Genomic DNA, 136,854 nt, shown 5'->3' on the forward strand with positions numbered 1-136,854 from the left:
GACAGTGTACAGGACAGGTGCCCCATCGTATGACTCGTAAGTATAGATTAGGCGTTCAAATGTGGACGGAAACTTGGTCGAAACAGCACTGATCCCGATCAACACCATTCAGCACTGATAGGGACACTGTCACAAAAGTGGAAGACTTCATTGAAGATCACCGCATAACGATTGAAGAACTAGATGAAAAGTTGAAGATTTCAAGTGTAGGGTCCATAGGAAATATTATTCGGGAACATATGCACATGCGAAAGGTGTCGTCGCATTGGGTTTCTCGCTTGCTTTTGTTCGCAAAGAGGACCGAGTGACCTGCAAACGTGAACTTTTGGCAACGTGCCTTAAAAACTAAGAACGCTTTTTGTAAGATTGATTACATTGCATGAAACATGGGTGCTTTGCTATGAATCAGAAAATAAATTCCGGTCTAAAGAAGGACGCGCTATATAGAGCTTAACACTTCCCCCAGAATTACGTGTGCAAGCAAGGTGATGCTGACTTTTCGGGACCAGCAAGGAGATACTGAGGCGACAAGTATCTGAGATACTAATATAGATACAAGAACAAATGGCTTATTCTATCCGATACGATACTTGTAGTTTAGAAAGAAATGCGGCTGGGCAAGCCATGTAATGCGAAGGATGGATAACCAGTGGATCATTAGAGTTACAGAATTGATACCAAGAGATTTTATATCTTCCGCCCAGCAGTCGTTGCTTTAAAATTTCTTTATCAAAATTTCGCAACAGTTTAAGGGGGGCAGCAGATCACCGCAATTACGCTGCAAAATCAGCGATGTTTTCATGCCGCTCTGATCATCAGTATATCGACCTTTTCCTCGGTCAAAAAGCGTGCTGCTCTTGCAAGACAATCCTCCTGCTCAGAATGTTGAGCAAATGGAAGCACGCTCATGTGGGTGTGAAATTCTTCGTCATCGCCTGTACTCTGTCCTCCTTGCGCCCTCAAATCTCTGCCTCTGTGAATTTAGTTTTGAAAATCAGGTGACGACGACATGCTCCTGATGACCACATGCTCATTGCTGACGTCCATCATGGCTCCAAGTCAACCTGAGGACTTCCAGATGATGGTACATGCAGCTGCATCATACAATGAAATACGTGCGTATTTCGTCGGTGCAGCTATGTTAGAAAAAGGAAACAAGCCTGCCAACATTGTGTGCCTTAGCCCAGAGAAGTGTGTCAGGAATATCTGTATTGAACGCCCTCGGCTTTGCAATCTCATGTGCAGATAGAACAGATAGAACGTACTGAGGCGACAAGTATCTGAATACATATAAGACACAAATGGTTATCCTATCCGTACGATACTTGTAATTTATATAGTAAGATACTTCGATGCAACAGTTAATTCCTGAATACAGCTGCACTGTATAGGGGCCACTGCAAATTAACGAGTGTCTTCTTTGCAAGTTTCTTATTTTCCGCCCAACAGACCTTCCTTTAACCGCCGAGGTTTCTTGCGGCTATGGTGTTGGGCTGCTAAGCACGAGGTCGCGGGATCGAATCCCAGGCACGACGGACGCATTTCGATAGGGGCGAAATGCGAAAACACCTGTGTACTTAGATTTAGGTGCAGCACCACCCAGATGACGCTCACCTCTGCGCAGCGACGGTGTCCGCCCTGCGAGGGAAAGAAAAATGTCACAGTTTCGCCCTAAGGGCGAAGCAATGCGATAGCAACACAGCAATGTCATACGAAGTAAGGTGAGCCGCTTTGGTAGCAATACGAATTGTAGTAAACATGAGCTGATTAAGTAAGCAGGTGTTCTGCGCGTAAGTAGACCGACATGAAGAGAGACTCGATGACCATGAGAAGGCGCGTGTGAAACGGTGGTGTTGATGAGAAGCGCTTCCCTTGGGCAGCGCGTGCGAAGGGACACACCTGTAGCGCTGCACTGCCGACCCGGGCAGCATTGCATTGTAGCGTGCGTTGGAAAATGTACCCTATTACTAACTGTGGTGTGAGCGCGCACAAACAAACATGAATAGATCACACTGAATGACTGCAGACAACGACTGTCAAAACGCTGGCAGCAAGCGCATATACGCCGCAGCGGGTGAAGGTACGTGCGGTCTATCGCTTCAACGGAAACTGAGCGGCGAATGCACAGCGCATAAAGGTCAGAGCCCTGTAGAGATAAGAGACAGCGCGCGTGAGCGACGCGCGCGGTTGTTGGCAGAGTAGAAGTGCGCCCTCCCCCCCCGCCCCCCGCTCCCTCCGGCGCTCGCTTCCCGCTTCCTTGCTTGCTCGTGGGACATTGAGTGCGTTCGCTCTCCGTGACAGCGTGCGTGCCCGCACGCTTCCGCTCGGGCATACGGCGCGCGGCGAAGATTTATCTATACGGAACCTCACGGCGACGGCGACGCCGACGGCAGAAATCCGGTGGAAGTGTCCATATAATTGCTATCGCAATAAAAAAAGAACCAGGAAGCTCGCCTTCCTGCATAGCGTTCGCCGCCAGCGTTTTCCGGTAGATTACGGTTACATGTGCTGCAGTTGCCGGGAAGCGTGAGAAGCAGTCAGGGATCTTTGAATGGTAGCGCGTTCTACTGTTAAAGGCGAAGCTTAAGCGTCCTCCAAGTTTTTCGTGTTCAATATTCACTCAAATGATATTTTTTCTTATCGCATTTCACCACACAATTAGGTCGACCTTGTCTTACTTGGCGTCGACACTTGACTAATGACCCCTTCCTTTTCAGTGCCCCGGTTTTCTTGTTGCTCTTCCACGCAGCCTATTAGCCCCTAGTGTGCGCAACTTCTTCAAAACACACGCCCAAGGCTCGGGGGACGCACTAGCGTGGCCGGCAGCTCTCTGATATCCCTATTTCTCCGACCCAGCTCTCCGCCGTCCCGAACTCGGTCACTTAGTGCCATCTGGCAGACGGCGTGGCAGTTTAATTTATCGACGCATAACTAACACTTCAGATACAAACGTGCTTCAAAATGACCTCAAACGCATTGAATTATGTTATAACGAATGGCTGATCTCTTTAAATACTTAAAACCATCACTAGTTTCTTTCCATTGCAGGCAGCATCGCCAGTCAGGAAAATACACCATATACAGCACCGAATATCATCCGTTGAAATCATATAAATACCTCGGCATAACCTTTTCAACTTGGTCACATCATGTCATTAACATAGCCAATGCCGCGAATCGAACCCTCGGTTTCTCCGCCGGAAACTAAGACTCGCTCCAGCTTCAGTAAAATTATTAGCTTACGTCACGTATGTCCGCCCTAAGTTAGAATATGCATTGCATGTCCGCCCTAAGTTAGAACCTAACCTATCTAATACACTCGAATCAGTTCAACGCTGTGCGGCCAGGTTTATTTACTCTGAATATTATTATCACACTTTTATTTCAATATTCACAAGTGCCTGGCATCCTCTACAGTACCCTCATCTTGGAAAATGGCTACAATTCTTTCTTTATTCAAGACAGGGGACAAACACATTATATCTAATTATAGACCCATGCCTTTAACTTCTTTTTTGTGTAAAATTTTGCAGCACATTATTTACAAACACATTATGGAATACCCTGAGTCACATAAATTACTCAGTAAATTACCAACTAACATAACTTACTAAGGGAAAGTGCGCGAGGACGAACGCACGGCGGAGAACATACCTCTCGTCTTCCTTCGCGTGAAAGGCCGTGGGGGGATGGGAGGGAGGGGGGGCGACGTTTTGCTGCGGCACTAACTGCGTATCCTTGCGACCGAGCGCAGGGGAACTGGCGACTCAATCTCGCACGCGAGAGGAGGAAAGTGGGAAGGCAGCGCGGGAGGAAGGAGGTGCGGCTTCTACTCTGCCAGCAACTGCGGGTTTTGTGCGGCTGCGAGCTGTCGCACGCACCTTATCTTGCAAGCGATCTGCACGCGGCTCCTACCTTTGTATGTGCTGTGCTTTCGCCGTTCAGTTTCCGTTGAAGCGATAGACCGCAGGAACGTTCGCTCGCTGCTGCTCCCACGCTTAACCGCGCTTGCTCACGCCAGCGTTTTATTGCGATAGCAATTATATGGACACTTCTACCGGATTTTCTGCCGTCGCCGTCGCCGTCGCCGTGAGGTTCCCTATAGATAAAATCTTCGCCGCGCGCCGTATGCCCGAGCGGAAGCGTGCGGGGACGCGCGCTATCACGGAGAGCGAACGCACTCAATCACCCACGCGCAAGCAAGGAAGCGGGAGGCCAGCGCCGGCGGGAGCGCGCGGGGGGGGGGGGGGGGGCGCCCTTCTACGCTGCCAACAACCGCGCTCGTCGCTCGTCCGCACCGTCTCTTATCTCCACACGGCTCTGACCTTTATGCGACGTGCATTCGCCGCTCAGTTTCCGTTGAAGCGATAGACCGCACGTACCTTCGCCCGTTGCGGCGTATGTGCTTGCTGCCAGCGTTTTGACAGTCGTTGTCTGCAGTCATTCAGTGTGATCTATTCATGTTTGTTTGTGCGCGCTCACACCACGCTTGTTCATTCAGTTAGTAATAGTCGGGCACATTTTCCAACGCACGCTACACATGCAATGCTGCCCGGGTCGGCAGTGCAGCGCTACAGGTGTGTCCCTTCGCACGCGCTGCCCACGGGAAGCGCTTCTCATCAACACCACCGTTTCACACGCGCCTTCTCGTGGTCATCGAGTCTCTCTTCAAGTCGGTCTACTTACGCCGCAGCACACCTGCTTACTTAATCAGCTCATGTTTACTACAATTCATATTGCTACCAAAGCCGCTCACCTTACTTCGTATGGCATTGCTGTGTTGCTATCGCATTCATTTCTTCGCCCTTAGGGCGAAACTGTGACATTTTTACAGCGGTTGTCTTCGGTCATCGAGTGGGATCTATTCATGTTTGCTTGTGCACACTGACACTATGCTTGTTAATTCAGTTAGTAAGCGAATGTGTCGAAGTTCATACAGCCAATAAAACTACTATCCTTACTCAGTATAGCTCTACAAATTTGCTATCGCAATTGATGCTTCGCCTTAGGGCGAAAATGTGACTTATTTACTTACAAAATAATAATACTCCCATTCAGAGTGCTATAGTGAAAATTGGTCTTGTTTTCACACCCAGTGTGTCTTGGTCCAAACACATAGATTTAATAACCTCAAAGGCACTGAAAAAGTTTGGCTATATGCGCCGCATATTGACCACAGCCCCAAGAGATACTAAACTACTGATGTATAAATCACTAATCCTGCCTCTACTAGAGCATGGTTCTCCTGTCCGGAATCGGCGCAAACAATGCGACATTAATCAAATTGAGGCCATCCAAAAGAAAGCGATTCGCTTCATATGCCGCAGGTTCGATACGGATTTTTCACCTTCCACCATGCTTTCATCTCTAGGCTTCCAACCGCTCTCAGATCAACGACGCGGGGAATCACTAAAGTTTCTGCATTGCATTTTTAACTCCTCTTGCCGTATTTCTTCAGATAATTACCTAACTCCTGTTAAACCATCTAACACTATAAGGCACCATCGCCTTATTTCGCCTGTACGGACATGTTTAAATAAAGTTTCTTTCTCTGTGTAATTGAATAATGGAATTCTTTGTCTGGTCCTACTCGTTCTCTTCCTTTAAACTTATGCTTAGTGACTATGCAATAGTTGGGGTTTGTATTGATTTGTATTGCCTTTATTATTTGTCATTGTTCTGCTTTTCACACTCACTCCTGCAATAAGGGTCGCAGTATGTACAAATAAATAAATAATGAAAACGTTTCTGAACTAAAAACCCGTGCCGGTCTTACTAATCTAGAATCCCGACGTCATGTTTCCAGGCTGTCTTTTACAGCGTAAGCTGTTATGGGCTCATACTAGAGTGTACTAGACAATGGTCGAGTGGGCCGAACGACGCTCTGCCGCTGAGGCGCCGCGTGTGGAAAAATAGTGCGAGGGCGCTGCGAGCGAACTGGATTGGGGCGGAGACGCGCTCCGCGGCATATTCAACGTACTTTCGCTGCGGGCGCCGAGGCCGATTGCACATAGTACGCTCTTAAAATAGCGCTTTATTTCAACTGCAAATTTATGTTTAAACCATTTTGCCAAACATATATATTTGAGGCATGGATTATACAACGCGACGTCTTCAATTTTGCTGTCGTGTTCAAGCGCGTCGTCTGCTAGCGAGCGCGCGTTCGCTACGCGGACGCTGGCGGACGCCCAGTTTTTCTCTCAGAACCTCTGTGCAGTACATTTTTATTGCGATAGCAATTATATGGACACTCAAAAGCAGATTTCTGCCGTCGCCGTCGCCGTCGCCGTGAGGTTCCGTATGACGTCAATGGAGATGAAATGGTCGCCGCGCGCCGAACGCTGTATGTGCGAGTGAAAGGGCGCGAGGGACGCGCGCTTTCACGGGGAGTGAACGCACGGCGGAGAACAAACGCGCGTTCTGCTCTGTGCTCCCTTAAGGGCTGCAGAAGTAGGCGTCTCTTTCCTCCTCTACAATCACCATATATGTAGAGCAAATGTGCCTTCTTCCGACGCACGAAAGGCCGTGGGGGGGGGAGGGGGAGGTAAGGGAGGCGACGTTTAGCTGCGGCACCAAGTGCCTATTTATATCAGAGGCTCCGGCAATAGTCACCAACGCCGCACGTATTTTGAGCGAACGCGGGCAAAACGCCGACGGCGTCGACAACAGTTCTGCGTGTTGCCGGTGCTGCTGCATGACCAAGTTTCTACAGCTGATAAAGCAGCTATCATTACTCCGTATAGCTCTCTTCAAATTTGCTATCGCAATTGATGCTTCACCTTTCAGGTGAAACTGCGCCAACTTTTTAATGGTTTAGTTGCTTCGGTGCGCCCATGACTCTTGACGGCCGGTGTCAAACGTAGTTTTAGCCAGGTGAACTGCTGTTTTTACCACTGTCCTCTAAAAGTAACTGGTATCTCCGCACCATGAAGGCTACGTAAGAAAATTTTATTATTGATATGATGTCATTTTACACGCGCTTCTTGTTGGTGGATAATTATCAGGGCCAATGATCGAAGAAAACAATATTAGAGTGAAATAAACCAGATCTATTAACTGCGTGGCGCGAAGAATGACCAATGTATTTCTAGGTAATTAAATCAAAGGGTACATATTTATATATATATATATATATATATATATATATATATATATATATATAGGTAAGGGAAAAATAACAAATATTCTAAATGCAATAACTGAAATGAAAAAGTGCGAACTCGCGACCGGAATAAGCGCACGTGTGTGCAGTAACAAACACACTTATTAGTGAATACTGGAAATAAAACTCTCATTCGCAGCAAAACCATCATAAATATATATATATATATATATATATATATATATATATATATATATATATGTGTGTGTGTGTGTGTGTGTGTGTGTGTGTGCGTGCGTGCGTGCGTGCGTGCGTGCGTGCGTGCGTGCGTGCGTGCGTGCAAGTGTCATTGATATACTGTACGACGCCAAATAGTCATTTCCGTTCGAATGTCACGCATGACAGCACTATTGAAATCTCAAAGGTGAGTGACTGCATGCAAGTGAGGACTGTTATTCCGAATGATTTTGCTGCCGGAGAGTCGTGGCTGTTGCGTTGAGGTGCAGTTCCTGAGAGAATTCACGGACGGGTGTTAATAAGTCCTGATTAACTAGTTCCTAGCGCTCATTCAATATAAACGCCCCGTTTTGGGGCAGCCTGTAAATCTGCTAACTTGATTCAGACAAGGAAAACTTTGTTTGAAAGTTTCATCATGTTTGCAACCCATTAAAACTGGGTGCCCCATGTGGCACGTACACTTATCTTCTCCAACGAACGCAATAGATCTGCACATATCTCTGCGTCTATGTGGGACATGCCGTTCCTTTAATTGTTTCATTAGGTTCGTTATGGTAGTGCACCGGATAACTGAACGCAGCCGTTTATAATATACAAGCTGCAGAGTTGAGCGGTCATACATTTGGGAACGGCATTACATCTATGCATGCATAAATGTAATGCCGTTCCCAAATGTATGACCGCTCAACTCTGCAGCTTGTATATTATAAACATGAAATATAGGATAAGCGTAACATTTTTTTCTCGGAAATCAGACTCAAGAATAATTTATGTTGTTTACATCCCCAGAAATTAGCCGAAGAACGCAGTCACCTGCTTTTTTCTTTTTTTAATATAAGCAAATTTTTCGGTTTTACGTGACAAAACCACGATTTGATTATGAGGTGCCCGGTTTAGTTTTTGCCACCTGGGGTTCTTTAAAGCACACCTAACACGAGTCTTTTTCCGTTTCGTTCCCGCCTGGATTGAACCCGCGAGCTCCAGTTTAGCAGTGCAAAGCCGTATCCACGATATAGGCACTACTTAGGCTACCGCGCAGGCTTTTATTGCGATAGCAATTATATGGACACTTCAACCGGATTTCTGCCGTCGGCGTCGCCGTCGCCGTCGCCGTCGGCGTCGCCGTGAGGTTCCGTATAGATAAAATCTTCGCCGCGCGCCGTATGCCCCAGCGGAAGCGTGCGGGGACGCGCGCTATCACGGAGAGCGAACGCACTCAATCTCCCACGCGCAAGCAAGGAAGCGGAAAGCCAGCGCCGGAGGGAGCAGGGGGGGGGGGGGGGGGGGGCGGGGCACTTCTCTGCCAACAACCGCGCTCGTCGCTCGTCCGCACAGTCTCTTATCTCTCCCACGCGCAAGCAAGGAAGCGGTAAGCCAGCGCCGGAGGGAGCGGGGGGGGGGGGGGGGGGGCGCACTTCTACGCTGCCAACAGCCGCGATCGTCGCTCGCTCGCACCGTCTCTTATCTCCACACGGCTCTGACCTTCATGCGCTCAGTTTCCGTTGAAGCGATAGACCGCACGTACGTTCGCCGCTGCGGCATATCCGCTTGCTGCCAGAGTTTTGACGGTCGTTGTCTGCAGTCATTCAGTGTGAGCTATTCATGTTTGTTTGTGCGCGCTCACACCACGCTTGTTCATTCAGTTAGTAATAGTCGGGCCACATTTTCCAACGCACGCTACACATGCAATGCTGCCCGGATCGGCAGTGCAGCGCTACAGATGTGTCCCTTCGCATGCGCTGCCCACGGGAAGCGCTTCTCATCAACACCACCGTTTCACACGCGCCTTCTCGTGGTCATCGAGTCTCTCTTCATGTCGGTCTACTTACGCCGCAGCACACCTGCTTACTTAATCAGCTCATGTTTACTACAATTCATATTGCTACCAAAGCCGCTCACCTTACTTCGTATGACATTGCTGTGTTGCTATCGCATTCATTGCTTCGCCCTTAGGGCGAAACTGTGACATTTTTTTTCTATTTTTTTTTTCTTTTTTGAAGTATCGACTGGAAAAAAATTCCCCGTACGGCTTACGGCCAAAGATTAGCATACAGATTGGCTAACTATAAAACCGTTTTCGGCGCTCGAGGTCCGACTGCAATAAATAACCCCGTACCAATTACGGCGCATTCTGTTACGCGAGAAAGGCGGCAACCTGAATGGAATGTTGCACTGCAGTTTACTCTTTTTTTTAATCTATCTGCTTCCGTAAATCTAAGTACAAGGCGCCGGATGGGGCAGATATGCTTTACTTGTTTGAAGCGGCAAGCAGGAAGGTTACATATGTTGCTTCGTCTGCGTTTCGCAAGACCTACAGATAGAAAACTATATGCGTAATAATACACACGAGAGATACGTGCTGCTTGAAGAACGAGAAAAGTATTTTTCCCCCAAGGGAACCGTACAATAACATAGCAGAATGAAAGCCGACACTGCGGCCGTAATGCACGCGCAATCATCGAGCGCCATTAGAAAATAATAAAAATAAATAAATAAAAGGAAGCAAAGGAATTTATTCTTAAGGCATAAATACATGCCATATGCAATTATGAACCCCATTTGATCGGTCTGAACGCAAATACCAGCGCGCGAAGTTGTACGAATGACCCTGCCGAGCAGTATCGCCAGCACTTTCCAACGGCGCGACCTTGATGCGGCCCAATCCACTTCGACCGCAGCGCCGCCCCAGTATTTTTCCACGTCGGGCGCCTCACTGCAAAGTATGCGCCGCCCCCGCCGCTTGTCCCACTCACCATATTCTAGTACACTCTAGCTCATACCAATAGACGTTTCGGTTCGCGATAATGCCGCCGCCGGCGTTGGGCCGTAACCGCTATCGCCGGAAATGCGAAAAAAAGTACCCGCTCTCCGCCGGGATCGAACCCAGGCCCGCTGCGTGGGAGTCGGACACTTTGCCACTGAGCCACGTAAGCGCTTGCTATCAGGCAACAGAAATATTCCCTTTAAACGCGCCCTATAGGCAGGCGCGCAGGCGCAGACGACCCGAGCCTCCGCCAGTATGGGGGCGCCATCTAGTTAAAGTGCTTGCAACCGCCGCGTGCGACTAGATGCGATTCAGACGAGGCGCGCAATCAACGCTATCCCAATGTTAGATGTGCGCCACGTATTCTGGGTACCTCTTCGGTACACGTTATGGCGTCTCCTCGCAAGGTACGAGGAGACGCCATAACTGCTGCTGGTACGCTGCTGAAGAAGCGAATCGTAGAGCTACGTGCGCGGCTACAACCAGGCATCATCGGGCTCAGCACACTGCTGTGCAGAGAGCATTACAAGCCGCAGCTCGCCGTCGACGCCGGGCGGACAGTTCAGATCGTTCTCGTCAAAATCGAGGCGAAGACACTTTGCCGCGAAGACCCTGTTATGCGTGCTGCCGAAATTGTAGCTACTCTTGCGCCGCTCAACCAGCTTACGCTGTGACTGTGCTGCGTGTGCCGCGCAGGCCTGTGACTTTTTCACAAATTCTATCATTCGCCACTTCAATTTTCAGCTACATTACCAGCTCATCGCCAGTCCAGCCGCATTAACCACAGAAAATCCGTGTATCCTCCCCCTGCACCTCCCATCTACGCTCACTTTTTTGTGTGTGTGTGAAAACCTCAAGGGACTACAATGGTCCGTCTGCCAACGCGACTCCGACGCATATCACTGCAAGGCTATTCTCGAATACTGTTTTGTTAAGCTCCGCCCATCCCTCATTAACATACCCCATCTTTGGAGCCTTTCAGCTATTATAAATAAATAAATAACAAGGAGGACAGCACGATAGCGGTCAAGACAACGCACAATAACTTAATGGGGTGTTGTATATTGACCATATGGCGCGAAGGCATCCCTAAGGTGCTACTACAACCATCATCATCATCATCATTTTAAAATTTGGGAAGGCTCTGTTTTCAACATTCCCCTCATTGTTCCCTAGAACCAAAGTACAGCGAAACACCATCAGAAGTGGAGGACACTTAAGCTTCGCCTTTAAGAGTGGAACGCGATAGCATTCAAAGATCTCTGGCTGCTTATTAGGCTTTTTTCTCGAATATTCAAATTACATTCCGACGCTATCATGTCTGTAGGTTGTAGTTAAATTGTACTTTACGATTTTTCTGACGGATTTTACTTTTAGAAATTCGATTTTTTGTTCACTAACCCCTAGCGTCAGGCGGAGGGCCTGTGTGGTCGGGGTGGTTCCGGATGAATTTCTCCCACGGATGCCAAGGACGCCGATGATTATATCGAAACAGACACCGATGCCGACACCCGAATGTCTTTGACGCGGGACCCTTAACGGTATCACATTAATAAAAAAATAACACTTAGCAACGCCCCGGCAGAGATTCGCAATGCACAGACACTAACATCCCATTGCGTTTACAGCTAATTTAGTCGTTTTTATTATATTGTCACGTTCTAGGAGAGCAGGCAACCTTTATTTGAAGCGTTGAGCCCGAGTCTCTAACCGCCAGCTAATGAAACGGAAAAATCGCGCGTGGATCGGAGGGTCTTCGTCTGCTTCTTCGATAGTAGCGCCCGTCAAAGCAGGTGACGGCACATGGGCGCGCGCCTTCGTCTTTCTAATTATGTGGCACCTGTTGCGAGAAAGAGAGAGAAATAACATTTATTAGCATCGAAGGAACCGAAGCCTAAGTCCGCGCCTCCTGGTAGGCGCATGCCTCCTGGCCCAGCACGTTCTTGACGTGCTGCACCAGAAGCGGCCACCATAGTTTTTCAAACCTTCGTGGGTCCTCCGAGCTGCAGGACGATGGTTGTGTGGTACTTTGGAAAGTAAGGTCTTTTTGAAGATGTCGTTTGCAGGGCACTCCTACAAGGTGTGTTTATTTGATGAATATGCCCCGCACTGTTTTCAAGTGGGGGAGCCTGGGTGCCTGTTGATATAATGCATACAGTGTGGTGTGAGTAATGTCTGTGTTTGTGCTTTTCGTATGATTGAGGCGTCCTCTCTCGAATGCGTGTAGGATCGTGTGTTGACAAGTGTTGATGCTCCCCTGCGAGACTTCAAAATATGTAGCCTTTCTTTCCGCTGAATATCCTGCTCGTTTCTGGGGTTGTAAGTATCTTCGACAGGCCAAAGGATAGGAGGTCCCGGATTTTCTGCGCGGGCGAGCTGGTCTGCTCTTAGATTTCCTCGCAGTCCTTGATGGCCTGGAACCCATTGTACACGTACGTGTAAAAGGGGGTGAGCATGCATGTACATGTGGAGCCCCTTGATTGTCTGTTCGGATTGTTATCGTATCAGATGTATGTGTCATTTCTGTTATGCGAAGAATTACCGCCGGCAATTCCGCGTCTTGAGGCGTTGGGACTCCCAAGTAATTTTTCATAAGCCTCGAGTCATGGCCCCCGACCGCTGCTTTGCTGATCTCGGCGTTATGACTGGCATCTGTGCAGTGCGTCCCTCTGCGTATCCTCTGTCTTCTGCGTTACATTTGTTCTTTTGAGCGCCGCTTTCGATTCTTTTCCGAGCGCATATTTTTTGGAATGGGATCTACGCTTATCTTTGGCTGATCATCCCATGGTGGTAATTTCGGGAGAATTTGGGGTAAGTTAGCGGTTTCATATCCCAGTCTCTTCAGTATTCGTCGACCCTGATGAGATGATTTAATTCTCTGTATTTGTGCCTGATTGTGCATGTCTATTCTGTCTTCTAGTGAGTTAAAGAGGCCGGTTACTTCAATTTTATGGTTGGGTGCGAACTTAGGAACTCCTTGGGCAAGTCTAGCACACTTTCTAATTATAATGTCTATCTTTTTGCGCTGAGTGTTGGTTATCTTAGCCTATGGTAGATAGTACATTATCCTAGAAAAGATCAAGACTTCTATAGCCTTACGTAGTTCGTGTTTTTTCATTCCGCTCTTTCGACTAGTTACTCTTCGCATCATTGCAAGGATCTGTTCCGGTTGTACGGTCAGCTTCTGCACCCATGTTGTTGCTTTACCATTGTCCTGTAGAAGAAAAAAAAACTGAGGATTTTTATGGTATTCTTGCAGGGTGAGACTGCGTCTTTCATTCGAAGTTTGATCAAATTTTTATATTCTTCGGCTCGCTTGCTAACGTCTTCATTAATGACAATATATTCTGATTTCTGAAGGGAACATTCTAGCCCTAGTGTTTCGGCGTATTCACGTATGGTATCTAGTCCATGTTCAATAATGTGTTCTTGCTATCCTGGTGATCTTCGACAGCACCAAATAGTTATATCATCGGCGTGCAGATTATGTCCTAGGTCTGGTATTTGACAGATTTGTTCTAGTAATGTGGGTAGCTTCATCATCGCAATGTTAAATAAAGTCGGCGAGAGAATAGAACCTTGGGGTGTTCCGCGCGTGATTGGATGGCTATAGGTGACACATATTCATCAAGTTTCACTTTAACCGTCCTTTCACTTAGGAAGTCCTTAACACAGTTGTATACTTTAGGCCCCGGTTTAGTTGCCTTGAGGTTTTCTAGAATTGCGCGGTGGGTGACACTATCAAAAGCTCGTTGCATATTGACCCCTACGATTGTTCTTAGCTGAGCTGTACTTGGTAAATCGAACAACTGGTTCTTGATCTTCAGCATAGCGTTCTGAGTGCTAACATGTTTTCTGAAGCCTATCATTGTCTCGGGTAAAAGTTGAAGGCCTTCCAGGTGTCACTCAAGCCGTTCTAAAACCATCTTCTCCATTAATTTTCCTACACAGGTGGTTAGTGATATGGGCCTGAAATTGGACATTTTGTCGGATAGTTTTCCTGGCTTAGGAATTGCTATTACTACTGCCTCCTTCCATTGTTTTGTAATTACTCCTTGTTCCCATGCTTTGTTTACATATTCCAGCAGAGCCTCTTGATAATTATCTGGCAAGTTTCCCAACATTGCGTGCGTGATACCATCTGCTCCAGGGGTAGTGTTCCCTTTTAAGCTCTGCATGGCGGCATGTAATTCACGAAGGGAAAAAATTGTCGCAGTTTCACCCGAAAGGCGAAGCATCAATTGCGATAGCAAATTAGTAGAGAGCTATACGGAGTAAGGATAGTAGTTTTATCAGCTATATAAACTTGGACATGCGGCAGCACCAGCAACGCGCAGAACTGTTGTCGACGCCGTCGGTGTTTTATCCGCGTTCGCACCGAACGCGCGTGGCGTTGGTGACTGTTGCCGGTGCCTCTGGGGGCGGCTCGGAGGTTTTCTACGAGATCAGAACGGGACACTCGTCTAGCAACGTCGGAAGTCTTTACCACCTTCTCACCTCTCAACGTTTTTATATAAATACGCATTTGGTGCTGCAGCTAAACGTCGCCTCCCCTCCCTCCCTTCCTTCTCCCCACGGCATTTCGCGCCACCGAAGAAGTCGCGTTTGCTCTCTATATATGGTGATTGTAACGGAGGAAAGAGACGCAGCCCTTGAGGGAACGCGGGTGGCGCTCGAAGACGGCGGACGCTCTCCGCATCGGCTCCGTCAATAATCAACGATTATTGCGGTGCTTCACGCCAGTGTCCCAAAATTCTGGACTCATCGTCACCGCCAAGTTCTCTGCTTCACCCGGATACCACCCGCGCCCAGGTGGGCCCATTTTTCGGCAACTTCTACGTGTTTGATTTCCACGACGGCTCCCCGCCGGGCTTGACGTTCCGTTAGGCCTAGCTCCGCATCGCCCGGGTTTTCCCGGCGTGATGGCGGACGCCACCACGGTTACGGGTTATGACCCGACCTCACTTCGGGTCGTGACGATGGAGACCACCTCCTCGGACCAAGCCATGCCCTCGGAGCACGAGTATTTAGCCGACATGGTGAAACTCTGGCAACGGAAGCAATCCCAGGCCGCGGCTCCGCCCAAGGGCCAAGGGTCGCGCGCCGCCACCCTGCCACAGGTGGCTGCCTCCGGCTCGTCCACGCGCCGCTCTCCAGACGGAACGCGCACCGCACCACCTTCCCCGCCGAGGCGTCAACCCAAGTGGCGACCCCGCCATACTCCTCGTCTCTCCCGTGACCACTACATCGTCGTGCTGAAGCCTCGCGCTCCTTTTGAGCTCAAGTCGGTCCTCCCGTCCGATCGTGCCGGCGACGCGATTCGTGCATACCTGGGAGAACACTCGTCCACCTCTTTCCACGTGTGGCCAGTGTGGGACCAAAACGTTCTCGTGTGCAGTGTCACCTCGTTACCTATGGCGCCATAGTAACTGGGGACATCCAGTTGTCGGTGGGAGACCAGCAGCTGCCTTTTCGGGGCCATGCCAAGGCGTCCGGGGATATCTGCCGGGGTGTCATCACCATCAACCCGGCTGAAACCCCACAGCGTATCAAATCAGAACTAGAATGGTCGCAAGGCGCTATACTGGCGGTCCGCAAACTCGGTGACTCTACTGCAGCGGTGGTGACCTTCGAGGGCACGAAACTCCCCCGCTTCATCTTCTACCACAGTGTCGTGGCCTACGTGCGCCCGTACAAGAAGACAATCCCGGCCTGTTCCCTCTGCGGCACCATTGGGCATCGACCCTCGGCCTGCCCGCGACCCACTCCCGGTCGCTGTACCCGCTGTGGCACTCAAGTCCAAGTGACTTCGGAAGGCCTAGGTGAACATGAATGTAACCCGACATGCCTTCTCTGCTCCGGCCCGCATGAAACCGGCGCTCGGGGATGTCCAGGGAAATATCGGAAACCTACACCACCATCGACCTCGAAGCCACCTGCACCCCCGTCACCGGGCACGCGAGCGGCTTCCCAACCCAAGCCTGGATCACGTCTCCAGACCCCGGCGAACCCACCGCCGGCCACCTCAGTGCACTACCCACCGCTTGTCGTGGCGCCACCTCAGGTGAGCAGCTGGGCAGGGATTACTGCTCCTCAGCCTCTCCCTCCCTCCCCCCCCTCCTTCTCTAGAGCTCTCCGCTCTACGAAAACAGAACGCTCTTCTTCAGCGGCAAATCGCAGCTCTCACTAAGCAGGTGGCAACTTTCCAACTGCAACAACAGAAACCGGCAGGACCCCCCACTGCCACCCCAGTTGTTAAACCCGTCGACCCTCAGCCTAGCCCTCGCGCTACGCCCACCCCGCGTACTCCCCCCCTCCCCCGGCTTCGTCCACGGCGCCGGCTGCTCAACCAGTTACGGGGGCACCTCAGAGCCCTCTTTCTATAGACCACACCCTGCCGCTCGAGGACCGTATTACTCGTCTACAAAATGTAGTCCTCTACCAAATTTCCACCATTAATGTACAATACATTGTAGCTGAGGTGGTTCAGGCGGTTCAGGCCTGGGCTCTCACCCAGTTCCGCACCAGATCATCTCGCTCGCGCTCGGCCTCCACGAGCAGCAGCTCTGCCCCGCGTCGACGCAAAGTTGCCGGTTCCTCTTCCCTGGCCATCAACCCGGCTTCCATCCCCCTTCCTGCTCCCCAAGACCAGGGGCAGGGCATGGAGGATGACCCATAAAATTTTGGATTTTCATCATGGCGACTCCTTCATCTACACATTCACCATCATCTCAATTCGAAATCATCCAGTGGAACTCCAGGGGCTTCGGGAACAGGCGAAAGCGCTCGCATCTTCTCCTCTTCCTTCAATCTCGGGGCTCTCTCCCTTCCGTTCTTGCCCTCCAAGAAGCCGGTCCAAACCCTGCCCTTTCAGGCTCCTATATAGGCGGCACCACCACCAGTCTCCTCGTTCACAAATCATATACGGCTGTTCAGGTCGATCTAGACCTTGACCTTCCCTATGATTACTGCATGGTCTCCGTTCTTCCCCAGAAGCGCGGGGCCCAGTCAATCCATATTCTCAACGTGTACTGTCCCCCGCACCTTCAACGGGTCACTTTCGCGGAACTCTTCTATCGGGCTCTCCAACGGCGGCTCGACAACCCCTTGTGATGGTTGGAGACTTCAATGCTCCTAGCCCACACTGGGGGTACCACTATGGAAAGGCTCGGGGCCGCAAGCTTAAGGAGCTTATCTCTACTCTCGGTTTCACGCTGCTCACCGACCCAGCGCATCCCACACGCCTGCGAAATTCAGTGACACGCGATACCTGCCCGGACCTCTCGCTCACACGAAACATTAGACATGTTACGTGGGAGAACCTCGAAGACACTCTTGACAGTGATCATTTCCTGCTTCGGATTGCCTTCCCGACGCAGAAAATGCGCCAAATCCGGGGCCCAGCCCGCATCACGGACTGGTCAGCTTTTCGCACTACGCCTTTCCCCCTGCTCCCATCCCCGCAGGACTACCAGGCATGGGCATCATACGCCCTCCACACCCATCAATCATACACCCGATGCATTTGTACCTCCAGCTCAGCCCCCGAAGTAGATCCCCACCTCCTCCACCTTTGGGAGGCACGGCACAGCCTTACCCGCCGATGGCGACGATACAAGCTAAATCGTAAGCTTCGCTCCCGCATACAGGCGCTTACCGCGGAAGCAGCTGACTACTCTGCACAGCTTGCGGACACAAATTGGGTCGATACCTGCATGAAGGCAGCAGGTCAGATGAGCTCCAAGAGTACGTGGCGGCTCTTTAGGAGCCTTCTGGATCCTTCCACTACCCGCGGGGAAACACAACGCCAACTTCGTCGCGCCTACTATGCCTACCAGGGCCCAACGAGCCAACTCGCGAACGACCTCTGCGACCGCTATCTGTGTCGTACCGTCGACCCCAAGGGCCCGGAGTACGTCTACTCCGGGCTCCCCAACCCCGAACTCGACGCCGCCTTCACGCTTCCCGATCTTCGGGCGGCGCTGGCCAAAATGAAGCGAGGTACTGCCCCAGGCCGGGATGGTATTACGGTCACTCTCCTGGCCAACCTTCCCGACTCAGCATACCTCTCGCTCTTACATTTAATCAACACAGTATGGGAGGGAGAACCCCTCCCCGCGGAATGGACCACTTCGGTGGTCACATTCATTCCCAAACCCGGTAAGCCCGTCAGCATTGAGGCATTGCGCCCCATCTCGCTCACCTCCTGTGCAGGCAAACTCATGGAGACCATGGTCCGCGACCGTCTCTCCGCATATCTGGAAAGGAAAGGCGTCTTTGCTGACTCGATGTTTGGGTTTCGCTCACATCTGTCGGCACAGGACGTCCTTCTCCAACTCCAGCACGACATCATTGTACCTAATACTATGCGCCGCAATGACAAAGCCGTTCTGGCCCTCGATCTCCGAGGCGCCTTCGACAATGTCAAACACAGTAGTATTCTTACCAACCTTAGCACCACGAATTGCGGATCTAGAGCTTTCGGGTACATCTGTGCATTCCTCTCACATCGCACCGCTTTCATCCGCATCGACTCTGCAGAACACGGTCCGTACCCACTAGGCACCCGGGGTACACCACAGGGAGCGGTCCTCTCCCCGCTCCTCTTCAATCTAGCCATGCTCCAACTTCCTTCGCTCCTCGCCCAGGTAGAAGACATACACCACGCTTTATACGCAGATGACATTACCATCTGGACCAACTCGGGCTCCCCCGCACAAATTGAAGACCGCATGCAGCGCGCGGCTCTTATTGTGGACACCTATGCCTCATCATGTGGCCTGGAATGTTCCCCTACCAAATCATCTCTTCTCTCAATCTCACCTCTACCGCCACCTCAGATATATCTCCCGTCTGGCCCGATACAGGTCGTCTCGGAAATTCGCATATTAGGCCTCCACATCTCCTCTACTCTCAACCCTGGTTCTACCATTGCCCGTCTTCGACGCACTAGCGAGCAGGTTAGCCGTATGATTCGGCGGGTCTCCACCAAACGTGGCGGCCTCCGCGGCTGGCACTGCCTCCGCTTGGCTCAAGCGTTTGTGACCAGCAGAGTCCTTTACGCCACTCCCTACCTTCGCTTGCGTCGCCACCACGAGAACCAGCTGGACGCGCTGCTCCGCTCGGTTCACAAGCGAGCACTAGACCTTCCCATTGCTACTTCCAATCGCCGCTTTGCGGCCTTGGGAGTACACAACTCGTATGACGAGTTGCGGGAGGCCCATCTCGTCAACCAAGTCAATCGCCTGTCCCAGACGACTCCTGGTCGCCGCCTTCTGGATAGGCTCTCACTGAACCCGATATCTACCCCACTTTCCCCTGCTTCCGTCCCGGAGCTATGGCGGCACAAACTTTGGGTTGAACCTCTTCCTCGCAACATGGATCCCACTCAACACACTCAACACACAACCCACTCAACACACAGGCAACGCCTAGCCCGAGCACACTCTCTTCACACTCGGTACTCCAATTCTCCTGGCGTCTTCTATGTAGATGTCTCGGGACCAACTCCCTCCGGACACTTTACGGCCGCAGTAATCTCCGAGGGCCACCACATTGATGGCCTCTCTTTCCGCTCACCGGACACAACACAGGCCGAAGAGGTGGCCATCGCTTTGGCCGCCTCTCACCCGACCTCAAGGGTCATTATCACGGACTCGCGCTACGCCTGTTCCCGATACCTCCAGGGTACCATAGCTCCTCTGGCCGCCCACCTTCTTCGGGCGGCCTCATGGCGCTTTGAGCCTCACTCCATCCGCATCGTCTGGTCTCCTGGCCACGCGGGTCTCCCCGGTAACGAAGCGGCGCATGCCGCTGCCTGCGTCTCTCCCTCCCGGGCCGTTACTACCTCCGACTCTGCGTCTACCCCAGACACCTCAGCTCTTACGCAGTACCGCGCAATTCTAGAGCATTATCGCAGCTCACGCCGCCTTTACCCAGACCCTGCACAGGGCCTCTCTAAAGCGGATAAAAGACTTCTGAGACGCTTGCAGACTAACACCTTCTTGTGTCCTGCGGCCGCCCAGCATTTCATGCCGGGTATAAACGGCTACTGTGCGCATTGTGGGGTCCTGGCCGACACCTACCATATGATGGCAGTATGCCCCTCCATACCCCTTCCTTTTTCATCCCCCTTCCCCCTACCCACAAGAGAGGCTTGGGAGGAGTTCCTGCTTGGCTGCTCTACCCTGGACGCTCAACGCTCCCTGGTGGCCCGTTCCCGAGCGGCGATCATTTCCAGTGGACTTCCGGAATAGGGAGACCACCCAAGTGCTTCTGTAGAGCAACTCTCTGTACTTTTCTGATTAAATGTTTCTCCACCACCACCACCACCACCACCACGCAGCCCTTCAGGGAGCACGGCGTAGAACGCGCGTTTGCTCTCCGACGTGCGTTCGCTCCCCGTGAAAGCGCGCATCCATCGCACCCTTTCGCTCGCACTTACAGCGTCCGGAGCGCGGCGACGATTTCATCGCCGTTGACGTCATACGGAACCTCGCGGCAACGGCGACGACGACGCCAACGGCAGAAATCCTCTTTGGAGTGTCCATATAATTGTTATCGCAATAAAAGGCGAGATGATGCTTGGGGCAATGTCATTACCGTACTCGTCGTAATCTGGTAAGGGATATCGTCGCTTTTGATTGGAAAAAATGTATGCAAAAAAACTGTCAGCCCTTCCACTGGGGTGGGGATGGAAGACCAGCGAAGCTGGGGCCGTATTGTGAAACGTTTTCGCCTAGGCGAAATCAGCGTGCGCGCTGATTGGCTGGTTGAGCAAAATTGAATGACGTTGGGCTCAACCACCCAATCAGCTCATCCAATTTCGCTAAAACAGCCAATCGGCGCACGCATGAAAGCGAAAAAAGAAATTTCGCCTAGGCGAACGTTTCAGAATACGGCCCCTGTACTAGGGTGGGAATTGTGTATTTCCTATTTTGACTATTAAGATGTGATGGTGTAATTGGCTATTTGAACTATTAAAGAATGAGAAACATATATGATCCGGTAGTTTTCATTTATTTAGTGACCAGGGGGACTATGGCCTTATGGTCGCTACGGTACACCGCCATAGGGTGTACGGCAATGGTTGGCACGTTCTTCATAAACACGTCACCAACACCGAGCGCGTTCGGTGTGAACGCGGGCAAAACGCCGCCGCCGTCGACAACAGTTGTGCGCGTTGTTTGTCTGACCGCACACAACCGCTGTCAAAACGCTGGCTACGTGACGGAACGGCTAAACGCCGTTGTCGGCACTGTTATGGGAGAGGCGGGCGAGAGCCCAGAGAGAGCGGGCACGCACACGCACAGTCCAGGTAAAGTCCTTATAGGTATTTCTTTTTTTTTTTCTTTTTTGCTTAACGAGCAGACTATCTAGGGAAGTCCAGGGTGCCTCTATGCCCTCCTCGCCCATCACTCCCCTTCCACTGGGAAGTCGCGTTTGCTCTCCGCCGTGCCTTCGTTCCCCTTCAAAGCCGGCGTTCCTTGCCCTCGCGCGCTTTCACTCACACACAAGTCGCGTTTGCTCTCCGCCTTGGGTTCATCCCCGTGAAAGCGCGCGTCCCTTGCCCTCGCGCGCTTTCACTCGCACATACAGCGTACGGCCAATAGGTGACCCGTAAAATAGCGAGGGATTGTGGGATGCACCGTCTGCTAGCTGCTTCCGGTTCGAGTCAGCGCAGCCGCCGCCACTGTTTCGACGTTGAATTCCATTGATGCGCTTGCAGTCCGTTCTGCTTTCTGGAGTTTTACGTGCCAAAACCAGTTCTGATTATAAGGCACGCCGTAGTGGAGGGCTCCGGATTAATTTTGACCGCCCGGGGTTCTTTAACATGCACTACAACGCAAGCCCAAAGGGCGTTTTCGCATTTCGCCTCCATCGAAATGCGTCCCCCGCGGCCGGGATTCGATCCCGCGAGCTCGTGCTCAGCAGCGCAACGCCTTAGCTGACTGAGCCACTTGCACTTGCAGTCCGGCTTTGTCCCACTCGAAGATTACCCGGTTGCAGGTGCCTAGCAAAACCATCGTCGGCTGTTCAGCCGTTGGCTGCTCAAATGCAAGCGTTAAAGGTGGACGCATGTAACTACTGCCTTGCAGCAACCTTTGCTGAGTCAGCTGTGTACAAGCATCATATGAATGGCTGCCACTTCCAAAACTGTAACAAGGCAGAGACCATCCGTGAACAAAAAGCAAATGAACGTACAGTGCCACTTATCAGGCGGCGATGAGCTGTGTAAGGGCCGACACGGAATGATTCCCCAAGATATTTTTTTCTTAACATTGACTCAGGCAACCAGAACTATTTCAGTACTCGCATGCACATAAGAGGTATTATGGAACGAGGCTTTACGGCGCGAATTTAAGCGGGACACAGCGAGATACGCAATACTCGTAACCAACTAGCCCCCTTTAGCTCCTTCAGCACAGATAGAGATAATGCGCAGCCGTAATACGACGGCGATACGGCCATTGTTGACAAAAAAGAACGTCTACGTACCACTTCAAATGAACCTAGAGTTTCGACCGAGAAATGCCGTTGACAGCGCGCAAAGTTCAGCATCCTTGCGGAAGGTTTCTGCAACAGTAGCCGAGCAGGTTGCTGTAGCTATAGCACTGAAGGACCCTCTACGTCCCCATATCTTTCCAGACTCTAGGTCTGCAGCCCGAGCGTTCGCCTCCGGCTCGATCTCAAAGGAGGCGGCGGCCATCCTCGGCACCGAGGGGGCTGCTGGTTTTCATATCATCAAATGGTTCCCGGCCCATATGGGAATCAATGTGCACTCTGAGGTTCTTAACGCCAATGAGTTGGCCCATGACTGTGCGCGATGTCTTACACACCGCGGCGGTTCCGGTGGACTCATGGGCGGCGACTTAGGACTGTACAGGGATTAGCTCCTCACCTTACATGAAATTTTGGCACATTATCAACTTGCTCGGCGGGCCTTTGCGCTACCACATCCTAAACTCACTAGACCACAATCGTGGGCCTTTCGCATGCTCCAAACGGGTCGCTCCCCTCCAGGGGCCCATTCAGTCACTTCGCGCCTAATGTAGAGCCCCCCTGTCCAGACTGTGGGGAGGCATACTGCTCTTTATCTCATATGCTCTGGCAATGCCTGCGTTACGCAGCTCATCGCTTACCACACTAACGGACTGGGTGGCAGCCCTTAAGAGCGGCGACCTCTCACAGCAACTACGGGCTGTCCATAGGGCCTGCGACAGGGCGGAGGACCACGATCTTCCGGCGCCGACGTGGGTGCGGCCCGCGACGGCTACGGGGACTCCCTGAAAAGGGAGTCCCCGTAGCCGAACCTTAACGCGGTTCCTCAGGACCATCAATAAAGTTCTTTGTCTCCTTTCCTCATTTCACACTCTCTCCACTTCGCTCGAAATTGCGAACACAATCGCTCCGTAGGGATCAACCTCCACCTTGAACAGCTCCGCTGTTAAAAACGTCATTTTTTAGCACAGTGTGTGATGTCTGTTATGACCACTGTGCTGTGAACCACAGTTACAACATGAAGACTGAAGGCAACCATGACTCCATCATGGTCACGGAAACTATGCCCCGAACAGCGAGTTTCGACCGCGCACATGTTGCTTTTAAAGTGAAAGCTTTACTAACCTAGTCGAGCCGAGTTCGCCGTCGCCAGCTATTTGACCTTCATTTGACCGCAGCTGCGCCGTAGCCTTGGCATCGCATTACGTGATTCGCCACGCCGAGTTCCGCCGCGTGCGCTAGCTATCATACAAGCCGCAACTACTGTACCGCAGCGAGAAAAAAAATGTCACAGTTTCGCCCTAAGGGCGAAGCGATGAATGCGATAGCAACACAGCAATGTCATACGAAGTAAGGTGAGCGGCTTTGGTAGCAATATGAATTGTAGTAAACATGAGCTGATTAAGTAAGCAGGTGTGCTGCGGCGTAAGTAGACCGACATGAAGAGAGACTCGATGACCACGAGAAGGCGCGTGTGAAACGGTGGTGTTGATGAGAAGCGCTTCCCATGGGCAGCGCGTGCGAAGGGACACACCTGTAGCGCTGCACTGCCGATCCGGGCAGCATTGCATGTGTAGCGTGCGTTGGAAAATGTGGCCCGACTATTACTAACTGAATGAACAAGCATGGTGTGAGCGCGCACAAACAAACATGAATAGATCACACTGAATGACTGCAGACAACGACTGTCAAAACGCGGGCAGCGAGTGCATACGCCGCCGCGGGCGAAGGTACGTGCGGTCTATCGCTTCAACGGAAACTGAGCGGCGAATGCACGGCGCATAAAGGTCAGAGCCGTGAGGAGATAAGAGACGGTGCGGGCGGAGAGACGAGCGCGGTTGTTGGCAGAGAAGTGTGCCTCCCCCCCCCCCCCCCCGCTCCCTCCGGCGCTGACTTCGCGCTTCCTTGCTTGCGCGTGGGAGATTGAGTGCGTTCGCTCTCCGTGACAGCGCGCGTCCCCGCACGCTTCCGCTCGGGCATATGACGCGCGGCGAAGATTTTATCTATAGGGAACCTCACGGCGACGGCGACGCCGATGGCAGAAATCCGGTTGAAGTACCCATATAATTGCTATCGCAATAAAATGCTGACGCCCGGCGGGCACCTGGGCCGGGCGCGCACTCATCCGCGGCACCCGTGTCTTCACCTCAAAGCAGACAAGCAAAGGACACAGGCGTTAGCTTCAGCGGGCACGCCGTAACGTTGTATTTGTGCGTCAAACAGCAGCTGTTCTTGTCGGTGTCTGTTCGAGGGCCGTCTTCTCTGAGCGCTGCGCGGGAGCGGGACTGACTTTAAGCCGCCGTCGGCAATCGGCGTCTGACCGCCCCGCGGATATCGCCCGGCGAGCTGCTTCATTGGAGTTCGCGAAGCTAGCGTCGGAGACTGAGGAAGAGCGAGCCGTTCGGCTCGGAAAACGTGTGGCTAACGATGCGTGTTTACCCAAGCCTAGTCACAGTCATGTCTAGCCACCGACCTAGGCACCGCTATAGTGCCTGGAATATTCTAGGCACTATAGCACCGCCGTCATATGCCTTGCTTAACGATGAGTGTATACTAGAGTGTACTAGACAGTGGTCGAGTGGGCCGAACGGCTCTCTGCCGCTGAGGCGCCACGTGTGGAAAAATAGTGCGAGGGCGCTGCGAGCGAACTGGATTGGGGCGGAGACGCGCTCCGCGGCATATTCAACGTACTTTCGCTGCGGGCGCCGAGGCCGATTGCACATAGTACGCTCTTAAAATAGCGCTTTATTTCAACTGCAAATTTATGTTTAAACCATTTTGCCAAACATATATATTTGAGGCATGGATTATACAACGCGACGTCTTCAATTTTGCTGTCGTTGTCAAGCGCGTCGTCTGCTAGCGAGCGCGCGTTCGCTACGCGGACGCTGGCGGGCGCCCAGTTTTTCTCGCAGAACCTCTGTGCAGTACATTTTTTTTAATGTTTTAGTTGCTTCGGTGCGCCTATGACTCTTGACGGCCGGTGCCAAATGTAGTTTTAGCCAGGTGAACTGCTGTTTTTACCACTGTCCTCTAAAAGTAACTGGTATCTCCGCACCATGAAGGCTACATATGAAAATTTCATTATTGATATCGTGTCATTTTACGCGCGCTTCTTGTTGATGGATACTGATCAGGGACAATGATCGAAGAAAAAAAATATTAGAGTGAAATAAACCAGGTTTATTAACTGCGTAGCGCGAAGAATGATCAATGCATTTCTAGGTAATAAAATCAAAGGGTAAATAGACATATATATATATATATATATATATATATATATATATATGTGTGTGTGTGTGTGTGTGTGTGTGTGTGTGTGTGTGTGTGTAAGGGAAAAATAACAAATATTCTAAATGCAATAATTGAAAAAGTGAGAACTCCCGACCGGAATAAGCGCACGTGTTTGCAGTAACAAACACACTTATTAGTGAATACTGGAAATAAAACTCATTCGCAGGGATAATATTCATAGCAGGCAAAACCATCTTATATATATATATATATATATATATATAAGATGGTTTTGCCTGCTATGAATATTATGACATTTCCGTTGGAATGTTACGCATAACAGCACTATTGAAATCTCAAAGGTGAGTGACTGCGTGCAAGTGAGGACTGTTATTCCGAATGATTTTGCTGCCGGAGAGTCGTGGCTGTTGCGCAGAGGCGCAGTTCCTGAGAGAATTAACAGACGGGTGTCAATAAGTCCTGCTTAACAAGTTCCTAGCTCTCATTCAATATAAACGCCCCGCTTTGGGGCAACCTGTAAATCTGCTAACTTGATTTAGACAAGAATTTTTGACAGTCTCACCATGTTTGCAACCCATTAAAACTGAGTGCCCCATGTGGTACCACACTTATCTTCTTCAACGAACGCAACAGATCTGCACATATCTCTACGTGTATATGAGACATGCCGTTCCTTTGATTGTTTCATTATGGTCGTTATGATAGTGCACCGGATAACTGAACGCAGCCGTTTATAATATACAAGCTGCTGAGTTGAGCGGTCATACATTTGGGAACGGCATTACATTTATGCATGAAATATAGGATATGCGTAGCTTGTTTTCCTTGGAAATCAGACTCGAGAATAATTTATGTTGTTTACACCACCAGAAATAAGCCGAAGAACGCAGACACCTGCTTTTTTTCTTTTTCTTGTTTTAATATAAGCAAATTCTTCGGTTTTACGTGGCAAAACCACGATATGATTATGAGGCACCCGGTTTAGTTTTTGCCACCTGGGGTTCTTTAACGTGCACCTAAATATAAGTACACGAGTGTTTTTCCATTTCGTTCTCATCCAATTCCGCGACCTGGATTGAACCCGCGAGCTCCAGTTTATGAGCGCAACGGCTCACCACTATGTAGCCACTAATTAGGCTACTGCGCAGGCTTCTTTTTTTTTCTTTTTTTGAAGTATCGACTGGAAAAAAAATTCTACGTACGGCTTACGGCCAAAGATTAGCGTATAGAATGGCTAACTAAAACCGTTTTCGGCGCTCGAGGTCCTACCGCAATAAATGACCCCTTACTAATTACTTCGCATTCTGTTACGCGAGAAAGGCGGAAACTTGAATGGAATGTTGCGCTGCAGTTTACTCTTTTTTTTTATCTATAACAATGCTTCCCGTAAATCTGAGCGCAAGGCGCCGGATGGGGCAGATATGCTTTACTTGTTTGAAGCGGCAAGCAGGAAGGTTACATATGTTTCTCCGTCTGCGTTTCGTTTTGGAAAGCTATATGCGCAACAATACACACGAGAAATACATATACTGATTGAAGAACGAGAAAAATATTTTTTTTCTCCAAAGGGAACCGTACAATAACGTAGTAGAATGAAAGCCGACACTGCGGCCGCAATGCACGCGCAATCACCGAGCGGCATTAGAAAATATTAAAAAATAAAGAAGAGAAAGGAAATGAATTTATTCTTAAGGCATAAATACATGTCATCTACAATTATGAAGACCATTTGAGCGGTCTGAACGCAAATACCAGCGCGCGAAGTAGTACGAATGACCCTGCCGAGCAGTATCGCCAGCAGTTTCCAACGGCGCGACCTTTATGCGGCCCAATCCACTTCGACCGCAGCGCCGCCCCAGTATTTTTCCACGTCGGGCGCGTCACTGCGAAGCATGCGCCGCCCCAGCCGCTCGTCCCACTCGACCGTATTCTGGTACACTCTAGTGTATACCTATGTGTAATAATTACAGTCAAATCAAAGTTTAACCAAGTGAACCCAAGACTAAACCAAGCTTTCGCTTTGCATATCCAGGGTTAGCTGAGCTAAGCCGCAGCCATTTTTTGAATAACAAACTGCGTTCTATAGGCCATTGACGCTGCAACATTCCTAAATTCTATGTCGATGAAATGTCGTAAATTGTTCATTAAAGTCGCTAAAAAAGTTGCCTTTCACTAAATAGCCCTTAAAAGCAGCGTGCTCTCATCCAACTCCAGGCTGTCCAGAGGGCCTGCGAAAGGGCGGAGGACCACGGTCTTCCTGCCCCTACGTGGACGCGGCCAGCGACTACTACGGACTTCCCACAGGGGGTCCACACGTAGTTCCTCAGGACCAAATAAAGTTCATGTCTGTCTGTCTGTTTCACTAAATAGAAACATTTGTCATTAAACAGACAAGAATGTCGCTAAAACTAGGAACAATATTTTAAAATGGCGACACTGATAAAAAGCAAAGCTGATTTTGTGTTTTGAAAGATGGTTAGGTTAGACGGCCCCAACAACACGGGATGATGCAAGCGGCTGAAAGTGAAATTTGTTCTGGACTGCCCGGTGACAGTCCCTGCCGCAATGCAGGCGTGCAAGGCGAGCCCCGCAAGACGGTTCGCACCGCGAAGAACCGTATTGTGCCGAGTAGATATGCCGTGACGTCATGGATTTTGACGGCGTTTTCTAGGGCCTAGTTCATTGGGTAGATGGACTACATTGTGTTGCACAAAAGGAATTGTTTGGTCTGGCCTTGGCTGACGGTTCCATTTCACCGTAGTCAACCCCCAGTTGTTGCGACTCGTGTCCGAGCGGTCATTACGAGTTTACGTATCTGGTGAGGAGGTACCATGGTGATGGGTGATCAAGCGGTCCTGGGCGACGTCCAAGAGATGCAAAAAAAAATTTACAGCATTTACATTTTGAGAGATTCAAAGTGCGAGCACGAACGCGCACACTCACAACACTGAAGTTCCGCTTTCTAAACCCTTCCTTTTCCCCCTTTCTCTCGTTGGTGAATTCACTGTTGTTGTTCTCGTCCAATCACAATCGCCAAAACGTTCACAAAATCGCGCCCCTGATATGTTGCACCGTTCCGCCGGATTACGCCTCCAAGGTTGCGCAACGGCCCCCACATACGGGCAACCGCTTGGCGACTTGGGAACCTCAACTTTGATCCGTTCCCACGGAGTCTTGCCGTTGGCCCCTTGCAAGAATGGTGGGGCTTTCCATGAACATCCGCTTGACAGAGAGATGGGCCTTCACGCTAAATAGCGTTTCCACGAAGGGCGGCGTTCTCGTCGTCTCAAGTGAGCTCTTTTGTTTGACTGTCACAGTCCACACCGTGACGGAAAAGAGCGACAATGTCGTTTAACGACGCACGAAACCGATGATTCAGAATTCGTCTCGCCCATCATCTGTGAGCTGTCGGACAGCCAAAGGTACGAAACATAATGGCATGTCCATTAGTCTCAGATGACGCTGGTTAGGTCGCCAGCTCCCCGGCCTCGCAAGGCACCGAAGGGCATGAATGGCATTTCATTGCCGCTGGTCTGTCGGTGCAGCATTCTTTGTCGAAAACAGCCGCCGGGCACAACTGTGCTAATTGCCAGTCGTAACACCCCCCGGTGCAGTATTCGGCCAATGCCTCCTTCATGACTCCTGCAATTAAACCATGGCCCTCAGCGGCTGCGGAACACCTGACCAAGGCGGTAGTTAGACCTGCGATGCGGCAGAGGGTCGTCGGCTATCTTTTTTTACCTACACATACCTACACTTACTATACGAGTGTAGCTATAGTGTAGGAAGTCGACATCTTTTTTTTTTTACTTGATGTAGAAAAGTGCAGTTCTGCCCACCTATACGAAGCCATTTTTTAAGGAGGGGCTCGGCCACCCCTCGGCAGGTATACTGTAGCACGGCGGCACCCATTCGACAAGCGCCCTAAGTGATTTTATTACCAATAGTGCCTTGTGTGGGGCCATTCTAACTCTCCAAATTGTCGATTCATCATTTAATCGCGATTAATCGGTTGGTGTGGCATGAGTAAAAACAGGAAAGCAAGTATTGTCGTACGGCTGCATGCATTTTCCCGAAGCACTGTACTTGACGGTAAGACTCTTGGCACAGCATACTGTTTCATGCAGCCACCTGAGCGTGAAGCTGCCTGCTCGTGAATATTCACCTTCGTTTCTTTAAGTTACCAGTTAATTTGTTTAGTTATGCATCATGAGTACTGTGTTATACCAAAGACGCATGCATTTTGTCCCCGTTTGTAGATAAGTAGGTGCGAAACCATCAAATATATATTGTTGTAGTGCCCGAGGTTGTCAGCGAAGCAAGGCAACAAATGTTCTGTGTTGCAGCTACACTTATTTGGTTTGAGTTCACATACCTCGTCACAGCTGTCCCCGATTTGTCGTCGGCGCGAAGTCGATCGACGGGGTAGACAAGCCGGTCTATCGTTCCGTACGCAAGCGAGCACAGTGAAAAGTGATATCTCCCGACTCTGACAATAAACAAGATATTTATCGACTGATAAATATACACAAGTTAATAATCACCGAGTCAAATCAGCGCGTACAGCGCGTCGTAATTGCAGCCTCCGCGATCAACTTCAGAAACATTTTCAGAGCTAATTGCGGAGGCCACGCTCCGCTGTGCTGAGTACGGTAACGCCACCTAAGTGGCGTTGGTAGTGCTTCTTGATGCCAGCGTCCCTTCGAATGCTGGCATCGAGGCGTCGTAGTACTGAGACCACCGAAGCGTTCACTGTCGGTGCGCGTTAGTGTCATAATGCAGTACTTCTCTTTTCTGCTCGTAGGCGGCGGCACCGCCCCGAGCAAGAGCGCGGGTACACGGAGGAGTGTTAGATATATAAGGCGCGTCTGTGTAGCTCTCTGCAAATGCGTTTGTGGCGCAATGGGTTAAACGCTCGGCGATCTATCGTCGCGGACCGAGAGGTCGTGGGTTCGATTTCCAAATTTTGCATGTTTGTGGAACTTTTTCTTCTGGTTTCTTTCTTTGTATTATGTTCTATGACGTATTTCCGTGACGGAAATACGTCAGTAATAATAAGAAAAACACAAAACAGACATCACACAATGATGAAGACAAATAAATGCGAGTAATTAACAGTACATATACATATGAAACAGTGCGAGGATAAAATACACAAGAATACACTAAACAGTATTTCACTAAAGCAAAGTTCAAAGGAAAACAAACGATGTCATACGTGTGGCCGGGCAGCAGCAGCAAGTCCAGAAACCGTGAAATCGGTGCACAAAGCTTTCCCTAAGAATGCTGGCGGTCCGATCTTGTCGAGGTAGATGCGAATTGCTGGGCTGGGTTTCCCGGGAGTCTAGATTGGACGTCTTCTCTCAAGCAGGTTGAGCTAACTTGAGGTGAACTACTGTGAGTTTCGTTGCAGACGTTGGTTTGTCGTCTCGTACGTCAACTAGTTCCTCGGAGCTCCGACGTGACCAGGTGGCCCAGGCGATACTGGACGGCACTAGCCCCCCCCCCCCCCCCCCCAACGGCTTCTCAGCAGCGCATAGGTTCAGCTTCTAGACTAATCAGCAGGGCCCAAAACCTGCGCTTAAATAGCCTCTCCTTTCCCTAGTTCCCTATGTAGGGAAACTGCCAGTATGTAGAGTTCTCCGAATTCACGGCTCCTAGCTCCCCAACAGTCTTGGCCGCGCCCCTTTCACCATGGACGACAAACGCAGATTCTCCTCTCCCCCAAGGTCAAGGGCCAATGTCGAGCCCGGCACTACCACGTGGCCGTACACGCACACTTCGGGGTCCGTAATCGGCGTGTCGCGTCTCGAATCGAGATGCCGCCCGTGAAGCCACGACGCTTTTGACGCCCGTAATTCGGCGTGTCGCTAATCAGCGTCAAAACCACTCAAAAATATGTCGCTCCGTGGCAGTCGCTAATCGAATTTATACGCCGCATAGTGAGTGCACCACGTTGTTGGCGGCCGTTAATTGGCGTCAATAACCCCTCGAACTCTCGAAAATATGCCGCTCCGTGACATACCTTTAACCCTTTACCTCCCGAGTTATCTGTGATGAATATTTTCCGATAATGCAAGTCTTTCTAAGTGCTTGATTGAATCTGCAAATTAAATAATTGCCCAGAATACACTCAGAATAATGTATTTATTTGCAGAACACCTATAAAAATGTGTTTAATTCTAGAGAAAGTTAGCTTCCCTACACTGCTTGAAGTTGGCTTTATCAGCGACAGTAACGTAAACAAAAAGTAAACGTCCCAAACACAACTTGTGTGGCCCGTGAGGGTTGTGACGAAACCGACTGTCACGCATAATCAGATTTAGTCATCTAGCAGGGACCTAGTACGGCACACAACAAACCCATCAATCAGAACGAGTGCCATCCCGCTTCAACACTTCGCTGATATATGGTGTCCCCGCTAAATGTAGCCAATGTTTTAAAATCGACGGAGTGTGCTAGGAGGCTCAAACCAACTCTGTGGTGTTGAGGATCGCGTGTCCTAGTCTGCGGTATTTTTTTTTTTTTGCGAAGTCAATTAACTAGCATAAACTATTTGCCCAACTTTTGAAATATTGGCCTCAACAAGGAAGGGCTAATACGAAAGTTGTAGATCATATTTAAAAAATGGCTGATTGAAGTGTTTGCAATTAAGTACCATTGATGGAGCGTCTTGACATTGCCTTTAAAGAAAGCCCGCGAAATACAAAAACAAGCGGGTGATAGCACTGGTATTTTAGCGCCCCTAGGCGACCGATCAAGAAATCGGTCGCCGTTCGATATGTGTGCGTGTGTGTCTGTGAGGGGCGGGCCCTCTAGCATAGTCACCATTATAGCGCGCACACACGCACACGCATATATATATATATATATATATATATATATATATATATATATATATTGGTGGCCTATGAGCCCCCCCTCCACTGAAGGGAGACTTCAATATCCCCGATCGTGAACTGTCGGCGCTGATATTGCGACGATATTGTCACGTAGTAGTGACGCTGAAGTAAACAGTCGTAAAACGGTGTATGACGAAACTGGTTGTTTATTGGGCGCACCTGTGCCCACAAAAGCAAGCTACACTCAAAGCACAACGATAGCGGCGAACACAGTCGGCGATCGTCGAAAATCTGATCAGCGGCGAAACGCGTCGGCTTTTATACCTGAGTCATCGAAGGTTCCAGATTAATCCCTGATGCCCGCGGGTCTTCCAGAAAGTTCTAGACGATTCGCCTCGGTCATGCAATCCGATAACATAATTCCGTCGGTGAAAACAGGCAACGGAAAGAAGCATCGATAACGTTCCAGAAACTTCCGATACAGGCGCGTCTTGCGCCGAGCGATAACATTTGTTAGCCGGTGGAAAGCGGCCACCGGTGAAAGACAAACATGTATACGTGTCAATATATTCGCTGCAAGGACGGTAGTGAAGTGCTGGCCTGACCATGTGTCACAGAGAAAGGTGAGCTAATCTTCCAAGAAGGTACCTGACTCACGCTCTCTTTCAGACTGGCAGGTTGTCTTCGTGCACTGCGCATTCGCGGCACGAATGCGCGAATGCGAAGAGAGGGACTGGCAGGGAACGCGAAGGCAGACCGTATTGCTCGACGTCCGAGCAACGGCAGGGCCCAGCGACGACCTTCCACCGAATTCTCGTGACATGCTTTTGCAGCAAAGGCAGCAGCGGATACGTTTTGGACATCCTCACTCGAATTTCAACAGCCAACAGGAGAGGGACTGGCGTCGTATTCAAACGAATACATACCCCAACCTGCACCACCTACACAGAATAGACCCCACGAGGTTCGTTGACGAGTGCCCGTGGTGCACAGACATACCCACACTAAAACGCATCACATGGGAGTGTCCCAAGAGGCCTCCGCACATAGGCAGCCCAATTACGGTGGCCCAATAGTACGCAAACATCCACTCATGAGGAATAGGCAGTGGGAGGTTGGCTTGCGGACGAGGGCCGGGAGACCCAATTGGCTCTTCTGGGCCAGTATTTTGTAGCGAGGGTCTGCTGGGCCGCGATTTTGTAGCGATGACTTATGACTTATTCTATACTAGTCTTATCATCCACCGCTCACGGCCGGCTGATCCCGTTGATAACGCGAGCGTACCGTCGCTCGGACGACTGACAAAGAGCGATAAGCGCGAAAAGGCATTATTACCGGAATGGCATCGCTACAAAATACCGGCCCTGGACCAAGCCCTGCGAGCCGCTCGATCGTGCCAGTGGAGCCCAGCGTGCCTTCTTTTATTCATTTATTTTCAATAAAGCTTTTACTCACTCACTCTGCGCATTCGCGATGTATTTCGCTGCAGTTTGTCTAGATTAGTTGATAAAAGGAAACTCGTACGTTGCCGTTTAGTATCAGGCAAGGGCCAGTAAGTGCGAAGTGCGGAGTCCGGCGCTTTTCGTCTGCTGATGCAGAAGACGACGCGCAGTCTGCTCTGATTGGCTACAGCCTAGCGAGCCAAGTACACATGGAGGGCGAATACATGGAGCAAGAAATATTTTTCTCCTTCCATTCAAGAGAGATTGTGGTTGTGAACAGAAAATAGCGCCTTTTTCACAACCATAATCTCTCTCTCTCCATGCAAGTGCAGCACACGACGTCATAGCCTCTACCCACTACACTTGTATAGACGAGCCTGCACAAAGTGTAGGTTAAAAAAATAGCCCTACCATGTACTGCTATGTGCTACGTACAAGAAATAGCGCCACGCGTTTGCAACGCCAGCCTGTTTGTCTGTCGTCTGCTGCCTAAACTCATCGAAACTGCAGTGTAAAAACTGTAGTTTTCATTAGAGTGACCTAGAATATGGGAGAGTGTCCAAAGCGCCGCGCGAATGCATGGGAGGAGCGAGGACCTTTTTGTGTGAACTCCCGCGCCGCGGCGCTGCCGTACCGGACCCGTTAAAGCCCCTATATTTAGGACCCGTGGGCTTTCTCCGCTGCGGAAGCCGCGCAAAGGCGGCGGGCGTCTGCTACTAGCCTGATATTTTGGTTGCTATTAGCCAACATCGCAATTATTTGGGATGTATTAAATACCACGTCACCGCAAGGTAATACCGCAGTGACTCACCGCACAGAGAACGCGTTTGCCGGCTGTGAATACGGGTATTTTGTCTATTTCCTTCTAGCTCGCTTGGTCCGCGTTTACGCGGCTGTTTGAGTAACGCATTCCGCGCGCTTACTTCATTTAGGTATGCGTTGAATGAGCAACGTGAACGTGCTGCAGAAGAAAATGAGCTGGAGATCGCAATGACAACCAGGAGAACGTGGAAGATATGGCTAGCTCATGCTAACGCTTTTCCACCCTATCGTTCCCTTTCTTTTATTTCATGCATTCGATTTGTTTTATAAGACTGCCTCCCGCGCTCTGCTGTTTCTTTATTAAGGCGAAATCCATAACAGGCTCTTGGGAAGCGCAATGTGTCCGTCGGTGGGGCCGCGGTACCAAAAATAAATACAAACCACGTAACCCTCGCGTCTCGTTTACTTGGTATATATTCCAAAGTATAGCGTGGAAAGGCACAAATGTGTGACTAAGATGACTGATGGGTCATGACATTAGTAACTTGACATACTTGCATTCACGTCGCGATTAACGACAACAATGTGGTGCAAACCGGCATTTTTCGGCCAGAAATCCCTCTGATCGTGTGGGTGTGACGATAAGACCGTGTTGAATGCCAATCTCGATCTCAGTGTGTCGAACTTGCTCATATATCATGAAGAACTGGGAGCACAGGTAAAGGGTAATAATAGTAATGATAATTTCTGGGGTTTTACATCCAAAAATCACAATTAATATGGCTATGAGAGACGCCGTTTTGAGGGCTCCGGTAATTTGGAAAGCCTGGGGTTCTTTAACGTGCACCTGTATCTATGTACACGGGTGTTTTATGCATTTCGCCTCCATCTAAATGTAAGCCGCCGTGGCCGGGAATCGAACCCACGTCTTCGAGTTTAGCAGTACAATCTACCAAAGCCACTAAGCTATAGCACGGCGTGTATAGGTAAAGGGTACGCGAGAAATATACGCGGCAAAAAACAAGACAAACCAAAATAAATGAACTGCTAACAGTGCAACATTGTGTACGTACGTCTCATTTCATAATTACGAGCGAACGTCAGAAAACGGAAACGTGATGCTTTACGGATGTGCAACTCGTCTTTCGCCTTAATTCTTGTATTGCAAGAATTTTACACTAAGCGAATTTTAACGTGAAAGTAACTTTAGGAATATTTATTGCGTATGCTCGCTATAGTTCGTACACAGCAAATATACTAACTGATAAATAATTACGTACTTGTAGTTACGTAATGAAAGAGGCAACTAATCACCAGAACATAAACTTCTCATGTTTTACTGATTGAAGGTAACTATTTTAGGGATATGTAGAATCAATAGCGATATTTGTAGTGCATCAAGGATTGTAGTTTTCAAGACGATTTTCCGCTAAATATAATGCAAGCACAAACATCATCACGCGCCATGAATGCTTGTTAGTTTATCTAAAAATCACACGTTGTGCAATAACTATTATATCATGAGAAGTTATGTGTTGGTAATTTCAGAGAGTATTCACGGATTAATAAAACAAGGCTATTGCTGCAATAACTTCTGCCTAAGAAATGAGTAAATAGCTAGGCCAGCCGTAGCTATCCATTTCAATGTAGAAAAATATATATTTGTACACCTTTTTTATGTTTGTTTACCTATTTGCTGGAATGGCTTTTCTTTCGAATTTCTGAATTTGAAAGCAGCTTCGCTCACGGTGAACCTTAAGGTACATCGTGCGCGAAGTTTGTATTGAAGAGATAGCGTACAGCAAGAATTCTTCATGTAGGCTATCTCTGAAGCGAAATTGGCCAACAATATTGCGGCGTTAAGACCGTCTCTGCTCCTTCTCTTGTTTACCCTTACACCTTCTCACTGCGCTCTGTTCATGATAAAGTATTGTCGAGGCTAAAAAATTCATGAATAAATACATATGCATATGGCTCTAAACTACCACCGACCGTGAGTGAAAAGCGCGTAGTGGTGAGCGAAGCGGTCACTGCACGCACGTAAGTATTCCACTTGACTTCGCGAGTAATTTACTTTTTTGGTTACTGTTATTCTTGGAAGCATGGTACTATTGCCCACGTGCCCATCTTTTTTTACGTTCTTTCCTTGCGCGGACTCATCTAGCTCGCTTCTACGCACGCACAGTTACCGTAATACCGTTCCCGAACTCAATAGCACCGGAGCTAGGCCGCGCTGATGAGTTTGATACGTTAGTTTTTGCATTATCTTGCTGCCCAAGCACAAAGAAACGCTCAAAGATGGATAAGCTCCATGCAGCGCCACACTGTTGAAGGTAAATAGAGTTTAGGTGCTTTGCGTAGAAAATGAACGCAAAAAACTACAGCGCGTAGCAGACGACAGTCGCTTCCCGCGCGCTTCGCGAGCGCGAGAAGCCCACGGGTCCGGAGCAGCAGCGGCGCGGCGCGGCAGTTCACAGAAAAAGGCCGTCGCCGGAGCCGGCGCTTTGGACACTCTCCCATATTCTAGGTCACTCTAGTTTTCATGCTACACTTCTATAAAAATGGCTTCGTGTAGGTGGGCGGAACTACAGTGAACTAGAAGTATTGGGTAGTGGAATGAGCGGAGGGCTGGGCGCACAGGCAGCGTGAAGCCAAGAGCGAAGACTCCGCTAGGGGCGCTGGTGTGCTCTTCCCGAGGAGAACGTGCCGGTTGGAGCCCGCGTTGCCCGCGTAGCTGCAACCGCTTTACCGCGTCGTTCTTGGTGTGACGAGCGAGCGTGCTTTTCATGTTTTTGCAAGTGAAGCTACTGAAAGTGCCGAGCGTGACCGTTTCTCTGTTCGATGCTTCCCTGTTGTCGCTTTTTGGATAATGTAAGAGAAGAAGAAAAAAAGCGATACGCATTGCTATGCGCCCGGTTGCAAATGAGGGTATCCTGGTTTTCGAGAAGTAAATGAGCGCACGTTGTCTCTTTTTCGAGTGCCTAAAGAGAATGACCGGCGGAAACAATGGGAGAGAAATCTTCGCTGCAAATATAAGCCACTCTTCGATACTTCAATTGTGTGGGAGAGGCACTTTGATGCGCATTTTATTTTGCGCGACTATGTTCTCTTCATCAACGGTGAGGAAGTAAAGATTCCTCGAGGTACACCGGCGCTGACCGACGCCGCGGTGCCCGCGCTCCTGCCCGATTTGCCATCCTACCTCTCAAAGAAAATGCGTCAGAGAAGACCCGAGAGAAAACGCGTTGCAGTGTGCCCAGCTGCACGCACGAAGAAGGTGCGTTTGTCTCGTCGCGACGTTCATGAGTCATCATCCCCAGATGATGGTGCGGATTGCAACGACTGCCTGTATGTGACAGTGCCCAGCATAATCTTCAAACGATCGTAAACAGTGTGGATATTAGAAAATACATTTTTGGCGCATGTTTTGTTTCAGGATGATCCGAGGCGTCATTGAAATAATGAGATCCAGACTTCCAAGTCAAGCTCTGCGGCCGGAATCTGCTTCTGTGGAAAAGCTTCTTTCCTTTTTTACGAGCCTGGCCGAATGGGAGCTGCATGTAGGTGGTCGAGGTGACTTCCTGTCCGCATCTACTGCTGTTGACCTGAGAGTCGCAGTTGCAAGCGTTCTGTCGTTGCTGACCTACATGACAAAGAATGTTAGCTACGAGTACTTAATGACCTCAAAGCTGAGTCAGGACCCAGTTCAAAATCTCTTCGCTATAGCACGGCAGTCAAGCGGTTGCAATACCCATCCAATACCCCAACAGTTTCTCTTTATTGCAGTGTGTCTTGCCTAAGTATTTATGGGCTTGCCAGATCTGTTGCTAATGGGAATGCTCAGCCTGGTGTTCTTACAGCCCTCCTTGAGCCAGACATAATAGAAGGCCCAAAGCCTGGTAAAACTGACATAATCCAATGCCTTCTTGATGTTGATAACATTCCCACTGCAGGGTATCAAAAGCAGGGCCCTGTACCAGACCATGTCTCCATGTTTTCAAGCAAAAAGTTACGACCGGCTCATTTTTTTACATTTGTGGTAATGTTGCGAGGAAGTTTTTGTTGAAATTGGAGTGCGATGAATGCCACAAATTGCTTCTCTTCCAAAGAAGGAGGATGTTGATAGTCTTGCTGCAGCTCAGTACACCAGGCTGCGAGACAATGGCCTACTGTATCCAACCGGATGACTTTTCAGGTTTATTCGAAGATCAGAAAACCTTTTCACAGCCACATTCAGTGCACAGGAGCTGCATCATGAGAGTGTTAAGATGTTATTACTCTTAAGAGAAACCGACAAGACAGGATAGGGCGCGCCAGCCATACGGAATCTTTGATGGTGAAGGTTGTAGCTTTTCATGTTACCACATGGCTGAACTTTTTTTGTGAAGTCCTTAAACCATTCCAACGAGTCGGGTGACCTCAAGATATCTGAAGTCGAGCCGCTGTACATAAGTATGTGAAATGGTATTGTGTAATCTCTACCGTGCAACTAATCTGTTGCAGTATGTTTCTTGAAAATGCCTCCCCCCTACCTACTGATACTGAAAAAAAAAAACTGTCTGCAGGCGGCTCATGCTCCTGAAATGCACATGTTGATCGCTTGCTTAAATCATAATGATAGAAGAATGCAGCAGTATGCATGCATTCATTACAAATTTTAAGCTAAACATTTCGACAGAATTACCTGCTGGTTGGAAAAATTGATTAGGACTTAGACAGTGACTCCAACCGAGTAAGGGTATTTATTAGCCCGATGTAATATAAACCGCGTGAAGGGCATCCTACCCTCTGTGTATGTCCATGGCCCTGGAGACACGGCGAAAAGAAGAAAAGACCCCCCGCTCTAGGTCACCAACACCAAAACATCTCGCCCCCACGCGTCCCCCAGCATCGGTGATCCCAGTCGCCCAGCAACGCCGCAGCCTCCCCACCCTTTCGCCATTTACGTGTGTCAATAACAGGTGCCCTGTCAAGTGTCTCTCCCCCCCCCCCCCCCCCTTCATTTCTCTCACCTTTCTGACGATGGACCTTTGAAAAGCTGCACACCGCCACCTCCGAAGAATACCCCCTGAAGAAGGAGCCGAAGTGGCTCCGAAACGGCGGGTTAATACATACCCTTACTTGGTTGGAGTCACTGTCTAGTAAATCCTATTCAATACAAATGTAACTTCTATGTTTCGAACGGGACTTGTGGCTGGTGCAACTGGGTAAAAAAAAAAGTGAAATTTTGATGCTAAATGTGCACTCTGTCGATGCAGCCGAAGTGCATGCATCGCGATAACATACATTGCAGGTACGAACCGTGCCCTGCCATCCCATACTACAGATCTTAGGGTTCTTTACATAAAATCATACTGACATATTTGGCATGACACAGCATTCTGAAACTCTGTGCCGCCGCACTCGCCTGCTGCGCTCTGCCGCGGACTCCCTCAGTCGGTGCTCGGGAAGTGAGCGCGCGCGCCATCTGGTGAACTTCTACACAATATGCCTCGCGCCGAGGCCGCCGCTTCTTCCACTACCCAATATTTTCTAGTGCACTGTAGGCGGAACCACAATTTTTCTACAACGATTAAAAAAAATGGTTACTTCCTACGCTAGCTACACTCGTCTAGCCAGATTGAGGGAAAAAAAAGAAAAAGAAAAAAAAAACCCTGTGGTTTTTTTCTTTTGTTGTTGTAGCGTTTTCTTGCTTTCAACCAGAGCAGTCGCCTTAGGACAAAAACATTGCCTTCGAGATATACGTCGTTTCAATATGTTCAGGGAGCCGTCGCTTTGTGGGTGCGATGCGGGCACCACCTTTTCCGGTTGTCGTTGGTCATTAGCTGTCATGGATCCTGTCGAGATTAGAGCTGTGTATCCCTGCTGTTTTTGATTGCCTTGATGAATGTTAACGGCGTAAATATCGCTGCCGTGTGATCACGCTTTTGCGTAACGGCGCTGTGACACTCGGACACGCGCGTCAGCCATCAGCGGCACCCATGACCGCCTGAAGTGGTCGGGAGCTTCGTGCCTGTGCGGCTCTCTTGTGAAAAGAGCGAGCCGATCGCGAACTGTTCTGTGCGAGAATGCCTCAATCGTTGGATCAGTATCTATCCTCTTTACTCGCAAAGGTAGGCTGAAGCCATATCGGCGCGCTACGTTTGTTGGACTTGCTTGACTGCCGTTTTCCTTCCTGTATTCGAGGAGGATAACCTCTGTGGGTTCTGTCTTTGTTTTTAAACCGTGCTTAAAGACGCAACGCGAGGGTTGGAGGGCCGCAAAATATTGCGACCTCTGTGAAAGTAGGGCCGCAAACCCGGAATGGAAGTCTGTGCCGTCAAAATTTTCTAGTAGTTGAAGCACGCATTTTTTTCGCTGGTGTAGGAGGGGTGTGTTTAAGCGGCTTCTTGATCACAATATCGTCGTTTTCGGTTGTCTTGCCATCTCTCTCTATCTGCTTCTTTCTCAAAACCTAATCGTCACGCATTTCTAGCGAACGATGTCGTGTTTCACCGCGATAGGCAAAGTTTCACAGTGGATTGTTTGCAATGACGCAACACTCCGTTGGCTGTGTGACGTGATGAATTGAACCCCAGGCTACCGCAGTTACTTACAAGACATTGCAACCTAAATGGGCAACACTGTTGTGCCCTGAAGCAGACGATAGATACAGACGATCGCGAAAGAAGACGAACATGACGACCATTGCCAGCTATGGTTGGATGGGCAGTAGACTATTTACCTTCCAAAAGCCCACGCTCTTACAGTAAAGCCGATTCCTTGCACAGTTTGCACATTTCGCGGGAAATGCCAGAATTTTTGCACTGACGGGAAGGCTAATGGGTTGCACAAGATTACGTAGCTGGAGATCACTAAACTGAAGGATGATCGGCATCATAACGATTGCCTGTTTCCCTTCTATTGGGGATTAGCTGCAAGCTTTATTCCCTCGAGTTTCACGAATGCAGCATTCAACATTGTCTACATCATGTGATTTCAGCTGCAAGAGGCCTATTTTCTGGTTATGTGACATAAAGGGATCATTAAGGAAGACCACAGTAAAGCAACTCAAGGGTGGAGAAAGGGCAATAACAGTATGTGTAATAGCTGGTACATGCACCACATAGCACCACACCTTCCCTTATAATTGATACTGATCAGCCGTAAGAGAGTGTGGCGAGTTAGGATGATTGGTACTTCATTTTGGAAACAAAAGCATCACAACGCAAAAGCACATTACGGGTACATGCATGGAGCGTTTCATGTGTGCTCCCTTACTGGGCTCTGTGTTTTTGTGTTCTGGTGTCTGCAACAACAAGACATACCAACAAAAGGAAGAAAGCATGCAAGGAAAGCTGCATGTGATGCTTAGGTGCAGTAGGGTGATGTACGAGCATTATATATTTATTAGATTGTGTCCAACTTTATGACACTGTGATGTAACACTGCATGTGCATCACGTGTTGCGTGGTCTTCGAGGATGCAGCATTCCGCTTTTTCAACACCTTAATCTCAGAGGCTGTGCTTTTGGTGCAATGCGTGTTGCCGCCCATCACCAGACACGTTTAATGCTCTCTGCATGTGCAGAAATGCATGGAAAAGGCCAAGTTCATTCTGTTCAGTTGAATTTAGATTGTCAGAAGCGTGATTGTCAAGAGCAAACACACATTGATATCGGCTTACCAGGGGATTGATGCAAGACACCAGGAGCAGTGGTCCCAAAATGTCTTGCGTTTTACGCCACCTAATGTGTTTCAGCACTGCCTCTCGTACTTTATTCAACGCAGCAAATCAGTTCTGCGGAATCCCACAAGGGGGAGGAATTAGTTTCGTGCTACACTTGGGTATAGCTTTGTAAGAAGCGACCTTTGGTAGCTACGCTTGGCTGGATGACAATGTTTCCCTTTTATTCAACTTCTGAGTATTACCACAGTTTCCAGAAGGAATAGAACTTGCTCCCCATCATACATCAAGGAGTACCAACGACATTTGCGATTCAAAATTTCTTGTGTTATGTGACGTTTCAAAGAACCTTGGAAGGGTATACTGGAAAGCATCAAAACATTCTTATGAATTTACTATAATGTACTTGTTTCTACAAACCAGTTTCACTTTACGTACCCAAGAGGTGAATGCAACATAACGAGACCGAAATTTCAGGCAAAATACATTTTGTTTTTATGTGCTTATCGTACCTATTTAACATATAAGCAGCAACTACAGGCTTAGGAACACTTTAGTGGCACTTTTATTGTGCCTATAAATGCCTATGTTGGATTTTTAGAGCCCAAACATGTTTTTTTTTTTTGTTTTTTTTAAGTTTTGTCCTAGCTGCTTTAATGTTATAACCAGCTGGGGAACTTGGGCGAAACCCGCCATGGTTGCTAGGTGGCTATGATGTTGGGCTGCTGAGCACGAGGTCGCGGGATCAAATCCCGGCCACGGAGGACGCGTTTCGATGGGGGCGAAATGCGAAAACACCCGTGTACTTAGATTTAGGTGCACGTTGAAGAACCCCCGGTGGTCCAAAGTTCCGGAGTCCCCCACTACGGTGTGCCTCATAATCAGATCGTGGTTTTGGCACGTAAAACCCCATAATTTAATTTAGTTAACGTGGGCGAAGGCAGCCGATTATGACTACAAACACTCCGACGATGAAAGGCTGTTATTAACAACTTTGCAGCATTCCAGAACACCACTGGGAGAAGGGCTCGAACTACGCTATGCAACCATACACTTGAAGGTGACTTAGTGCACATGTGTACTCACTTAACATTTTAAGCCAACATTATTAAGAAACGTGAATGCTTGAGCACAACTCTGACCCAAATTTTGGGCCTCATTTTGGCCGTTCAGAAAAGCCTCTGCACTATCCCCAATGGACCTGTCGCTGATAGAACTGCTTCCAAACTTAATCAGTTTTCACTAAAATCCCAGGTTCACGGTAATTTCAACTCTAAACATTCTGAACTCGTAAACACTCGGCAGTTCCAGAGGGCACTGGATCATTGAATGCTCCAAAGTACGAGTACTTGCCTCTAACTTCAATAGATCTTGAGCGTTCCTTTTCTGCCTACAAACTAATATTCAGTGAAAACAGGTGCAATATGAAACCCCAAAATCTTGACATGATGCTTGTTTATCACTGCTTTCACAACATTTCTGCTGGTGTCTATTCACACTAAATTTCAGGTAAATCTTGTGACCTAAGCAATTTGCCTCATTATGTTTTACTGAGAAATTTAGGTAGATTTCGTAAAACAGGGGTTACATGGTCTGTATTTCTCAGAAAATGATAATTTATCCTCAAATGCACAGTGGAAGTGCTAATAACAAACCCTCTATATGCCTAAAGGACGGTGTTTCTCACCTGTCTTAAATGACAGCTTTAGTGTCTGTTATAGACCCTTAAAACAGAATTTTCAGTGCCTAAACATGTGGGCTCTATATATAAGCGTTTGCCCAACATTCCTACTTGCTAAGTCTGATCCTCTTACATGTGAGAGGTGTCCTTGAAAATACATGCGAGTACTCTTTCGAGCACACCTAATGCCGTGGAGCATGCTTATATGGTGCGAGGAAGCGCATGCGTTACAACCTTGACAAGCTGCAGTGACACATTCAGGCTGCAAACCATAGCTTTTCCTAGGAAACAAGCTTTTACAAATGAGAAAGTTATGTAAAAGTTGTTTTAGAATTGGCACCATTATTGTGACAATAAAGAACGAGCTCATGTGATGCCCTGTTTATTTGTTATAAGGACTTGTCAACTAGGGGTGTGCGAATCGTCGAATACGAATAGTCTTTGCTGTCTTTGCTTGGTGGCTATGGCATTGTACTGATGCTAGGCACGAGGCCGTGGGTTCGATTCCCGACGACCGCATTTCGATGGTGGCAAAAAGTTTGTCTACTTAAATTTCCATGCATGGTATGGCACCCCACATAGTCAAAATCAATCCAGTGTCCCCCACTCATGACCTCATGCCTCATGACCCACTCTGCAGATTCCACGCGTTAAATCCACAATTTCATTTTAATGTAGTACTTGCTATTCAATTTTTATTAAATTAGAAAATTCACATTTGAAATCGTTGAATATTCATTTCTCTTCAGGTATAAGGGTCAGCACTTATAATGATGAGATGGTCAATGTAATGAGAGGATCAATCGCTCTGATTTTCATCAGCGGCTAATCCTTCCTCCACAGTATTCCAAATTGTTGGACTAATTCATTTTCAAATTCTTACGTATGTGCCAAGCACACCAAACGTTGCGACAGTTTTAGGCCACCATGCATTTTTGAATGCTCATTGTAAAGCAAGGAAGTTTTATATCCTTTGTTGTATTTGTGGACTTCTGTGAAATAATGAATATTTTTGTAGTTTTTTATTGCGATAGCAATTATATGGACACTTGAACCGGATTTCTGCCGCCGGCGTCGTCGTCGTGAGGTTCCCTATAGATAAAATCTTCGCCGCGCGCCGTATGCCCGAGAGGAAGCGTGCGGAGACGCGCGCTATCACGGAGAGCGAACGCACTCAATCTCCCACGCGCAAGCAAGGAAGCAGGAAGCCAGCGCTGGAGGGAGCAAGGGGGGCCGCACTTCTCTGCCAACAACCGCGCTCGTCGCTCGCTCGCACCGTCTCTTATCTCCACACGGCTCTGACCTTTAAGTGCATTCGCCGCTCAGTTTCCGTTGAAGCGATAGACCGCACGTACCTTCGCCCGCGGCGGCGTATGCTTGCTGCCAGCGTTTTGACAGTCGTTGTCTGCTGTCATTCAGTGTGATCTCTTCGTGTTTGTGCGCGCTCACACCACGCTTGTTCATTCAGTTCGTAATAGTCGGGGCACATTTTCCAACGCACGCTACACACGCAATGCTGCCCGGATCGGCAGTGCAGCGCTACAGGTGTGTCCCATCGCACGCGCTGCCCACGGGAAGCGCTTCTCATCAACACCACCGTTTCACACGCGCCTTCTCGTGGTCATCGAGTCTCTCTTCATGTCGGTCTACTTACGCCGCAGCACACCTGCTTACTTAATCAGCTCATGTTTACTACAATTCATATTGCTACCAAAGCCGCTCACCTTACTTCGTATGACATTGCTGTGTTGCTATCGCATTCATTGCTTCGCCCTTAGGGCGAAACTGTGACATTTTTTATCTCATAGGTAATATTGTATAAGCAGGAATTGCCAAATGTTTTTACACATTATCACATATTGACCACTCCCCTCTGTAATGCCATTTGATCTTGGCGGTACTTGAAACAATAAGGACTGTTCCCAATGATTCTGCCACTGTGTTTTGCACACACACCAGTTTCTGAGCAAGTGCACTGAGCAAATAAGATCTGCTCAATAATTGCTCGTCATTCAGTAAGAGTGCCTCACTTTCAGGCCTGTATACAAATTTCTCAACGAAATTTCCAAGCAATTTATTGTTTGGCCAGCCTTACCGTGTTTGCATCCCTCTAAAAGAATGTGTAGGTGCTCTACTATCACACTTCTTTCCTTCAACAAACACAGCATTCACGTGCATCTTGTGACATGTGGCTCCTTTGTTTCATTGCAGTCACTGTAATAGTGCACCGGATGATTGAAAGCAGTTGTTTTTATAATACAGCAAACAGTGAAAAAAGCTAGACGTAATATTATGGGAACAGATGGCACAATTCTCCAATGCCAGTGCTTTTTTTTCGTTTGTTTTTGTCTAGAAATAGCAATATATTCAATATTCAATTTGGTTGGGAATTTTCGCTATTCAAACACAGGTTCTTTTCAACCACTGATGTTGAAACTACGTGTACTTTACATTTGAGCATGGTATAAAATGCAGTGGGGTTTAGCATAGCTTGGCACTGGGCTAGTCGTTAATTACATCATGAAAAATTGTGACACTTTCATTTCTTTTATTGTGGAATCAGTTTATGGTTAGGTCTCCCACGAAGTGTTTCAGGATGAAACAAAAACAGCACCATGACTGTTTATTTCAAATTTTCGTAATTTCTCCACAGAACGTTGGGCTCATTATCGACTGTTTACTTCTTTGTGGTGCCCATTCTTCTCAAAACATGTTCATTTGTGAAGATCGCCAACCAGCCCAAGTGCCACGTCGTTTTGTAATAACGAATGGCAACGCCAGTATTTCCTCTTTTTAGTATATGCTTTTAGTTTTCTCATGGCTAAATACAGCACTTTTAGCTTATCTGAAGCCCCGATCTTTACAACAGTCCCAAGATGGTGGCATTGCACCATCACAGAAAGCCATGCAATCCATGGTGCAGTGTCACCTCCAAAATTCCAATTTTACACCCAATTTTTGTCCACAGTTTGCTAGGAAAGTGCAATTATTCTACTTCTACTTCAGATTTCTTTATAATATTACCCTACGTGATAAAGAAACACCTGGGAATCTTGAAAAAACAAAAGGTATTGGGAACTTTGACCAAGTCGACCATTCTAATTGCAAAGTCTCCCCCTCAAAAGAACCCGGGCAGTGGGTGGTATTTTGCTCACTGCCCACTGCGGCTCTGTGCCTGTGTAATTACTAGCTTGGCATAAGCTTTGTTGTTGCTCTTTCTCTTGACCAGCGCCTTCTGTAGTATTTGCATGCGGGTCTGCAGTATGTAAACAAATAAATGGGTGCCCACATCTGTTTGACAAGAGCACTTTTTTTAGAAAGAAGGGAACGGGCAGGAATGCTACTTTTATGTTTTCCTTACTCCTCTAACAATCTTTAAGTGTCCAGTAATGTCAGAACTTAAGCCAACTCATGTTTCTGCATTATCTAATCTTATTTCAGTACCATTATCCAGACCAGGCCAAGAAGGACATCACCAATGCACTCCAGCACTACCGCAACCTCTCACCGACTACCTCACAGTTTGGTGAGTCTATCCTCACTTCTTCTATTTTATCATTAAAAAGAAAACGGTGTGTAAGACTTAAAACGACCCATTCTCGGGTTGCACTAGCAGGATGTAACTGACAGCAGCACGCAGGGCGGCAATCACGTTTCACTATGGTATTGGCAAAACATTACTGGTATGTACTACTGAAGCAATCTTGGCAAAGCTGCAGTGCTGGTTTATGATTTTCTTATTGGCAGCCTTGTGCACCTCCTGATTAACGGATATGATCTCCATGTGTTGCCTCTGCGATTTTGCAGGCAGTGCAAATCTTGGAGGTCATGTCGAGGAGTCACATATGTTGAGTTGCGTGTCACTTCCGGCGAGTGATAATCACTTTTGGCAACTTTTTGGCAACTTTTGCGGGCCTTTTGCGACGCATCCACTACTACATTAAACGTAAAATTTTCGCTTTTTTCCGCGGCCCAAAATTTCATTGCAGGTGGCCTTTAAAGGGCCCTCCACCAGGTATCGTTAGAAATTTTGGTTATACACAAGGAGCACTTTACCACAGGAATTTTTAAATAGCATTTACGAGTAGCCAAAATAGAAGCAAAGGAATGTTGTGGAGCACTGGCGAGAGGAGCTACTCACTGCACTCGAGTGCCTTCAACCAATGTCAGCATGTGACATTCCATTCCTTCCTTCTCACATTTACTGCACTGTTAGCTCGGTATAATTGTCAACAGCATTTGGGAAAGTGTGAATGCGTGTGTGTGCGTCTTGCGCTTAGCGATATGTTGTAACCATGGTTAGCCAGGCAGAAGTAGCCTCTGGAGAAAGATAAGCAATGTATGCGTGTCGATAGCGTACACTCTTAATTTGCTGTACAAGTGTTAGCTTTGAGGATGTTGGTATCATGTCTGGTTACTCAGAATGCACTGGTTTTCACACCACTTGCAGTGTTCAACGATGGCATGAAAAAGGAGCTGTTCTGCCTGGACGGCACCATCCCAGTAAACTACAAAGGTGAGATAACTCCCGCTGACACCTTGTAGCTGTGCATCGTTAGAGAGACGTGAAATAAGAATCTTAAAGGGACTGACAAGTGGCCAGAATGTGTTGTGAAACATTGATAGAAAGGAAGTGACCATGACTTGTAGTGATAGGATCCAGCACGCTGTTCGCGATTTAAGTAGGAATTGTAATTTTAAATTGTCAAAGAAATAATAGTGTAGTGAAGAAGAGGGACGATGCAGTGGGGCATCCTTACAAGCGCTGTCTAGTGGGTCAGTCTCTCCAGCGCATCGCTCGGACTACGCCGCTCGCGCTCGCGGTTCCCTGAACTGATCGGACGGTCAGGCCTAATGCTTGCGTGCAATAAACGCCTTTACAAGTGGTGGAGAGTGCTACGCTCGAACGCATCCTGGAGCTTTGATCCCGTACCCTCTCTTCAACCATGTCTCAGGACGCATCTCAGCCGACGACCCAGCAAATGCCTCCCTTCCACGCACTATGTTGGCTGGCGTCATTGAAAGATCCGTCCGGCCGTCTTGCACGTTGGGCACTTCGCCTGCAAGACTACGACATCCGCGTACTCTACCGCAGCGGACGACACCACTCGGACGCCGATGCCCTCTCGCGCTCTCCCTTGGCTGACAACAATATATTAACGGTTGACTGTGTCTTCCATCGATCTTCGCACCATCGCTTCCGAGCAGCGCAAGGACCCCTGGATTGTGTCGCTTATAGGCTGGCTCTCTGATCCATCGACCAGGTCATCAACCCGCACGTTGCGCCGTCAAGCTCACCATTTCGCCATTCGCGACGACCTGCTTCACCGGCGCAATTACAGCTCCGACGGCCGCCAGTGGTTGTTAGTAGTGCCTCGCAGCCTGCGTTCCGAAATATGCGCAGCTTTCCACGCCGATCCCCAGTGTGCCCACTCTGGCGTTTTCAAGACTTACCAGCGCCTTCAACAGTGGTACTACTGGCGAGGGATGTACAGCTACGTTCAAAAGTTCGTACGCTCTTGTCCCGATTGCCAGCGCCGGAAATCTTCACCTCGCCTCTCTCCAGCTGGGCTGCAATCTTTACCTTGCGCCACCCGGCCCTTTGGGCGCGTTGGTATAGATTTGTACGGGCCCCTTCCCATGACATCGGCTGGAAACCGCTGGGCCATTGTGGCGGTTGACCACCTTACGCGATACGCTGAAACTGCGGCGCTTCCGGCAGCTACAGCGCGTGACGTTGCCTCCTTCCTGCTTCGTCGATTCATCCTACGTCATGGGCCACCCCAGGAGCTGCTCAGTGACCGCAGATGTGTCTTCCTCTCCGACGTAGTTGAAGCTATTCTCAAAGAGTGCCACGTTGTTCATCGCACAACGACAGCGTACCATCCTCAAACCAATGGACTCACGGAACGGTTCAACCGTACGCTCGGCAACATGCTCTCAATGTACGTCTCCTCCGACCACACAAACTGGGACGCCATTCTGCCCTTCGTCACCTACGCGTACAATACCGCTACGCAGAGCACTACTGGTTTTTCGCCATATTTCTTATTGTATGGCCGGCACCCATCGCACACCATCGACACAATGCTACCATACCGGCCCGACGCATCTGAATGTGCGCCCATTTCTGATACAGTGAGACATGCCGAAGAGTGCCGCGACCTCGCCCGGGCTTTTACCTCCAATGACCAAGAGCGCCAGAAGAACACTCGCGGTGACACCACCTCTGTGCCCACCTTTCTTCCTGGAGCGCTTGTGTGGCTCTCAGTTCCTTCCGCGGCACCTGGTCTGTCTTCCAAGTTAATGCCTAAGTATGAAGGTCCCTACCGCATCGTCGAGCGTGCATCACCCGTCAACTATGTGATTCAGCCCGTTGAACCATCTTCCGACATGCGCCGTCGCGGACGCGACATTGTCAACGTCGAGCGCCTCAAGCCGTATTATGATCCCCTATTAGTGACGAATTGTTAGGTCGCCGGACGGCTCCCTTTTTCGTCCCCGGGGTAATTGTAGTGAAGAAGAGGGACGCTGCAGTGGGGCATCCTTACAAGCGCTGTCTAGTGGGTCAGTCTCTCCAGCGCATCGCTCGGACTACGCCGCTCGTGCTCGCGGTTCCCTGAACTGATCGGACGGTCAGGCCTAACGCTTGCGTGCAATAAACGCCTTTACAATAGCACTAATAGCACTACTGGCATATCCTACCACTTAGCTTGGCTTGGCTAAAAAGGAAAGCCTGGCGCATGCAGCGAGCAAAAGCATGGCCTTCAAGATCAGTTTGTCTTACATGGAGGGAGCCGTCACTGGGGTACAGGTACATCGGCTTGATAAGCAAAATATTACTTTCTTACAAATAGAGCTGCGCTTGTCTACTTTCCACCAAAGCCAGCATATAATCGCTATCGCAATCACCTAATACTGTTTTCAGCTTGTTTCTTGAGCCCGACTACATCCTCAATGCAGATGGGAAAATTTTGATAAAAAATGTTCCACTGAGTTTTCTGCATTCGGACACACTCAGATCAGTAAGCTTGCTGTTGCACTAAAAAAAAGCGGGTACCGTGAAAATTGGTTTAAAGGGGCCATGACATAAAATTTTCTATCTTGAATTATGCATTGCATGTTAAACCGTACATCTCCCACAGGAAGCAGGCAAAATTTTAGTGCATTCGGTTCGGTACAAGACTCGTACTTGAATTTTTTGGGGTACAGCAATCCTGCAGCACTGAGTGGTGACGGAATGAATTGGCACCCCCGAAAATGGCACCCTCGAGTAACCGAAGCCAATCTCGAAGGTCATGCTTTTTTTGGGTGCTGCAAACGCTGTAAGTGACTGCACGAGCTGGAAATATGTCATGGCCGTCATTTTGTTTAAGCATGTGCATTTCGGCGCTTTGCAGCGGCATTCTATACCTAGAGTGAATTCATTTGTGGCACAATTCGGCAGCAACGCCCTTGCTGTGCCATTGGTTGCCGGAGATACAGGAGCAAAATGATCCAGAACTGCTTCAAAGCAGATGACACAGCAGTGATCCCTTATTTCCTGATGTCAGAGAGACATTGCCAGAATGGCGGTCGGTCGGTGGGAGGGCTTTAGAGGCAGCGATTTGTATCAAAATTTCGATTTAATGTGTGAGCTGAGGGCCCAGATTTTTTTGTGTGACCATCATGGCCCTTTACTATCAGTTACAATGATAAACTGAGAATAGTTGGACAACCGTGTTAAAGGGGCACTGAAGAGATGCATAATTTGAGTTGTATTAGTACATTACCCTACTACAATACCAAAAAGCTTATTCTTATCGTGAGAGGAGGCTCGGTAAGCCATAAAATATGCAAAAAGGAAAGATGGCAGGGGGTGGCACCGCCTTGAAGATTTTATAACAGGTTGCTGAGACTTCATGGATTTTGACGGCGTTTGCTTGCTCCTGGTGAACCCTTTTCGTACCACCCAAAACGCCAAAATTGTACCAAATTTACCAGATCTTTTTTCTTTTCTTCTCTCAGTTTGTAGAGCTTTTCTTTCTGAACAAAACGGTACCATTTAAAAAAAAGTTCAGTAAGGTTTCCTAATTTCCCAAATTGCTTGACATAAATGTTAAAGGCTTCTCTGCACAGCACTGAGGTCTTGCAGCACAGTGATCTACGGGGCTCGATACACTTTGAAAATAATAGTACGAAAAGAAAATAATCTAAACGGGTGCAAAACACATGTACTTGGATAGTGGCTACTTTTCCACAGCTCCAAGGGCACAGGGTGGGGGAACCACTCGTGGGCAGTGCCAAGAATCTCCTTTCCATCCACATACTAACCGTCATCGTCTGAGTCTGCAGAGGAGAACACATCACTTTCTCTTTCCGAGCAAAGCTGTACAGAGTTGTCTTTGCACGAGGAGGCATCAAAATACTTCCTTTTACACTTTTATTCCCATGTGGCAGGAAGGCAGCCATGTTTTCTGCGCACGCATCAGAGGAGGTGGCAATAAAGAGAAAGGCAAGGCACAATGGCACAACGTGGACAAGTGTGGCCATCTAGTGTCAAAGGTTGCAACTGTATGCACTTTGACAGCTGTTGTCATCATCACACATCATTCCTCACACAGTTTGCTGTGTGAGGAATTTTTGTTCATGATGACTATACTTGTCATTTATATTGGTACAGAAACTCGTGATGACTATACTCGTCAGCGGTAGAGAAAAGGTTATCATTCATCGGTAAACATAGACTACACTATATTCTAAAGGAGGCTGTACTTAGCAAGTTTCAAGAACATTTGCTGAACCAATAACATGAAAATTCTTTCACTCACCTCCTGTCGTGCGGAGCTCACTGCTGTGGCGATAATAGCGGGCCTTGGTTTGTCACCACATCCTCCAATCCAAGAACACAGAACTAGACTTTTCTTTGTAAAATAATATATTTACAACGATACTTTTCATAACAAGTCATATTTACTGGAGTCGTGTTGGGATCTCCCTGCACAGTGCACATGAGTGCCACGTTTAGGCGCAGAGGGTGTGACTATGATGAGCTGTGCCAACCTTTGCACTTCCTGTGGGGCTGCTCTCGGGGACCATTATTTGGCGTAAGGTTGGTCATCGTAACCGATGGTCATGTGTGCAGGCATGACATACAACATCCCGGTCTGCATCTGGCTGCTGGACACGCACCCGTACAACTCACCCATGTGCTATGTCAAGCCCACCAGCTACATGCAGATCAAGGTGTCCCGGCACGTCGACCAGACGGGTCGCGTCTTCCTGCCCTACCTGCACGAATGGAACCCAGTACGATAAGTAAACCCTTTCAGGCACTTTTTGTATGCCACGATAGTCCATCAAAAGCAAGAGCATTGATGAAAATATTGATGTAGTGGACTCCCGATTTATACCACTTTCTCTGGTCCACACAAAAATGTTGTATAATCGAAATGTCAAAAAACATCTAATTGAAAACGACAATAACATCGTAAGCAGCTGCTATGAAACCTGTTGTTAGTAGCGCATCACTTGAACTGCAGTAAGGCAGGTGTATGTGTTTTCCCGCATTAACTGTGCTGATGCCTGCTCAACTCTGCAGAGCTCATCAGACCTGCTGGGCCTGATCCAGGTGATGATCATTGTATTTGGCGAGACACCACCCGTCTTCTCGAAACCACAGGAGGATGGTTCACCTGCCTACCTAGGAGCCAGGAACACGGGTAAGTTTCCATTTCCCAGTTGATAATTTCTGTGACAGAGTTGTAATGTGTACCGTGTAAAAGCAGCGGCTTCCAAGCTACCATATTTATTTGAATATAGGTCGACCTCTTCTTTTTTCAAAATGTTACCCAGCGTGAGCTATGGACCTAGATTCATAACTAAGGAATCTTGGCCTATATTCGTGAGCAAAGCTAGCAAAAGTACCGAGCGAACGGAGTTCCTCTGTCGCACCCGCTGTAAAGCCAGTCTGGAGATTATCCAGACAGGCTTTAAGAAATGCTGCATATCCAACACAAAGATGTCGTTTGCGATCCTGTGGACGACTTCTCCAGCAGTTCAGATGAGCTTGTGGCATTGACTAGCTAGATTTAGTAACCGCACTTACAGCAAATGAAGGTGTGTCATGTTCAGATTTTTTTGTTTTTTTTCTAGGAAGATGTGGGTTGTCCTATAATCAAATTATATTTTTGTTATATTTCAGAAAATTTCATGTCGACCTATATTCATGTTCAACCCATTTTCGAGTAGATGCGTTAGTTTTATCGATGACGTTGAAAAAGCAGAATGCAACTACAGCACGATGAAGTCTAAGAGACACACTTTCAGCACCCTCAGGCTTAAGAATTATTGAGCACACAGTGGCTACACCGTATAAATGTACACAAACTAATCTTAGCTGACTAGCTACACCATTTACGATACACAATTTTAACATCATAGGTATCTTGAATTCTTGGGTTTTACATGCTAAAACGACTAGAGTAAAACCTCGATAATTCGAAGGTCGCCGGACCGCGAAAATTCTTCGAATTAAGCGGATTTTCGAGTTAACCGAAATAAATAATAATAAAAAAAGAAAACAAGCAAGAACTTGCCGCAAAACGAAATCACCTTTATTTTCCATGTTCGAGAAAAATTACTCAATGTAATCACCGATGCGGGATTACTTGGCGCGCTGGTTCGCCGCCCCTATTGCCATGCTCTCCAGCTGGCTCAAAAAACGTAGCATACAAATATCACCCGCACTGCACTCAACAAAGTTGCGGACGATGTTCACGGAATCGATAACTGCCGCGAAAGCGGGCGTGGTGGTGCTTGACTCCAAAAATTTGGACTTGCTGGTTATTCCGGACTTCAAAAATGCACCGTCAGGGTTCCCATTGAGTTCATGCATTTTCGCACCCAATTTTTCGGACGAATTGAGACCCCAAACTTCGATTTTGTGGACTAAATCGCTCTTTCCGAGCCGCGCTACCCAATCTTGGAGGCCGCCATGTTGGATTTTGCACTGGCTTGAATTCTAGTGGCTCGCTGTATAGCCTCCAAGATTGGAACGCACGCTATCAATAGAGAGCTCGAGCAATCCTCCAGTCTCGGAGGCCATGCCCGCTCTTCCTTGGCTGACAAAACACTCCAGAGTACTGCACTTTTTCTTTTTTCTTAGTATATGCGCTCAGCACTATCGTTGTAACCATTTATTGTGGGATGTTTTTTTATTGCGACAGCAATTATATGGACACTTCAAGCGGATTTTCGCCGTCGGCGTCGCCGCCGTGAGGATCCATACAAAGTCCAAGGGCGATAAAATCATCGCCGCGCACCCGCCGTATGTGCGAGTGACAGCGCGCGGGGGACGTGTGCTGTCACGGCAGAGCGTAAACGCGACTTCCTCCCTCGTGCGAAAGGCCGTGGGGGTATGGGAGTGAGGGGGGGGGGGCGACTTCTACTCTTCTAACAACCGCGTACTTAGCACCAGAACGGTTTCTCGCGCGCACCGTATCTTGAAAGCGATCTCCAGACAGCTCTGACCTTTTGTATGCGCTGTGCTCTCGCCGCTCAGTTTCCGTTGAAGCGATAGACTGCACGAACCTTCGCTCGCTGCGGGCTGCGGCGGCCGCGCTCGCTCGTGCGCGCTGACACCACGCGTGTTAATTCAGTGAGTTTTTTTTCTCTCAAGTTTCGGTTGCTATTTTGAACGTGGCGTGTACACCGAGCAGGTGTCTCGGAGACCCATGTCTCAGTGATCGGCGCTACTTCCTGTACCTTCGCGAGAGCTAAGCGGTGCGAAGCTCTTTTCTTGGATCTCCATGGCGAACTCCGTTGGCGGAGATCGCCAACGCGGTGACGTTCGTGTCGACTATACACGGAGACGACGTCATTGCTGCGCAAATCCAAGCAAGTCGATCCCCTCCAAGCGTAGTATGAGGCGGGGCATTATTAGAGAATTTTTTTAAGCCGCACTAATAACTTTTTTTCTCGGCCGAACGAGTTTTCAGTACTTTTTTTCAGTCCCCACGAGCTCGGAAAACTGTTACCGCACTTACACGAATATCTTGGGGCCTCTAACTTTGCCCAATCTGGCTTGCACTGGTCATGCCAAGTGTGCATTCTTTGGGTTGTGGCGCCCGAGAAAAACCACAAGTCTGAAAGCAAAGCGTGCTTAATAGAAGTGCCGACTGTCAAATTCACCGTGTCTTGCTTTCCACAGCCTTGTGTTTTTTTTCTGTGGTGCCATCACCCAAATTATGAATCCATACCAACTTGCTCAGCCATGCTTATAAGTGTCTAGCATTGAATTCTGATGGCTGGTCGCTAGCATCAGCCTCAATGCCCATATTATGTCATTGGAGAGCTTTAGCTTGTCCGTAAATGTACGAGCGCTTTCGGAATGCCGGGTTACTAGAAAGGTGTATGACTGGTAGCGACATGGTAGCGACACAGCTTAACCAGAAAGCGCACAACGATGATACTGCAGCAACATGCAGATTCTATTTAACTGTTGCGACGTAATTGTTACATGCAGTGTTTTCATAATTTTCCTTCAACGATGATACTGACACTAAACAAAATATTTTGAATGCATTGTGGTTTGACAAATCATCACAAGTTGTCACCACCATCTTTGCTACTGCCATCCACAGCTCCCGTAACTGGTTATGTTAAGAAGTTTGCAGACAAGCTAAAACCCTGTATTGTTGATGCTGATGCAACCGTTGGGGAAACTTGTTCTTTTTTATTTTCCACGTCCAGCTACAAGCGGAGGCGGCTTCTTCCGCCCCACGACGGGGGTGATGCCACCGGCCATGGGGGGCCAGCCTCCGTACCCGACATCGGGGACAGCCATGCCACCATATCCCCCAGGAGGAGCCACCGGCATGCCCGCACCATGGACACCCTACCGTTAGTGTGCCATTTGTCATTAACAGTCTCGTGAAATTACTTATTCAAGCAAATTAAGATTTATTTGCGCTCTTGTGTAACTACAGGTGAACCTCAATTATACGACCCCCAGTCATGCGACGACCCGCATTTTACGACGGATTGGTTTGGTCCTGGCAAAACGCCCATAAAAATAATGTATTAAAAACCTTGATTATACGACACAACATACGACACAATTTTACGCCGACCTCGCCTCGTACGACGCCTCTCTCGGTATACCGTCCAAGAAAAAAGAGAAAGAAAAAAATCCTTTATTCTTGCGTTTACCACTGTGTATACAGTCTACAACCGATAATTCGGACTTCACGGGGAACGTAAATAAGTCCGAACTATCGAATGTCCGAAAAAACAAATGTGCCCAAAAAAAACTATTATTTTATTTACATTTTAATGCCCCTGTGCAAGGAAGAAGTGGCCGATCCGTTGCTACACACACTTCCGCTTACGTGCAACCAACTACTTATATATTTCTGCTGGTTTTCTGTTGTCGCTGTACTCTAATGCAAGGACTGCAAAGGCTTGTGTCAGAACTGCACGGCACATCACCATCCAAGTCGAATCGCTGTTTAATGGTGGGAGAACTTTCTCAATTATTTCATCATCGTTCAGTTCGGAACACAACACCGCACTGTCGACATCTGCAAAGTCTTCAAATGTAATGTCGGCAGGAATCGGAACATCGCATCCTAGGTCATCAATGATGTCCTCATTTGAGCTCATTGTGGTAGGCGGCAGTTCGGGCTCTTCAGTTGCGGTGTGTGTCAGGGTCATTTGGGCTGCGACTCAAAACTCATTCAGAATCAGACTGCGAGGGGACCGTTGGGCCATTTGACGCGGCCTGTCGATAACTTTACGAGGAAGACTTCTTAGAGCCAGCAGAGCGCTGTCTGGAGTGCCAACTAAACAAACAGAATGGCGAGAGTGGGCCATGCGCTGGGATGACTGAATAGGATGTGATGATCACGACGTTGATGCGACCTCACAATTCAAACAAAACCTCCAAGGTCAGCATTTGTAATTTAATCTGAGGCGTAGTGCTGTGACCGAGACAAAGCCTCAGAGATTATCGTTTTACATGTAATCTCTGAGGCCATACTTCATGTCTCATCAAGGTTGCCAGAGGAGATAATGGCGGCAGAATCCGCGTACGCTACAGTCACGGACGGAGTCCGGATAATCTAATGTAGAGCTGGCGGCTGTCCGAAATATCGGTCGTCTTTACACATTAAGTCTACGGGGCCATTGGCGGTGCCGCGAAGCTGTCCGAATTACCGAGCATGTCCGGATTATCGGTGTCCGATTTATCGTTCAGCGACAGTAACACCGCGTCGGCCACGTGCCTTCATAACTGCGTAGTCATCCTTGATCGCGTTGATAGTTATCCGCAGTGTTTGCAGCAAACAGTAGTTTCGTTTTGACTCAGTGCGCGTGTTGACCACATGCCTTCAAAACTGCATTGTCGCTATCCATCATCGTGTCAATAGCGACTGTGGTTTCGTCCGCAGTTGGTGCAGCAAACAGTAGTTTCGTTGTGACTCGGTGCACACGTCGGCCGCTTACCTTCAGAATTGCAAGGTTGCTGTCCATGATCGCACCGATAGCGACCATGGTTTCGTCTGCAGCAGTTGCTGGAAACAGTAGTTTTGTTTTGACTCATTGCAACGCTGTTGAGAATGAAGAGCACCGGCTACATCGCGATGGAGAGACAATCCGTTGGCGACCAGCTCATTGGTGAAAAAATTATTAGGATGTGTGCGCGGTAGTGAAAAGAGTGTCCCAGACAAAAATGCACGCCGGGTTCGCGCTGCAAAGGAAGTCGCGAAGCCTGTGTCACTGCGAGTGCTAATCAATCACAAGATGATGAGAATTTCAGCTTCCGCACTGTTTTGTGCAAAATACAAGCAGTATTTGCTGATTTATTCAGTAAATAAAAGCATGTTGAAGTAGTAAGCATTTGTTTATTGTTTTATTGATACCCACAATAATTTGCCATTCGGTTAATTCAGACATTTCTTTCGATCCCGTGAAATCTGCATTGTTAGGTTGTACTGTATTCGATATTTTGAGCATCCCTGTTGACTCTAAATTATCGATCAGCTACATTATTTCGCCTTATATTAGTGTGCATACTTGTTATTTCCTGCGTTCCCCAACTGCACCCCCACGCCTTATAGTCTTGACCGCCTTTATAGTCTTGACCACATTTCTTTTTTCTTCCCTTTTCATTGGGTCTAATGACATAGTGACTTCAGTAGTGGAACAGCTGCGCCAATTGCGCCGAGAGCAGTTTTTTGTGCCATCCTGCTCCAAAATGACATAATAGCAGAAAATTGCTCAAAGCCTGCACCAAAGAAGCGTAAGAGCTGCTTTGCTAGTTAAACTGATTCATCAGCATCATCGTCAGCTTATATTTATGTGCACTGCAGGACGAAGGCCTCTCCCTGCGATCTCCAATTACCCATGTCTTCCGCTAGCTGATTCGAACTTGCACCTGCAAATTTGCGAACTTCATCACCCCATCTAGTTTTCTGCCATCCTCGACTGCGCTTCCCTTCTCTTAGTATCTATTCTGTAGCTCTAATAGTCCACCGGGTTATCCATCCAATGCATTACATGGCCTGCCCAGCTCCATTTTTTTCTCTTAATGTCCATTAGAATATCGGCTATCCCCGTTTGCTCTCTGATCCACACTGCTCTCTTCCGGCCTCTTAACGTTAGGCTTAACATTTCTTTGTTCCATTGCTCTTTGTGCAGTCCTTAACTTGTTCTCGAGCTTCTTTGTGGACCTCCAAGTTTCTGCCCCATATGTTAGCACCAGTAGAATGCAATGATTGTGCACTTTTCTTTTCAACGACAGTGGTAAGCTCCCAGTCAGGATTTGGCAATGCCTGGCTTATGCACTCCAACCCAATTTTATTCTTCTGTAAATTTCTTTCTCCTGATCAGGGTCCTCTGTGAGTAGCTGACTTACTCCTTTACAGGTGTGACAGCTTGTGCCTCAAAGCTGGCGCTTGAAGGAAATGATAAATAGGAAAAGCAGAGCAAACGCAGGTTTGTGGTGTTTGTAAAGATTCAACAATAAATAAATCTGCAAATGCAATGGTCATGTTCTTCTGTTATATCGAGGAACTTTTCTTTCGAAGAACCCGTATGGGTTTCCTTTGTAGCAATTGCTACGATTGGGTGGATGTCTCATTTTCCCTTTAGTTCTTCTGCATTTCTTAATCCCCGTACCGCGCGCATCGGAGTGCTCTCACAGGTTAGTGTGTGGCTTAGTCCAGGCTGCACTCCAGTGCTGCATGTACGCTTTGCTGAGATAAGCGAACCGCAACGTGTTTTCCGGGCATGCGTGAGACTGCAGTGACGAGCGAAACGGACCTTCCAAGTGAGTGCACTCTCCCCACCGTTCAGACATAAGCGAAAGACAAGTCAACCAGTCAAATCGAGCTGCACTCCAGCTATCGTCAGCCGCCGCAAACACACCGGGAAATTATCTCCTCAACAGCGCCCAACACTTTGCGACACTGGTATCAGTCCAAGCCGGTCCAGGCCACACTTCAGAGTGTTCATGTTAAGCGTGCTGATGGCAGTACGTTTGACACTGCGGCAAGAGATGTGCCGAAATGTCATTTACCACTGTGACACAAGTGCATTTACTTGCACAGTCAGGGTGGTGATTTAGGTGAGATGGTTATCCGTAGTGAAATTGTTTATAAGCCGTATTGTCACGTAGTAGTGACGCTGAAGTAAACAGTCGTAAAACTGTGTATGACGAAACTAATTCTTTATTGGGCGAACTTGTGCCCACAAAAGCAAGCTACACTCGAAACACAACGAAAGCGGCGAACGCAGTCGGGCGGTCGTCGAAATCTGATCAGCAGCGAAACGCGTCGGCTTTTATACCTGAGTCATCGAAGGTTCTAGATTAATCCCTGATGCCCGCGTGTCTTCCAGAAAGTTCTAGACAATTCGCGTCGGTCACACAATCAGATAACATAAGCGTCGGTGAAAACAGGCAACGGAAAGAAGCATCGATAACGTTCTAGAAACCTCCGACACAGGCACGTCCTGCGCCGAGCGATAACGTTTAACATTTGTTAGCCGGTGGAAAGCGGCCACCGGTGAAAGATAAACATGTATACGTGTCAATATGAACTTATGAACATACCGTATTTACTCGATTGTAACGCGCCCTCGATTGTAACGCGCCCTCGATTGTAACGCGCACCCGTTTTCCGTGACCAAAAAACAGAAAAAAAAAACTTTACAGTACCGTGCACCTCGTGCTTGCATACAGAAATAAAACTTTCTCTCATTTGGAAAAAAAAAAACATTTACTCCCAATGCACTAAAGTTGTGATGAATTAAAAAGAAAAATGTTGCAGTTTTGCCCTCAAGGCAAAGCATCGGTTGCAACAGTAAATTAGTAGACAGCTATACAAAGTAAGGATAGTACTTTTTAACGGCCGGATAAACTTATTAACATTCGCTAACTAACTAAATTAACAAGCATGGTGTCACGCACACACAAGCAAACATGAACACATCTCGCTCAATAACACCATAAACTCGCTGTCTAAATGCTGGAGGGACGAAGCGCGGCAGCAACGGCGAGCGAATTGACCTTCGCGCTAGCACCCCTCTCGTTTCAATGCGAACTATAAGCGGCAAAAACACAGTGCCTGCGAACTCCCCCTCGCAGATCGCTTTTGTGGCCGAGACGATCGTATCGCCGAAGTGGATCGTCGCAGAATACATCTTGCTTCGGGCCACTGAAACCCTTCCGCGTTGCTTTGCTGGCGAAAATCCTCTCCTGTTTGCGCCAGTCCCGCACGCAGGTTTTGGACTCTCCCAATTCCCGTGACGCGGCCCGATTTCTTTCCGTATACGCTCACATGATCACTTGCGGCATCATGCGGCATCATGATGAACTCTGCACTTCGTGCTGATAGAGCAAAGGCAGAAAACGGGACGACAGATGGTAGATTAATGCCTAAGCACACATACTACAGCACATGGAGGAAGCTACGGCAGCTAGGCTCGAAGCGCGTACAAGGTGGCCATTTTGAAATGCCGATGGTGATATGGTAACGCAGATATAGGATCGTACTAGATTGTAACGTGCATGCGATTTTTGGACCAGTTTTATCGGGAAAAAAAAAAGTGTGCGTTAGATTTGAGTAAATACGGTATAGATATGAAGCGCTGCTAAAAGTAGCGCTTCATGTGTTCCTTGCTTCTTCTTGTGTTTGTGTCTGTCAGCACTTAAACAGTTTTCTTGCATAAACTGTGTGCACATTCTTTTTTTTTTTCGCTCTGTGGGGAGGGTTATTAAAAGGAGCAGTCTCAAGTCGGCAGTGATGTGGTATTACAGTGCGGACCTCTTAAAACAGTCATCACCGAAGTTGCGAATACTATCTGCACTTGTGCTAAACATTTAGACCAAGCAAACAAGCGTGTCCAACAGTTGAAGCATGTGATCAGTATGTTTGTATCCTTTAATATCTGCCAAGGTTAAAAGTTTAACACTTGACGACCGACTTTTACAGACTATTTTTGCATGAAGCAGATGAAGCCAGGAAAAAAAAATGCACAAGAGGAAAGCATTTACTTTGCATGCACAAACTGAAAAACCAAAGAACGACATTACACACACGTCCAGCATGGGGTCGAGCAGAGCATAGTCCACAAAATTGACCGTGCTTGATCTCAGAGAACAGGAGCAGGACGATCCAGCACACCATTCCTTTAATAAAGTAAATAGCTTTCTTGAAGCGCTCAGCTATTTGCTTCTATTGAAACTGATGGTTTCTTTTTCTGCTTTGTTTGTTCGCTCTGCATGTGCTCCTCTTGCGTGTTGCCTTTGTCGCTCTTCCCTTTTGCTGCTTGGCATTTTCTGCGAGCTGCATCATAATTGGCATTTTTTCTAGCCCAGCCGCACTTTAAGCAGTACATTGAGTTCTGTGGGAGGGTAAAAACCCCTCGTTATATCCTCTGCATTGTAAGCGGTCGTGTCACAAGTCTCCTTTGTGCACCCTGATTTAGCAAGAAAGCATTGTGAGCAGCTTCTCTCGTTTACTGCCCAGCAGCGCCCGCCAGCGGTGCTGCATCAGCCTCGGCAAACACGGTGGGCGGAGGGGGAGGCGGCATGCCCCCGTACCCAGTCTTCCCCCCGGTGGCGTCTGGCGCAGCACCGTACCCGCCCTACCCAACGTCGGGCCCCGCCACGGCCAACACGGGATACCCGTACCCACCAGCCAGCACTGTAAGTGAGCATGCTATAGTTGCATCAGACATCTGGAAGTTCCAAGTTTTCCTGCTGTGGAATTTTGCATCTTTTGTATGAGGCCGTGGGTTTGATTCCCAGCTGCATTGACTGCACTTTGGTGGGGGTGATGAAATGCAAGAAGAACGCGTGTGTACTTAAACTGGGTGTTGGAAAAGTAACTGAGCAGGGAGAAAATAAAACAAAAATATGATAATTGCGAATGACATTGCAGTTTCACGTTCAACATGATAGCGCAAAACCTGTAGCTCATCTGATAACGTCTGTGGGGTGCATTCCAAGGATGAGTGTATGAGAACAATCATCACACACATCAGGAGCTGCAGGCAACCATTACCCAGCACATTTCACAGATAACTCCAGCCTCCCTCCACCAAGTCTTTAACAGTATGCAGTGACGTGTGCAGACATGTCTTTGAGCCAGTGTTGGACATATTCAGCACCTCCTGTAGCGATCACTGCATTGCCAAAAGTAAAACTTCAAATTTTAAGACCACCATTTCTACTGCACAGTTACTTTTCAGACACCCTCTCTTTCTGTTTTCCTCTTTCTATTCCTCCTTTCCCCTACCCCCAGTATAGGGTAGCAAACCGGACGCTCGTCTGGTTGACCTCCCTGCCTTTCCTGTCTTTGCTCTCTCTCTCCCTATATTTAGGAGCACATAAACCCATTGAGGGCTATGTTTTTTTTCGAGAAATGTGTCTCCCCAGGGTTAAAACATTTATTGCGGATTAAAATTTTTCAGAGTGACTTATTGTGAAAAAAAAACAAGCAGTTTATTAGAAGACATAAAAGCAAAAAAAATTTGTAATTTGGCAGCATGGTTCAATTCATAAGTTAACTAGCATTATTTGTTTTTTTTTCGAAATCTAATAAAATTCACAAGACCTATGCAGTCGCCGACCGATTCTCCGGACTTTGCGGGGACCATAAAATAGTCCGAATAATTGAACAGTCCAAAAAAATGCATTCACCCTAAAATAGAAAATTTATTAGGCTTAGAGTGGCATAAAAAAATCTTTAATAATGCCCTGCCTCATACTACGCTTCAAGGCGATCATATTTGCTTGAATTTGCGGAAGACTCACGTCTCCGCATACTGTCGACAAGAGCGTCATCGCGTTGGCGATCTCCGCTAGCGAAGATCGTCATTCGGCAGGACCTTGAATAAAGTTGATTTCATTAATTCATTCCCATTCGGCACGTAGTCCAGCGGAGAAGTGTTATCTTGCTAACTCTAATGGTTCAGCAACGGCGTGCTGCCCGAGCCGATCGCGGAGGCTACGCTTCGCACCACTTGGCTCTCGCGAAGAGGTGGCACCGATCACACAAATGCGAAGCCGCGCACGTCTCCGAGGCGCGCACACCACGTGCAAAATAGCAACCGAACTTTTAAAAAAATAATTTAAAAAACGGATCTCGCAAAGTGATTATGGCGATAGTGCTGACCGAATAAAAGAAAAAAAGTGCCGTCCCCTAGAGCGTTTTGTCGGCTAAGGAAGAGCGGGTATGGCCTCCAAGACGAGAGGATGACGTGCGCTCTCGTGCGTCTCCCAATTTGGAGGCTATATAGCGGGCCACTGGAAGCCAAGCCTGTTGCCAGATTGGGCTATTTGTAGCCAAATTGGGCTACCTAAATTTTCGTTTGGTTGTGTTTTAGATGAGTTGGCTATGTGGCTATTTTTGAGCTACATTTTTATGTGGATCAGGAATTGTAAAAAAACGTGTTTCAAGATTCGCTGCCCGTTCGAAAGCTGTTGGTGCAACATTTTTCTGTTTGTTTCCACATCTTCGTCCATGGCGCGGTGCGATACACCGGGTTTTGTGCTAGGACCTCATTTTTATGTCCGCCCGTTATAAATGTTAGAGCACCATACGCTCATCACCATCAACATGTTGGCTAGAAATGCCGCGCTGTTTTCAGCCGACGCCGTCCTGCTGCTCGCTTCGAGTCCGATTTCACATGTGCGCCAGGGGAAGTGGGCGAAATTACAAGAAAATGTTTATGATGTTTACATATGTGATAATTGATGGTGTTTACGACCCCTAACCTTCAAAGTGTCATATGAGGGACACTGTATTGTAGAGCTTAAGATAATTCTTTACCTGAGCCACTGGGAAACTATGGCGAATGATTTATACTTCATATTTTTCTTCTTATGTTTTACCTCTTGTAGTCAACCCCTTTGCTTGGGTGTGTGCTTGATGCTCACATATGGCATACTTTTTACTTTCTCTGTTGTGTGCTAGTCTAGTCAAACACATGGTTTGACCGTGTATTTTATGCTTTCAGCTGGAACTTTTATTTGAAAATAAGACAAACATCACTAGTTTGTTTCCATGGCTCACTTCCTTGCCGTTTTAAGCTAGCAGAAATGGGGGCTACATTTTGGCTACAAGCTACCGAGGCCCGACTGCATGGTTGGCTACTTTTGGGCTATAATATCCGTCTGTTTTGGCTATGCCACCCTGCCCCCTCTGGCAACACTGGCCAGCGGAAAATCCAACATGGCGGCCTTCAAGAACGGGTAGCGTGGAGCGAGTGATTTAGTCCAAAAAATCAACTTGGGAGCCTAAATTCGTCCAAAAATCGGTTGCGAAAAATGCATTAGCTCTATGGAAACCCTGACAATGCATTTATAAAGCCCGGAATATCCAACAAGTCCAAATTTTTGGATTCCGAAAAATCGGTCGGCAACTGTATTTATGTTTTAAATAGGTCCCCCACAACCAGGGCCTGCAATTCGCAATGTTTCATTTTATTTTCTATTCTTATCAATTGTCACACCGAGGAACTGACCCAAGCAAGGACGGGGTGATGCGTGGTAAAGTTTATGGCGTTTTATGAGTAAGCGTTCTTTGTGAAACTGCTCCAAATTTGGGATTTAGTGCTCCAAAACGGTATTTCCCCCCCCCCCCCCTGTAATCTGCTCCAAATTTGGATTTACCTGCTCCAAAAGCAAGATATTCCTGCTAAATCCTATTTTGGCTAGTTGCACCACTGTATACAGTAGAACCTCGTTCACACGTTTTCAAAAAATACGCGAAAAATAAACGTACGATCCGGGAAAACGTACGATCCGAATCCAGTAAAAATTGAAGCTGACAAGCCCATATTGAGGTGTAAGTGCAGAAAACATTTATTTCTTGCAAAACATAGTTACAGTCGAATCTCGTTAATTCGAACTGACGCTGTGGTCCCGTCAAAGTTATGTGTATTCCAATGGGCGAGAACGATCGGTGATTCGAACGCGAAAGCATTTGCGACAGTTAATTCGAACATAACCGCGCACCTACAATGCTCTCAGCAGCACGCCAAATCACGTGGCGGCGCCTCCGACTGGCAATGCTTCGACACCGCCATAAAGCAAAAGCTTAGGAGAGACCCCTCAACGCCGCGCGGAGAAATAAAAAGCAAAGAAAAATTACCGCGCCGAAAATTTCCTCTCTCAAATGGTAAGGTCGCCGTTTCAGCGTCGCACCGGAACACGCGTGTACGCGCCATCGTCTCAGCCAACGCAGCGGCTGCGGCGCAGAGGGAAGCAACGCGGAAGAGAGTGAGGGTAGCATAGCGTCACGGTGATACCCTCTCCGCTCACGCAACACCTGGTGCAATGGTGCCTGGTGTTCCGTTTCACCCGCTCTATCGCGTTAAGGCGCGCTCGTTCCATGGCGTGGAGTCCGGCCAACGAAACTGCCCACGCCGGCCAACGCTCGCTTCAACGGCAGAAAACGAAACTTAGGGGAGCGGGCTAAGCTGGCGCCGGGCCGGCAGGCGCACAGAGACAGTCGAAGGTGAGGGAGCTACGAGGGAGTGGAGAGGGAGGGCGAGGCGAGCCACCAAAGCAACGGGGTTGGCGAGGCCAAAACCTTACCAAATGCGCTTCCCTGCCGCCCTCCTCCCTCACCTTCGACGGTCTCCGCGCACGCGCGTCGCCATGCTGGCACGGGCAGTTTTGTGGCCCTCAATCGCTATGTGCTTGCGCGCCGCGATATTTCACGACTCGCACCGTTCGTACGTAGCGCTATGGTGCACAAATACGTCAAAAATCAGTCCTTTTAATTCGAACAAATTTTCAGGCCCCTTCGAGTTCGAATTATCGAGGTTCGACTGAATTTTCTGCTGGTGTGTCACACCATCAACTCCTTTTTGCGCACACTGCAGACCCTTGTCCGCATTTTCGTTGTCTTTCGTGCGAAAGAAGCTTTGTAAGGCTTCCAGACCAGCAAGGGCTTCGGCGAAGGTAGCCGGTGTGCGCAAGCCTTCGATCGTTCTCGCCGCCGTCTTCAGGCGCCTCGTCCGCCACCACCTCCGCTACGATCTCGGCGAGTCGTAGCGCCACGCGTGCGCGACATTAGCCACTTAGTAGTTCACGTTGAAGCGAGGGGCGATGTGTCGCAAAGGTCAATTCGCTCGCCGCTGCTGCCGCGCCTCGTCACTTCGGGTGAACGAGGAACACAGAGAAGTCGCGGAGGGGGGGGGGGGGGGGGGAGAATTGAGCACTGCAGAGAAGCCGCGCGGCCGCTGTCTGCCGCTTAGCGCTTCACAAGCACATGGGAGGGGTCTTTTTGCACACATGAATGGTAATTTTTCGCTGCAGAACGTATCATGCGACCGCACTTTGCCGCAATGCTGAACGTTGCTGCCGAATAATAGTATTTTCCGGGAACGCATTAACACATTCCTCTATGGGATTATGTTTATTTTTCGCGATTGCGAACGTACCAGCTGGGAAAACGTATTAAGCGGGAACGTATCAGCGAGGTACTACTGTATATTAAGTGAAGCGGCAATACTAAACCACCATGGTGGCAGCCACCATAGAGCATAGCGAAAAATGAGTTCTGGTAGAAGCGGAGGGGCACACTAAGAAACCTTTTGCAGTTGCAGCACCTTCAGAGCAATGCCATGGGGTGCATCGTTCTGAAAAGGCACATTTTTTTTTCAACACTTGGTCATTGCCATACATGTACGACTGTAACCATTTGGAAGATGTTTCCACCGCCGTACATGTACGGTGGTGACCCTCGAGGCAGCTCACACCTGTAGGAACCACAATACATCAGTAATTGTGCAGCAATCCTATCCTTGCTGTTTCGTCAGTATAAACCCTACCACAAGTGAACGAAATTTTATAGACCACACCAACCGGGCAGGCAACATAGAACCTAGCATGCTTCTATCCACACAGGGACAGCTTTTTCGGTAGTGAAATGCAGGGGCACAAGTCAGCCAGCTTTCATGGTGCCGGGCAAACAATAGGCACTTTGTACCTTTGAGGCCGCTCCACATTCAGCGTTTTTTACTGCCGTTTTCTGACATTTCGTCAGCCTGCGTCTCTCGGCGTCGTCACTGAGCGAGGCGACAAGTACAAGTGCCGATGTCTGGACAAGTTAGACAAGCCAGACCTCGCCGCCGCTGTAAGCAGCTTGATAAGCGGCAACCAATCAGTGCATGGCTACGGCCGCGCTGCTGGCAACTTTTGCAAGGGAATTCTGCAGCAACCAGTTCGTATGTGGGCCACCGCAGGGCACTAGTGTCGTCTGTAGCTCGGTGGCACTGTCTGCGAAAGCAGCTGCTCATTCCTTCGTGCGTGTTGCCTTGAATATTTTTGTGACTTCGTGCCGTCTGTGCACCACCGCCGAAAGACAACGGCAGGAAATGCGGGTAAAAACGCTAAATGTGGTTGTGAGCCACTTTGTGCACATAAGGGACAGCCTTTTTTCCACGGGCGACTAGGCTTTGTGCTTGTCCTTCAGTTTTTGAAGGAGGGTTTCAGCTGCTGCAACCATGGCAGAGCAAGGATATCCAGCTGAACCTAGCCCTGCAATGTGATGATTAAATATTTCTGTCATCAGGTGATAAGATTTTACCAACACCACCTCAAGACACATGGATGCTATAGCCCCTGACGAGTTTAGTGTGGGCTGAGTCAAATGGTAAAAGCTCTGCAAGAGCGTGGACAAGTCGCCCAGCAGATGTGGCGCCCACTGTAGGTCAGGTGTAGCTATAACAAGTTGGCTCTTTTAGGAGGCTCGCACTTAAAGGAAGCCCCGAATGATGCAAGTAGCTATGAAATTGTCTAGTACAATTATGGACACTTATGACGTGCCAAGCTACTGCAGTTATTACCAGGAAGCACACAGACATGCACTGCATAAACATGCTACAGTCGAATCTCGTTAATTCGAACACGCTTAATTTGAACTTCCGGTTTATTCTAACTGACACTGAGGTCCTGTCAAAGTTATGTGTATTCCAATGGGCGAAAATGCCCGGTAATTCAAATGCGCAAGTCATCCCATGCACTTGCTTTCGTTGGCAAGGCAGTTCCTTGGCTTTGTGAGGGTCGTGTGACTGCTGTGAATAGATCTGCATTGATTCAGTAACCGTTACTTTAGTCGCCAACACCCGACGACGCAGCTCTGATTAAGCCTAGCGGGCTAGACAGTGTAGCTAATGGTGTGGTCGTGACAAAACTTCGCCGCCGGCTGACGTGATAGCTGCCAGCAATTCGTCACAGAAAGCTTGGTGCTCCTGTGTTCCTCCAGGTGGCTAATCAGTGATCGGTTGCAACATCATGTGTATTGGTTAGATCGACGGCCATTGAAGCGGTGTTCGGGTCAGCGGTCAACCAGCCGGCAACTACCGTGAGCCCACGTGCAAAGTTGGTCTGCGTGCTCACACGTGGGTAGAAAGCTCCCATCTGCGCCAATCTGCTAGTATGAACACTAAACATGCGTATCCGATTCAATCAGCTTGCCTTCTGGTGGCTATCGGCCCAGTCTTCGGACATGCTTCCATGCTTTCCACACGTGCTGCTTTTGTTCTCCCATCTGTTTGCGTAGTGTTAATCATTTCGATGGGTCTGTTTAGCCTGGTCGAACCTTATACTGGTAAAGATTGCATGCCATAAGAATGCTGCGCGTGTCAGAGCAACAACCACGGCCGGGTCACTCACCAAAGGTACCAGTATTTGAGGAACTGAATGTTAGATATTCAGTGCGCGAATTGATTTATTCGAACATTCACTATTCAATACGAAATCAAATATTCGAGTATTCACGCAACCTTAGTTATGAACAGGACAGATGGGAGGCAGAATGATACCTTTATTAGAAACATTGTTAGGTTCATTATTGCACATTTTGAAGAATAATTGTGGCGCAGTAAAGTGGACACCGGCAATAGAAACAATGTGGACTTGTCCTGTCCATAATGTTAGGCTGTATGCTATGGTAAACATTTACTGTTAGGAAAGAAGGAGGTCTTTGACTCTAGCAATCTCGTAACAATCATTTTTACCTGACCAGACAGTATTCCGTGGAACTCTCGACTGCAGTGATCATTTACCAACCAACTCAAATCAAACTCTCTTGTTAAGTCCCATGCTCTTTGTGTCTGTTGTCTGTCATGCCATTTAAGCGCAGTGAATGCAATAATCCAATTTTCCCAACACTCAGTTGTACGCTGTCACCTTGGGTCAATGCACACATTCTGAGAGTGGATGCTCACTCTTGTTGCTGCAGACAAGCACATCGGTTGGTGCGGCCAGTGTCTCCCAGACGGGCACCATCACCCAGGAGCACATCCGGGCCTCTCTGCTCACAGCCGTCGAGGAGAAGGTTAAGGCCCGTCTCAAGGAGGCCCTCTCAGGAGCTCAGGTCAGGACCAATAGAAAGCGAGTCTGCACAACAGTGCAAACAACAGAAGCGCAACAATTGGCAAAAGATTAGCACTGAGCTGTCTCTTCTCGGTTGTGTCGACGTGTTGCCCACTAACTCGTCTTTCTGGTATTCTAGTCGAACAGGTGCGTTTGTTTGTGCCAACTCCAACAATCATTCCCTTCGCATGCTTACACAATTCAGGTTGTTCTGTAGAGAAGTACAAGAGTCCAAATTCGGCACAGCTAATAAATAAAACAAGGAACGGAGGACACATTGATATACACAGCACATTTGTCTGTGCGTTTGTTTCTTCGTCTTGTCAGTTAGGCAAGCTTAACTTTCCACATGAATCCAAACCTATTATAGTCCGATACAAGCCAAGACAAATGCGGCTTATCCCCATCAAAGGACCCACGTCCAGCCAATGGTGTTGCCGCTTTAACGTGTCGTTGGCGTCTCTGAAATACAGCTTTAGTAAAATATTTGCACTCAAGGTACTGTGTGGCCATAGCAAAGTGCTTATAATGCTTATAATAGTGCTTATAATAAAATTGCAGTGGCCTTTGAACTTGGTTATGAAGAGGTTTACGTGTCTTTTCTTTCTTTTTCACAGAACAGTGCACTTTTTTGCATGTGTACGTGAGCATTTATCCATTGTTTTAGCAACCTCAGGAATTCCTACCTAAAATGTTGCACTGTTATGTTCTGTATGGTAGTAGTAAATAGTAGTGCAGTAGACTTCCCTTGATAAAGCTGGCGTTAAGAAACCGGCCGTCATTGCTCAACGCATATTAGACCCTTGCCCAATTTTCTTGCTAATAAATAGGGTACACATTGAATTTTTACTTCGTTCAGGAGCTTTAATGTTGTTTCTACATTAGTTTTCTACTTTAAACACATTGAACGTGGGCACGCATTTCATTTGGGGGCATGTTAATATCAGACATACCGTATTTATTCGAATCTAGGCCAATAGTTTTTTTCAAATAATCGCATACGAAACTCTAGGGTCGGCTTAGATTCGAGGATTTTAAAAAATGCGCCAGTCTTTAACTGAAACTGATAAATATGGTGCATAGTTAGCGCCATCTAGAAAAGTCAGTATCGCAGCCGCTACTAGCCGCGCCAGTAGCCAACTGAAGTACACGAGCGATGTCGCCATTTTGACCTGCGCCGTATCGGTATGGTGCAGCATCGGCGCGCGGTGTGGCGATATCGTAATGGCACCAAATGGGCGATGCCACTATAGTGCCGCTTTCTAAACGAATACTGTATTTACTCGAATCTAACGCGCACTTTCAACACGACCCTAAATCTGTGTCGGCATTTCAAAATGGCCGCCTCGCACGAGCGTCGAGCCTAGCTACCGTAGCATGCGGAAGCTTCCTCCGTGTGCTGCAGTACACGTGCTTAGGCGATAGTCTACCATCTGTCTTCACGTTCTCAGCGTCTGCTCTATCTATCAGCATGAAGTACCGAGTTCATCATTATGCCGCATATAAAAGGAAAGTGATCATCTGTGCGGAGACGGACGGAAATCGGGCTGCATCACGGGTGTTCGGAAAATCCGAAACTTGCAAGCGGGACTGGCGCAAACAGAAGGAGAGGATTTTCGCCAGCAAAGCAATGCGGAACGGTTTCAGTGGACCGAAGCAGGACGTAATCTGCGACAATCCACTCCGGCGATACGATCGCCTTGGCCCTATCTTGAAAGCATCTGCGACGGGTCAAGTCCACCGCGCACCGTGTTTTCGCCGTGTTGAAGCGAGAGGCATGCTAGCACGAAGGCGCGCTTCATCTCCAGCGTTTTGACAGTTCGTTTCCGCGGTCAACGAGCGAGATGTGTTCATGTTTGCTTGAGCGCGCGTGACGCCGTGCTTGTTAATAGTGGTCTACTAATTTGCTACTGCATTCGATGCATCGCCTTTCAAGCAAAACTGCGACTTTTTTTATTCATCGCAACATCAGTGCATCGGGAGGAAATCTATTTTTCCTAATGACTGAAAGCTGTATTTAAATTTGAAAGCATGAGGTGCGCGGTAGTGGTAAAGGACTTTTTCCTCACGGAAAACGGGTGCGCGTTACAATCGAGGAAGCGTGCGAATCGAGTAAATACGGTAGTTGTGCTGGCCGTAGAGGCATCGTCAAACGTTTAAGCCGGGCGGAACTTCGGCATCGGTCTGTCGTTGGAGGGGGCCACGGGAGATAGTTTTTGCGTACGCCGCAACGTGCGCTCCTTCCAAAAATGCAGCATCTCTAATGCGCTGGATGGTACCGAATATAGCGCACTGTTTGAAGATGTCAGCAGTAAGGAAGATAGCGACAAGGCTAACAGTGATGGTGACATAGAATGAGCTCGGCATGTTCAAATTCAATAAATGCTGTTTTATTTTGTGAATGCTGTCCTCGCTTTTTCGTTCGGCCTACATTCAAGGTAAGTTTTTCTTTTTCTGACCTTGAACTTTTGGGGGGTCGGCTTAGAATTGGAGTCTGCCTAGATTAGAGTAACTACGGTATATTGCCAAATGAATCAGTAGTTTGTTTTGGTGTTTTATTTGCCCCGCCGGATAGTTAATTCAATTTCGTCGGTCCCATCAAGGTCGAATTAATGGAAGTCGATGGTAGTAAAGATTCTTGTAGCAGTAATTAGTGCAACAATAATATGGTGAAATAGTGTCATCGACTCATCATGCAACATGGGCAACCTGCGTACTGCTCATGCAAATTAGCAAATGTCCTGAAAATGTTGCAACAGTAAGTTGCAAAATGTGACGTGACAATCGCAGAAAGGAATATGTTCTGGGGTTTCTGTATTTACACAATTCTAATGCACCCCCGAATCTAACGTACACCCAATTACCACGGGCTTATACTTTAAAAATTAAAGTGCACCTGCATGTAACATGCAGCCAATTTATAAATGCACCTTCACATTCACGGTCAGAAAAAACTACACGTGCATAGTTAACCTTCACAGAAGGTAAACTTTTCTTTTTTAATAGCGAAGCTGTTTAAGCCAGCCGTAATTTGTGGTTCGTATCAAGAAACTACCAAGAAAGAAAAGAAACTTTCTTGCCAAGGCGGGATTCGAACCCACTTACCCCCAGTCCCAAAGCAAGCATCGTAACCACTAGGCTATACAGCCACGCTTGGAGAACATGCATTTATGCAAACCATATGATTGCGTACGAGCGTTGTCTTCGTCCACAGCTGGGCGCGTTGGTACGCTCGTGCTCTGCGAGGTGAAGAGGTTTTGCGTGCTATGAGAGTGAGAGAGAGAGACGCATTCACGGAGTGGGTCTCCCAGATTGCGGTGTCGGTGTTGCAAGCTGCGCTGTGCAACGCGCAGTGACGGTCGTAAGTCCGAGACGCGCGAAAAGAAATTATCATCATCATGAGTAATAAGGTGAAAAGTTTGCGTGCACTTCCGCTAAATGCTGGGCTACGATCGCCCAGCTTTGCTATTTCAAGCGTTGCGCGGCCGAGTGCAAGGTTAAGTGTTTTTCTTTTAATGAGCGTTCATAATGAAAGCAGCACATCGTCGGTGCCATTTGTGCTTCATTGGCCACAGATGCCAATCGCACAATGATGGCACTTTCAACGATCACCTTTGTCAGCCTTGTCAAAGTATGTGGCCGAGAGCATTCCTAGCTCTGTGCGCAGTAGTGAGCATGGCACCGCGTCAGCAATGCTGGTGGCCGTGTACGTTGACGCATCTGGTGCCGAGTTGTGCAAAATTTCGTGAAAGCTGATTGACCAATAATACCACTCCAGTTTGTAGTCAAGCACAAAACAAACCCCATGGAAACGTGCTCTGTCATGATGGCAGTGACACTGTCTGATGGCTCTTATAATAGGCTGTTGCTATGCCATGATGCGGTTTCGGTTTTGTATCTGATTGTGACATGCAGGCAATTTTTGGACCAAATTTCTTACAGTGAGGTGCGCAATGAATTCATGAAAATTCAGTATGTTTTTTGCTCTCGGGGCATGAATTTTCAGAGAGAGGGAGCCAAAGCAGTGCACCAACTGACAAGTTTATTCAAATGCTGAGCTCTTTGTGTAAGGTGGTGAGCTACTATAAAAAATATTAATAAGACGGCAGTACCACATGTTATGACCGGCAACTTACCAATATCCTTGAGAACCATATACAATCGGCTTATTGTACAAGCGCTAACTTTCTAAATGAGACTTGGAGGATAACGAATAAGCTTGAAACGAAGTTAAGGACAGTGCAGTGAACAGTTTAATGGAGAATGGTGGGTCTAACATCAAAAGCCAACTGCAACAAAATTTCACTTTGGCTAAATTGCTCTAAATTAAAAGTTTATACCACTAAAGTAACCTTGGCAAAGCCACAGTGATGGTACTTGTAGAATTTTCTTATTAGAAACAGCACCTAAGCCAGACGACATATGCACCTGGTGATTAGCGGCTATAAGTCCCAGCATGTTGCCTTTGAAATCTTTCACCGGGATGCAAGCAGCCACAGCTCGGAAGGTCATGCGGAGGAGCTGAAATCGAGGTCATGCATCACTTTTGGCAAGTGGTAACAGCTGCCTTTTTTGTCAGTTTTGGTATTAAAAACAGCTACTTTTGCTACCTTTTCGTTACTCTTCCACTCAAATTACAAACATAAAATTTTTCATGGAGCTTCCTCTATATTGATATTGTAATTGAGATTAAGAGGAAGAAATGGACACATCACTTAATGAATAGAGCAGAAGACTACTGGTGGGTCTGTCAGAATGGACTTCTGCCATCATCAGCAGGCCTGCTGTGCATGTGCTCTAAATGTGGTGAAGTTGGTCTGTTGGAGACCACTTGCAGTGTACATGAAATAGGCTGATGATGAAGCTTTGGCATGTTATACTGCAGGCGGAGATGGACGTCCTGAAGCGCACTCATGATGAGCTGACGCAGGGCAAGACAAAGCTAGATGACATGATCAACCGCATGGACAGAGAACAGGTGGGTGCTTTCAGTCCATGCATCACCATTAGTTGGGATGTCAAGCTTCATATTGCAAAATTAATATTGCCCATGCTACGTTATACATGAGCACCATAATGCCGATCAACTTGTGCAGCACTCTTAATATCCACGAGGTGGGGGGGGTCATACTTCTAAACATGTACTTGGCCATTTGTGTAAACATCCTTCAGTACAAGCTCAACAAAGACTAGTCCCAAGGACAGAAACTGATTGCGGCAAAAAAAACCAAAGAAAAAAAAGCATAAAAACTGACTCCTGCAATTCTTAAAGGTGGCCATGACACTATATTTTTGAGCTTGAATTATGCATTGCCTGTTAAACCATACGCAACCCACGGCAAGCTGGCAATATTTTGAGTGCATCCAATGCAGTAGAAAACTTGTACAGTCGCGCACCCACTTATAACAATGTTAAAGTGCCACGAAAATTCGATTGCTATAACTGATAATTGTCATAACCGGGTGGTTTTAAAAAAATCAATATAGGGGAATGGCAGAGCTGTATTGAGAAAACTGCAATGGCGGGGAGGCCAGTGCCCCTCCCCACCACCTTGTGTTGACTCGTGTTTTACACTGCTTCCTGCATGTAACAAGTCGCGGCTGTCGGCGTTCAAGAATGGCACTGCTATATAAAACCTCGTTAATTCGGGTTTCACAAGACCGAGAAAATGTCCGAATTATGGAGGGTATCAAGAAATCAATAGACAAATGCTTTCTACGTCAACATGCTTTTATTTACTGAATGAATCAGCAGAATCCTGTGGGTTTTTTTTTCCACAAATGCAGTGTGAAAGCTGCAATTATCATCATCTCGTGACTGATAAGCTCTTGCAGCGGCGAAGGCCTCGCGACTTCTGTCACAGCGCAGCCGCGGCACACGTCTTCATCTGAGGCACGCTTTTCACTACCGCGCGCAAATCCCGATTATTTTTTCACCTGTGTCGCCAAGTTGCCGCCCATCGCGATGTAGACGGTGCTCTTCATCCTCGCCAGCTTCGCATTGAGTAAAAACGAAGCTACTGTTTGCCGCAACTGTGGCCGCTGTTGACGCGATCATGGGCGGCAACCTTGCGGTTCTGAAGGCGCGCGCGCCCAACGCACGCACTGAGTCAAAACGAAACTACCATTTGCTGCAACTGCAAACGAAGCCGCGGTCGCTATCGATGCAATTCATGGATGTCAACTATTCAGTTATGAAGGCACGTGGTCGACGCGCGTGCCGAGTCAAAATGAAACTACTGTTTGCCGCAACCGTTGCGGATGAAATCACGGCCGATATCGACGCGATCATGGATGGTGACTGCGCAGTCATGAAGGCAAGCAGCCAACGTGGTGCTATGCGCAGCGGTAAAAAGAATAAAGGCTTTAAGGGCACAAATAGGCACGAAGCATTTGGGCCGTTGCTTCGTTTTTGTGGACGCTAACGTCGTTTTGGCTCTATTGCATCGCACATTTACGTCGCTCCGCCAGCCCAGCGCTGTCGGCGTAGAACTATGGGCGCAGCCCATTCGTGTTCAGATAGGTGGAATGGCAACGGGACAGAAGTGCGCGAGGCTGGCGATGCGGAGAAGGATGGAAAACAGCGCGCGGTGGCGTGCAACGGATCAAATTTCTTTTCTTTTTTCTTTTCAAGGAGTTTGCATTCCATTCCCTTTCGGTACGGACACCCAGTAGCCAGACTTCATCGTTATAACCGATAATGCAGCATGGGGGCATTGTAGGGAGCAGGTTCTTTCACCATAGAAAACATGCAAAAGTTTACGGGGCAGCAGCTTCTCATTGTTATAACCGATATATTGTTGAAACCAGTGTTGTTATAAGTGGGTTCAACTCTAGTTATTTGAATTTTTTTTTATCTCAATTGAATCACACAGTCGTCTGAGTGGTAACAAAATGAAACTGAGCCCAGGAAACGGCTCCCTCAGAGTAACAGAAGCCAAGCTCAAAGTCCTGCATACAGGAGCAGGAAATACGTCAAAGCCGCCATGCATTGTTTTAGTTTTGCACATGCATCTTGACCGTCTGCTGCTGCGATTTATTAAATTGGAAGCCTTTAATGGCTCATTGTCAAGGTCATCTGCCGTTCGCAGAAACTGTCACAGCTTTCCGGCCACGTGATTGGTCTCCTCTGTGCCGTGACATCACTGTCGCTAGGCACAGGTGTGTGCCTCCCGATTGGCTCGCATGTGTGGCGTCACTGTCGTCAAGTGCGGGTGTCGGGGTGGTTCGGCGCCGCGCAGGTCTGTCATTTCTTCGTCGTTGCTACAGTTGCTATAGCAACAGTGCTTGCCTATCCATTTTGTCGTCTGCTCCACTCATGCCCTGACGCCTGTAGTGCGCATAGCTGGCATAGCACTGCCATGGAAGACTCGTCTCCTCCTGATCCACAAACGGCGCTCCAACAGTTCCAGGTGGCCACAAACTACTTTAACAGACACTTTAACAGGCAATGGTGTCAGGCTTCTGCTGTTTCACACTTTAGTCTCTACAAAGTGTCTTCCGATTTTTTCATGCGTGAAGGAATTGCGGGCAAAATTTAATCACGACGCCCTCGCTGCACCGCTGGGTACCAGAACTTAGGGAGCAAAATGTCATGTTGGGGTCGAACTGATTCAGCAGATGACACAACGGTGGCGCCGCAGTTCTAGATGTCACGCAGTCTATGCCAAAATGTCAATCACTGTGTGTAGGAGAAGATTAGAGGTAGCAATTTCATATTAAAATTTCAAGTTGAAATGCGCTCTGAGAGCCCCACTTTTCTGGTGTGTGTAACCATATTGGGCACTCTACTCTCTCATTTAGAACAATAAACTGAAAATAGTTGGACCACCGTGTCATGGCGCCTTTAACAGTACACTTTCAAACTGTGATGTTGATCTCCCCCAGCTTCAATCTAAAAAAAAAAAAAATGTTGCAGTTTCGCTCGAAAGGCAAAGCATTGCTTGCGATAGCAAATTAGTGGACAGCTATACGAATAAGTCCTTACTTTGTATCATGATGATGATGATGATACGAAGTAAGGACAGTAGTCTCATCAGCCGTATAAACTTGCAAACATAGGCATACCAACTAAGTCAACAAGCACAAGCTAATATGAACGCATCTCACTTGATGACCGTGGAAACTTGCTGTCAAAACACTGGAGTGAGTAAGCGCGGCAGCAGCAGCGAGCGAATTGACCTTTGTGCCGCCGCTCACATGAACGCGAACTAAGCTGCTAAAACACGGCGCAAGGCGGACTTTGTCCCCGCCGCAAATGGCTTTCAAGATATAGCGGCCGGGCGGTCGCGCACAGCGTGGAATGAGCCCACCCTACCCTCCCTCCGGAGCGTTGCACGCGGCTGGAAGATTCCTTCCCGCTTCGCTCTCTCGCATGTGCGAAATTGAGCCGCGATCGCCCTCGCACGCTTTCACTCGCGCATACAGAGTACAGTGCGTGGATACGATTTTATTGCCCTTGGACTTTATACAGAACCTGACGGCAATGGCAGAAATGCACTTGGACTGTCCATATAATTGCTATTGCAGTAAAAGCTATTAAAAGCAATTTGCAGAGTATTTGAATGGCTATGACAACATGACATGATGCCATGACAGGATGGGTTGTCATACTGCCCGTTACACCTAAGCCAAAATCTTCACATTTCATTTGTTTCTTTATAAACACTGCTGTTATTTTGTTGCTATTTTGCACTTTCAGACCTTTTGGTTCTTTAACTTGGCGAAGCCAGTATTATTGCATGGTATGAGTATGAGCACAGTATGAGTGTTACAGGTAGTGGGTGTTAATGTTCAATGCGAATTGGGCTTACTCCGATATTGGCCTGTGCTGAAGTGGTTTGCTTGATAGCGGTAGGTGTTGGTTTCAAATTTTCATGTTTGGGTGGCATTAGGTGTCAATGTCGGGCTCTTTTGTATATGTGCCAAGCATGGGAGAGGCAGTGGAAGATAACAAATGCAGGGCACTTGCGCCCCAACAACTGGTTTTGTGAATTGTGTCGTTCTTTGCATTGCAGTGAGTGCATTTGCATTGTATACATTGTTAGTTTGAACATCGTCTTAAAAGAATCACCCAGAACTTAAATCACAATTCAGCCTCTATAGGTGGATCACTTGAAGAGGTGGACATTACCTGAAGAGGTGACAGCAGACCACTGCAAGCCTTTGTTCTTTTACAGTGTTTGTCTCTGGTGCCATCATAAAGAAACATTTTTGTTGTTTAGGAGCTTGCAGTGCTCTGCTGGCATCCTCATGAAGCAATAAAACTTGTTGCGCTGCTACTTCTACGGGCATGACAATGGCAAATGCAGATTAGCATCAATACCAGAACAATACTGACCTTAAATTGCATAATCACAGGCATGAGCATGCAGCAGTAAACAAGGTGAAGTGGAAATTTTGCTAGGCTAACGTGGTGGTAGCTGCCACAGTATGTTACGTGTACAGAAGAGGTATCCAGAATACGTGGCGCACATCTCAAATCGGGATCGCGTTTATTGCGTGCCTCGTCTGAATCGCATCTCGTCCTCTGCGCCTGTGCATGCGGCTTTTGCAGGCGCCTTAAGCAGATGACGCCTGGAAGATAGGGCCTAACTAGATACGGCCTTTTTCTGACGCTGATAGCAAGCGCTTGAATGGCTCAGTGGTAAAGTATCCGAGTCCCACGCAGCGGGCGTGGGTTCGAGCTGGCGGAGACCGGGTACTTTTTTTCGCATTTCGGGCGATAGCGGTGATGCGGCGGCAGCAGCGGACAACAACACGAACCGAAACGGCTATTAGAATGAGCGCATAACAGATTACGCTGTAAAAAAATGTGTGATAGCCCGCTGAAATAACTGCGTACAACAAAGCTCAGACCCTTGTAAAAACAGTTTCTGTTCTGTTCCCAGCAGCTCTGTTCCCTGCCTCTTTGACGAAAATGCTGATAATCTTTTGTTTCTGCTGCACTGTAAATTACTGCCGTTGAGCGCAGCTCATCCTGATCTTAGTTCTGGTTTGCCGCCACAGTGTCCTATTTGCATCCTATTTGCAAAGTACCAACACGTCCAAAATGCAAAATATCAACTCAAAAAGAGGAGGAGCTGGGCAACCATGGAAGAGGGGAGCAGGTGACATTCCCTAATAGATAACGAAACTTTGTATGGCAGAAAACCTTGTCTTGAGGTGTAGCTTCATGTCAGCATGGCACGTGATGCCATGAAGCCAAACCTTCAAGTGAAATTTGCACATACCGTATTTATTCAAATCTAATGCGCACTTTTTTCCCTATAAAACAAGTCCAAAAATTGCGTGCGCGTTAGAATCGAGTGCAACCCTAAATCTGCGCTACCATATAGCCATCAGCATTTCAAAATGGCCGCCTCTTGCACGCTTCGAGCCTAGCTGCCGTAGCTTTCACCATGTGCTGCAGTACTTGTGCTTAGGCATTAGTCTACCGTTTTCTGTGTTTGCTCTATCAGCATGAACTGACGAGTTCATCATGATGCCACATTTAAAAGGAAAGTGATCGTGTGCGCGGAGACGGACGGAAATCGGGCTGCATCACGGGCGTTCGGCAAATCCGAAACTTGCGTCCGGGACTGGCACAAGCAGGAGGAGAGGATTTTGCAATTTACAAGTTCTAGCTGTGGAATTCGCAAGGTGGATGCACCAGGAACTAATTCTCTGGATGGCACCAGTTTCGAGATATTAATTCCCGAACATTGTGGAGAAATGCATTGGCGTTCCAGTTACTTTTGCGCTTACCTGCCGTGGTTGTTTAGTGCGTATGGTGTTGGACTGCTAAGCATGAGGTCGCGGGATCAAATCACAGCCACGGTGGCTGAATTTAGTTGGGGGCGAAATGCTGGAACACCCGTATAACTTAGATTTAGGTGCACCTTAAAGAACCCCAGGTGGTCTAAATTATTCCTGAGTCCGCCACTTTGGCGTGCCTCATAATCAGATCGTGGCTTTGGCATGTAAAACCCCATAAGTTATATATATAATCATACTTTTGTGCTTTGATGCATAAAACAACGTTTTGTTAAAAAAGTGACTGGCACGGAAATGCATTTCCCCGCAAAGTTAGAGAATTAATATCTCGACACTGGTATCAGCCTGAGAATAAGTTCCAAGTGGATCCGAACTCCACGGCTAGAATTTGTAAATTGCAACATGGGCCATAAGGTAATTAGCTAAAAACTTAATTGGTTAATTTTGTTTATTAGTCGATTATGCATTTCAATTTTTTGTGCAAGTAATGTCGGCCTCTTCAAGTAGACGAGCACATGAACTAGATTTGTGCTATCTGCCACAGGCAACCTTTAAAAATTGTTGAAAGTGTTCGCTGAAACACCTTGTACATAGAATTCACTCAGTAGCCGAAATGATGCCAGGCCGGATTCACTCGAAATCAGAATACAGTGCAGACCACTTATAACGTAACCGCTTTAAGCGCAGGACCGTTTATAGCGTGGGTTTTTTGACCACCGATATATGTTCCATATAACTCAATGTATAGGCGGCCATTTATTCCGTAGGCGCGCAAAGCAGAATACCGGTTATAGCGCGGTTCCTTTAAGTGCGCGACCATGAAATCGGCACACGGAGCACGGCCTTTTCTAGGAGTTGAGCACGGCCCGCACAACCGCACGGTTGCAGGGCGCGCGCGTGGAGACCAGTGGCGAAAAGCGAAACAAAAAGTTGCAGTTTCCCCCGAAAGGCAAAGCAAATTTACTAGTAGAGTATACGGAGTAAGGATAGTACTTTTATTGCCTGCATAAACTTGGCCACATTGGCTTACTAACTGAATTAACAAGCATGGTGCCAGTGCACACAAGCAAACATGAATAGATTGCACTCGACGACCACAGCACTCCCTTGCACTCCCTCCCTTCCCCCCTTGGCCTTCCGCACGATGAGAGTCGTCGCGTTTGCCGTACGTTCGCTCTCCGTGAAAGCACGTGTCCCTAGTGCGCTTTCACTCTCACATACGGCATACAGCAGCATACAGCATTTTTTTTTTCTTTTTTTTTTTCAGGAGTGGGAGCGTGGGCGCACGCGTGTAGACCAGCGGCAAAAAGTGAAACAAAAAGGAGAAGGGCGGGAGACTTTGGAGGAAGGAGGGCGCGTGTTTTCATCACTATAGCAGCATCTAGAGTGAACTAGATAGCAGCATCCAAGCAGGGTGTGTGGAGTGCGGGGGAGAACAGTGGCGCACTCCTTTTTTTTGTCAGGAGTGGGAGCGTGGGCGTGCGCATGAAGACCAGTCTCCAGACAAAAATAACAGCATTCTTCCGCTGATGCCGCACTTGTTAGGGGAACTTGGTTTCTGTGCTGTGTTGCGATTGTGTTGCTGCATGTGTGTGTGGGTGAAATATGTAATAAATTGTGTTTGAAAGGTGGGTTGCCCATTTGGCATAAGCAAAAGCCGAAAAAAGAGCATGCTTTGGTTATAACGCGGTACTGCTTATAGCGTGGATTTTTACAACTCCCGCGACTTATGTTATAAGCGGTCTACACTGTAAATAGAAGTCTAGAAGTCATGCACAGCAGCGCTTAGACTCGGACTCAAAGTACTAAAAAAAAATGAGTTCAGTTTGGCCGGGAAGGCGAAGCAGTATTAGTGATAGCGAAGTAGAAGACAATTCATGAATGAAGATTCTTACCGTGTAAATCCGTGTAAGGATCGCACCCGTGTAATGGCCGCACCCCCAACTTGACAGCCAGTATTTAAAAAAAAAAAAAAAAAAAAGACATCCAACCGAGAAGCAATCGCGTTCTGTGCGCTGATTCTGATCGGCTCAACAGCGAATTGTCGCGCGCAGCGTACTTTCGCGCGTCGCTACTGGATGTCGAGAGGAGACGATCGCGGAGGTTTATGGCAGATTTCATTGCGTAATTGGAAAAATGAGGTCAAATGACCCGGCCCCATGAAAGGCCCGTCAAAATCGCAACAGAAAAGTGCGGCCTTTACACTAATCTATACGTCAGTTATAGTGGTGCACATAGTAAACCTTCACCTAAAATTAAAATAGCAAGCATAGTGTAATGCACGGACTATGTAAACCTGTATATGCCTCACTGGATGACCTCGAGCACTCGCTTTCACAACGCAAGCATTATGAAGAACACCGGCAGCGGAGGCGAACAGTTCATACAGCCGCGCGATTCACCACAACTCCGAAAATTAGGTTCATCATCATTATCTGCCTATTTTATGTCCACTACAAACGGCCTCTGTCAGTGATCTGCAATGACCTCTCTGAACTCTGCAACACTAGAGGCATGGAAAGACAGCCTGGCAAGGAAGACAGCGCCCATGAAGTTAGCAGCCATCCCTGCTTGCCCTTTATCATTGCACCCACCAATGATTACCAACAATTAGATATGGCATATGGGCCGCATAAGCATCAGCCGCGCACAGTCATTCACAGCTACGGCAGGGCTAGAGGAGAAGACGCGTGCTTTCCTTCCCATTCGTGTTTGATTACGTGACCTACAACTAACCCGAATATTGAGCGCGTGGGAAGATAATGTCCATCAAGCCGCCATCGTTTTCACGTGCTTTTTCTCGCACCCACAGTGTATGGGTCGCTCATTTATATGGCGTTTGGATTTAACAGGGAACATCACAGCGACGACAACAGTGAAAATTTGCCTGGAGTGTCTATATAAAAGGGTGTGTGTGTGTGTATATACATATATATATATACACACACACACACATGGGTAGGTTTCAGAAAGCTGGTTGGGCCCCCCCCCCCCCCAGAAAAAATGAAAACTTTCTGCCTATGAGGTGTTATGTCATTGGGCTTCTCTTGAGTGTCACAAGAATAATATACTGCAGAAAAAAAAATCTTTTGAGTTTTTTGCTTACAGTGTCTGATCTACCATGACAGTGGCATTTTGCAAGCACTGATTATAGTCCACTGATAAGTGATTCTGATGTGTAGTGGTTGCCATTCGTGTCCCTGCAGGCAGAGCTGGAGGCAAACCTTCAGAACCTGCGTGAGCGCAATGAGGAACTGAAGGAGCTCATCCGCAAAGTGGAGAATCAAGGAAGCATCAACGTCGACGAAGCAGTTGTCACCACTGCACCTCTCTACAAGCAGTGAGTGATGCATTTTACCCTGTTGAAAAAAATATGGCGCTTATATAGTAGAATTCTATTAATTTGTCATTAATTAGACCACAATTTTTCGCGAATATTTTCCCAACTGAAGGTTTTGGCCCATTTCTATGGGTCCAAATACCTTATTTCAATCCTGAAATTGGTTTTGCCTGGATATAATGCATTCCGCTTATAGCGATATCAAAAAGAATGAAAAATACGATCGTTATAACTGATCATTGCTATATCTAGTCTGCCTCGCTGCCAAACATACCTTTGTAGCTCCAAACCCAAATTTCCATCTTGTGCTAAGGAATAGATAGATATTGTAGAAAGTAGGCTGTGAAAAAAAAAAAAAAAAAACATTCACTTATACGTTCAAACAGCGTATGAAGCTTTAGGCACACTGATGTCAGAAATTGAACTTGGTTTTGCGGCAGTTTCAGGTTTTCAACCGCTGCACGAACACTGACGGCAATCCATTAGCGTGCACGAAATCAGTGAGCGACTCTACTGACGACAGCACACTTTGCATGAACATTAGGGACAGGCCATCAATCTTGTCATCACTGCCGCTGCTGTCATTGCCTCAGTTGCCCAATGCCGCCACCTGTCGCGACTACAATCAACTCGTCAGAGATCTCTTCGTATAACAAGGCAGCCTTATCTGCACTCAGAAACTCCTCCATCGAAGCATCACGTGTTTCATTGTTCGTAGCGACGTGCTCCCAGAGCTCAGTAATGTCAGCAGCTTCCACCCTGTTGGCTTCACTATTATGAGGGGTTTCGGCACGGCTATTGGTTCCAGCCTTCATGATCACCATGCTCCCAGTTTTCAGAAATGTGGATATTGTCGGCTGCACGAACTCATACTTATTTGAGTCTTGCAAAATTTGCAGCTTCGTCGCGAGCGACACAACTTTGCGCTTTGTCGGCACTTGAATGTCTGCTACTTCGGGTCTGCTCCGTGATGCATTTCTTCGCTCACTGAGAGAGGGCGGGTGCCGCTGCGCTTCTCTCTTCTTTGGACACGTACGAAGCATGATCGTGGGTGACACAGACAAAAAGAAGCTGGCGCCATCATGTGGTGCGCTGCTCCAACTCGCTATGCTCTCCGTGGTGGGACGCACTGTGCAGAATGGCGGCAGATACGAAATTGCGTAGGCATACTTTTCGCCTCATCTTAGCGTCTTTCGTTTAAGGGGAACCTAGCAATGCGAATGTCAAGCTCGGTACGGATGGAAAACGCCATCCAGAAGGCAAAGATCAGCAACGGCTGATTGCGAGGGCCCAGGACGCGGCCCGAGCTCAAGGCATTCTAGAATGAGGACGCCTCTCCAAAGCTGCATTTACACATTAAAGATGTTTATTCTCTCTCTCTCTCTCTCCAGAAGGCAAAATTTTGATAGTTGTATCTGACATGTGGTCAAAGCATATCATTATACGGTTTCTTTTTTGCATAGCCCTGATGCATAAGTTAATACCTTTAAGTCAACTCATCGTTATACAGTCGCCAACGGATTTTTCGGACTCCAAATATTTGGATTGTTGGATATTCCGGACCTCATAAATTTTCGCGGCCGATTTTTCGGATGAATTTAGGACCCAAAGTTCGATTTTCCAGACTACATCACTCATTCCGCGCCACGCTACTACAGTGCCTAGAATACTTGAAGTGTGATTACCGCCAAGCGGCGCGTATGGGAAGCGTTGACGCCGCTTGGCGATGCTTCCGCTAGATGGCGTGCTCTCTCGCTTACACGTCAGGCCGCCGCGTGAAACGCATGCTTCTGTGTGCTTGGATCCTCGACTGCATATGTGGTGAGGGCTTTTTGTGTTGTTTTTCTGTGTGCAAATGCTACTTTGAGAAGGCGCAATCAGAAAACGGCAGAGTCACTGTTTTGTACCCGGCTGCAAGAGCGGGTACAAATCATGCAAGGAAAATTAAGTTGTCATTGTTCGGTGTGCTGAAAGAAGAGCGAGCAAAGAGGGTGATGGTTACAAAGTTTCGGGAATGTTTCGATCAGCTTTTAACATCTGCTGAAGACGCAGATGAGGCGTCTCTCCTCCTTTACAGCTTTTTGCGATCTTCTTTGAGGTCTTCTGTATCCTTCAGCCCAGCTATTTGCATTTGTGGAAGCTTTAGAAGATGTGTTCACAACGTGGTTCAGTTAGAACAAGCTTCACCGAGACAGTAAGATGGAAGTTCTTCACATCATGCAGAATGTGCCCCGTGTCGGGTGTCAGGCACACCAGGAGGAACTGACAAACAACATAATGAAATTCTTTATTCTCACTAGGCTTCATTTTTTTACCAAGTCCCTCAATAAAGATCAACCTTCAGCAAGCGAAAGAAGGAAGCACCTGAAACTAAGAACAACAACTTGAATGGCGGTAACTCATGTTGGATCTACCCCATGTCCTTACTTGTTTGATGCAGAAAGCCAGCCTTTTAAAAAGTGTACACTATGTTTGTTTCGATTGAAAAAACCCAAAGTGCCAGCTGCAATTTAGGATTTTGTTCTGTATTTTAGTGTCAATTATTTCTAGAATAAAAAAAATTTTTAAGCAGAGATTTGTGTTTTGATAATAGAAGAAAAACAGAAAAAACAATTAAAGCAAATAAACATTTAAACAAATATACAACTGTCACTAGATCGTATTTCAACAGTTCGCTCTATCCGAAGCGAACTTGCCAGCTTTTCTCAGTGGTTACGGTGTTGGGCTGCTGAGCACGAGATCGCGCGATCGAATCCTGGCCATGGTGGCCGCATTTCGCTGGGGGTGAAATGCTACAACACCCGTGTACTTAGATTTAGGTGCACGTTCAAGAACCCCAGGTGGTCCAAATTTCCGGAGTCCCCCACTACAGCGTGCCTCATAATCGGATCGTTGTTTTGGAACCAAAGTGCGTCGCTCTTGATAGCGCCGTCGTAACCCCACTTCGGTTAAACGCCACATATTTCAATGCGCTTGCGATTCATTGCAGTTGGGCTTGGAAATTGTGCTGTATCAGCATGTTAAAGGAGCCGCGGGGTATATATAAAGAAGCGCGAGATCCAAGAGCTATCTGCAAAAACGAAATTCATGGCGAAAAAAAAAAGATCACTTTACAAAAGTCTGCATTCACATCGGCACGACACATATGTTGGCGAATAAAAAGAATGTATACATGTGCAAGTCACAGAAAGAACGCAGCGGAACTTAGGACCCGTTGCCAAGCTCGGCCGATTTACTGCGCGGTGAGCAGACGATTTCGCGGCGAGCGGACGTGTAAGCGTGTGTCAGCGCCCCCTGGACCTTTTGTTTCGGCGCATCGTGGAGCGGCCTCAGAGCCAGCGGCGCGGTCTGCACACTTCCCCTATTCTAGACACTGTAACCCTACCCATTCTGGGAGGCCGCCATGTTGGATTATCCGCCGCCTTGCCCAGGCTTGGCTTCCAGTGGCCCGCTCTATAGCCTCCAAGATTGGGAGACGCAAGCGCATGCCATCCTCCTGTCTCGGAGGCCATGCCCACTCTTCCTTAGCTGCGATTTAACACTCTAGGGGACGACTTTTTCTTTTCTCGGTCAGCACTATTGTCATAATCACTTTGCAAAATCCATTCTTTATTTTATTTTTTTAAGTTCGTTTGTTATTTTGCACGTGGTGTGTGCGGCTTTGCATTTCTGTGATCAGCGCCACTTTCTGTGTCTTCGCGAGAGCCAAGTGGTGCGAAGCGTAACCTCTGGGATTGGCTTCAGCCGTTCCATTCGGCGCAGTGCAGCGGAGAAGTGTAATCTTGCTAACGCTCAGCAGCGGCGCGCAGCCTCCACGATCAGCTCCGACAGCGCGCCGTTGCCAGTGATGTGATTGCTGCTCCAATTGCTCCAAGCTACTCCAAAAGACCAATCCTGCTTTATCCTGATACATTTTCAATAATGTGCTCCAAAGCTGCTCCAAAAGGTGTTCTCTGGTATTTTAAAAGCCAACTAATCTAACAAGCAACATCATTCATCCCATGCACTCGTCGTGTGTGTACATGGAAGAAGTAAAAGGTGGGTGGGAGAGTAGGGCTGCTATGTGCTTGAAATGTGGTGGCTGAAATGGCACTTTCAAAACTAAGAAGTGTGAGCGCATAACTTTCATATGGAAAAGCATTCTGCTAGTACAGCAAAGCCTTTTCGTGATGTGGTTAGGTCGATGGGTGCATGATGGCTGAAAATTTTGTTAGATGGGGGCAAGTTGTTGGACATGGTACTGAGTTTGTTTCTCTTTGTTGCACTGCTGCCATTTTGCTGTTTCCTGCTGGTGTACAGGTTGCACACTCCTAACGCTCTTCCATAGCCGAGTTCCCCGAATTCCCGTCTCTATGTGTACTTCTGCAGTTCCCACCATTTTTAGTGCCCAGTCACTTGCAAACTGGAAAGTTAAAGTGGAGATTAAAGAGGTTTGGGGTCATACTTTCGTCTTCACAGCTTCATCCTCTAATTTCTTTGTCATTACTTCGTCATCATGCATGGGATTCGCATGTTCTATCGCCACAATGTTGAGCTAACTATTTCTTGGTAAATATGTGCTTGTTTCTCGTGAAATTGTGCTACCTCCTTCTGTAATCTCCTCTTGCGTCTCTCAAAGGCAATTTTTCCACTTGGAAATATGCATTTAGATGCTCTAAAAGCTTGTTTTTCTGCTCCAAAACGCACTTTTGGTTGCTCCAAGAAGCTGCTCCAAAACAGCCTCGGCCAATCGCATCACTGCGTTGCTGATCCGTTATGGAGTTCGCAAGATTACACTTCTCCGCTCAGCTACATGCCGAATGGGACAGCCGGAGCTGATTGCAGAGGCCACGTACGAAGTAACGGGCCTCGTTTATTCGACCTCCATGGCGATCTCCGTTAGCGGAGATCGCCATGACGCTCTTGTCAACTGTATATGGAGACTAAGTGTGTTGTGCAAATCCAAGCAAATGTGATCGCCTCCAAGCGTAGTATGAGGCATGGCATTATTAAACATTTTTTAGGATGAACGAGTTTTTCGGACAGTTCAATTTTTCTGACTATTTTTTGGTCCCCGCGAAGTGCAGAAAATTGGTTGGCGGCTTAACAGATGTATCGTCATGTGTGGCATCATTATGAGTAGACTTTGCTGTAATTCGAACTGTCTTGCGTCTGTCTTGGTTTAGGGTACAGTTAATGCATCGAGCACAGTTTACCTGCTTTCAGCCTGCCCCAGGAAGATTTTAAAGCGAAATCGGTAGATCTGAACGAATTATTACAGTATTTACCCACTTTCATGTGCATATTTTTTTCTTTTTTTTTGTTCAGTGAAAATTTTTTTGAAAATTGCTTGCGCAGTGTAATCCAATAGGAAATCAAATAATCAGTTAATTTCCATGTTAGACTAGCGACAAGTCCCGTCACGTGTTCTGGTGTTCCAGAGAATTGCATGCGTCACAGGAAGAACCAGCAAAGTGGTTAGTCTAGGCGTAGGCACCAGCAAAGTGGTTAGTCTAGGCGTAGGGCACCATGCCATTGGTGATTGTTGCAGAGTCATTTGATAAATGCGCACTATGAAACATGCTGTGGACCATACAAAGGACGAGATGTTGTTATTCTTCATAGACAGCAATAAAGTGCTGTCTGAGAGTGATGACGATTGACATCAAACCTTATCGTGGCACACTATTATCTCATATTTTGACCAAGAATGGCCAAATTATTTTTAAGACTCCAGTTACCAACATGTTTTACCTCCTCTAGCAGAATCACCTCAATCTTACTTGCACTGCACTACAGATTGTGTGCTGCCATCTACCAAAAACACTGAGGCAAAACCAGCTTGTCCGTGGCATTGCTAGAAAATGAATATTAAAGTTGACAAGTTGAGCTCATCCTTGGCCGGTCTTACCAGAAACTCTTGGACGAACCCACCTAAGCACTCGGCACTCTCTGTCCGCTTCGCAGATTGCTTTCAAGATACGCTCCGCGCGGCCGTGCCAGAGTACATTTGATCGGTCTGTGCCGCTGCCGGAGTTCTTTGATCACGGTTCATAATGATTCGACGCGGATGGGCAAGGCGCTAAAGAGCGATAATGGCTTATGATGATCAGAGCATCATCAGCGCACCTGGTGCCGCCACCTGCAGTACTTTGCTTGCGTTATCAGTGAACCTGGCGCCGCCGTCCGCACCAGTTCATGTCGACGCAGCGCTGTCGTTTGTGCTGGCCGGATCGAGTGTCATAACACTGGTAATAACACCAGACTGCATCGAGATGAGCAAGTGGCACAATGCTTGTGCATACTTAGACAACTCTCAGAGGAGTTTCTGCATGAATTTATGTAATTATACAGGCCTGCACACACGGTCTCCGGTCACAGTACGAGCACCTAGATGCCTTAAGCATGCTGGCAGCCATTCAAAGCTATTTTTGGCTTTGTTGTGGCAATGTGAGCCCTCGTTTCGCCCGTCATGCTTGCTCGTATGCGAGACCACTAATGGGGCCTAGTATGCACTGGGGCCTAGTATGCACTCACCGTGCGCCGAGAAGCGGAGAAAACCCATCTTTGTTTTGGGAAAACTAGAGGAAAAAAAAAAGAAAAAGCCTGAAAGTTGAGAGGGATGTTTAAAGCCAACAAAACAGCGGGGGTCTAAAACTCTGAAGGCCAGCCAGTAAACTTATTAGGCTTCTCGGTGCTCGTACTGTGACCAGAGACGGCGCAATAACTATTATGAGCAATATGAAAGGGAACTCAGGAACGCGTGGCAAACAGCCTCGAAACAGACTCGGAACGATACGTGGATGGCGCTGTGAAAAACAAAGAGGGAAAGGAGGCCGCTCTCCCACTAACTGTTGGCACCCCCACCACGCTGGCATTTCTACAAAGCAGCAGCTTACGTCATTTGCCCTGTATTTCAAACCGATTCTTTATTTGAATCGACGTGCCCAGTTGTCAATGACGCAATATCTAACAATGTTATCACTCTCTGCTGGCGACACAAAGTTCCGCATTTTGCAGCCGCACGGCGGGAATGCAAACAGTTAGAACAGCGTCCCCCTTTCCACTTTGTTTCTGACAGCCGTCGCTGCGTATCACCCATAGCTGGGTCTGAGGGTGTTTCCTACGCGTTCCTGTGTTCCCTTTCATATTGCTCATAATAGTACTTGCGTAAATTAAGGAATAGTACGTGCTTTCACCCGTAACAGTGGCACCTGTTACTGCTTGGTATGCTTCACCGCATAACACGGCTGTATTGCGGAGAAGCTAACTTTAAAAGTAAGTACTGCCAAGTGAAACGACGTTCCAGGCGTTGTTTTTTTTTTATTGCGATAGGAATTATATGAACACTTAAACTGGATATCTGCCGTCGCCGTCAGGTTCCCTATAGATAAAATCTTTGCCGCGCGCCGTATGCCCGAGCGGAAGCGTGCGGGGACGCGCGCTATCACGGAGAGCGAACGCACTCAATCTCCTACGCGCAAGCAAGGAAGCGGGAAGCCAGCGCCGGAGGGAGTGCGGGGGGGGGGATGCACTTTTACTCCGCCAACAACCGCGCTCGTCACTCACTTGCACCGTCGCTTATCTCCACACGGCTCTGACCTTTATGCGCTGTGCATTCGCCGCTCAGTTTCCGTTGAAGCGATAGACCGCACGTACCTTCGCCCGTTGCTGCGGCGTATGCGCTTGCTGCCAGCGTTTTGACAGTCGTCTGCAGTCATTCAGTGTGATCTATTCATGTTTGTTTGTGCGCGCTCACACCACGCTTGTTCAATCAGTTAGTAATAGTCGGGCCACATTTTCCAACGCACGCTACACATGCAATGCTGCCCGGGTCGGCAGTGCAGCGCTACAGGTGTGTCCTTTCGCACGCGCTGCCCACGGGAAGCGCTTCTCATCAACACCACCGTTTCACACGCGCCTTCTCGTGGTCATCGAGTCTCTCTTCATGTCGGTCTACTTACGCCGCAGCACACCTGCTTACTTAATCAGCTTATGTTTACTACAATTCATATTGCTACCAAAGCCGCTCACCTTACTTCGTATGACGTTGCTGTGTTGCTATCGCATTCATTGCTTCGCCCTTAGGGCGAAACTGTGACATTTTTTTTTTTTTTTTTGCCTTTGTATAACACGACCCGCCGGATTATTGGACCAGTTTCGTCAGTCTTGTCAGGGTCGAATTCACAAAAGTCGACTGTACTGCCATAATAATAGCGGTTTGTTTTGACGCTTTCTCTGCGTCTTGTTTAATTTGACCCGCTGGTTTTTTGTCGATCTCATCACGGCTGAATTAGCAGACGTTGACTTCATTACACTTATATGAAATGCAAACAGTGGAGGAAGGATGCTTGGGTAAATGCTGTGCCATCTATCCATGAGCACCCCTCGTGGTTGCCTACTGGCTTTGGCATTGCGCTGCTTTGCACGAGGTCAACTCCCCGCCGCAGCAACTGCATTTCGATGGGGGTGAAATGCAAAAACGCCTGTGTCCCATGCATTGGTACCCCAAGTGGTCAAAATTAATCCCGAGCCCCCACTATGGCGTGTCGCATAATCATATTGGGGTTTTGGCACGTAAAACCCCAGAATTCAACTAAGGAACAGTAGCAAGTGCGCATTCAAAGGGTTTTGTATTTGTGTCTAGGGACTGTGTTTATTATGATTCATTTTGTTTTGCATTTCTTTCACCATTCACCACTGGCTCGGACGCCGTCATTATTTATTATACGGTGGTGGGACTCCTGCGCCAATTGCGCCATTTTGATACAAACGGAGATTCCTGCACCAAACACAGAAAATTGACAGAAATTGCGCCAGGCTGTGGCAGAACGGCTTCGGCACGTGTGTTTGGCTGCGAACTGCGAGCGGATTCGCTCTCCGGAAAAGAGTAAAGCCGTTCACGTTCTGTGTACCGTGCGACGGCGCCTCCCACCCATTTTCTCGTAATTTTCGCGCTTATAGCACTGGACTTTTCGGCACTTCCGGCAAGTGGCCAGCACGCACATGGCCACTCCCGGTTGTTGTCGCTGCTATCGGAATGGCCAGGGCGGCTGTATTTAGAGTGTAGTACTATATACTTGAGTGGGCCAAGTGACGCGGCGCTGCCTAGCTGATGTGCAAAACAACAAGTAGGCTGAGGGTGCTGCGAGCAAACTAGATATTAGCGAGTCACGCGGTGCAGCAGGCGGATGTCTCTGTTCCTAAGGCCAGTATAACGTAAATGTATTCTAGTTTGATTGAACAGCGGAGCTGTTTATGCTGAGCGTAATCTGTCTGTCGTAGACAGAAAACTCCGCGGAGCGATGACGCCACCTCGCATTGCCTAGTATCCGCCGGCGCAAGTGCACGCTTGCTTCGCCCAACGATCTCCCGCAAGCAGCGCACTACTGCGCATGCGCCGCGTCTTCATCCCGGCACATCTGCGCTCGCCGCCCGAGAGAAATGGATAAATAAAACAAAGTGAACTTTCTTGGCGAGGCGGGATTCCAACCCGGGTATCCGAAGGCGAGCGTCATGTTCAGTGCGCTATACACCCACGCTTGCAGATTAAGCATTTATGGGAACCATATGGTTGCATTGTACCGACGATTGCAACACAGCTTCCTTTGTGAGAAAGGAAGAGAAAATGAGAGCGAGATAAAGAGTGAAAAAAAAGAAAGAGAGAAAAAAATATAAACTTTCATGGCGAAGCGGGCTTACAACCCGGGTACCCACGTTCCGAAGGCGAGTATCATATTCAGTGCACTATACACCCACGCTTGCATAGCTCCGCTGTTATCAGATTTCACAAGCGTGGAACTTCAATTTTTTATGCCCATATGACTGAGGCCTAAGCCATTTTGACCTGTCAGGAAGGGCTAATGGCAGATTTGTAATAGAAGTCGCAGTTTCGCCCGTAAGGCAAAGCATCGATTGCGATAGCAAATTAGTAGACAGTTATACGAAGTAAGGATAGTACCTTTATCGGCCGTAGAAACTTGTAAACATTCACTTAGTGACTAAATTAACAAGCATGGCGTAACACGCACACAGGCAAACATGAACACACCCCACTCGATAACCACGGGAACTCGCTGTAAAAACACTGCAGTGAGGAAGCGCGGCAGCAGCGAGCGAATTCACCTTCGTGCTGCCTCTCGCTTCTATGCGAACTAAGCGACGAAACTAAGCTGCTTTCGTTGGCGCACCCTCGCATGCTTTCACTCGCACATATAGCATACAGAGTGCTGCAATAATTCTGCCCCTGGACTTTATACGGAACATGATGGTAGGAATGCATCTGGAGTGTCCATATAATTGCTATCGCAATAAAAACAGATAGGAATTGATTTACTTTATACCAGCCCAAGGTTGATTGCGGTGACATATGGTGACCCAGAAATTGTTATCGCGTGTGCTTGCGTTGTAGTGCACGTTCAAGAAACTCAGGTGGTCAGAATTGTTCCGGAGCCCTCCACTACGGCGTGCCTCATAATCTGAACTGGTTTTGGCACGTAAAATCCCAGAAAGAAAAACCTTTTCTGCTATCATCGTGAGTGTCGGCGTGTGAATATATAGTTCTATCGAAGTGCCACCAATGTTTTCAGCTTTACAAGAAAGCATGCGCCATGCCGCCCCTCTCTTTTATATTCTAGTACGCTATAGCTACAAAGTGTGCTGTCATATTGCATTATTCCAACAAAATTCAGTTTGGCCTGCTTCAGACTGCTTAAAAATGACATTTTATCGCCTCCAAATTGCTCGAAAGTGAAATTTCATCTGCTCCAAGCTGCTCCACAATGCAATTTTGTCTGCTCCAAACTGCTCCAAAAATTGCTCCAAAATGACTTTGTGCAGTCCCACCCCTGTTGATAGGATCGGGTACTCTGAGCGACTAATGACTAGAATAATGCGATGGATTATTAGAAAATATGATATGCACCATTGGGGGTACGCTGTAAGCCTTTGATTTTGTATAACACTCATTGCTGTACATGAGTGGACGCTTGTAAATAGCGACAAAAAAAGAATTTGTTCATGATGGCATTGCACAAAATTGGAAACTTGCACTGCTTCTATATCACACAGCCAAGAAAAGACAAGGCACAAAGATGGGCTAGCATTGACAGCCGCATTAGAGAAAGCAGTTGCCTTGCTGATGATGCCACAGCAGAAAGAAAATTCTTCTCCGTCGTGTGACAGTGTGCTGTATTCTTTTGCATCTGCGTCATCTAACTCATTAGTGGTGCTGCCGCTCCCCCCCCCTGATTGGGAGCTGTGTGGGTAGACAGTGGCTGTAGCAATGTAATGGATATGACCAATGCTTTATTTCTACCTTGAACTTCGTTATAATTTGGGTTTATTGTATTACAGGCTCGTCAATGCCTTTGCAGAGGAGAATGCCACGGAGGATGCAATCTACTACTTGGGCGAGGCACTTCGCAAGGGGGTCATTGACCTCGATGTGTTCCTGAAGGTGTGTTACTTTCTGTCAGTCGACAGCTACTCACACATGAGAGGCACGTGTTACAGCCTTTGCAACGAAGTGCGTGAGGCCTCTGAAATCATTCGTTATACAGGTTGTATAGGTCATGCACCATACAGCTCACAATAGAACCAAGACAGAATTATTCCTTCGTTGTAGAGGTCATTTTGTTGTACAGGTGCTTGTTACTTGTTATCCACTACAATCTGGTAATGCTCTGTGTCATGTCATATTGCTAAGTGGCATTTTTCTTTTGCAGTCATATCTATAATGACCCAAGCGTGAGAACTGACCCGCTGAAATGAACGAGGCATGCCTTTTACATTGATTTTACATTTATTTTACCTGTAGACAGTTGCTCGAAATGACAAGTCAACATGTCCTTGCTGTGACAGATGGAGAAATTTATGAACTATTGGTGAACTTTGACTCGGATGAAGGCAATGACAAAGAACCACCTTTTATGCAGTATAAAATGTCCAATGAACTGACATGCAAAAATGACCCAGCAGTCGAAGAGTTCATGACGGCTGTTGTCTCCAATGTACATTATGTGTCCCATAACATAATGAAAGTTGCACTCAAGGTCTCAGCGATGGTGATTTTTAGTGTTTCCAACACGCTTGGTACATTATGCAGGAGAGTAAATAAAAAAAAAATAAGGAAGCAGGAAACAGCCTCGTTGAAAGAAACATGTTTGTCATTTTGTTGAATGCCACATGCATGTTTTGTGTGACATGCTGCTTATATGCAATAATAATAATAATACAGTATAGACCACTTATAACGTAACCGCTTAGTGCAGGACCGGATATAGTGCGGTCTTGCCAGACTCCCGTTAATTTTCCCATAGCACTTCATGTATACACGTATCGCTTATAGTGCAGTTGCGGGAAACAAAATACCGGTTACAGTGCGGGTGCCTGGGAGTACGGAAGTCAGCGGAGACGGCGAACGCTCCCCTCAAACGGGCGCCCCAAGGAGTGCTCGAGGAAGAAAGAGAGACGAAGTGGAGGAGAAGGGCACGTGGTGCAAACGAACAGCCAGTGGGGCTTAAACCAGAATCTTGAGTGCGAGAAAATATCACGACGCGCATAGTGAGCGAGGGCCATGAAACTGCCAACGCCGGCCAAGGCTCGCTTCACGATAACGGCAGTAAACTAAACTTCAGGGAGGGAACGGGCGGTGCCGGCACAGCACGGCGAAGGGCGCACGCAGAGACCGTGGAATGTGAGGGAGGAGGGCGACAGGGAAGCGGATTTCGCCTCGGCAACTCCGCCGCTTCGGTGGCTCCCCTCGCCCTCCCTCGTAGCTCCCTCACTTTCGACTGTCACCATGCGCGCCCGCAGGTGCCGCCGCTCCAGCCGGCCCGGCGCCAGCTCCCCGAAGTTTCGTTTTCTGCCGTTATCGGGAAGCGGGCTTTTGCCGGCGTGGGCAGCTTCGTTGGCCGGCCTGGGACAGCGCCGCTGCTTCCCTCTGCGCCGTAGCCGCAGCGTGCAAGGTCAACACGTGACTAGAAAGTAGAGGAAGCATAACGGAGAAAGAAGGGTTCACTGCCGTTTTCTACGCGTGGCTACGGTAGCGTGGCTGAGACGTCGGCCCATACACGCATGTTCCGGCGCAAGACAGAATCGGCGACCTTGTCATTTGAGAGAGGGTGAAATTTCCGCCGCGTTTTTATTTCTTTTTTTTTTTCGCACGCGACATTGGGGGGTCTCTCTTAAGCTTTTACTCTATGGCGGTGCTGAAGCAGTGCCGGTCGGAGGCGCCGCCGCGTGATTTGGTTCGAATTAACGAGATGCGACTGTAAATTGAATGCAAACATTCTAGCCGCATTCCTCGACTGTCGCATACGCGTGGCAGCTCAGTGCACATGTTTTGCATATGTGCGGGCCTTGAAAATTGTTGCTTTGGTTATAGTGCGGTACCGTTTATAGTGCGGATATTCGCAACAATTTTTTTGCAATAATATTGAACGATGATGCGACAAATTTTACATATTAGCTTGCAAATAGTTATAGATTTCAAAAATGCCAGTTCTGACAAGTTTTGGAGATTGCAGGGAGAGAGGCCTTTGTCCTGCAGTGGACACAAATATAGGCTGATGATGATGATGAAGTAAGCCTCCTTAAAGAGCCCCTCACCAGGCCACATAGTAAATTTTGGTTATACGCTGGAAGTTGTTACGTGCCCTCTAAAGAGCATCTAGACAAGAATTTTTCAGATTTATTGATTAATAGCCGAGATAGAATTATTTCAGTGCTGTGAACCCATGATTTTAGGAGGCGAGCATCACTGCCAACGTAGACACTCTCTCCACTTGCCCCCGTCTAACCTCCACAAGCCAAATTCCTTCCCTGCATTCTCCCATGCTGGAGTATCACACGTGATGCATACGTCACGGGCCCCACCTTCCTGCTTTTTCTTTGATTGCGATAGCAATTATGAGGACACTCAAAGCGGAATTCTGCTGTTGCCGTGAGGTTCCGTATGACGTCAAACGGCGATGAAATCGTCGCCGCGCACCGTATGCAATATGTGAGAGTGAAAGCGCGAGAGAGACGCGCACTTTCACAGGGAGCGAACGCACGGTGGAGAGCAAACACATGTTCTGCGCCGTGCTCCCTGAAGGGCTGCAGAATTAAGTGTCTCTTTCCTCCTTTACAATCACCATATATATAGAGAGAGAGAGAGAGCAAACGCGACTTCTCTGTCGTGCGAAAGGCCGTGGGTGAACGGTAGGGAGGGGAGGCGATGTTTAGCTGTGTCACCAAATGCGTATATATGTAGAAACGTTGCGAGGCGAGAAGGTGGTAAAGACTTCCGATGCTGCTCGACGAGTGCCCCGTTTTTTTTTCCCTCACTTTTTTTGTCGTGCAGCGGGTAGATGGTCTCGCGTGAACTGTTGTGTTTGTCATGTTGTGCACACAGCACACGATTTTGCTTGCTGTGGTAGAGAACACCTGACTAGCGGTATAAGTCAGTGCTACGCGAACACTGAGGTGAACACAAGCGGATCATAGAGTATGATTGCGCGCTGGAACACGGTACAAAATGACATATTTTTGCTCTCAGTCGAAAGGCAGTCAGCGTCTGTGTGCTGTCGGCCTGACTTATACACGACGGTGACGTCGAATTTCTGTAGTTGCAGGCTCCAACGAGCGAGGCGACCTGACGGGTCTTTCAGGTTAGCGAGCCAGCACAGAACGTAGCGGTCACTGACGACCTTGAAGTGCTTCCCGGGAAGTAAAGATACGGCCGAAATTTTGTGACCGCCCAAACAACAGCAAGGCATTCCTTTTCGGTCTTTGTCACGGAGCGGCATATTTTCGAGAGTTCGAGGGGTTTTTGACGCCAATTAACGGCCGCCAACAACGTGGTGCACTCACTATGCGGCGTATAATTTTGATTAGCGACTGCCACGGAGCGACATATTTTTGAGAGTGGTTTTGGCGCTGATTAGCGACACGCCGAATTACGGGCGTCAAAAACGTCCTGGCCTCACGGGGTGACATCTTGATTCGAGACGCGACACACCGATTACGGACCCAGAAGTGTGCGTGTACGTCCGCGTGGTATGCCGGGCTCGACCTTGGCCCTTGACCTTCGGAGAGAGGAGAATCTGCCGTTTTTCGTCCATGGTGAAAAGGGCGCAGCCAAGACTTTTGGGAGCTAGGAGCCGTGAATTAGGAGAACTCTACATACCGGCAGTTCCCCTACATAGGGAACTAGGGAAAGGAGAGGCTATTTAAGCGCAGGTTATGGGCCCTCCTGATTAGTCTAGAAGCTGAACCTATGCGTTGCTGAGAAGCCGTCGGGGGGCTAGTGCCGTCCAGTATCGCCTGGGCCGCCTGGCCACGTCGGAACTCCGAGGAACTTGTTGACGTATGAGACGTCAAACCAGCATCTGCAACGAAGCTCACGGTAGTTCGCCTCAAGTTAGCTCAACCTGCTTGAGAGAAGACGTCAAATCTAGACTCCCGGGAAATCCAGCTCAGCAATTCGCATCCACCTCGACAAGATCGGACCGCCAGCATTCTTCGGGAAAGCTTTGTGCACCGACTTCCACGGTTTATGGACTTGCTGCTGCTGCCCGGCCATGTAAAAATGTTGAAATGTAAGCTCTTTTTGCGGTGCGTAAGCAAGTCGCATTGCCATCAACATAGCTCATGGAAATGACAAGCCAAAGATAAAAAATTAATTTACGGTCTGCAATCTATTTTTCAGACCTGCTCGATTATTCGAACATCCTTGCGGCAATGTTGATTTCTCTATTGAAATATTGTACAACAGCTACCAAGTGCCACCGACATGATCCGTGCATACGATTTCGGAAAAGTGGGGGCCATGAATAGAGTGGCCGCCATTCAGGTTCAACCCTCAACTCTTGCTTTTGTTGGCAAGGTGGTTTCTCGACTTTCCAGGAGCTGTACAGCCACTGCAAATAGATAAGTACCGAACTTTGGTCACTGACGACCGATAAAGCAACGCTGCTTAGGCCCTGAACACTCAAGGCAGTGTAGCTATTACGAAAATTCACCACTGGCCTGTGTGGTGGAGGGCGGCAAACTGTTTAGAAAAGCTTGCCATGCTCACCGAGTGGCTCATTGGTGATGTTAACGAAGTTAACAATTGGTTAACAATAACAAAATTAACAATTTACTAACAACGTTTTTGGCCATTTCAAGCATTTTCTTGAAGCCTAGTAAACCTAGCAAATATATGTGGATTCATTGCTATGTGGGAATCAATGTAAGCGAAGCTTCATGTGCTCTTTGCTTTGATTGACGATACGTAGCGGTGATGTTGACGACGAATGTTTAATTTTTTTAGCGTTTGTCCAATACGAGAGTGCCGAGTTGATGTTAAACATTACCTTGCGTGCACCGCTGCTGTTTGTACACAGACACGGCCAGGATTTCAGAACATGTACATTTCAGTTGTCTGCTTGGCAAACTTGCACAGTGATCACTTTCCAGATATCGCAGAAACGTACCATACCCTCAACCTAAATTTATTCAGTTTGCCCGCAGCAGCTTTCATGTCTAGTAGTAGGGTTCCCCACATTCTCTTGTCACCTTTTCCCTCTCCTGCCTTTCCCTCATGTATGGGCACTGCTAGCGAAGAGTGTCAAGGGTGTCATTCAGTCATTTCATGTCTCCGTTGGTTCTACCCATTCTCTGCCTCCTGTCCCTACCGCCTCTCTGCCATTCTATCTACGTCCCCTCTGGACTGTTGCACGTTAGTGGAAAGGTAAGCGCTGCAGTTTCCGCAATGCTTTTGCAGGGGTTTACGGGCCATTACAGCTGTCATGAAGGTATTGTGGCGACGCCCAGGGAGCTCCAGAGGGCGTTACGCACATGCGACGCAATAGAAAGGTCCAGACGAGTTCCTCGCGCAGCCTTTCCTCTCTGCCATGCTCCTGCCATGTATAAGCATGCTCTGAACCACCTCCCGATGCAGTGTGCAAGACAGTGACAGCAGCAGCAATGCAAAAGTCGAAGGAAGAGGCAAAGAAAGCTTCCCTTTCGGTCGAGGCAATAGTTATGTCAAGCATGTTTCCGCATGAAAAGTGACAGAGGTAAAAATGCTGTCAAAGCGCGTGTGCCAGGATGCGCTAGGTAGGAAACACCGCTGTGCCATTTGTCGCTTGGTAAACAACTTGCGGCGGCCGCGCCACAGCTCGCAGCACTGACGATTCCGTCTTCCTTTTGCATGAGGGGGATGGGGAGGGAGTGGTAACGATCAAGCACACACAAGGGGGAGGGGGGGAAGAGGGGTCAGGAACGCATGCCTGTCTGCCCTCTCCTCCTCGCATGAGTCCATACGTGGGCCACATGCCATAGCTCAGAGGTAATCTTGCAAGGTCAAGCTGAGATGCTTGGTGCCTTGATCTGCGTTGGTTTCCCGCACCTCTAGTATTCGTGGTCACATAATTTCTGGTTTCTGAGACACGGTGCAAAGTGTTTGATTTGTTTATCTAGTGAGATCTGTTGATGCTTGCCTGAGCGCACATGACAATGATAAAATTACGAACCTTACTTCGTGTAGTTGTCTCTTTGCTATTGCCATTAATGTTCTTAATGTTCCACCTTTCTGGAAAAACTATGACTTTTTTTGGTGAGGACAAATATCCGTATCTTTTTATACTTTTGTTTTTGATTTGTGGGCGCCCGCTACGGGCACAAAGCACGGTCAGCCATGGTGCCACTCGCGACACTCTCGTATCTTGGACACCGTGAGCCACGTTGATGCATTGCTCTTGACATGATCAGCACTGCACGCGCTGGCACTCATAACCGTGCTACTATGGACTGACCTTGCATTCATAAGTGATTACTGATAAAATAATATCCACCAAGAATGCTGTAGGACTTTGTGAGGCTGTTGTTACTGCTGGAAAAACCCTTTAATGAACGAAATTCATGATTTAATGAAGTTTTCCTCTGCAAGAAGAACTTGATTATATTGAGGTTTGACTGTATTTGGGTGATGCCAGGAGAGATGGCACTGACGACGAAATTCACAAAACGAAAAAGTTTTTTGAGCTTTTGCTTGTGCCAATAATTGTGTTTTAACATAGTTCAGAATGCGGTTATTTGCCAATTGTCCTTTCCAGACGCCGGTTAATTTTGTCTGTTCATTCTAACCCACTCATTCGGGGAATTCGTGACCCCAGGGGTGGACTGTAAATGCAGGAGCAAATTATGAGCATAGAAATGCAGTAGTCACAGTGCCACAGCACATCTTGTTTTGTTCTTTGTGGTGGGCGATGATGCTGAAGCCAAACTGGCTAACTACCCATCATGATTACTCAGTGCCTATTAAGTTCTACTGCTGAATAGGAGATCGCAGGTTCAATTCTTGGTCACAGTGCAACGGGGGTAGGAATGCAAAAATGCTCATGGACTGCACTTTGTATGCATGTGAAAAAACATTAGGTGGTCAAGACTAATCCGTAGCCCTCTACTATGGCATATCCATTGTGTTGTTTTAGGACGTTCAGCCAGACAGTGCGATTCACTCGTGGTTCTTCACGTTGCAGCATGTTCGAGAGCTGTCAAGAAAGCAGTTCCTGCTGCGAGCCCTGATGCAGAAGTGCCGGGAAAAGGCCCAACTTCCATAGTCAGCGATTGCCCCCGACTGTCTCGCAACTTGAAGGCATCAACACAGCGATGCTGGGACCGCATTGCAAGCAACGCCGTCACGCTTGTGTTTCATGCGAAGAGCACTAGAGAAAAATTTGGTGCTAGTGTCAACGTACGCCACCCATCATGGAAATTATGGGCAGTGTATGAATTTGCGTAAACTTCATCCATGTGGTTTTCAAATGACCTTGTGAGTTCTTGTGTCATTTCTGACAGTCATTTTTTATTGCAGATAGTCTGTATGGTTACAATTAGTCTCATTTCAACTCTAATTCTACTTTTTGGATTTCAGAAGATATAATTGTTTCGAATATAAGAATTGCACTTTGTGAGTCTTACTTACTAGCACAATCCAGATTTGGCAACAGCATACTTAAAAGCATTGTGATTTTGCTCATATGAGAATTGCACAGTGAAATTATTTATTGAAATTAATTATATTCGTGAATTTAAGCCATTAACAATCAGAAATATTGCGGCACTAGCGTACTTGCTACTTGAGCCACCAAAAACAGTTAAGTAAACTGTGATGTGCTTTCTTAACGTATCCAATTCCAAATTGTCAAAGAATCCATGTACTACCCTTGAATCCTATGGAGGCGTTATGACTGCAATGCCATATTTCCCTCTGGTAATCTTCAATAAACTGCACCAGTGTAACAGGGCGCCCTGGTGTGAGGATGAAACCATAGATTGAATGGGGCTCCTGTGTACACCGGTGCATACTGGTTTGGTTTATTGAGGATGCTATTAGTATGAAACTCCGTGCCGTGGATGAGCCAGCAATGTGTCATCTGCTCTGGAACTTCTGTGCAGTGAACAGTGCCACTAATTAAATTACTGGCTTTGGCACCTTTGCAAATATCAGCACCCTATTTCGTTGTTGTTGCTGTTGTGATGTTAAGTTCTTTTCTTTATTTAGTGCTAGTGAATATCATAGTCCTTGCTGCTGAAGCAATTCTGGAGTGATTAAAATATAAGCCTTACATTTACAGTTTTGTTTTTTGAAGTGCGGCAGGCAAAGAGTTTCCTACAAAAATCCAGGGGGGAAAATCTAGCACTACCATCTAGGCATCATGGAACTGCCATGACATGGATAGTTATGGCTTGTCTTCAATGTGGCTTGTCCTAAAGCATAGCCATGGCTGGGGAAATAAAGCTTTCTTTGAATGAAATGATCATAAAATGTCTTGGTTCTCTTGCATTAGTGTTGATTCACATATACAGGGTGTGCCGCATAACTTGTGCCAAAATTTTTAAAATATGCGAGTGCCACATAGCTGGGCAGAACCAAGATAATGTTGTTTGCCATTGCTTGGAGCAAGTCGGGACGATTTTTAATGCATTAGCATTTTTAGGGTGCTTGATGCACTTTCCGGGGCTATCTTTCTATCTATGAATGTATGCTTGTATCTGTGTATATTTGTATCTAACTGTTTTCCTGCCTACCTGGGTAGTCCATGGTCGAATGGTAGTGCAAGTGGGCTGCTGTGCTGAGGTAACAGGGTTTGAAACCAACCATCGGACTAACTTGAGACACTGCTATGTGGCAATGTGTACATATGTGACGCCCTTCAACGCACACCGACATGTAGATGGAGTACTGGGTAGGTATTACTGTTTGAACAAACTCGTTGATACGATTTGGAGCACTGGGTATGTGCCACTCTGTATCTGCTGGTCTTGAATGAACCTCTTTGATTACAACTTGGGTGTGTGCCAGTAGATGTGTGCCGCTCTTCAAAGAACATCTTTGATGCCAACTTAGGTAACCAGGTTTGTGCCACTGGGCCGCTTTACAATGGCGAAAAAGATCCAATGCTGAGCAGACCCACGTCACAAGGGTTCCTCAAGGACAGCAACCCGAGCCAGGCTGTGCCAGAAATGCACTGGGTGTGTTCCACTCTTCAATGAACCTCTCGCCAACTTTGGTCATTGTGTATGTGCGGTTCAAGGGAACAATTCTCGGCGTTCGCAGGCACTAGTGCACTCTCATCTCGGAGGCCACGCACATCTTCTCGGCAGTGGGACCAGATGATGCAAAGTGTCCAGAAAAAATAGGGTGCCTCAACAGCAGCGCCTACATTCAGAGTGGAGACACCCATTGACCCAGTCCACGTTGCCTTTCGAAAGCCATGGCGCCATATTGGTTCTCTCTGGCGAGGTCATTACTGCTGTTGCTCCTTGCCAGACGCCTTTCAGCGTGTTTTCGGCTAGTTTCGTGTGAATGCATGTTTGTGCATGCATGTTCGGCCACTATGTGCAGATGCCCCTGGAGTTCCTCCGCCATTTCCACCAAAAGCTCCAGGTCATCTGCAAATACAAGTCCTAGAAGTGTCGAAACTTCCGGTGAGCCGTCAAAGGTGAACCACAGATGAAAACCCAGGCCTGATTTGAAGATGGCACACTCAATTCCTGCTGTGTACAGCATGTACAACAGAGGGGACTGTGGACAGCCGTGCTTGAGCCCAATATAAACAGGAACTATTTCTGTACGAGATGCACCTAAGTGAGCCACTAATGTGTTGTCACAGTATCGTCTTAAGAGGTCGGTCCATTCATATGGCATGCCAAGCAATTCCATCTGGCGCAACAGTGAGTCATGCGGAACACTCGTATGCTCACGCTATGTCAAGGAGGTAGCTCATCAGTCCTCGGGCCTTCTTGCATGCAATCTCAATGTATTGGCTCAGCGCGATGAGGTTGTCGTGGAGTCATCTGTGCTGGCAAAAACCGTTCTGTAGCTCCGTGAGTAGGCCCTGCCTTTCAACCCAAGCACTCGTCCATCTCTTGAGCATTTGGGTAAACAGCCTCTATAGGACATTGGTAATAGTGAGCGGCCTATGGTCTTTCAGAAGACTGCTGTCTCCACCCCTCTTCGGTATCGAGTGCACTTTGCCGCAGAGCCACTTGACTGGCACTAGATCACCCTGTATGATGTGCGAAAGGCAGAGCTAAGTCGTCGCGTGCTCTATCACCCAAACATTTCACCAGACCTGCAGGGATGCCATCGAGGCCTTATGCAGTGTGCATCCCGATACAGCACAGGGCATGGTCCAATGCCATGCTTGTCACCGTCCACTGACCTCTACTGGTATTGGCATTGCTGCCCACTGGAGTACCAACCACCGGCTGCTCCTGAACAGGCGTGTGCGAGGAGGATCCATAATGATGATGATGATTTAATGGCATCCCCTTGAAACGGGGCAGTGACAAATAGTCATCTAGCCTGCTTGATTTAATCAGGTACGTTATGCATGTTTTTTATCTAGCATTTTTGTATACATCCCCTTAATCTTTCTTTTTCCCTTGAATAGAGAGTTTTAGCTTGTCCGGTAATCGGGTAAACGCGAGCGGGCCGGGCGTTGGGGCGGTTTGCCGGAACCGTAAACGTGAGCGGCCTGTATGGTGCTACCACCTGGTGGCGCAGAAATCAAACATACAAAAACCGCTAATATTGCAGTAACCATGTGTATTCTACTTCTCTGCTGGTGTAAATTTTCGGCGGCAACACGATTACGCCACTGTCGAACCTTTACACCAGCAGCGAAGTAGAATACACTTGGTTGCTGCAATATTAGCTGTTTTTGTATGTTTGATTTCTGCGCCACCAGGTGGTAGCACCATACAGGCCGCTCACGTTTACGGTTCCGGCAAACCGCCCCAACGCCCGGCCCGCTCCCGTTTACCCGATTACCGGACAAGCTAAAACTCTCTAATTATCTACCTTGTACCGCTACCTATGACTGTAAGAGATCTGGTCATTTCAATCTCTTCCCTGCTTTTTTTTTCACACCAATACTCTAAACGTCTCTTGCTTATTTAGACTGCTGACCGGTTGACACTTCCATCCACTTTAAACTCAAGTGCTTCTGGAAGCTGTACGTTGCCTACAGTTCTCACTGGGTGAATCCCTTTGCAATCGATGTGCTGAGTGGTTTCCGGATTTTTGCTGAATCATGCACATGCCTAGTCTAGTTCCGAATATTTGCTCCGGTATGTTTTAGATGCGAAGCACCTTATGGTCAGGGCTACGTCACTCCCTCAGTCCATCCATCCGCCGTGCGGCGTCCACACCCTTACTGCGCATGCACATCCTCCTCTCCTTGTCTCATCTCTCCTCTCGGCATTCCTCCTCTCCGACGCTCCTCTCCGACGCATCCTCTCCTCTCGGTATTCCTCCTCTCCGACGCTCCTTTCCTCTCCGGATTGCGCAACGAATGGCGAGAAAGAAATTGCAGCAGCACCAACGACGCAACGCGCGGAGCTGCTGCCGACGCCGCCCGCGTTTCTCCGTGTCCCCGCCGCGTTCGCGCCGAACGCTCGCGGTGTCCGTGAATGCAGCAGGCGCCTCTGGCGTCGGCTCGGCAGGTTTAGACCAGCCACAGCTTGGCCGTGACGTCACCGGGGAGAAAGCCGCCGCGACGGCGGCAGAACTCTCGTTGACTCTGTGGCGAGTACATATACCTTGACATGGGACGGGAAACCATCTCCCCGCTGCTTCGCATCCACACATGGTTCCCTTTAGCGGGAGATGGAGTAATTTTTTGTGTCCTTAGGCAACCGGCTCAAGCCTCAAATGGCAACGCACTACCCTTTGTGTTACCGTACATATTTTCCCTCCTAGTTGCTGTCTTCTGCCGCCTGTCGATCACAGTGTCGTCTGCTTGCTAGCAAAGAGCTTCGGTTTCGTTTTTTGACAATTAGCGTTTCTCTCGTTAAAACAGCACACGCATCATTGCTTGATATAGACTTATCCATACACCGAGCTTTCGATTCTTTTGGTCGTTCAGATATCTTTTATGTTGCAGGTAAACCTTGATTGCGGCTTCTTTTATTGTAATGGTGCGCAAACGATTTCACTACACGCACACATTAACCGATGTATCAAGAAGTGCAAAAGCAGTTAGAGAATAGTACTGACCTCGAAGCGTTGTCTAGTGTGGCTTAGCATGGGGCTTAGCACCATTGGTGGAAGAAAAAAAAAAAAAACGGGCAAGTTTGTACTCGGTCGTGCAAAGCTCAGGCACAGCGAAACTGTTGATCCCCAAGTCTTGTTACTGCTAGGTCTTAAACTTAGATTAACTTATACCCGCCGTGGTTGCTCAGAGGCTATGGTGTTGGGCTGCTGAGCACGAGGTCGCGGGATCGAATCCCGGCCACGGCGGCCGCATTTCGATGGGGGCGAAATGCGAAAACACCCGTGTACTTAGATTTAGGTGCACGTTGAAGAACCCCAGGTGGTCCAAATTTCCGGAGTCCCCCACTACGGCGTGCCTCAAACCCCATAATTTAATTTTTTTAGATAACTTAAATATGCATCTAGGGAAGGCAGGCGCGGATCCAGGAGGGATGTCCGGATGTCCGGATGTCCTGCCCCCCCCCCCCCCCCCACCTCAGATTTCTGCATCGCCCCCTCGCTGACAGGGGGATGGCCCTGTCGCAAAAAAGTATGGCCACCAGCATTCTTCACAAGTATTTTTCGCGAGTACCAGTGGTAGCAGCCATGTAGAAGTAAAGCTAGCTCGCTCACAAGCTTAGTTGTATTCCGTAGGGGTGTGGTGTCGCGAAGTTGCCGTAGTTAATTTTTCTCATGAACACCTTGGACCTCCTGGCGCCGGCCGTGCCTGACTCGTCCCGTCGGTGGCGTCGAATGAACGACGAGACGTCCCTTTTGCCAAGCACGCCGATGTGCGCGCGAGCGCTTTCGCACCTGATTAACTTAGTTCCCCCTCGGGGTGTCATCGGTTGCCTCATTGGATGTCATCGGTTCCGCGACCAACCTGCTTAATGAAAGAGGTCTCTCGCTGAAGTGTTTATATATAAATAATAACAACTAACAGCTAAACTAAGAACTACGCATAGGCAACTTTTTTAAACTGTGATCACGGTTTCACGTTGACAATATCCAGCACGAGCACAGTACCGTTCGTACGCTACAAGTTTTTCATTGTAGCTTCGCAGTTTTATTGTCGTACATTAAGCATAGGAGGCTCAAACCCGCCGGATCCTTTTATCTGAGTGGGCGTTCTCGCGGAGCGGGGCGAAGCGTTCTCGCGGGAGCGTGACGTCAGCGGCCAACGCCAGCGCGCGGGCCTAGGATGGCGTCGCGTGGTTAGAGAAACGGGAGCAGATGCGCACCTTGTGTGAAAGGATGACGTCGAGTGGGAAACAAAACATGAAGACGCTGGCTCGCGCTCTCGGCTAACACGCCACATCGTTCTTCTTGTAGGTGGCGTCGTGAGTCTTCATACGCGGTGATTCGCATATCGTAAACACCCAGCGTGAGTCTTCATACGCGGTGATTCGCATATCGTAAACTCCCAGCGTAGTGGTTGCCGCGTTGGAGCGGGGCGTTACGCCCGGCCGTATTCAAGAACGTTCCTCTAGTCAACACAACACCTCGACTCAAGAGGAAAGATAGCACCGCCATCCCTCCAAAGAAGTGGTCACTGAGCTTCATGAACATTCACGGGAATTCTTTAGAATTGTCGCGTCTTTATCAGTCGAGAGGCGGCGCTGTGCTCAACAAGGAATGTTGATACAAAATGGAGGAAGCTGACCAGAGAACTGTCAATCAAATATTTGGCCTGCAGGAGGGGTGCAAACCAGGAAACAGCGGTTAAGAAAAAGGTTAAGGAAACAGAGAGGGGTCTGTGGAAAACGGGGATGCAGACGAAATCAGCACTGGGAACATACCGAACTTTCAAGCAAGAAATTGCCAAAGAAAATATCTACGATAATTCTAGGGGAAGCTCTTTGTTGTTTGAAGCCAGGACGGGAGTATTGCGGACAAAGATGTACCGAGTCAAGTACCAAGGTATAGACACGTTGTGCTGTGCGTGTGGAGAAGAAGAGGAAACGGCTGAACACCTCATACTTTTCTGTAAAGAGCTTAACCCTACAGTGCAAGGCAACGGGGCTGATTTTTTCAAAGCATTGGGGTTTAGGGACAGTGAAGGCAAAATAGACTTTAAGCGGGTAGAAATAATCAAACCGAGGTTATCTGATTGGTGGATAAAATCAAGGCAGGGGTGAAATTTCACCCACCACAAAGTACAAAATATGTTAATAGTCATGGCTAGGTGGCGTATGCCACCGCCCGGTTTAAAGGGTTCAGCCTCATCCATCCATCCATCCATGGAGTGGAGGAAGAGCTTCGAGTCGATCGAACATGAATACGATGGCACGACCGATGCCCTCATTGAGGACATTAAAAGCATATACATAGGAGTGCATGACACAAAATCAATGCAATACAACTATAAGGGACTTGACAACGCCGAGCTGGACGAGGTCATAACAACGGCAGAGCTATGCAGCCGCACAATCTTTCCGGAAAAACACCGCACCGGGTCCGGACCAGGTTACGAATGCGATGCTGCGCAACCTGAGCCGGGAGTCACTGAAGCAGCTCACGACCTACTTCAACAATAACGTATATGGTCCGACGGCGGGGCGGTACCGGAAGACTGGAAAGAGGCTACAATCATACTCATACCAAAACCGGGTAAACCTACAGATCTACATAACCTCAGGCCAATATCGCTCACGTCGTGCGTAGGGAAGCTTTTTGAGAAGGTGATCCAAACCAGACTGAGCAACTACATCGAGCGGCATGGACTTTTTCCTGACTCTATGCTTGGCTTCAGGCCACATGTTTCGGCACAAGACGCCTTCCTCATGCTCCGTGACGAAGTTTTGGACCCGCTACAAAACAAGGAAGCCAGGATAGTTGTGGCACTTGATGTCAAGAAAGCGTTTGACACAATATCTCATGAAACGATCCTCGAAGGCCTCGAAAACATAGGTTGCGGAAGGAGGGTGTTTCAGTATGTCCTTACCTTCTTTCGCGAGAGGAAGGCAACGATTGGTTTGGGCAGCCCTCGCTCTGACATCTTTGCAATGCCCAATAGAGGGACTCCACAGGGCTCAATCTTCTCGCCGCTTCTTTTCAACGTTGGGATGAGGCGACTGGCCCTAGAACTTGAACAAGCACGAGACCTCGGATGTACAATCTATGCCGATGACATTACGCTCTGGGCACACCGGGGTTCCTATGGAGAGAAACAAGACCTACTACAGGAGGCCATAGACAAAGTGGTAAACTTCACCAAACACGCGGTTATGGCGTGCGCACCTGAAAAATCTGAGTTCATGAAAGTACGCAGCAAGCGTCGTAAGAAAGTTGCCATCCCAAGGATTGACTTAAATCTCGATGGCTGCGCCATTCGCGAAGTCACCCACATGAGAGTGCTGGGCTTACTTATACAAGATAACGGCAACGTCGATGCCACAATTCGGAGTTTAAAACCAACCGTGCAGAACGTGGCACGCATGATCTGTCGAGTGGGACGCAGCCGCAACGGTCTCGCGGAGGACGAAACTACCAGGCTGGTGCAATCGTTTGTGATTAACCGCATCACCTACGGCCTCCCTTTCCAAAACCTCAACAAAACGGAAATGAGGCAAGTGGACACCCTTATCAGAACGGCATACAAATCTGCTCTGGGTCTCCCGAACACAGTCAGCACGGATCGCCTGGAGCGCTTGGGTATATACAACAAATATGAAGAACATGCCGCCGCAGTTCTGATATCACAAAGATAAAGGCTGAGCTCTACGCCGCAGGGCCGGTCTGTCCTCCGACGGCTGGGATACGAACCTAGACCCCTGTTCTGCGGCGACGACACAGACTCGTTGTCTCGAAATTTGAGGGACCACCTCTACGTCTGGCCCATTCCACGAAACATGAATGCTAAATACCACGCAGGCCGCAGACAAGCCAGGACGAGGGCTCTGCAGAAGCGATTCGACAATGATCCGGCCGCCTACTACACGGACGCGAGTGCAACTACTCGCAAGGACTTCTACACAATCACCGCAACCAACCAAGTCACTACGATAACTGCCACAGTGAAGACTACCTCGGTATGCACAGCTGAGGCTGCAGCCATAGCGCTGGCCATACGGGACGCCGACTTTAAGGGTCAACCGGCTTACGTGCTTACAGACTCGCAGGCAGCGTGTCGACTCTTCATGCGGGGAATTCTACCGCGCAGCGCTACAAGAATACTGGGCTCACGCCTCGACCTGGATCATGGCATAATGTGGTGCCCAGCGCACAACGGACTGGATGGGAACGAAAGGGCAGACCGCATAGCTCGAGGAAGTAACAACCGAGCGGCGGCCAGAAACCTAGAGGAACCTCCGTCCGCAGTGCGCGACATATTGGAAAATCAGAGAAGGGAGAGATGGACATTCGGTCTTCCACACTCCAAACTAACCAGAATACAAGCGCGGGACTGGAGTCGCATCCAAACGAACACATACCCACACCTAAATCTCCTATGCAAGATGCACCCGGCGCATTACACAGACACCTGCCCGTGGTGTGGAGCAAAACCCACGCTGGCTCACATAACGTGGGACTGTATGGCTAGGCCAAGAAATATCAACTCACCCCTTCTAAGGCTGACAGACTTCGTACGGCAGTGGGAAGCACTGCTCGCAAGCGAGGACCGGGAGAGCCAACTGGCCCTCCTGGACCAAGCTCAGCGAGCCGCTAGAGCCAGTGGAGCCCTGGACTGAGGGCCCCACCCAGACCTGCCGTTAAACCTTTTACCTATTTAATAAAGTTTTTTCCTCCTCCTTCGAGTCGAGGGCTCATAGGCGCCGACTACGTGGGGGCTCCGGGGCTCGAGCCCCCTCCGGAATTTTCCCGGGGGGGCTGAGCCCCCCACCCCCCGGAGATCCGTAGCCTACCCCCGCCCCTAAAATGTCATTACCGGAGTTCTGTTACCCACATATTTGAGAATTTTCTTGCGTTGCCTCCACATTTTCACTTTTGTTGTGGCTAAAAGCTTACAGCACCATTGTTGGCGCGGACGTGCACAGCTTTTAATTTATCCTTTCGCTTTATTTCGGGAAATCCTGACAATAGGCGGACAAGCACATTAGAAGCACCAGTGGCGGCTACCTCATCCTTGTTTCCTCACTTTAACATTTTTTTTAAATTTCCGCTGAGAACACCACGCACAGACACAATATATTTAAATATATACAAAGGGCAAAGTTTATTATATTTTTTAAAGAGAAGGATGGTAGCCAACTAAACGGATAGCCTATACCTAGAGAATGAATATGTTGATATGTATGTTCACCTTACTTCAAATTACTTTGCGTGCTTTTTTGACCCTGAAAAAACCTGCAGACTTCAGTGACCCCTTCGGCAGAGTCTTTCAACGGCGTGTGAAAAGCACGTGAGTGATATGTGTCTCAATATTGATTCTCTTTCCAGTAGGCAATGCTAACGACTGGCGACAAAATAAAAAAAATCTCTTCTAATTATTAACATTTACGCATTAGGGATGGGAACATCGCATCTTGCACGCAGAGGCCATAAATACGGGGTGTTTCAGCAAACACTTTCAAAAATTTTTTAGAGGTAGCACAATTCTAGTTCATGAGCTGGTCTACTCGAAGAGGTGGACATTACTTGCACAAAAATTGAAATGCATAACCAACTAATTAAAAAATCACCAATTAGGTTTTTAACATACTAACTTATGGCCCGTGTTGCAATTTACAAATTCTAGCCGCGGAATTCGCAAGGTGGATGCACTAGAAACTAATTCTCAGGATGGCACCAGTTTCGAGATACTAATTCCCGAACATTGCGGAGAAATGCGTTGGCGTTCCAGTTACTTTTGCGCTTACCTGCCGTGGTTGTTTAGTGGCTATGGTGTTGGACTGCTAAGCATGAGGTCGCGGCATCAAACCACGGCCACGGCGGCTGCATTTTGATGGGGGCCAAATGCTAGAACACCCATATACTTAGATTTAAGTGCACGTTAAAGAACCTCAGGTGGTCTAAATTATTCCAGAGTCCTCCACTACGGCGTGCCTCATAATCGGATCGTGGTTTTGGCACGTAAAATCCCATAATTTGTTCTTTTCATACTTTTGTGCTTTGATGCATAAAACGACGTTTTGTTGAGAAAGTGACTGGCACGTCAATGTATTTCTCCACAAAGTTAGAGAATTAATATCACGACAGGTGTCATCCTGAGATTTAGTCCAAAGTTGACCCGCACTCCACGGCTAGAATTTGTAAATTGCAACATGGGTCAACATGGGCCATAAGGAATAAGGCCATGGGCCATAAGCTAAAAGCTTAATTGGTTAATTTTGTTAATTAGTCGATTATGCATTTCAATTTTTTGTGCAAGTAATGCCCGCCTCTTCGAGTAGACGAGCTCATGAACAAGAATTGTACTATCTGCCACTGGCCACCTTTAAAAATTTTGGAAACTGTTCGCTGAAACACCTTGTAAATAGAATTCACTCAGTAACCGAAATGATGCTAAGCCATATTCACTCAAAATCAGAATAAATAGAAGTCGAAGTCATGCGCAGCAGCGCTTATACTCGGACTAAAAGTGCTAAAGAAATAAAAAGAGCGCAGTTTGGATCGCGCCCGTGTAAGGGCCGCACCCATAACTTGACAGCCAATATTAAAAAAAAAATGTCGCAGCTTCGCCCGAAAGGCGAAGCATCAATTGCGATAGCAAATTAGTAGAGAGCTACTCGGAGTAGGGATAGTAGTTTTATCGGCTGCATAAACTTTGTACACATTCGCTTACTAACTGAATTAACAAGCGTGGTGTCAGCGCGCACAAGCAAACATGAATAGATCACATTGAATGACCGCAGACAACGACTGTCAAAATGTTCGTGCGGTCTATCGCTTCAACGGAAACTGAGCGGCGAATGCATGGCGCATACAAAGGTCACAGCCGTGTGGAGGTCGCTTTTAAGAGACGGTGCGGGCGACCGCCATAGTCGGGCAAAGTATAAGCGCGGTTGTTGGCACAGTAGAAGCTGCCGCCCCCCCCCCTCCCTCCCGCGCTGCCTTCCCGCTTTCGCGTGGGAGATTGAGTGGCCAGTTCCCCTTGCGCCAGGTTGCAAGATAAAGATTTGGTGCCGCAGCACAGCGTTGCTCCGCCTCCCTCCCATACCCCCACGGCCTTTCGCGCGACGGTCGCGTTTGCTTTCCGCCGTGCGTTCGCTCTCCGTGATAGCGCGCGTCCCCCGCGCGTTTTCACTCGCGCATACGGCGCGCGGCGACGATTTTATCGCCCTTGGACTTTATACGGAACCTCACGGCGACGACGACGGCAGAAATCCGGTTGAAGTGTCGCAATGAAAAGAATCCAACCGAGAAGCAATCGCGTTCCATGCGCTGATTCTGATCGGGCTCAACAGCGAATTGTCGCGCGCAGCGTACTTTCGCGCGTCGCTACTGCAGTGGATGTCGAGAGGAGGCGATCGCGGAGGTTTACGGCGGATTTCATACTCGTAGTTGGAAAAATGAGATCAAATGGCCCGGTCCCATGAAAGGCTCGTCAAAATCGCGACAGAAAACTGTGGCCCTTACACGAGTCTATACGTTAGTTATAGTGGCCATATAAATTGTAGTAAACATTCACACAAAATTTAAATAGCAAGCATAGTGGACATAGTAAGCACGGACCATGTAAACCTGTAAATACCTCACTGGGTGGCCTCGAGCAATCGCTTTCACAACGCAAGCATTGTGAAGAACGCCGGCAGCGGAGGTGAACGGTTCGTACAGCCGCGTGATTCACCGCAACTCTGAAAATTAAATTCATGATCATTATCTGCCTATTTTTATGTCCACTACTGACGGCCTCTGTGAGTAATCTGCGATGACCTCTCTCTTAACTCTGCAACCCTAGGGGCGCAGAAAGACAGCCCGGCAAGGAAGACAGCGCGCATGAAGTTAGCAGCCATCCCTGGTCGCCCTTTATCATTGCACCCACCAATTATTACCAACAATTAGATATGGCACGCGCGCTCCATAAGCGTCAGCCGCGCACAGTCATTCACAGCTACGGCAGGGCTAGAGGAGAAGACGCGTGCTCTCCTTCCCATTCGCTTTTAATTACGTGACCTACAACTATCCCGAATATTGAGCGCGTGGGAAACAATGCCCATCAAGCCGCCGTCCCTTTCGGCTCACTGTTACGTGCTTTTTCCCGCACCCACAGGGTATGGGACGCTCATCTACATGGCTTTTGGATTTAATGCGGAACATTACGGCGACGACAACCGCGACAATTTGCCTGAAGTGTCGATATAATGGCATTCGCCATAAAGCTAGAAATAGAAAATTGTTAGCAGAGGGTATATATATATATATATATATATATATATATATATATATATATATATATATATATATATGGGTAGGTTTCGGAAAGATGGTCGGGCCCCAGCCCCCCCCCCCCCCCCCCGGAAAAATGAAAACTTTCCGCCTATGCGAGGGCTGTTTGATAATAGGGGAGTTAGTCCTCCAAAGCAAACGAAGGTGTCTCAGCCGAACACAAGGATCTTCTTAAGGAAATCAAGGTGTCCCAATAGAACTCCAAAAACGGGCGCGTGCTTACGAACTTATAACGAGCCTGCAACAGATCATCCCAAATTTTAAGAAACAATACAGGCTGGATATACGGGGTGTTCAAAATTAAGCTTTATGGTTTTCTTAAAATTAGGCACTGGGAGGCACGGGAAGACCACCTGCGCAAATAAGTTATGTGGCCAGGGGGACACAAAGTGAGATGATAATTATTGCTGTTAGCAGCCGAATTAACTAAAATTGAATAATTAACTTTTTATTGACTACAGTAAGTGTGTATGTTTGTATTGAAAAGTTAGAGGCAGTCGTGTTTCTACACAGTTTCACTTGGAAGAATTCTTCTAGCATGTCTGTGCTCCGAGATATCCAACTCTAAATTTTAATTGTCGGTCGCACGATTACGCATGCAACTTGCAAGAGAGTGAGGATCGGCGCAAAGCTCCTCCCTGATGTGACGCGGCTGTTGCGTGAGGCGTTGAGTCTGACAACGGGGCGGAGGCATTGGCAAAGATAATAACTGTCCCCCTTCCTCTCACGGCTGGCGAAATGGCGAAATGAAAAAAAAAAAATCGAAGAACCCGTAACCGCTGTCGTACCACGCGACCGCGCAGCCTGTAAAGATGGCGGCAGCTGCCATGCCGAGATAATGGCGCGAGCGGAGAAGCCGGAGGGCAGTGCGTGTGCGCAATGGTGACTAGACGACCGGGCATGGTCCTTGCCTGGGCTACGCAAATAAAGTGACTGCTGATTTCCAAGTATGGTAAGTTTTATTGAAATCAAGTGCAACAACTGCACCATCAACAGCAGAAACCTTTTTTTAGCTATGCTAACGAATATTTCATACTGCCGCTTTAAGTTGGGTGTTGTCATGCACAAATCTCATGACAACACTTCACCCATCAAGATGTGAATGCCCTAAAAATGTTCAAAATGCCTCCCTTCCACAGCAACACAAAGCATAAACCGCTCTCGCGTCGACTCGATAACTCTGCGCACTACGACAATTGAAATTTGGAGTCGGATATCTCGGAGCACGGACACGCTAGAATAATTCTTCCGACTGATACTGTGTAGAAACACGACTGCCTCTAAGTTTTCAATACAAACATACCCACTTACTGCAGTCGACAAAAAATAATTGTTCAATTTTAGTTAATTGGGCTGCTCACAGCGATAATTATCATCTCACTTTGTTCCCCCCTGGCCACATAACTTATTTGTACCGGTGGTCTTCGCGTGCCTCCCAGTGCCTAATTTTAAGAAAACCATAAAACTTAGTTTTCAACACCCTGTATCATGGAGGAAGGAAACAAAACAGGAGAGGCCCTGACGTCACTTTTTTGAAGCCGGAAGTGCAGCCATGTTGGTGTGCCACCTCTGTTTGCGCCTCCAATCAGAGGTTCTGCAGCTCGCCGGAGCAGATGGGCGCGAACTTTGAACTTGCATTGTTACGAGCCGCCGGAAGTGTGTGCTCCTGACGCGCCTCAAAACAAAGCCGACAAAACGTCTAGCAGTTTTAGTGAAGCAGACGCGCTCCTGTGTTTTTCAGTGGCACGTTGAAAAAGACAACGAAGACCCGCGTCGTGATTGCTTGAGTGTATCTGTTGGTGGCCAACACCCACACTCACAGACCCAAAATCCAACTTTCAAGCTTACACACCACACTTCAAAGTCAGCTTTTCTCGCGAACAAAAGGTGCTGCGAAAAAGACACCGGCAGAAAAATCTTATCTCACTTTTCAGAGACCGAGAGCAGCAGCGAAAGCTTCAGGAGCACGGTTGCCATGGCAACGGTGACATTCGGGGTACCCGTCCCAGTGCTCCTTTGCGAAAAACAGCACGTGACTTCCGCCACACCTTCTCCAATACGTTCGTGCTGGCCAGGGCCTCTCCTGGGGTTTCCTTCCTCCATGCCCTGTATTATCAGGCACAGCCGCCATGCACATGGCTGTATTGGGTAACGTCCTTTTCCTATAAGCTCGGAGAAACCGATACCTGGCTTCGCTACAGGTCAAGCTTCTTCCTCTTTCTGGGGTTTCACGTGCCAAAAACAGTTCTGATTATGAGGCACGCCATAGTGGAAGGCTCCGGATTAATTTTGACCACCTGGGTTTCCTTAACGTGCATTACAACGCAAGCACGCGGGCGTTTTTGCATTTCGCCTCCATCGAAATGCGTCCGCCGCGGCCGGGATTCGATCCCGAGATCTCGTGCTCAGCAGCGCAACGCCTGAACTGACTGAGCCACCACGGCGGGCCACAGGTGTTGCTCTAGCCGTATAAAACGCGGGTTTGTCGTGAGCAGAAACGGTGAATTTCGGTAAATAAGAAAGGCTACTATCATCATCATCATCAGTGACGGAAGCTGACCCCCCCCCCTCAGAAAAAACCTGGATCCGCCCCTAAGGGAAGGTATTCTCGAGCGATCATTTTCGGAGGTACCTTCCCTTTCGCGACATTTCGCGTGACTAGTGCTAGACGCGTCAGCGCCTACGAGCGACAGCGTTCCTGGCACGCCACAAATGCAGGCAGGCTAATCAAGGTTGGCACAGTGCCAAGAACGCTGTTGCTTGCCGACGCCGAACGCGTTGGAGGCTAGCCGCTCGATATCTAACGAAAGTTGACATGACTAGGCGCAGCCCCTTTTATGGCAAAGTCCGAGGCCAAGCGCATGCACACTGGGCGAAAGCTATGTACAGTGTACGGGTGGCGCGCAGCAGCCGAGATGACGTCACGGCGCATGCGCAGTAGCGCGCAGCTGGCGGGTGCTCGGCGGAGCCGTGTCTGTGTCGGGCGAAGCGAGCGCGCACCTGCGCCGGAGGTTACTAGGCAACGCGAGGTGACAGGTCATCGCTACTGCTTCGGCGCATGCGCGGAGAGGCAGCGTCGGCAGCAACTGTGCGCGTTGCCTCGTTGTGCTGCTACAATTTCTTTATCTCGCGCTCATTTTCTCTTTCCCTCTCCTACTACTACTAAGTGGTTCGTTTGAGAAAGGAAAGGTTGGCGCTATCTTCTGCAGCCCTGCCTGAGGGAGCACGAGAGCATTGCGCGCATGCTCTCCTTCCCTCTCGTTAACGTCCCATGTCAAGGCAACATGTGCACGGAGAGGAGGCGAGGCACACGCCGCTCCTCGAGATGGTTGCTATAGGCAATGCACTGACGTCAGTGGCGTAGCCAAGGGGGGGGGGGTTCAAACCCCCCCCCCCGAAATTTTTTGCACCCCCCTCCCCCCCCCCCCCCCACTAACCCACCCTTTGCTCTCGTCGCTTCGCGCTGACATATTTCAAGAAACCGGTGCTACTTTCACACTTTCATTCCTGGGCGCTTCCGTTTGGGTTGGTAATTTACAGCGAATCATGTCTGCATATGGAAAAAAACTGTCACAGTGTTTGTCAAGGCCTTGACACTCTGTGAGGTTTTGGGCGCGAATGTGGCGGCCGCATTCTGAAACAACAAATGCGCAACAAATGAAGCAACAAATGTGGCAGCCGCATTTTAGATGAAGGCGAAAATGCTCGAGGCCCGTTTACTTAGATTTAGGTGCACGTTAAAGTCCCCAGGTGGTCGAAATTTCCGGTATACATTTCCGCCGCTTCCCTTCAGGTGCCGGTTAGGCCGCGTTCGCCTAGGAACTTGGTCTCGAAGCTGGCGGAAGCGGCAATATCTTGCAAAAATCTGCCCGCCTAGGCGGCAAAACAGGCAGAAAAACAGGCGGCGAGGAGGAGGAGGAGGTGTTTATTATACATACCAAATTGGTCTCGGACCGATTTTTTCGCCATGGCGAAGCGGAAACGTGGCGGAAAGTCGTTCTGCTCGACCGGAAGCTACACTAGCATGTAAACTTCCGGTCGTAACATTGAACATGGCACCAAAAGTGTAGGCTGCAATGCTGATCGACGCGATCAAGAACCACCCCTTTCTCTACGACAAGAGAAGTACTAAAACGTACTGTCAGCAATACTCGCGATAGTATTCAACGTCGCGCGACAGGAGGTACGGCAACGAAGCCTTGGCGTGACCCAACTTACTTTAGCAAAGCCAGGCGAACCCACCACTGCCGTTTCCGAGGTTTTCTTGTCTTCTGTTTATTCATTGTCCATTTCTAGAAAACAAGTAGGTAGAAGTATAAAAGCCATTTCTTCTTCCACTTCCATGACAGACAATAGTTAGGCAGATTCCTCGTTGGCGCTCCATAATTCTCCTCGCACGTGCACGGTATGTTGCAGAAGTCGCGGGGTGCTTTTCTCGTCGCGACGATAGATTGGGAGCGTAGGTCTCACGTAGGACGCGCAGGCTTCGGCGAGCCTCAACACAAGGGCCAGCCCGGGTTTTAGCTTTGGTGTTCCCGTTGCCGCTTTCGTGTCCTGGAGGCTCCGAAAATAATAGGAAATGATTAAATATTATTACAACTTGTAAATAAAAGCTATTAAAGAAATATAATCACGCCTATGCAGCAACCTGTGACACAGCGCTACCGCGCCCGTGTGAGGAGAATTACAGAACGCCAACGAGGAACTTACCGAAGGTCGCAGATGACACGCGAAATTGCGCAAGATGATCACTTTTGATGACGGGTGGGTCAGTGAATGAACATACCGCTCGAAATAATGCGATAATGAGCGCCACCACGCCGACAAACGTACGCAGACTAGATGGATGTGGACGAAAGCGGCAGCGGCGGCCGCGGTGGTAGCAAAACAAATGTGAACTTGGACATGCGCGGAAAAGATTTTCCGGCCGCTTTGGCCTCTCCACCCGCTTGCCGCTTCCCAAGTGTGAACGTAACCATAGTCTCTCGTTTGCGATTGCGCCCCTACGGAAGGCTGGTAGTTACTGTTGCGTTGCTGAATCCCAAACCAGCAATTACGAAAGGCTGGTAGTTGCTGTTGTGTTGTGGAATCCCAAACCATCAATGTACACACGAAAGGGTTGATGCCAGCAGTGAAATTCCACCGACTCGCAACAGAATCCACGAAACAGACAGCCGACAAGCATGGATTACTGCTGTGCGCAGTACAGCGTAAGTAAACTCTTGTTGCAGGCGCTGACAGTTCTCGTCGGAGTTCACGCGTCCTGAGAAATTGGTTATGTGCACTATGCACTGAACAAGACCGGAGTTCATTCCTGCATCACTAGTACACCAATCAGTCGAGATTCTGTGAGCTACAAGGCCGCTTCCTGTTTGCACCGGCCTAAGTGAAGCAGAAATGACTCGCACGCACTACTTAAAAATGCGTACACATGCCATAACCATGCAGTGCGGTGAAATATTCTGTACAATTCTGAATCTGTTGACGTAAAGGCAAATGACGGCTGCACGCTCGCACACAGCGGAAGACACAGCGGCCCATGCACTTGCCGCAGGAAATGCAAGGCGACGAAAGCTTCGTAAAAAAAAAAGCATTACTCGTTTTTGCGCGTATTTAAGTTTTCTAGCGCAAAGACGCAGCGAACAAGCTATTGCTATGGGAGTAGGTATAGCCTGGTAACACGTGCATTTTCACATGTATAGCCGTCCTTGACCTGTGAAACGCACTTCGCCCCGACGAGTACGACGCCATCTACGCTTAACGGAGATTAACAATTAATGATGTCTTCTCCGATCGGGCGGGTAGTCTCAATGATGCGTTTTCGAAGACTGGTCCATTCAGTGGCGCGATGAGAGACGGTTGCTCCAAACGCCCACTGTACCTGTCGTACTTACTGTATTTTACTGAGCTTACATTATTTTTACTTAATTTCTTCACAAGCACACACTAGAGCACTGCACGGGCCGATTTTTTCAGCCCGGGCCCGGCCCGGGCCCGTTATTGCGTTGGGTGGCCCGCCCGAGCCCGATCAAAACTTTTATGGCGAGACCCGGGCCCTGCCCCGGGCGCGTATTTACAAATGCTAGCAAGTACAGCGGGGGCGTGGCACTGCGGGTCATGTGACTTCCGCTTAACACGGGTTGTCATGGCAATCGTGAAGCTCCTAGGTGCCTATAGGGACGTAATCGCTTAGGGACTTTTGAGGCACTGGTCTCCACTGAGCGCGGCTCGCTTAACGCCAGGACCGGGCGGCGTCGGGCGCAGCGACTTTGCATCCCACGTGCGTAGGGAGCGAATCGTTTAGGGCGCGTTGAATGTCTGACGGTGTCTGGGCCACGCCGACCGCGCTTTATTGTAGTGTTTATTCTAATGTGGTGATGTAAGACCCGTATTTCTGAACAATTCGGTGGTGCTGACGTTCGAAATATGCACGTGGCTTAGCGCCTCGGCAACGCAGTTTGCAAGCCGGCGCTGTGTAGCAACGTCGCCGTGTCCGCCCTTTTCGCCAGCGTCACACATCGCACATGCACATGGACGTCGAAGGCGGAGGTATTGTACGTGTTCCTGGAGGCCACGACTTATGCCACGTAAGTAATATAATGCTTAAGGTGGTGTTTTCGTTCACCCGTTTACGCGTCGTTAAAATGAGGCAGCGCATGTTTTCAATCGCGTTCAGTACTTGCCCGCGACTTCACACGATTTACTTTTATCGCTGGCTTTACTACAATTATCGCGTAGTGCAGTGAACCTAACGGAGATCTAACTAGTCTATCCAACACCCAACTCCTTCTGAGCGCGGGGCTCTTCGCACCTGAAATAACTACGCGCTTTCCGCGAAGTTGGACACTTCGGCGTGCGCCTGATATTGTACAGCGCAGCCCGTCTGGTGCAGCAGACCAACGCCGGCTCATCCAGCGTGCGGTAGAGGCCACGGAATTCCAAGGGATCCCCGCCGACCTCCTTTAAGCCAGCGCAACCAGTCCTTGGACTGGTCCCCTCTTTTTGAGCGAAATAAAGAATTCACCACCACCACCCGTCTGGTGCATGCTGGTGCAGAGGGGCTTGTGGTGATCAACAGCCTATTTGCACCCTTCGTAGCATGACGCAGTTGATGGCAGCCTCCTCCCACTTTTGGAGAATTCAAAACATGCGACATACAGAGAAACATAATTCAAAATTTGAGACATGCACAAATATGTTCATATATTTACGCCCGTACTCCCTTCGTAATAAGATCGCCATAACTTGTATAATACAAAGTAATTTAAGATATAGGTCTCGTTTTCAGCTCAATCGTCATGCAAATGACATCTAGAACGGAGGAACGTGAACGAGCTGTGTTAGTATCGTAAACTTCATACTACGCCAGGTACACAGCACAATCTCGCGACAACCGGCCGCCAATCAGACCTAAACGGGACCATATGTCTGTGAAGGCGCAAATGGAGACCCGAAGCTTCTCCACCACCCCCTCTGCACGGCTGCACCACTCGTTTCAAGAAGCACAGCACACAAACCACACGTTTCGCGTTGTACAGAACGAGGTCGACGCAATGAGCTGCACGGCTGCACCACTCGTTTCAAGAAGCACAGTACACAAACCACACATTTCGCGTTGTGAAGCGCGCCGTCGACGCAATCGCCGATATGTGACTTGTAGGATGCAGTACATCCCTCGAACTCCGTCAAGCAAGTGCACATGGTTACGTCCAAGGGCGGACACGGCGAGCCACATTAATATTTCGATCGTCACTACCAAGGAAATGCGGTCGGCGTGGGCCAGACCAGTGCCTCAAAAGTCCCTAAGCGATTACGTCCCTAGGCACCTAGGAGCTTCACGATTGCCATGACAACCCGTGTTAAGCGGAAGTCACATGACCCGCAGTGCCACGCCCCCGCTGTACTTGCTAGCATTTGTAAATACGCGCCCGGGCAGGGCCCGGGTCTCGCCATAAAAGTTTTGATCGGGCTCGGGCGGGCCACCCAACGCAATAACGGGCCCGGGCCGGGCCCGGGCTGAAAAAATCGGCCCGTGCAGTGAGCTTCACGATTGCCATGACAACCCGTGTTAAGCGGAAGTCACATGACCCGCAGTGCCACGCCCCCGCTGTACTTGCTAGCATTTGTAAATACGCTGCCCGGGCCCGGAAATAATCTACGTTACCCGCCCAGCCCGGCCCGCCACCCCTTTACCTTAGGCCCGAGCCCGGCCCGAGACCGAAAAATCATGTTTTTCCGAGTTGAGTCGCCCGAGAATAACTCACTGCACGTGACATGCACACCACCAGAAAGCCCGAGCCCGGCCCGGGCCCGCGTCAAAAAACCCGAGCCCGGCCCGGGCCCGGGTCAAAAATGCACACGCCGTGCCCGAGCCCGGGCTTTCGGGTAAGCCCGAGCCCGTGCAGTGCTCTAGCACACACACACACGCGAGGGGGGGGGGGGTCCCATGTCTTTGATATACATGCATAGAGTGTGCTTAAACTACCGATATTTATTATCGATCATCTCACGTAGAGGAAAACAGACGCTTGCCCCCCCCCCCTCCCCCCGGTCGGGCCGATGAACCCCCCCCCCCGAAAAAAATTTCTGGCTACGCCCCTGACTGACGTCATAGCTCGGCGAGATTTTGCGGCAGCGGGCGGCACTTTTTACGGTTACCCAAAACATGGTGTCGGTGCACCCTTTTTTCGGCAAGTGTGAAATCTTGAGCGCGCGGCTGTCATATGGGCGTTGCAGGGGTTTCCGCACTGAGTGTCGTCGAACAAAAACATGAGTATATACGTATTCATGTCGGGCGGGACTTGTGGCGAACTGCGTCGTTGCGTGCGAGGCGCAGTTCATTGAAGCCGCCGGCAAAAACTTCGCAGCTGGATGACATAGCGGGCATAGTCTGCAGGGTCTAGGTCTTGTGGTGTGGCGGCCGAATCGAAATCCCCTGGTAACAAGAGGGAAATCAAAAACCAGCTCTGAAGGTGTGCACTGCAAGTTTCGCTTGAGCGAAGCGTGGATACAGCAAGACAAGCGGCAGGGACGTGGCCCAGTGCGTGCACTAGCTGTCTGGTTACACATTGAAAATTTTCTTTTGGGAGCGCTGGAATGCACGTCGTGCGAATGCGCGACGTGCCGAGGAGCGCCGTGACGTTATATAGAAAAACGACGACTCAAACTGACGGCCGCGATCCGTTGTGATAGTAGAAGGGAGGACCCTGGGCATCCAGACTGCAGCGAAAGTTGCGAGCAGTGATTTCACTGGCTGTCGGGTACGTTTCGGGCCATTGCGTGAAGCGGTCGATGCAGGTTAACAGTTGCAGATGCAGGTTAACAGACCACGGTCCCAGGATCTCCACGTGAAGCTTGTCGCTACGCTGGGATGTCGGGTCGAAAGGCGGATAAGGTGTCGCGATGTGGCGGTGGACCTTAGATTGCTGGCAGGCGACGCAGCAAAGCATCCAAGAACGTCGATTGCCGGCCATACGAAGCGCTGAGCGAATCCCAGGGTGACAGGCCGTGTAGCGAGTCGTAGACGACGCGACGGAACGTGTACGGAAAGAGGGTCAGCGGAGAACCGGTTGATGTGTCGCAGACAACTGCGCAGGATGGTTACACGACGTACTTGACGCAGGCAAAGTGATCCAGATGACTGAAGCATGTCAGCTGATCTGCCTGTCCTCGTGTTGTGCCGTACGTGGCAAAGGCTGCGAAGTCAACGGCGGCGGGGCCCTAAGTGCAGGGCTTTACGGCAGTCATACGAGAGAACCGTCAGTGGCGACGTTTACGCGCGCGCTGAGCGTCCGTCGTAAATTCGGAGAAGATAGGCGACGCATTTCGCGGGGCGCAAACTTGGTGCTGTCGGACTATGGCACAGTCAAGGTCTTGTGGTCCGTCAGCACGTGAAATTGCCGGCCTTCAAGGGAATGTTGAAAGCAAGGAAAAAGTGGCGGATTGACAAATAGATGGCCAGAAGCTTCTGGGTCACCATCTGCATCACTGTCTGGATCCTTAGCCTTTGGCTACGAATCGCTACAGTGATTCCCATGTATTGCAGGGGCGGCGCCCGGATTTTTTTATTGGGGGGTACCCACGACAAGTGAGTTCCTTCGGGGGTGGGGGCGGGGGGGGGGGGGGGGGGGCAGGCAGCCGGGGAACTTATGTGTTGTGTTTTGACTATGTTTAACTCCATTCCACTTTCCTCTTATTTTACAAATGTTCAAATCAATCAATCGGAAGTCCGAGATAAGTCTTGTTACATGGCGTGCACCTATGCTTTCTTCAGTCGCTCAAGACTCCAACAAACATACACGGTGTTCTGCTGAGGTAAGTTCAACGTAATAGATATCCAGGCTGCGCGTGTTCAAAAGATGTCAATCATTGCTCAGCCCAACGCTTCTGTGCATTACAATTTCTCCCACTATTTCTGAACGTGTTTCTTATTTTCTTAGTAGTAGTAAGTGGTTCGTGTGGAAAGGGAAAGGTTGACGCTATCTTATGCAGCCCTTGAGGGAGCACGGCTCAGCGCCAACAGGGAGGGGTAAGTGGGAGAGAAAGGGGATAGGGTGAAGTCGTCACCATGGCTGGGTGTGGCAAACCGGCAGGCTGTGGCGGCACGTATCAGGCCGAGATGGAAGGCCTTAGGGTGCAGCTTTAGACCGTAGGAGTGTTGTTCCGGGCCTGTCAGGCCTGGAATGGGTTGGGAGGCCGCGAGGCCTTCCGTCTTGCAGAAAACTTGACTTGGAGGCGCGCGGAGAGCCCTGACGCGTCAAGGTACTCCACAACACCTCGAAGTGCTGAAAGGTGATGTTGGCTGGGGAAGAGGAGATCTTCCTCTTTGCCAGAGGGGAGGCCCAGGCGGCGGAACTCTTGCAGGAGTGGGCCCCGCTGCTGGAGGTATGCCTGGCAGGCTAACAGGAGGTGCTCAGTTGTCTCCGGCTCACCGCAGGACGCGCAGGCCGGGGACGTCGCTCGTCCAAGGCGATGGCTGCGTGCTGCCGTTCAGCTGCAGCCAATCCGGAGCCGAAGGAGGAGTGAGGTCTCCCGGCGAGCTAGGCCTCGCTGGGGGAGTGGGCGTGGGGGGCGTCCCAGAGGCACCCTATTTTCTTATAGACCTTTTCATCGGGCGAAGAGGAAAGGGCACGCGACGAGCCTTTCCTCCTCTCTGGCTTGTGCGAGACGGCGCGGCGCGGCTTGAATGTGTTGCTGGTCGTGCGCTGCCAGACGATTTGGGGGTGTTTTAGCTAGTTCTGAGTGCAATTTACGGGATTTCAGTTCTTACGAGGTCGTCGTAGAACCAGTGTGTAGCCTTTAGGTACATCAGTAGCTATAGTATCTGGAAATTTCGCTTGGATGTGCAAAAATGCGACGCGCATCATCAGCCGCGGTGTGTGTATGTGTTGTGAACTACGTTGGATATATCGGTTTTCACTCGACGAAGAGTTGTAAAACATTTTCATCAGCCACCGGCATCGTTCTCACGCATTTTAAGTTTAGTAGACTTCAAATCACTGTCTACGTTCAAGGCCGAAGGCATTGCTCAACACAGCGAGCACTGCGGTTGGCAAACCAACATATACACACAAGCTTCGTGCTTCGATCGGCATTGCCTTTTTGCCCTGTAAGGCACAATATACAAAGGGGATCGCATAAAGAGAATCCAACAGCTATGTAAGGCCACAATTTCCGTAAGATGGGTGAATGCGTCGTAGATGACTGAACTTATAGAGACTTAAAGAAAAAAAAAAGAGTTCATATATGTCCTCCTTTTGCGGCAAAATAAAACAGAACACGGGATAACGACGCAATAAGACTTCGCGTGGTCGTGCCGCATGCTTGGACCACTTGGAACATGCGCTATATCGAACAGACAGATCTATAACACAGCATTTAATTAGTACTGCCTCGGACGCTCGCGCAGTCTGCAGCTAGTCCTTCGACCACTCGAAAAGTGCGATTTACACTGTACGGTATGCGGCTATTATTAACCAAATTATTTTGTGAGCTCAAACCTTGCCCAGCAAACAAGGCAGTCGCCCACTGTATCTACAGATAACAACTTGAACGCTTGTCAAAGTAAACAGCACGACTTATTCGCAAGCAGAACGGTACCCACGCTGTTAGGATCGTCAAATGTTTCGTAATTAAGTACTCGTTGCAGCTAAACCAGAGCTTAGAATTACTGTGCTGAGAATGCTGCAGTAAGGTAACATTCGTGAAACGAATTTTCAGAAATACCTAACTGATATTCGAGGCTGATTGTAAGCTCAAACAAACGCGCACACCTCACGCTGGGTGCTCCGTCCGCCCTAACGTCTGCATAAACTGCAGCCGCTTAATTATACTTCAGACTTAAATACCTTCACTACGCCTCACACGACCATTCTCCACGTCTATGCTAAATAGACCGCGCGTGTTCGAAAAAAACCACCAGAAACTGCCGCCGAGCGCATACCACAGCATACAACACGGGCGTTCGCCCAAGCCAGCATGCCAACTTATATATATATATATATATATATATATATATATATATATATATATATATATATATATATATATATATATATAGTAGTGAAGAAGAGGGACGATGCAGTCAGTGGGGCATCCTTACCACCGCTGCCTAGTGGGTCAGTCTCTCCAGCGCATCGTTCGGACTACGCCGCTCGCGCTCGCGGTTCCTTATTTGAACTGATCCAACGGTTGACCCTAACGCCTCTGTGCAATAAACGCATTCACAATATATATATATATATATATATATATATATATATATATATATATATATATTTTTAAATTGAACTATTTGAACTTTGTAGTTATTCGGCGTGCTTTCTTTGTGTCATTTAAGTATGAAAGCACGTGAAAAAAAAGCAAACATTTATTTATGTATGTTCAACACACTCGTCCGAGAGCACAACCGGGTTGTGTTGCAGACACAAATTTCTCGATGTCTAAAATGATTTAACAACAGCTTCAATGGGCTGAAGGCGTTCTAAATACATCAATCTGAATAAGCCATTCCACGAACGCAGTAAGATATAAATTTAAAATTAGCACATTTGCACAGCAGTGCTCTTGCTAAGGAAATGAAAATTTATATAGTGCATCGTACAGCACACACATAAAAAACAGTATTAAGTAAGGAAAAAAACCAGGTACCCAAGCAGCAACAAAATAACATTAACTAGATCACAATATAGCTTCACGCAGCAGGAGAGAACACCACTAAGCAATGTGCTGTTCAATTCCAACTTTGGTAAAGACGCGCGAGATTAAAAAAAAAAAAAAAAATTAAGACACCCTTGTGGCGCCGGCTGGGGCGGGTGTAGGCTCCGGATCGCCGGGGGGGGGGGGGGGGGGATGCTCGCCCTTCTCCCCCTCCCTTGCGGGAAAACTCCGGATGGGGCTCGACCCCCCCCGTAGTCGGCGCCTATGGTTCCATGGCTCATTGTGCAGCCCTTATAAGTCATCATCATCAGCCTATATTTATGTCCACTGCAGGACGAAGGCCTCTCCCTGCGATCTCCAATTACCCCTGTCGTGCGCTTGCGTATTCCAACTTGCGCCTGCGAATTTCCTAACCTCATCATCCCACCTGACTTTCTGCCGTCCTCGACTGCGCTTCCCTTCTCTTGGTATCCATTCTGTAACCCTAATGGTCCACCGGTTATCCATCCTACGCATTACATGGCCTGCCCAGCTCCATTTCTTCCGCTTAATGTCAACTAGAATATCGTCTACCCCCGTTTGTTCTCTGATCCACACCGCTCTCTTCCTGTCTCTTAACGTTACTCCTAAGATTAAGTAGAGATGGGCGAAAAGTGAATTTGAGGTTCGAAGCGAATAGTGATTTGGTCGAATTTCGAATCGTATAGTTCGAATAGTATATATCACATACTACAGTAAAACCTTGTTAATTCGAATTTCAGGGGACCGAAAAAAAAAAAAAGGACGAATCAACCGAATGCCGAAATATCAGGGTATCCAGAAAACAATAAGCAAATGCTTACTACATCAGCGCGATTTTATTAGTGTAATGGACGAGCAAATCCTTACGCTATTTTGCAGAAAAGCAGTGCGGAAGCTGCAATTCCCGTCATCTCGTGACTGATTGGCTCTCGCAGCAGCGATCGGGGCCTTGCGACTTCCTTCGCAGCACGGCCGCGGCGCGCGCCATCATTTGCGACACGCTATGCACTACCGCGCGCACATCCCGATTACTTTTTCGCCAGCAAGCTGACCGCCAATAGATCGCACGTCCATCGCGATGTAGCCGGTGCTCTTCATCCTCGACAGCTTTGCACCGAGTCATACCGAAACAACTGCTTGTCGCAACCGCGGCCGACGACTTTGCGGTGACTTCGCGGTGCTTGAGGCACGCGGCCGACGTACGCACCGAGTCAGAATTAAGCTACCGTTCGCTGCAACAACTGCAGACGAAATCGCGGTCGCTATGCGATCATGGATGGCCACTACGCAGCTTTTTAGGCACGCGGCCGACGTGCGTATTGAGTCAAAACGAAACTACTTTTTGCCGCAACCGCGCCGGAAGAAACCGTGGTAGCTATCGACGCGATCATGAATGGCGACCATGAAATCCCGCGGCCAACGCGTTATGCGCGGCGGTAAACGCAATAAAGGCACAAATAGGCACGAAGCGTACCGTCGTTGCTGTCATTCACGTACGATTTCCGCTGATGACTATGGCTGTATGGCGATGCGGACTCCTCCGCTTCGTTTCGGTTGTGCGCTAGCGCCGTTTCTGCTCTTTTGCGTCGCACAATTCCGGCTCTTTAATGCAAAAACGTATAGCCTTCCGAGATTTTATCGTTTATGTATGGCAGCCATGACGTGAAGCATAGCTTCAGAGACGTGTACCGGCCGTCCGTGGCTTCTGGCTGCTTATTCGGGAGCGCAGAATAATTCGAAAATATCGAATACCTGAATTCGAATCGAAGCGAATAACGAATATAGAATTATTCGATCGAATATTCGACAATACCGAATATTCGCCCATCCCTACGTTATAAGTTTAACAGTCGAGCTGTTGCCAGGCGTAATGTGTCTGCTGAATCCAAAAATGTGGACCGATCAAGGCGGCATGTGCAGAAAGGGTCCAAGCGCAATGGCACATACCCCTGCGAACTAGCGAAGCTGAGCCTGGCTAAGTCTAGCTAAGCATGGTTGGGACTACTTAAGCTTAGTAAGTCATAGATAGGTAATTGATAGCTAATTGATAAATAATCAATTCCGGAAAATGCTGGGGATGACTTGGTGGTGCTGAGCCTAGCCCATGGAGTCAGATAAGACAGGAGCGCCGACTCTGCTCGTCTGGAAGGGACACATACTGCAACGCCGGCTCCTGCTTCACGGCGTGTTCGCCAGACGGCGCTACGAATGATGAAAAACTCTGCAGCGGAGAGGCGGGCCCAACAAACCGAAGGAGCAAAGGCGGCACCTGCTTGTCACCTACTCTCTCGCGGCACCTGCTTGTCAACTACTCCGCGCACGCCCTGACGCCTGTAGCGCGCATAGCTCTTGCGGTTCACGGAGTGACGGTAGCAGGAGAAACAAGTCATGTATCACTTTATTTAATTCATTTTATACAGGCCAAATGCAGGGCATTTGTCAGGTGGCCTACATGGAACTTTACAAGGCACAGGAACAGAAAATAAACAAAGACGGAAAGAAAAATTATAGCCAATGGTAAGGCGATATAATGGCAGTTCGGGTGGTCTCAAGCAATGACAGACGACAGCGAAAAGAAGCCTTTAATGCAAAGCTGACGTTTATCACTCTTTTTATCTGAGCACGCATCAAGTGCTAAGATGCTTCGCTTGCTTCTTTGTTTCTCGCGGTGCTTTTCGTGTCGCCCGGTTCTCTTGCGAGCAGAATCGCCACATTCTCACTAAACACAAGAATTGGGAATTCCCGCCAGCGTTTCCTGCTCATTATTTCACAAGAAAAGCTCTGATTATGTGTCTGCATAACTGGGGGAATCATCTCGAAGGCAAGGCTGAGAATTTGCAGGGTAGCCAGCCGGTATTTACACTGGCTAACCTCCTTGTCTTTCTTTCCCTTTCTCTACATTAAGGCATGTCTCTGGACAAGAAAAGGCACCTGCACTAGAGCACTGCACGGGCTCGGGCTTACCCGAAAGCCCGGGCCCGGCCCGGCCCGTGGGCCGGGCCGGGCCGGGTAGAGCAGTTTTTTAGCGGGCTCGGGCCGGGCTCGGGCACGGCGTGTGCTTTTTGACCCGGGCCCGGGCCGGGCTCGGGTTTTTTGACGCGGGCCCGGGCCGGGCTCGGACTTTCTGCGAGTTATTCTCGGGCTTCTCAACTCTGAAAAACATGTATTTTTCGGTCTCGGGCCGGGTTCGGGCCAGTTTCGAGTCGGGCTCGGGTCGGGCTCGGGCTTAAGGTAAAGGGGTGGCGGGCCGGGCCGGGCGGGTAACGTAGATTATTTCCGGGCCCGGGCCGGGCCCGGGTCTCGCCATAAAAGTTTTGATCGGGCTCGGGCGGGCCGCCCAATGTAAAAACCTGGCCGGGCCACAAAAATCGGCCCGTGCAGTGCTCTAACCTGCACTGTGTGTAGTTGTGGAGAAATTTAAATTGAGCTCCTCCCGTCCTTCCGCATTGGCGTCTTCTGGTTCCTCCTGGCATTCAGCATCATTGAGCTACGCCAGGCTTCCCTAAACAAACTGAAGGAACTGCTCCGCTTCGAAGTCGAGGCACTTTCTTTACATCTAGTAGGACATCGCCTTTGTCATTGCTGAAGTAACTATCAAAAACAAGCTGCTTCTCGAAGTGTCGCGCACATATTTTGTCCATTGCTTTAAGCGCTCGCTTACTTTCAGGAATTTTTTGACGCCACTAGTGCAGTAGTTGAAGATCAGATGGCGAAGCGAAGAGCGAAAACTTCTCGCGTCCTTTGCCATAACCACATTTACAGCCGGGAACAAAACAATGTCCTGTTGCTCAGTCTCTTCACGCACAAGTATCAAGATACCTTATTCCGTCAGGCATGAATAAACATACTGCAGACATGGTGTAGACAAAGCGAGGAAGACGAAAATTTCGCACCTTCGCTTCCGCGCAGACGTATAGGAGTGAAAAACAAGTACTTCTGTGTTGTGTCTTTTTGTACAGCATCATTTATCGTCTGTTTCCTCTAAAGACATCTAAAAATGTTTCGTATGCGTGCATAAAAAGCACTACCGCGTGTTTATTTGCGCTTTTATTATTTGTGGGCGTATATTTTTTGTGTTTGATTGCTGTCAAATTGAGATGGCAGAGGGTTCACGGTTGTAGCAGACGACACGCTCTACTGGTGCCGCGCTGCCGGTTCTGCGCCGCCGGTCTCCGCCACTCAGCGCATGCGCACATGGAAGCAAGCTCTTGAGTGTTTTCCACGCGCCTCGACAGATGGCGCTACGCGATGTATAATTTACGTTGCACGGTTTGTCCCGAGCGAATGCGTTGCGCGGCGGCGGAGTCGGCGCTCCTGTTTACCTTACTCCGTGGCCTAGCCCAAATACGTGGCCAATATCTTGCGGTAGCCAATCAATAGCTAATCGATCAATAATCAATAAATTCCGGGAAGTGCTAGGGATGACTTGGTAGTGCTGTGTTTTGCTTAGCCCAAAAGCCCATCAGCTGCGCTCCTCCAGGGCAAGTTATATTTTTTTTCTCCGAGATTGGGTTCCGCGCATTAAGAATGTGCCGACTCCGCCGCCGCGCAACCATTCGCTCGGGACAAACCGTGCAACGCAAATTATACATCGCGTAGCGCCATCTGTCGAGGCGCGTGGAAAACACTCAACGGCTTACTTCCATGTGCGCATGCGTTGAGTGGCGGAGACCGGCGGCGCACAACCGGCAGCGCGGCACCCAAGCAATAGGTTCTGGTACAATGCAAAAATTTCTGATGTAATGATGAATTTCATATATCACTCTCATTTCTCTCGCGCTTTTCCAAGAAGCTTTCCTTCTATGGGATTCAAGAGTTGTGGCGTGCGCTCAGGTCATGGAGGAAACGAAACGAATGGCTCAGGTTGAAGTCTCTTCACTTTGAGTCATGCTGCTGTTCTTTCACTTTTGTGGTCTTTGTCTGTGGGTTCCTCTCTTGCTTGTCTGGGTAGAGTGATTTCTTCAATGATTTTCTTTATTTCTTTGCTTGCTTTAGCATTTTCTTAGCTTTGTTGCACTGACTCATTTCTTGTGTCTAAAGACCATTGACCCCCCCCCCCCTCTTGAAGGTTGGGTTTGTGTACATCATGTACGTCCTATTTCCCGCATGCTGTGACCAACTTTGAGGCAGAAACAAAGGCATACTGAATGGAAAATTAAGAGAAAAGACTGCCTCTACCGAAGCACACGCATAAGCATGAAATAGTTGTTGCATCATCATGGCACATTCTTAATGCTTCTTGCTGTTTTTGTCGATGCAACAAGTTTACCAGCAGCCTGCCACATTGAAGTTTGCAGATTATCATCATTTATATTTTGTGAACTTTTGCATTCACTTTCTCCAAACTATAGCATACATTCGATGTCAATTAGCACAAGAAAACTTACTTTTCTGATACGTGGAAGCAGTGAATTAGTAAAATACTGTGTTTATTCTCTATGCTGCAGGGGCAGATTTATGCCAATTGCATCAACCTGCGTAAACTACCCAGGGTGCACCAGCCTGCTGTGAAGCACAAACTTCAAAAGAGGCTGTTGAATTAAGGACACGTGCATTCAGTAGCAACCACATAACTAACATAACATAACATAGTACAGTGCTATAGGAGTAAGGAAAGTAATTTTATCAGCTGCATAAACTTGGACACATTCGCTTACTAACTGAATTAACAAGCATGGTGTCAGCGCGCACAAGCAACCATGAACAGATCACACTCGATGACCGCAGACAACCACTGTCAAAACGCTGGCGAATTAGCAAGCGCCGCGCAGCAGCATGCAGCGACCGAAGGTTCGTGCGGTCAACGGAAACGAAGGTTCGTGCTTCAACGGAAACTCGGCGGCGAAAGCACAGCGCATACAAAGGTAAGAGCCGTGTGGAGATCGCTTTCAAGATACGGTGCGCGCGACAGCCCGTAGCCACGCAAAGTACAAGTACGCATGTTGCTGGCAGGCCGCGCCCTCTCCCTCCCGCGCTGCCTACCGGCTTTCCACCTTTCGCGTGGGAGTTCCCCTTGCGCCCGGTCGCAAGATAAGCATTTGGTGCCGCAGCCAAACGTCGCTGCCCTCCCTCCCTCCCATCGCCCCACGGCCTTTCGCATGACGGAAGACGCCGCGTTTGCTCTCCGCGAAAGCACGCGTCCCTCGCGTGCTTTCACTCGCACATACAGCATACGGCGCGCGGTGACGATTTCGTCGCCGCTGGACTTTATGCGGAACCTCACGGCGACGACGACAGCAGAAATGCGCTTGGAGTGTCCATATAATTGCTATCTCAACAAAATCAAAGCCCCTTCCTTAAAGAAAGATGGTTGAACGCGAAGCTTTCGCCCATGCAAACTGAATCAAAGTCCAAAGCCAACGACCACGCAATAAACCCAAGAAATGCTGAGCGACCCGATGGGATGTATATGCGACTTGATTGCTTGTTTAGGAATGTACTTTTTGAACGTTGAAGTTAAATGAAGACACCTTTCGCTGTGTTGCATAGCTTAAATTTATTGTAGATCATGTATCCGTTGATTACACGCACACAAACACTGTACGTCACAGACTGCATGCTGTAGATGATACACGGGATCGGCCTTACGGGCACGATCGTGCTTACGTTCG

The 136,854-nt window shown here is 48.5% G+C and overlaps 1 protein-coding gene across 3 annotated transcripts; it reads left to right on the forward strand.

Moving 5' to 3' along the window:
• Nucleotides 1–40,690: 40,690 nt before the first annotated feature.
• Nucleotides 40,691–105,004, forward strand: LOC119465127 (tumor susceptibility gene 101 protein-like). 3 transcript variants are annotated; one of them, XM_049656612.1, is made up of 12 exons: nt 40,691–41,018; nt 47,693–47,777; nt 48,702–48,767; nt 53,376–53,539; nt 53,832–53,956; nt 56,991–57,133; nt 63,262–63,440; nt 70,993–71,127; nt 76,012–76,104; nt 85,088–85,221; nt 96,556–96,658; nt 103,713–105,004. In XM_049656612.1, exons 1-12 carry the CDS (start codon nt 40,974–40,976, stop codon nt 103,791–103,793), a joined length of 1,353 nt encoding a protein of 450 aa, XP_049512569.1. In that variant the 5' UTR covers nt 40,691–40,973; the 3' UTR covers nt 103,794–105,004. The 3 variants fall into 3 exon arrangements, with proteins under 3 accessions (XP_049512569.1, XP_037581854.1, XP_037581855.1); XM_037725926.2 differs by having other exon boundaries at nt 53,832–53,952; nt 56,984–57,133; XM_037725927.2 differs by having other exon boundaries at nt 40,693–41,018; nt 53,832–53,952; nt 56,984–57,133; nt 63,265–63,440.
• Nucleotides 105,005–136,854: the final 31,850 nt, after the last annotated feature.

Source organism: Dermacentor silvarum, chromosome 9, assembly GCF_013339745.2.
Source record: "Dermacentor silvarum isolate Dsil-2018 chromosome 9, BIME_Dsil_1.4, whole genome shotgun sequence".
Classification (NCBI taxonomy): Eukaryota; Metazoa; Arthropoda; class Arachnida; order Ixodida; family Ixodidae; genus Dermacentor; species Dermacentor silvarum.

What these genes read in the sequence shown, in the direction of transcription:
- LOC119465127 (XM_037725926.2), top strand. Translation starts at nt 40,974, where the DNA reads ATGCCTCAATCGTTGGATCAGTATCTATCCTCTTTACTCGCAAAG. An exon ending in TATCCTCTTTACTCGCAAAG is followed by an intron (nt 41,019 to 47,692) that starts GTAGGCTGAAGC and finishes ATCTTATTTCAG; the next exon opens with TACCATTATCCAGACCAGGC. An exon ending in AGGCCCTCTCAGGAGCTCAG is followed by an intron (nt 71,128 to 76,011) that starts GTCAGGACCAAT and finishes GTTATACTGCAG; the next exon opens with GCGGAGATGGACGTCCTGAA.